This window comes from Lutjanus erythropterus, chromosome 21 (assembly GCF_056507025.1).
Source record: "Lutjanus erythropterus isolate fLutEry1 chromosome 21, fLutEry1.hap2, whole genome shotgun sequence".
Taxonomy (NCBI): domain Eukaryota; kingdom Metazoa; phylum Chordata; class Actinopteri; order Lutjaniformes; family Lutjanidae; genus Lutjanus; species Lutjanus erythropterus.
Window position 1 is genome coordinate 31,227,732 of NC_139337.1, and position 103,761 is coordinate 31,331,492.

General features: G+C 40.2%; 6 protein-coding genes and 1 non-coding gene across 13 annotated transcripts in view; 5 read left to right on the forward strand and 2 right to left on the reverse strand.

The window, feature by feature from the left end:
- The window catches only part of LOC146307876 (sodium channel protein type 5 subunit alpha-like), a 210,498-nt gene extending 191,528 nt beyond the window's left edge, over window positions 1–18,970 (forward strand). Inside the window, exons 28-33 of the mRNA XM_084747390.1 lie at window positions 1,701–1,976; window positions 8,271–8,324; window positions 8,600–8,737; window positions 9,236–9,340; window positions 9,710–9,980; window positions 12,643–18,970. Coding sequence (XP_084603516.1) covers window positions 1,701–1,976; window positions 8,271–8,324; window positions 8,600–8,737; window positions 9,236–9,340; window positions 9,710–9,980; window positions 12,643–13,949 — 2,151 coding nt within the window. The 3' untranslated portion in view covers window positions 13,950–18,970. The remainder of the gene's footprint in view (window positions 1–1,700; window positions 1,977–8,270; window positions 8,325–8,599; window positions 8,738–9,235; window positions 9,341–9,709; window positions 9,981–12,642) is intronic.
- An 11,052-nt stretch (window positions 18,971–30,022) lies between these two features.
- LOC146307877 (uncharacterized) lies at window positions 30,023–48,209 on the forward strand. 7 transcript variants are annotated; one of them, XM_084747341.1, is made up of 11 exons: window positions 32,336–32,866; window positions 32,936–33,001; window positions 35,817–36,029; window positions 38,420–38,464; window positions 40,316–40,384; window positions 43,748–43,798; window positions 43,891–43,929; window positions 44,641–44,688; window positions 44,921–44,950; window positions 46,335–46,771; window positions 46,802–48,209. In XM_084747341.1, exons 1-11 carry the CDS (start codon window positions 32,683–32,685, stop codon window positions 48,092–48,094), a joined length of 2,475 nt encoding a protein of 824 aa, XP_084603467.1. In that variant the 5' UTR covers window positions 32,336–32,682; the 3' UTR covers window positions 48,095–48,209. The 7 variants fall into 7 exon arrangements, with proteins under 7 accessions (XP_084603472.1, XP_084603469.1, XP_084603467.1 ...); XM_084747339.1 differs by having other exon boundaries at window positions 46,335–48,209; XM_084747340.1 differs by having other exon boundaries at window positions 44,644–44,688; window positions 46,335–48,209.
- Window positions 48,210–53,027: 4,818 nt separating this feature from the next.
- unm_hu7910 (un-named hu7910) lies at window positions 53,028–63,736 on the forward strand. The gene is made up of 21 exons (XM_084710416.1): window positions 53,028–53,175; window positions 53,501–53,542; window positions 54,332–54,367; window positions 54,992–55,036; window positions 55,765–55,794; window positions 55,894–55,926; window positions 56,144–56,179; window positions 56,389–56,436; window positions 56,883–56,981; window positions 58,305–58,346; window positions 58,468–58,553; window positions 58,706–58,792; window positions 58,909–59,059; window positions 59,238–59,374; window positions 59,496–59,594; window positions 59,778–59,867; window positions 60,426–60,563; window positions 60,653–60,788; window positions 61,084–61,175; window positions 61,875–62,008; window positions 62,876–63,736. The coding sequence occupies exons 1-21, from the start codon at window positions 53,028–53,030 to the stop codon at window positions 63,024–63,026; spliced, it is 1,860 nt and encodes a 619-aa protein (XP_084566542.1). The 3' UTR covers window positions 63,027–63,736.
- trnai-aau (transfer RNA isoleucine (anticodon AAU)) lies at window positions 57,864–57,937 on the reverse strand. The gene has a single exon. It is a non-coding gene; the product is annotated as a tRNA-Ile (tRNA).
- Window positions 63,737–66,285: 2,549 nt separating the features above from the next.
- Window positions 66,286–74,303, reverse strand: LOC146307880 (clavesin-1-like). Its single transcript, XM_084747370.1, has 8 exons — window positions 73,954–74,303; window positions 69,630–70,558; window positions 68,674–68,844; window positions 68,414–68,532; window positions 67,959–68,133; window positions 67,465–67,575; window positions 66,758–66,984; window positions 66,286–66,430 (listed from the first exon to the last, which is right to left on the reverse strand). Exons 2-8 carry the CDS (start codon window positions 69,729–69,731, stop codon window positions 66,352–66,354), a joined length of 984 nt encoding a protein of 327 aa, XP_084603496.1. The 5' UTR covers window positions 69,732–70,558; window positions 73,954–74,303; the 3' UTR covers window positions 66,286–66,351.
- Window positions 74,304–75,600: 1,297 nt separating this feature from the next.
- Window positions 75,601–84,328, forward strand: riok3 (RIO kinase 3 (yeast)). The gene is made up of 13 exons (XM_084747353.1): window positions 75,601–75,946; window positions 77,203–77,324; window positions 77,492–77,637; window positions 77,793–77,900; window positions 78,563–78,672; window positions 78,910–79,053; window positions 79,148–79,275; window positions 79,678–79,860; window positions 80,300–80,459; window positions 81,460–81,540; window positions 82,233–82,322; window positions 82,701–82,814; window positions 82,898–84,328. The coding sequence occupies exons 1-13, from the start codon at window positions 75,911–75,913 to the stop codon at window positions 83,009–83,011; spliced, it is 1,536 nt and encodes a 511-aa protein (XP_084603479.1). The 5' UTR covers window positions 75,601–75,910; the 3' UTR covers window positions 83,012–84,328.
- Window positions 84,329–85,849: 1,521 nt separating this feature from the next.
- On the forward strand, window positions 85,850–100,381 carry rmc1 (regulator of MON1-CCZ1). Its single transcript, XM_084747391.1, has 21 exons — window positions 85,850–86,061; window positions 86,922–86,998; window positions 87,178–87,262; window positions 87,408–87,464; window positions 87,683–87,769; window positions 88,322–88,462; window positions 88,573–88,676; window positions 88,914–89,003; window positions 89,200–89,305; window positions 90,383–90,491; window positions 90,580–90,624; window positions 90,717–90,770; window positions 91,295–91,423; window positions 92,098–92,204; window positions 92,299–92,418; window positions 92,728–92,805; window positions 92,895–92,999; window positions 93,566–93,634; window positions 97,572–97,659; window positions 97,824–97,961; window positions 99,170–100,381. Exons 1-21 carry the CDS (start codon window positions 85,963–85,965, stop codon window positions 99,247–99,249), a joined length of 1,968 nt encoding a protein of 655 aa, XP_084603517.1. The 5' UTR covers window positions 85,850–85,962; the 3' UTR covers window positions 99,250–100,381.
- The last annotated feature ends 3,380 nt before the right edge of the window (window positions 100,382–103,761 follow it).

Genomic DNA, 103,761 nt, shown 5'->3' on the forward strand with positions numbered 1-103,761 from the left:
GTGAGAGCGATACAACAGCTGTTTCTGGAGAAACATATATACATTATATTAAAAGTGTTGTTTGCACTTTTTCAAACAGGAACTCAAGAGTATTTTGTTTGGTGAGTCATTCTGTCTGAGGAGGTGGTAAAAAAAAATTTTTTTTTTAAATCTTGTTCAAGCGCTCCTCTGTTTGTCACATTCAGACAATAATTTGGTGCCCAGGTGTGTTTAAGATAAGACGAATCACTTTAGTTTTTTTTTTTTTTTTACAGTGTAACATCTCACCTGTTGTTTCATCCTTCTGTCTCCCGTTCTCTGATTGGTTCATCTCGTTACGTCCTGTCAGTGTTTCCACCCGGCTTTGACTTGATTTGTTCCTCCTCAAAGTTTTTCTCTTTCAGAAAACAAACACCTGAATTTTTCATGTTGACCTGTCTGTAATTTTAACTTTGCATGTCCATAAAGTTTGTGACCAGGATAGAAAACATCAACGGTCCGCTCTGTGTTTCACTTTCTATCCCAATCATCAGTATTACTGACAGCATCAGAGACAGAGTCAGTGTCCTGCAGAAACCAAACAGATGATTGGTCAGCAACTGTGACGCTGCAGATTCACGTTCAGGGCTCCACAGTCAAGTTAGCAATAATAAATATGCAACATCCAAGACTGGACTATCAAAACAAAGATTTTTACAGGCAGGGGTTAGCTTACTCGTCATAACGGAAGCCTCCTTAGTCCCGCCCCTATTTGCTCTGTGCACCAATAACAGTTGAGCAAGCTTGATACAGAACTAGCTAGCTAACAACTCATGTAGATTTGCTAACTAATTAGCTAGTGTTTTCCCAACGTTAGCGGTCAGATGTAAATAGATAGTTAGAGACTGAGCTGGACAGGTAATGTAACTACCACAGCCTGGTCAACATTGACTGTTGGTCTCAGAAGGGACATGAAGACTCGTCTCCTGGGTGAAAGACCAGTGTTTGTTTGTGACTTTGACAACATATGAAAACATAACGGCAGAGAGGCTCCTGTAGAAATTATGCTACAGCACCACTGACCTGCAGCTATTTGAAACTCCGGGACTGAGAACAGGCTGTCTTCAGCAAAGAGAAAAATAAGGAGAAGAGAAAAAAGCATTGCTGACGAGACAATCCCTCCAGATTCTGGCTTGTTAAAACACCTGCACGTGTTACACTACAGCATGTAGTACAGCAGGTGACCCCTGGGTTTCAGTTTAGGTCTGAGGTGTGCAGGACGCTGACTCTGGGTCACATGAAGTTCAGGACCTGTGTTGCTTCTGGGAAAAATGTCTTAGCTTTCATTCTCCCATGATCCTCTCCTCCCTCCTTTGTCTGGCTAATAAGATTAGCTCGCATGTCAATGAGCAAAACGCTGCGTGCTCAGCAACACGCTGCTCACTCAGCATGGGATTCTGGGTAGAAGAACTGCATTGTGGGTATAACGAGGAGGGCTGGAGTGACAGGTTGACGTTTCTTTGTGTGTGTGTGCAGCTCTCACATGAGCTGACTCAGCTCTCACTCTCACTGTGTGAGCGCCAACAGGAAGGAGGAAACTGGTTTTACCCAAAATACAAAGTGTTAATAAGAAACACACACAGACTGAAAACTGAATAAAATGACAGTATTTATGAGGAGCTTTGTGTGTGTTTGCGTGTGTGTGTGTTTGTGTGTGACCCTGTGTGTTTCTGTCGGTGCAGGTGGTGGTGAACGCTCTGATTGGGGCGATTCCCTCCATCATGAACGTGCTGCTGGTCTGTCTCATCTTCTGGCTCATCTTCAGCATCATGGGCGTCAACCTGTTCGCCGGGAAGTTCGGCCGCTGCGTCAACCGCACCGGCCACATCTACGAGGCCGCCTTCATCAACAACAAGTCTGAGTGCGAGGCGCTCAACGACACCTCGCTCTTCTACTGGACCAAAGTCAAGGTCAACTTCGACAACGTGGGCGCCGGATACCTGGCTCTGCTGCAAGTGGTGAGTGATCACATCCGGTGTTTCTGGGTTTTTACATAGAAACAGAGGGTCTGGAGTTGATTTAATCAGTTTTAATCAGCACCTCCTCACCACAAAAACATGTGTGTTTCGGTCATAAGTGCAGTCAGCTGAATCTGAGTAATATGTCCACTTAGGTGGCACCGCCTAGTGGACGTAGTAAATATGACGGGAGCAAGAAAGTTCATTTAGCTTGGTCATGTAGCGTACGACCAGTGGTCCACTCATTCTTTACTGCAGTAGAAGTACAGATACGTGTGTAAAATACACTCTGGTAAAAGTAGAAGTACTGATTCAACTTGTTTACTGCAGTAAAAGTGAAAAAGTTCAGGTTCTGAAATGTCCTCAAAGTATAAAAGTAAAAAGTCGTCCTCTGAAGGACATTTCTACTGTAAAGCTAACTGAACCTTTTCTTCACACCGAAGTCTCCAGCTCTGTTTCCTTTTGTTATATCTTTTATGCCGTTTTTGGTTTAATCTTTCACCTTTTACCATATATAAATAATATATAAATATAAATAGATAAATACTCAAGTAAAGTACAGAAACCTGGAAAATTGATTTAAGTACAGTAACAGAGTATTTGTACTTAGTTACTTCCCATCTCTGCCTCCTCCTTTGTGTTTGGCTGCAGTTTTTCCTTCGTTCTTCCTCCAGCTAACACGGTGATGTCATCATGACGTCGGCACAAAAAGGATCTGTAGTAGAGTTCAACATAAATCTTTTCCTCTTTTTCCCAGAATGCTCACTGACAGTCAGTCACTCAGTGAACAACTGAGACGGGTACTTTAACTACTCAGTTTCACATGTAAAAAGTAATAGTAAAAGGCCTGGACTAAAACTAAATGGCATCTCAGTGAAGACTGTGACTAAAAGTAAATGAAACTGTGCTGTCAGGATGAACAGATAGAGAATAGAGACGAGGGTTTTGCTGCAGAGTGATTCATGATACATTAGACGCCTTTAAAGTGGCTTTTAGACACTTAAAATCACCTCCAGTGCTTCATTTGTGGCGTGGGCTGCAGGCCCAGAACACAAAGCACATGTGATCACTGAACACGCTGTTCTGTTGAACTCTTCAACACGACCTCTTCATGTTCTCAAAAAAAAAAAAAAAAAAAAGATACTGCAGCTGTCGGTCGCACGCTCTCAGTCTGAGGTACGACTCCAGACTCTCCGAAAAGTTGATTTCTTATGTTTTCATCCTTCTTTGAAGGGATCTGAGAGATCCCACCACCTTCATCAAGAACATCAAATTACAACTACTCCATTAAGTAATTTTTAGAGTATTTGTACTTCTACTAATCTACTTAGTTACTCTAAAAATCAGCCAACATGTTCTTTAAAAAGTCTATTTTTAGAACAAAGCTGATTATAACAGCACATTTTTACACCTCTGTTATCAGCAGATATTGTTCGTTTTAGCTTTTGAAGGATTTTAACACATTTTGAAATTGTTTGAAGTTATGAATTCTTGTCTGTGACTGGTACAGAACAAGTTTAGAAACTGAAAAGATTAAACAAACCTAAATATTTACATATTTAATATGAAGCATTTTTTCACTGATAACTGTGTCGTTCTTTATCTTAAAATTGTAATCTCCATTTTTGCTGAATGTGTCTGTAATCTGATTACATGATTTTTATATGTAACTGTAATGGAATACAGCTAGCTTGTTTTTGTATCTGGATTACATAATCCCATTACATGTAATCCATTACTCCCCAGATGTCAAATACACAGTACAGAGAGACTCCTGACTGAACGGGGCGTCATTTCAATCGACTCACTGAGGCAGAAAGCTGGACGAGATTCATTTGAAACATTAGATTACTTTAACGTCTACTCAAATCCACTGAGTACTCGAGTACAGATTGACAGCAGCTGTTTGAAGCGTTTGAAGAGCTTCAAGTGAAGACATGGAGGCACAAAGTGAGAAATCCTCTCCTGCACGACAACTTCAGAAACAAATTAAACCCGAGTGTCTCCTCCACAGACCGTAGGAGGATTGACTTTTCTGTTTCTCCCCCCTCCCCTCTCTCTCCCTCCCTCTCTCTCCCCTCCCTCGCTCCCTTGATCTCGTCTTTTCTTTCGCTCCGTCCATTTGCTGTCTTAGCCTTAATTTTCCTCCCACACCTGTTCTTTATCGCTCTCACTTTTGACTTCTCTCCACTTCTCTGCTCCCCCTCCCTCCTTTTCTTTCTCTTTGTTAGCTTTCATTTCTTTCTGCAGCCTTCTCTCTCTCTCTCTCTCTCTCTCTCTCTCTCTCTCTTTCTCTCTCTCTCTCTCTCTCCGTCTCTTTAATTCATCATTTTTTTAAATTCTATTCAGCTGTTTCAAAACTGAACATGTACTTATGACAGAATTCACATGAAAAGTGCAACACTTACAGTAAGTGACAGAAACAGCAGCTGAGAGGTGGTTATGTGACCGTTCATAAGGAGTATTCCAGCATTATGAAGCATCGTTACATGATAAAACAGGAGAAACATACATGCAACTGGACTGAATGAGCTTCCAGAGATTTCTAATGTATTATTTAACTTATAACTTTGTACATTTCATCATAATTTATCATAATAATCACAATAATTAGCAATTTTGTAAGTGTATAATGGCTGATATCAATGCTACTAATGTATGTAGAATTGTTTTTTAAATATCAATAATTCATATAGTGTAACAATAATCAATAAGAATAGTTTTAGCATTACTTATTAAATGTTTATATACTATATGAATATATAAGTGATGAAGGGGGAGTGAAGGGTTGCAGTTCACAGGATAGTTCAGCAGCAAATCACATTTTAAACACCAGTGCACCATAATTACAATATTTTCTTCTTCATTTTTTAAATAAATTGTGTAATAAAGTGATTACAGAACAAGTGGAGACGACAGAAACACATAAACAGCCGAAGAGAATATACAAAACAAGACAAGGTAAAATTTTTACAAAAAACAAAAAGGAAGAAAAAAATCTGTCTGGATCAACAACAGACGAACAACCGTCAAGATTTAGAGGAAAAGGCACATTTTAGTTGACAAAACTATTAAAACGTTTTCTTTTTTTAATTTTGCGTACAGGCTGCATATTTTTACAGCTGGTAAATGTAAGAATCACATTACACTGTAAAAAGCTCAACTCAAAATAAACTTTCAAAAGTTTTGCCAAACTATAATCTTTAGCTGAGATAATTTTACTTTTCTTCTTTAGATAAACTTGAATCTTTGAGAAAACTTAAAACTTAAACTTTTAAGTTTAGGCTTCACTTAACATTAAATAATTGTTTTTTATTCTTAAAATGAATCACTTCTGTCCTGTAAAAAAAAAAGAACAAAAACAAAACATAATTTGAACGCTGTTGTCTTCACTAGAGTGTCAAATTTTGAATCAAACTCAGTCTCCAAAAAAAGTTCTGAAATAAAAGTTTTGTCGACCTGAATTTTTTTATTGTGTTAATTTATGTTTCTTCTTTGGATGAAATTGAATCGTTTTAGAAACTACCAAAAAAATCATATTTAAAAATAGTTCACAGTGAACTGTTTTTTTTATTTGGATGCTTTACAGTTAAATTAAAAATTATCTCAACAAAACATTATTAGTTGGTAAAACTTTTTTTTTAAACTTGAGTTGGGCTCAAAACTCAAATCTATTGAAATAAATTGCCTTGAAATTTTTTCAGCTTTTTTGTTTTTACAGTGTGTTAACTTGTTTTAATGAAAATTGAAAATATGAAACTGAAAATATTTGAATTGAATATTTTCATTTAACTGTAATCAAAGAGTGATTGTAACACTAACAAATATTTACTGATTGCCACATTTTTTTTAGTCCTGCTGGTTTATTTGATTTTTTACAGTGTAAGATAAAGAAATTTGAAATTTTACTCAAATTTTTTATACTCCTATAGTCTTTCCATCAGTTACCTTTCCTTTGCAGGTTGAGTTTACCTTTTTCTCTCTTAATTTTTCTCCTTCATTCCTGACTTTTCATCCTTTTCATCTCTGTATCATTTAATTTTCCTCCCTCTCCTCGTCCATTTCGTCTCTTTCCTCCCTCCCTCCTCGTCTCTCCATCACCCGTCATTAACCCAACATGAACAAAGCCAATTACAGCCGCGGTAACTCCACTTCTCCTCCTCTGCGTCGTCATATCTCCATCTCTTCATCACAAGCCTGCGTTTCCCTCCTTCCTTCCTTTTCTCATTCTGTTTCTCTTTCTCGCTCTCTGTCGCCCACCACAGGAGTCCTGAGAGCCTCCAATCAATCAGCGTCTGAGAGGCTTTTATTTTTAGAGCGAATCCAGCCAAGTGGGAGGGAAACTGAGAGATGGAGGGAGAAAAAGTACAAGTGGAGAAAGGAAATTAAGGCTCAAACAGCAAATGGAAAGATTTTTTTTTAAAAAGCAGTGAAGGGAGGGAGGTGGAGGGATGGAAAGAGAAAATAACAAGGGAGGACGAGGGGTTTAAATTAAGAGGAGATGGAAAGGTGAGAAAAAAGTGGCAGATAGAATTTGAAATGGATGGAACAATAGAAGGATTCAAAGAAAAAGAACATGGAAGAGATAAAGAGATGATGACAGGAAAAAAAGGATGAAGGATGGAGGCAAAGAGAGAGACAGGTGAGGACCAGAAGTACAGAAGTTGCCGGTCGGCGTGCCGCCGCTTCACCCTCAGCCGCTGAGAACTCGAGAGTTGTCAGAGTACGGTCGCCTTGGCAACGAGTCGCTCAGCACCTCTCCGTGTTTGGCTGGTCGGCGTGGCAACGGTTGGCGGGGGCAACCCTTCCATTAGCATCTGGAAATAGCTGCACACTGCAGAAATGATGCAGGGAGAGAGTTTACTGAGCTTCAGGATGTGGCGACATCCGGTTCTGAACCCTCGATGATCCCGTTTGTTCTGACAGTTAATTATTAGTTTCTGATTGCAGTGATCATTACTGGATATTGATACTTGATATGTTTATTAAAGTCACTACACAGTAATGACCTGCACGCTGTACATTATCCCCCACTTATGTTCCCTCTGGACACTGATAAGGTCCTTAGATTTACAGACAGGGTGCAGGGTTGGAGCGCGAGTGGAACAGGTGAAACTACAGTGAAAAGAAACATGCTATTCATTTAAGGATGCACGCAGCATCAGACGGGTCATCGCACCTCCGCGTCAGTCGGGGGACTCGACAGACGCCTGACAGTCAACAAAGATCTGAATTGTCACGTTTCAGACACCTATGGAAGGAGTTCAGAATGATTTCCTGTCTCCACTAGGTGGAGCTACACCTATTTTGTTTGCAGAACAAGAGTTTTAGGCCTGGGCATCATCTGCACTACAGGGAGTTCAGTGTTTGGTTTTATAATATCGTGATTAATTGTGCAGCCTTTAGTTGTTCAACTAAAATTTGCATGTGATTTGTTGGAGACACTGTGGGGATGTTTCATCACCTGTAAACATCAGAACTGAGTCTCCACATCCGTTAGAAATCTTCATCTTTTACAGCGTACCCAGCTCACATCTGACAGACCATAATAACACTAACAGGTGGTAACTCATGGCAACAAGCAGATTTCAGGGGTGAGTGACGGACTTCAGGCGCCCACTCAGACTAAAGTCTTCTCTTTCTTCACATCTGCATCTGTTCCCTTTTCTTTTCCTCCTTCCTTCCTCCTGCTCTCCTTCTCTTCCCTCCATCTTTTCTTTCTTTTTCATCTTCACTCCTCCGTCTCCTCCCCGATGAGGAAGGAAGTCCATATAAGGACTTGTTGATCATTTCATTGAGAAAAACATCAGCCGTGTTTCCATGGCGCTCCGACTCTCTCGCCGCCTGTCCACTAATTTTCTGCTCAAACAGGAAGGTTGCTTCAAGATCCCTTTTGTCCAGTTATTCATTCAAGTGAAGGAAATGTGCAGGATGTCGTCGTGGTGACGGCGATGCAGAAAAACACTTGACACGGGAACACAGGAGCTCAGAGTTCCTGTCTCACTTTGATAAAAATGTTGGAGGTGAAATGGAAAGATGTTTTTTTAGCCACAGAAATGAGTCAAGAGCGAAAAATAGATACTCCAGAAGATGGCCAGAAGTATGTGGACACCCCAGTCTCATATTTGAATTCACTTTTTAGATAATTCTACCTGTTCATGTTATATTTTATATTGTTTAATGGTAAGTCAGAGCATTCATATGGCTTGAAAAATCACGTGGATGTAAAAGAAAAGAACTGAGGTTCAGGTTCTGCTTGTCACTAACTAATCATTTGGGTTTTTTGTTTCCAAGGCAACCTTCAAAGGCTGGATGGACATCATGTACGCAGCGGTGGATTCACGAGCTGTAAGTGAAAGAGAAAAGTTTGGATTTGTACCTTCCTCAGCTGAGACAAACAGAGCACAGACATTCAGAGAAATTTAATAAATACACCTTGAAATTAAAATATTTTACAAGATTAAATTCAAATGAAAGTTAAAATCAGATGAAGGGATCTAAAATCTGGTAAAATTAAGTTTTTTCTTTAAAATTTAAAACTGATCTCAGAGTAGACAAACATTATCGTGTAAACAGGAAGTGTATTCTTTAAAATGACCCGTGTGTGTTCTTGTTCCTGTCAGGTCGAGGAGCAGCCAATCAAAGAGATCAATCTGTACATGTACCTGTACTTCGTCATCTTCATCATCTTCGGCTCCTTCTTCACCCTCAACCTCTTCATCGGCGTCATCATCGATAACTTCAACCAGCAGAAACGAAAGATAAGCACCACAGCAGAAACAAATAAACAAATAAATTCAAAAGGAAACGACAGGGCAACACATTATGTCTTATTTATTTATTAATTCATATTTATTTATTGGTTTGTTTCTGATCGTGTCCAGACTTTTTCAGCTGGACCAAGTGGGTCACTGATTTCTGCAGAGGTGGCGTCACACACATACTGGAATAACTTTAATGTACCATTTCTCATATGTACTTTAAGTACCAACATTACAATATCTTACAGTTTCTTACATTCCTGTGATAAAAAAAAACTTTTTAAAGATAAACAGTCCTGAAAATCACTACACAACAGAGTAAATATAATATAAAGCCTCCATATTTTATTCTTTAAAATGAAATTGTACCTCCAGTGTATCTTTTCTCTGTAAGACTCCTAAATTCACCACCAGCATTCTGTAATGAAATCTTGTTTTTTTTATGATTTGCGACATGTTTCAGAGTGAAAATAACAGGTTTTTGGTGTCTTTGTTTACTTAGGAGGACAGGACATCTTCATGACGGAGGAGCAGAAGAAATACTACAACGCCATGAAGAAACTGGGCTCCAAGAAACCTCAGAAGCCCATCCCCAGACCTCTGGTACCGACACACACAGCACACGTTAATACATAAACACAGATTAATACAACCCCAAATCCTAAAAGAAGGGGCCTGCACACATACATAGTTTGTAGTTGTCAAGCTAAAAATGTTTGCTTGATGAATCACTTTTAGAATAGTTATGCATAAAAAGTGGAAAATTGGAAATAAAGGCCTGTCTCATATAAAAGCCCTTTTTAATCCTGATATCTGTGCTGTGCAGCATTTTGAAAATTTTCATTATTCTTTCATTTGCAAGAATTGGTGCAAAAGAAAGTGTATGAAACCAAACGTAACAGGTAAAATGACGATGAAAAAGAACAAAAGATTAATGGATTACAGAAACAAATGAAAGCTGTCTCTCTGCAGAACTCGCTGCAGGGCTTCTTCTTCGACCTGACGGGGAAGCAGGCGTTCGACATCATCATCATGGTGCTGATCCTCTTCAACATGATCACCATGATGGTGGAGACGGACGAGCAGTCGCCTCAGATGGAGTACATCCTGAACAACATCAACCTGGCCTTCATCATCGTCTTCACCATCGAGTGCCTCATCAAGATCATGGCGCTGCGATGCTACTTCTTCACCGTCGGCTGGAACATCTTCGACTTCGTGGTCGTCATTCTCTCCATCGTCGGTGAGTTCAGACCCGTCGTGGAGTCAAATCGACACCAGCCCAGAACAGTGAATATAAGCATTGTATGCTCTATACTGTCGTCTGGTATTACCATAAATTATTGTGTAGAGGTACGGGATTCCCACGATACATCCTGTGAAAAAAGAGCCATAAGAAGATCAAACAACGCTGGATATCAGGAACTCACTTATAACCTGTTTTTTTTAAGTCGCATGCATTATAATTTATGGTGAATTTTAAAACTGCTCAAGTCATTTGCAAAGCAAGAAATGACTTACTTCCTGAAAAGCATGTGCAGATCAGTTCACGGGGTGATTTTGTGGGTGACAAAATCAAACAAATTAAAAATATCAGACAATTTAAAAAGAAATAGGAAAGTGAAGCACGCTGAGGGTGATACTGTTTTCCATTTTTCTCATTTTGTTTTTTTTATATGTATGTGGTAATGTTGATCAGGTATTAAGAAGAACAGTGGTGCACATTGTGGAGTTGATCAATGGGGAGGAGAGTGGATTTATGTAATAGATTGATTATTGATTGATTAGTATAGATTAGGATGAGGAGTAGATGTCCTCTTTGGACATCAGATGTTAAGTCATGTTTCTCATTGTAAGTCTGTTCGCTATTTATTGTTTCTTTCTATTTTGAATTGTGTTTTTCTACATATACTATTTATTTTTTACATATTTGTGATCTAACTGGCACCCGTGATAAAAAAAAAAAAAAAAGAAAATGCAGTCATCATCGACTCATCTCACACCGACTGTCAGGTTTAGTTTTCTTAGTCCAGGAAAACGATGTTGCAGAATAGTGAAGGGAATGGTGACCAGTTTTCAAACGCAAAAACAATATTAGCAATGTTTGATTTTGAAGTAATCCAAAAGTATTCATTAGATTAGATTACATTTTTTGTGATCCAATGGATTACGTTACTAATTCAAAAAATTGCCATGTGATTTGTATTCTGCAACAGTCAAACTAATCTGAGCCAACCCTGCTGTTCTGTATGTCTAAATTGGACATGATCCATTCTCTTCAAATTTGTTTGTGTGTGTGTGTGTGTGTGTGTGTGTGTGTGTGTGTGTGTGTGTGTGTGTGTGTGTGAGGCATCAGCTGTGGCAGCAGGAAGCAATGTAATGTCTGCCTGACAATTATCTGTCAATAAAGTGACCATCCGGGTGGCCTTGATGTTTTACCCTGCACCAAGGTCCTGTATGGTCATATACAGCACACACACACACACACACACACACACACACACACACACACACACACGCACACACACACACGACCCAACAAGTCTACAGAGGCAGCACAGAGCAACCTAAGCAGGTAATTTAGCTATCAGTGTTGTGACAAGATTGTGTGTGTGTAATCAAGTGTGTTGTGCCTGTGTGTGTGTGCGCGTGTGTGTGCGCGTGTGTGTGTATGTGCATGCATGCTCAGACGAGGATGCCTGGGGGAGGTGAAGGTAACAGCAGCAATCAGAGCTGCCAGAGGGCGGTCCCTGGAGACAAATCAAACATGATTGACCTGTTACATCAGTTGTGTGTGTGTGTGTGTGTGTGTGTGTGTGTATAAAGAGAGAGAGAGACGTCAGGATGGGAGGGGGGTGGGGGTAGTTGAGTTGATGTACGATGTGATGGTGATTCCCTCTCGACTCCCCCCTGCTCATCCCTTCCATCACCTATAACTCAACACAGGGAGACGGATGAAAGATCGAGATGTGTGTATGTTTGTGTGTGTGTGTGTGTGTGTGTGTGTGTGTGTGTGTGTGTGTGTGTGTGTGTGTGTGTGCGTCTGTGTGTGTGTGGAGGGGGGGTGGGGGTTGTCTGGTGATGACAGGCAAGCTCCTCTTTGAGTTTATCATTCCCGGATAACAAGGAAAAGATGGATGAATTACAGTGTTTGACTTGCTGTTAGTGGGGAAAGACGGCTCAGCCCTCCAGAACCAATTACTCAAGTTGTAATCACGGCCGACCTGCCACATAAAGACTGAAATATCCAAACGGAGAGCTTTTAGATGATGTAACTCACAGGAATGTCCTCAAATAAAAGAAAATCTTGGTCAACTAATAGCCTTCAGGTAATCGATTTAAGGCAACATAACTGAGGAATCCTGTTATAGTTCCTCCTGCGTTGGCGTCTCTGCAGATCAGGCCTGTGGGGTTTTTCATGCAGGCATGTCGCTGCAATATAACTTTTGTGTTGCAGGAAACCTTCAAATTCCACAGGTAAACAGGCGGATTAAATGGGTTACAGTGATGTCTTGTCCAGCCCATGACAACAGCCCTTTCTTCCCCGCAAACAAGTGCATGTTGCAAGACTCAGCTCACGTGCACAGGAGAGCAGAAAGTCCAGCTCTCAGGACATTTGTAGCTTCTAACTGAATTCCTGTGCTTTGAAGTTTAGTTTTTCTCCTGTGTTGCTGTTTGTACTTTCAGGGATCTGCTTTATTTAAAATATTGCTGGTTAAACCCAATATTTCCTCATTTTGTTGTTCATAATAAGCAACAAACAATCCTTTGGACTCCTGTCTTTGGACATGTTCATGTATCTTTCAGTGCATATGAATGTGTACAAGTTCTTAAGATAAAAATGAACAAATACACATGATTTACATACATACATACATTTACTTTTTCTCTTGTCTGTTTTTTAGGTATTGTGCTTGCTGATATCATCGAGAAGTACTTTGTGTCTCCAACACTGTTCAGAGTGATTCGGTTGGCCCGTATTGGACGGATTCTACGTCTCATCAGAGGCGCTAAGGGCATCCGGACGTTACTGTTTGCCCTCATGATGTCCCTTCCCGCTCTCTTCAACATTGGCCTCCTGCTCTTTCTGGTCATGTTCATCTACGCCATCTTCGGCATGGCCAACTTCGCCTACGTGAAACGGCAGGCGGGGATCGATGACATGTTCAACTTTGAGACATTTGGCAACAGCATGATCTGCTTGTTCCAGATCACCACCTCCGCCGGCTGGGACAGCCTGCTCAGCCCCATCCTCAACAACTCCCCCGAGGAGTGCAACCCCAACATCCCCCACACCGGCACCACCGTCCGGGGGAACTGTGGGAACCCTTCGGTGGGTATCACCTTCTTCGTCACCTACATCATCATCTCCTTCCTCATCGTGGTGAATATGTACATCGCCATCATCCTGGAGAACTTCAGCGTGGCCACAGAGGAGAGCACCGAGCCACTGAGTGAGGACGACTTTGAGATGTTCTACGAGGTTTGGGAGAAGTTTGACCCAGAGGCCACACAATTCATCGAGTACGCCAAGCTGTCAGACTTTGCAGACTCGCTGTCAGAGCCGCTGCGCATTGCCAAGCCTAACAAGATCAAACTGATCTCCATGGATCTGCCCATGGTCAGTGGGGACAAGATCCACTGCCTGGACATCCTCTTTGCCTTCACAAAGCGCGTCCTGGGTGAGTCGGGCGAGATGGACGCCCTCAAGCAGCAGATGGAAGAGAAGTTCATGATGGCCAACCCATCCAAGATCTCCTATGAGCCAATCACAACAACTCTGAGGCGAAAACAGGAAGAAGTTTCCGCCACAGTGATCCAGAGGTGTTACCGCAGACACCTGGTGAGGCGGCAGATGAAGGCTGCCTCCTACTTGTACCGCCAGATCACCACACCGCGGCATGTTGGAAGTGAAGGCGAAGAAGGTGGCGAGGTCATGTTCGGGGAGGATGCACCTGAGAAAGAAGGTCTGATCGCCGCCATGATGAGGGAAAACTATGGCTCGAGTTTGTTAGGGATAGAGCGCTCCGAGACAATTTCCTCCACGTCGTCCCCACCGTCCTATGACAGTGTGACGCGAGCCACATCAGAGATCTTTCACCCACTCGCTGTCAAGACAGAAACTATCACTGTCGACACCACAGGCAGCGAACCGAGTGAACAATCGCCATCACTGGTCGACCCTGACAGACAGCAGGAATCGGTACCATAGCAGGAACCAAAAAGCAAAAAATTTAACAAATGAGGATATCCTTGTTTTGGGTTAAACCTGTTTGTTCTTTTGTTTACTGAATGTACCATAGCTGAGGAACGCTGAGAAGGCAGCAGAGAGAAGCTATGAGTGAGGAACTGCAAGAGGAGTTGAGTGATGGAGCAAACAAAGTGGAATATTTACTACCTTTAATGTTATTTCCTGTTCCCTGTGGAGATTCCTGGACTCAACTCAACAGTAGTTTTTTGGAGTTTCTTAAAAGGGAAGCAGAAAAACTGCAATAACAGAGAGGGAAACCCCGTCTGTCAAGTCAACTCTGCCTTTGTTGGAGTAAAAGACAGAAGCGTAGATCCCTTTGACCTCTTGGGTCTCTTGTGTCGACCGGAGCCGAGGGTTCAGAACAGTAACTGACCTTTGACCTCATCTACAGGGGATCAGAGGGGTCAAAACAACTATATCAGATGTATCCATCATTTATTGGCCTGGGGGGGTTGTGCCTTCCCACAGTTGATCAATATTCTCAGAGTACGCCTGGCTGTAAGAGTGACGGTGTTCCTGGTGGTGTTTCTCGACACGGTAACAGTCGACTGCTTTCTGACTGACTGAGACTCGAGAGAGGAGGGAAAATAATGACAACGTGATTTAAAAAATGTTTTCGTAGTAAAAGTATAACTTTGTTGATGTTACCAGTCTTTTAATAGCGGTACGATTATTACTATTTTTTATATTTTTTAGAGTAAGTTGAAGAAAAAAAATAAGCAGTCTCTCTCTTTCGACTTTGGAGCGGCACTAGTGGCTATAAGAAAGTGGCTGAACTACCACGTTGTAATAGATGAGAGGAGAGGATGCGGTCAGGAAAAAAAAGAGAAACTCAAAAACCTGAGAAGCAACTTCATCTATTTTTTTGTTGGCAGTTTTGCACTTTTGCGTTTACATGTGCAGTCACTTTACCGCACCTGGGCAAAGACACATTGAAAAAAGGGCCTGGGATGTCTTTATTTTTCCTCTGGAAACCTTTGAGATAACACCAAAAAACTAATACAAGTGCACAATGAGATTTTCTACACCGTCCCGGACTCTTCCCACATGTGTTTTGCCCCGGTGGTGAACATCCTCATGTCCATCACTTTTTTGGCTGTTGGGTGATTTGTCTCAAAGTCCAGATTTAAAGTGGATTTTTTAGCTTCACGAACAAACTTGAACAGAAGACTTGTATTCCTGCTGCATTGCCACATTTCTGGGGATAAAACTCAAGGTTACTGGCTTGTAGTCGAGGCTGGTTGATCATTGATCAGTGACGCATGATTAGGCAAGAATAAAGTGATCAGATATGTTGTCAAATCAAATTACACTATTTTACAATCACCAATTTAGTTATAAAACTTTATGCAGCAAATGTATTGTTTTTCTCTTAATAATTTAATCAAGCTTTGCTTGAAAAACAATCCCAAGTTGATTTATGAAACAACATTCATATCATAATACCATGAAGGCAAGTTAATTTACCTCTTTTCAAAGCAGAATACATATTATTTACTGCAGATAAAGGATGAGACTGGTTTGAGACTGGCCTGGCAAAGAGGCAAATGATATAAAGTCACAAAGACATGTTTAAGCATGCAATAAACTATCACTGCATTTTACCCGCATGTTACCAACTGATCAAAGAAATGTTTGCAGGACTGTTGTTGGCATCACTTACATTTACTTACATTGCTTTTTTAATGAATTTTATGAATCAGGGGGTTTAACGTCACTGCAGGGACTTTTAAGACAAATCACCCGCTGTCATTTTCTATCCGTCTGGTCAGAGTTCGACTCGGCACACGCAAGAGCTTAAACCAAATTCTTCAAGGCTGAACGGGCTGAAGTTCTTCGAGGTGTCGAGCAGCCCTGACCGGAGTGCGACAATCAACTCAGCACATCAGCATCAGGATTTCACCCTGTTTAGTTTGATGAAACGCTTGCATTGGTTTGGCGTTTGATCAGTCATCAGTGTCCTGGAAAAACCAACACAAAACAACAAGTCAGTCCACTTCCTTAGGTTTCTCTTGCCTTACTGGATTGTTTCTCCTGTTTTTAGTGCAGTCAAACACATTTCTAGCCTGGGAACCAGACAGATCTACCAAGCTTGTGCTTTCATTTGCTCTGACAGATAAAATCTGGTCCACTTTCCATTCAGACAGACGTCCAGCAGCCTTGGATCCAGTCAGATCAATCACAGCCATTTATTTAATATGAGGCAGGTTCTACACGATGATTGACACATGAGCGTCACTTGTCCAGATTTAAAAAGTCACATGTTACACATTTTGAGGTTCTTATTGTCATAGGTCTGTCCAGTTGCATCCATCCAGCAGGCTACCAGGAAACACACCAGGCTCCCAAAACTCAAACTGTCAAACTAGGCCGTCTTGTTCAAATGTGAACCCAGATTCTGTTATCACATTGCCTATTTCTGGTCTCAAATGTTTCCAGAAACATTTAGCCGTAATATGAGAAAGACTGCGACCAGGCAGCTGCCATTTCCTGCTTGAAACTGACCAAGCGCCTCTACAGCCCATGTTTCGTTGCTCTGATTGGTAGTAGGTCTTTCCAGTTGTGTCCAGTCTGCAGTACCATCCAGGGCAACGCCTCAAGCTCCTGACATTCAGATCAAACGGTAAAACTTGGAAATGCTGATCAAATAAAGATCAATATTCTGTTACTACATTGCCTATTTCTAGTCTCAAATGTTTTCAGAAACATTTTAGTGTTCCACTTAGCTGTAATACAAGAAATATTGCAGTTGATTTCCTGCTTGAAAACAAGCAAAACAGCTGTACATCCCACATTTCATTACTCTCATTGGTTGTAGGTCTGTCCAGTTGCATTCAGAGGCATCTTGGACTGTGTGGATTGATCATGATGTGAGATGTTAAAGATCAGGAATCAGTTGTTGATCAATAAGAAAAATGTTGACCATCACCAGAATTATCCTCTAGATATGTTGTCATTTTTCATCCCAAATAAGTGATTCAAACAGTCTGAAGCTTGTTCAGACTGAATAACTTTTCAACAAAATATCTTTAAAGTTGTAGTTTCTGTCATTGGATGACTGTAATTTAACAAACAGGGTCAGTGTGTGTTTGAACAAATTTTAAGAAAACTACCTGGTGGTTTTTCCAGAACACTGGTTTGACGATGCTACACGCTTTTCAGCTTCCTGTTTCCGCTAAATGATATGAAGAGTTTCATTTGAAATGTGGGGAAATAAATTGGTAAAAATGTCATGTTTGTAGATTAAGAAAATGAAAAGGACGGTTGGACAATTGACAAATTTACATTTCAGGTGAAGGAAAACCCAAATTACAAGTAACTTGATATATCAAAAAGTATTCCACGACAAATTTATCTTATTTTCCCCCTGAAGGATATCTGAGTTTGAAAGGAGACTCTTCAAATCAAAACACTGCATTATATATTTATTTATTTATTTATTTACTGACTTTGTTTTCTGGTTGAAAGCTTTATTTTATCTGAGATTGTTTTTTTTTTTTTTTAATTTTTGCACGTTTTAGCTGCGTCCTGGAGGAGAAGCGGAGGCCGAGCGATACGGCTCTTTATCCATTTTGCACAGAGAAACAAAAAAACAAACCGCGTCTAGCAATAACGGTTTGCCGATACCTTTTAAGTGAGTTCTTAGGTAATGCTTGACTTTGCAGAAGCTTTTTCCCACTGTATGAATCTGTGTGCAAGTGACGTTCGGGGCGGGGGGGATATTGGGAATGCACGATAACACTTGGAGCATTTGGTGAAATCTGATCAATTCTGTTTTTCCTGATGCAGCACTGACAGTGTTACTGCGGTTTTACAGACACACGGGTGAACACAGTGGCATGAAGCTGCCGTGAAGCAGCGTCGCCGCTTGTTTTTATTAAGATGAAGTGTCAAAGTGTGCGTGTACAGCGTTTGTTCGGTCTGCTTTGATCTCAATATTTCGAACAACCTCTCTCTCTCTCTCTCTGTCTCTGTTGTCGTGGTCACCCGAGGGATCTTTACTAAACGCTTTACTAGAGGAATTTAAAAAAGGAAAAAGAAAAAAAACAATTTTACTGGCACCGTCTGGACTCTATTTCTACTAGATTCTATTGAGAATAGATAACCATATAAACTAGGTAAATACTTAGGACACTGCTGAACTCTGCTGCGAGGCGTATTTCAGGTTGCAGTTGTGCTGAAGGGCTGTTTTCAGTAGCAATAGACCCAGAGTGTGCCTGCTACATATGAACCCCAACACTCCAAGCCATGCTTTCCCCATTGGTTGATTGATAATGTGCTTGATTGATGGACCGGTTGATTCTTTGATTTCTTGACTGGCCGACTGAGTGACGATTTGATTGGTTTAACATTTGGTTGGTTTGACTGATGAAATGATTCTTTATTCTTTTTGATATTGAACAAGGTTCGCCGTCCCTCACCGCCCCCCTCCATCGCCGCTGTGACTCTTCCTCACAAGTTGTCGAACAAACAGCACAGGGAGCTGATTGGCTGATTTGGTTCTCGATTTCGCATTTTTTTTAAAAACAGTCATAAAGGCTCGGATTCACTAAAGTCTGCAGGAAAAACAGTGCGTTTTGTCTGGTCAGTAGCCGTGTTTCCATCTAATTGTTGAGCGATTTGAGGCAAACTTTTGACATGTCATAAAAAAAAAGAAAAATAACACAAATTTGCTGTGTTTCTATCACTTAGTTTGGAAATAAACTTGGCTACAGTGGAGTTTCGTCAGAAGTTGGCAGGTTTTGTTACATGAAAAGAGTAGAAGAAAAAGTGAAGGTCACAAACTGGAAAGGAAAATCAGTTGTTTGCCAACCGCCAATAAATCTCAAAGAGAAGAAGCAGAAACAAAACCAATCACCTCAGACATCTACAAGAGAAAAAAGGATGACCAAAAATCTAAAAGTTTGAATCAGTTTTACAGGGACTTCTTAGCCCAGTTCTGGGTACAGTAACCTGTACAGTGCCTGTTTTACACAAAATTACTAATAATAATACAGTCATTAACGTTCATTAACGACGATCTCGCCGAGTTCATGTAGCTGCACACCGAGTATAAAAACATTCTTGCTAAACTGATTCAAGTTTTGCAGATTCCTTCATGCTTGATCCTTCTACTTCAACATGCACATAAAAATACATTGATGGAAACACGGCTAATGGAAACTGAAAATACTTCTTGGGCTGCAGGGTTTTATTTGCTGCAGTACCGTGAGTGGCCACTGGTGGAAATCGCTGGATCCTGCTCTCCTAACACACCCACGCCTCTGAACTGAAGAGGAAAACATGCACAAAGTCGCCCTCACGGTGTAACTTTAGTGAATCTGGACCTCAGACTTTGGTTTGCACTGAGCACAAAAAAAACGTAGTCGAACATTTTGAAGCAACAAAGACCAACCTCAGCTTCACTCTGTACCAACTGTACGAGGTGAAAAACCTTCAAAATAAAACCCCCGACATGTCCGAGCAGGAAAGGAAAACTCCAGCTGCAAAAAGATGATGGAGACAAAACAATCGGTGTCAATTTTCTTTCCTGCTCCGATATGAAAAAAGCAAAAACAAACTCTCACTTTTTTGGAGGGAAACGACCGTCTTTGCTCTGAGCTGTGGGTCAAGTCCATGTGGTGCTACCAGGAAGTCTGGAAGAGTCCATATTAAGATTGGAGGGGGGTGTTAAAACACAAACTCTTAAGACTGGGAATCTTTGCTCCTTCCTGCCTTCTTTTCCCTGTTTCAAAACCAAAAGCTGCTTTGTCATCTTCGAAACAAAACGACAAACATCTACGTACCAACGCGGAGGAAATGCACAGAAAACAAGTGGTTTCATTGTTCATTATTATTACTATTGTTACTATTAACTGTGTGATAAATGCAATACAACAGTTATGTAAACAGGCAGTGAGTGATGCTGTATCTTATTTACAGTATGAGGATAATAATAACGATGATGTTTTTACTTTTTTCGTCGTCATGGATTTGGTTTTTCCAGGCATCCTCTCACTGCTTAAACCACCGTCGCCCCGTTTACACCGCAACTGGTTTCACAACGGTTGTCACACTGGTTTTGGCCGGGTCTCCAGCGACATATCAGTCCCCCAGAAACCTCATATCTCAAGAACGTTGCCTTTTTCAGGAAAGGAGGGGAGAATACGTTGAATGTTTCCCGTCCTGACATCTCATGAATCGTCTTTTCATTTCAGCTGAAATTTCTCTGAAAGTTTCTCCCGTTTTCGTTCATGTCGGCCGACGCGGACAGTCCGTCACAAACGCACCATGGTTTGAAAATATAAATCGCCAAGTTGGAGATAAGAGGTTTCTTGATACAAGCAGTTTTGTTGTGTTTTTTGCTGGAAAAAGTCGAGAAGATCGCAGCTGGAGGGCGAAAACCTTGTAACTCCAAAGAAGGATTGTGAGTCCAAGAACAGCTTAACTTTACAACAGAGGTGAAAACAAAATTGGGCAGGTTTTCGCTCCGTCACTGAGATGGTAAAACTATTATAACTATGTCCATATTTTTTCAAAAATGAGAGACAAACAGCCAGTTACAAGGTTTCCCTCTGACCTCTGTGGTACTCTCGCTCTGCAACCGTTGGCAAAACCTCTCGCCGGTGAAACCTCGGTGTAAAGGAGGCGAAAGCCGTGCCTCAGTGACCCCACCTTGGTGTTTTAGAGACAATAATAATAATTACGACGATTATAATATGAATATATATAAATATATATATATACTTTTTAGTACTTTGAGTTGAAATACTTTTTAGTATTTTGCAAATACATGTCTCTGTATATAAAACAAAAGCCTCCTGTAATAAACGAGAAAAAAATTTAATACTGAATCTGTTGTGATGGTTTTATTTTGTTGTTTCTCTGTGTGTGTTTCTGTGTTAGCTTTATGTTTTAACTTTACATTAAACTCTTATAGGTGGTTGTTTTTGACACTGGTCGTCATGACATCATTTAAAGGGTGTTACAAATATTTTTCGACCTCAGGTAAGGTGGTACATTTTGGACTTGGTCATAAAGATGTCATTAAGTATTATTACACTGTCAAATGGCAGTGGGCTGTAATACACTTTAGTTTACAGTAAAATTATGTTATAATATGTATCTAATTTCCCTGATAATAATAAAGTCTAAAAGGGGTCTAAAATATACTTTAATAATGTCTAATAAAGAATATATTATTTCTATTTTTTGTAATTTGATACAAAGTACAGCTTGTTAGATTAGTGTACTGTAAAATAAAATGTGACTTGGGGCACAGTTGTCCTTTTCTAAGCTCCACCCCTCTTTGCTCTGTGCTCCAGGAACCGGCTAATTCTCGCTAACAACTGATGTAGATGTAGTTCGCTGGTTAGCTTGTGTTTTGCTAACATTAGCTAACTTAAGATGTGACTATATAAGTAGCAGGTCCCACAGCAACATCTTTTAAACCATCCTCAAATTTTGTTTTTCTTTTCAACGTGGACGACCCAAACACACAGCTGTAAGAAACAGGACGAAAGGGGCGGGGCTCTTGGGTCATTTGAGATACGGAGAATGCTAAAGCGTGAAGTGTTTCCAGGTGTGAATGCAAAGATTATCGAGGTAACAGATGTTTTGATTGATCAAAGTAAGAAACAAAAAAATGTTGATCGATTTTTTATGACGTCTGAACTTTATTAGTTAAAGTTAGAGGAAGTTTCTTTTAGGTTATTTCAAAATAAAGCTCTTTATTTCCTTCAGTCTGACACAAACACAGTCACACCTTGTCCTCTTGGACTCTGTTTACACTCCAGCGTGGCGGCTTTTCACAGTTTTTCCCCTCGTGGTTTGTGATGTCAGCAGATTGGAGCGGAGCATCACGGCTTGTTTTCTCAGATGGACGGACAGGTTTATGGCGTCCGGTGTCTTCCATTGCATGCTGGGTAGGATTTGGCCCCACGGCAGACTGCTTTTGCACGCTGCCTTGACTGCACGCTCGTCTGCATCCGTCTCTCTGCGGTTTCCTCCCGCCATCTCGGGCTCCACGTGGGTTCGCCTCTCCACGTCGTGTTCGCCAACGCCGCCCGCTTGTGTCATGAAGCCGAACTTATGATGTAATGCTGCCTGACTCTGTGTGTGTGTGTGTGTGTGTGTGTGTGTGTGTGTGTGTGTGTGTGTGTGTGTGTCAGAGCAGATTCAGGATGACACTTGAAGCTGCTGCTGAAAACCAGTCTGCTCTGATCTATCAGGAAAAAATGATGTTCTCTATTTTTCTTATCATCGATAAACACAATAAAAAATCAACATGTTTTCTGTTTGTATCACAGCCTGATAAAATTATTAATTATTAATGATTTAAGTAAAAAGGACATTTCTACTACAAAGTGAACTGACCCTCACCTTTTCTCTGCGGTCGAGTTTCCCTCTGTTGTCAGTTTTGCTTTTTCTAATTCTTGTTACATCATTTTCATCTTACGTCTTTTTCATCTTAAGTCTTTTACGCCATTTTTGTTTTGTTAAACCTTGTTTGACGTTTTTGTCTTGTTATGTCATTTCCACCTTGTTACGCTGTTTTTTTCGTCTTGTTACATCTTTTTAATTTTTGTTCTTTTTCTGTCTTGTTTTTACGTTGTTTTATCATGTGATATCTTTTTGGTCCTGTTACAATACATTGTTTCATCTCATTAGTTGTTACGTTGTTTTACATCTTGTTACTTTGTTTTTGTTTTGTTACATAATTTACATCTTCTGTCTTTTTTGTCGTTAAATCATGTTCATTTCTTTAAGTCCTTTACGTTGTTTTCTCCTTGTGTTTAGTCTTGATGTTGTGAAGGTGGAGCGCAATGATGCAGGATAAAAATAATTAATAATTCCCCTTAAATACCTTAGAAATATTTTGACAATGAGTGCTGCAACTTACAGATATTAATTGTTCAGTCTTAAAATATCAGACAAACAGTTCAAACCTGCAGTTTGATCAGTTTTTAACAAAACAATAATAAAGAGAAAAGCAGTTAATTCTCACATCTGAGAAGCTGATAAATGATTTAATTGATATGATTTATTTTCTGTCAGTGGAAAAATCAATAAATGTACTAATTGGTTCAGCTCTACTGATGAGCTCACACACTGTCCTCTGTGTGCTGCCTCACTGCCCCTGAGCAAGTCGCCACGCTGAGAGAGAGAGAGAAGAAGAAAGTGTGTGTTTGTTTGTGCTGACTTGTTTACTTGGTTATGTAACCTTGTCTCTGGCCTTAAAACACACACACACACACACACACACACACACACACACACACACACACACACAGAGGGGGTGCCAGAGTTCCTCAGCATATGTTAGATGGAGCTTCCCCATCTGTCCGCCTGCCAAAAATCTAACGCTACTCTCTTAAAGGAGCAGTTCGCTTTTAAGGCAATCAAAATTTCAATAAGTCTAATTTTTTCTTATTTTCTTCTTATTATTATTTTGTTTCCTCTGTTACACTGCAGCTCATTTTTCTTTTTCTCTTCACTCTCTGCCCACTGATGGAGAATAAACTTCACCACATTCTCCAGGACTCATAATGCCCGGGGACCTCGTGAATCAGCCATGTCTGTAATCTGTACAGTAATCATTTCTCTTCAACTCTCGTTTCATCAAACACTGAGGTCCTGTGATGATATCAGAAAATATTAACATATATTAACACATTTTTGTTAATGTTCATCGCCTCTCCAGTGGCTCACTGTGACTTCAGCAAAAAAATATATGGAAATAACTTTTTTTTTTTTAATGTTCATATATCATTGTTGTAGGTCTATGAAAAAGTTCAGACAACTCAAAACTTCTCACTCCAATACATTTTAGAGTTTTGAGCCTGACTTAAACTCTTAAGTTTTGAAAAAAATGTATCCACTTTTGTTGAGATAATTTACGTTTCCTCTTTAGATAAACTTGAATCTTTGAGTTCACAGCTCGCTGTCTGAAGAAGAGCGTCCAGCTTGAAATGTTACACTAATAAATTTTCATACGGGAGCTTTTGGTGTGTGGATCCTGCCTTTTTTCTCTTTTCACTGCTCGCTGTGACCATTTTTTTTTTAAACACAGTTATTTGAGTTTCTAAAAAAGATACAAGATTGTCTAAAGAAGAAAGTAAATTATCTCAACTAAAGATCATAGGTCGGCAAAAAAGTTTATTTCAAAACATAAGTATTACATAATTCTTACGTTTGACAGCTGTAAAAAATATGTAGCATATATACTGAATTTTGTAGAAAAGTTTACTATTTCGTCCACTAAAGTGCCTGCATCTGTGGCTCGATGCCTTTTCCTCTAAATTTTGACTTTGGCTCATCTTCAGTCTCCATAAGCTCACTATGGATGTTTAAGATGGATGTGGGTTTTTCTGTCTGTTTGTTCTTTTTTTCACCAAAAATGTCTGTTTTGGTCCTAAAGTTTGCAGACCCCTGGTCTTTATGGACTTGTCATTTTGGTGCAACACTCAGCATCATCAGTAGGTGGCAGCAGAGCATCAGTCAGCTGACTGGAACTCTTTGGCCTTCACTCTTCACTGCAGCAACATCCTGATGTTGTCCTGTCTGCTTTTTTTTTTTTTTTTATCAGGTTAGTGTCACGTTTAAACACGAGGAACACATGAGAATTGTTTGTTAGAATATTTGAAAGCATTTCAGGGGTCAGTAAGTTTAGGGTTGTGTTTTATTAGTTTTGTGGCTGTAGAATGTTAATACAATACATCATGTAATACAAACATTGATGCCTGTTAATACCTGAGAATTGCAAAAGGATTTTGCAACATTTAAGAGGTTTAACATGCAGAATAATATAATATACAAGATCTACTGACTACCCTGTGACAAACACACACACACACACACACACACACACACACACACACACACACACACACACACACACTTCACCTTGCACAGGGTCAGTCCCTCCTGTGGGATTGTGGGTGTTTTCCTTCCCAGTGGGGCTGTACTGAGCGCGCTCAGAAGAACTGAAGGCTAAACAGGAACAGATAGACCGTTCTGTGTGTGTGTGTGTGTGTGTGTGTGTGTGTGTGTGTGTGTGTGTGTGTGTGTGTGTGTGTGTGTGTGTGTGCCTCCCTGTGGTCTATTCAACTTTTAAAACAAACTGACAGGTGTCATCCTGGGACAGCAGTGTGTGTGTGTCTCTTTATATTCTTAGAAATGTGTGTGTGTGTGTGTGTGTGTGTGTGTGTGTGTGTGTGTGTGTGTGTGTGTGTGTGTTCGTCAGAGAATTACAGTGAATCAGTAATTTTACTAATTAAATCAAAAGTCAATATTGATCTGATAATTTACTGTCACTGATCAATGCAAACAGCATCGTCGCTGATTCAGTTAAAGGGACACTTTGCCAAATGTTTTTGCCTGATTCCTGCAGTTTGAACAAATGCAGGACACATAACCTAAAAATCATAAACTTTGAGCAGAAACAATGAGTTTTAAGCAAAAATGCCAAAAATAAATAGGAATATTTTCTGTTTTTCTACACCCACAGTGTAGAAAAGTAAACTGTATATTTGGGGGTTTTGAATGTTGATCCAACAAAACAAGACATTTAAAGACATCAGCTTGGTCTGTGATGGATATTTTTTCCTCTTCTGATGTTTTATAGACCCAAATATGTGTCAGTAGATTTATCTATAATAAAGCGGAAGCATAGTTGCAGCTGTAGACAAAAGCATCAGAACATCTGTGACATTTCTGAGGGTGTTTACTGCTTGCCAGCATCCTTTTTCACCTACTGCTGCCTGCAGAAAACCCTAATTTTGTCAAAAATAGGCCAGAAGAGCCTTCGTGGAGCTCAGGTGGAAAGAAGCAAAAGGCTACCAGCAGCAGGACTGATGGATGTTAGAAAGCTGAGGTTTCTGCTCTGCTTCATGTGCTCTCTCATGTGTTCTCAACACGTTCTCAACCCCAACACGTTAAAGACGGCAGCTCGGTCATTGGCCTCGTGTTTCAAACTGTGACGCTGTACGTTCCCCCTTCAGGGGCAGTTTTACACGTGCAGGGCTAGTTAACGTCTGAGTAGACTTTCAAAATAAAGCTTGCTGAGAAACACGAACGTTTTGGACATGCAGGAAAAGATCAAATTATGTGACCTTTGACATCATGGTAACAATAGTCAGGTTGATCTTTGTCAGGTGACCTTCGTTGACGTGGTGAGGCGGCCTTCATCGTTGTGAAGGCTTCAGGGGCCCTATGCATCTGCATAGTCCACACAGTCTGTGCAGACACAGAGCATCATGATCATCCCACTGGAGTGTTTCTTATTTGTGTCCAATATTCTCCAAGGACATTTTTCTGTTTATTTCAATCAAGACAAAGTTGTGTCTTTGTCTCTTTCTTTCCTGTTTCTCTCCTTCTTCATCTTCCTCGTCGTATTTCTCTTCCTGTTCTCATTCATCTTCGCTCTGACTGTGCCTCTCTCTGCTCGTTAGCATCAAAGTGTGACAACAGTCCAACACACACACACACACACACACACAAAGTATATGCAGAACAGTTGCTGACACAGCGTAAAGTCTGTGATGTCAGTCGTTTCTTCGTGGGCTTAGTCATGAAACAGACTCGCTGTGACAACAGTGAAGGTTTGTGTGGTTGTTCGGAGAGAGACGAGCCAAGTGTAAAGACGTCTGGGATGAAAATTAACATTTTAAACACTTTAAACTGCTCCTTTATCTCCTCTCCATCCTCATCCTGAAGTGTTTGGGAGTCCCATGGGAAACCTTTGCACCGGTTGTGTGTGTATGTGTGTGTGTGTGTGTGTTCTCCGTTGTCATGACAGCAAGGTGTTGATAAGGTCTCGTGATGGTTGGCGGGGAAGGATGAGTGTCTTCCTTGACCTCACTCTCCAGAGGAACACATACACAAACTGTATAGTTTATTTTACGTCTTATTTTTGTTGTGATTATAATAATAATAATAATTTTTTGACATCTAGTTTAAATGTTCATTGTCAGACTTAAGTTGCTCCTGCCTCATGCAACTGACAACTCAACGAACACGACCAGTTTACTCGTCCGTGACAAGTGGAGCTGCGTCTGATTTTCCACTTCAGAACCCTCCAGTGGCAGAAACCACACAATGACAGACAGTAAGAAGAAAGTGCAACATTTAGCAGCTGAAGACACAGATATTTTTGTTGGTGGAGACCAAAAACAGAGCTAAAAAGAGTCTAAATAGTGGAATGGTATTAACAATATCAAATTAACATGGTGATAATATGTCATGGTACTGTGTTTGCTGGCTATTTTTATGCTTTACTGCCATCTAGTGGATAAAAGGGCTCCAAGTGATGAATATTTTCATCATCAAGTAATGTCTGTTTTTTTAAGCAATGAATTGTTTTGTCCTTTAAATGGAAATTGACTTTTTGAAAAAGTCACAATCTTGTGTGACCAGATCAAAAATGATGAACCCAACAGACACAAACTCCAGTTTTACAGTGTAAACTAGACTTGACTAGACTCTACTAGACAACACTAGATGGTACTTTACACTACGGGAAAGTACTGGACAGTACTATACAGTACAAAACAGTATTAGGCAGTACTAGACAGTAAACAGCTGGTAAACATTTTTATGTTTTATCTATGTTTATGGGGTATTTTCATGAACAGAAAACAAAAATATAAAACATAAATAAAAATACAGGCATCAGCAGTCACTTGTTTTTTCTCGGTACAGCTGCTTCTGTATCTCTAGCATCTTGATGAGGACGATCTGAACAGTGACACTGTTATTAGGTATTAGGGTTCGATATATTAATAATAATAGTAATACATTTTATTTATGAGCACTGGTTTGGGTTTCAGTGTTATTTTTTCTTGACAGATTGTAAGAAATAAATTCCTCCTTGTTGATGTGTGAAGCTGGAGAACAGCAGCATCTAAAATAAAGTTACAGCTGATATCTGCTGACGAGGCGGTGGTCTGCAGACCGAGCACAGACAGACAGACAAACAGACAGACAGACAGACAGACAGACAGCCTACGTCTCCCCCCAAAAAATAAAATAAAAATAAAAATAGAAAACCCCTAAAAGGATAGAAAACACAGAAAGAAACAGAGGAGGAAAGAAAGAGAGAAAAAGCTGAATGTCAAGCCGCACTAATTGTTTCTATTTTAGAGAGCAGAGCTGCTTTCAGACTGATTTAAGGCGAGTCGGTGTAAAAGTGACCTAAAAACAAAGCAGAGAGCCGGCTGACGCTCACTGATAACACACACACACACACACACACACACACACACACACACACACACACACACACACACACACACACACACACTCATTGTGACACAGAGTACATAAAACCTTTTCTGCATTAATCACCTTCATCTTATTCAATATCATCATTCTTGATTATCAACAAAATTCAAAATCAATAAACACACAAGAAAAGAGAAGATAAGATGAAGATCATGATGATGAGAAAGAGAAGAGAAGAAGAGAAGAGGATGAAGAAGAAGAAGGAAGAGAGGAGAGATAAAAGGAGAGCAGAAGTTACTCACCAGAGAGACAAACACCAGGTGTGTTGATCTTTCTGTGGACTTCTGCTGCCTCCTGCTGGACAACAGACGTACTTTTTAAAAAAAAATCTTTTCTCTTGCAGGGATCCCCAAACTCTTTCATGTCAAGAACCATCACAACAGATTCACATGTAGATACAGAGCCCCGGTTTGAGCGGATTCTTTTTCTTCTCTTCTTCACAAATGCAGCGCTCTTTGTACGGTGTTTCTCAAACCCAAAGTTTCAAATTTGTTGTCTTTCTCTTGTTGTATTTTAAAACCTTGTAAATGATGATCTGAAAACTGGTGCTCATATGTTGCAGATCAGAGATCTGCACACACAGCCGTGAGTTTGTGAGTCACATGATTTCTGCCAGCATCAGTTTTTAAATCATCATTTATAAGGTTTGAAACCTGGAAAACAGACAGAACTGAAACAAAGTGTGTTGCAGAAACACTGTAAAAAAAAGAGAGAGAGGGAGAGAGAGAGAGAGAGAGAGAGAGAGAGAGAGAGAGAGAGAGAGAGACACAGCTGCAGTTGTGAAGAACAGAAACTCAAATACAAAATGTATTTGAAAAAAGTTACAGATTTTTTTTCAGCAGGGCAAAAAAATATATAATTCAAGTCAAGGTATTTAATGTTAAAATGCTGCAGGGGGAGCTCCTCACTTTATTCATCAGCTCTTAACAACCTGCTGCTGATGAATCTTTAAACTTTATTAACAAATACGTACATTTCAATTTTAAATTAACAATCAACCAACTAAATAAATTATATTAATTTGAAACAGTACGGATAAATAAATCTATTAATGCACAATTGTAATAAGAAAAAAGTGAATATACATTAGATATATATTTAAATATACATTATTCTTCTTTAAAGATTGCACTGTACTTTTTTAGTCTCTGTACGCTGCAGATTCTTAATAAAATCTTTAAATTCATGTAAAAATATGATGAAATCTGCATTTATGTAAGTTGAATCTATAATGTTATATTGGTCAGTGTTATATTTAGCATGTCCAAAATGTGCTTTTTTTAACACTTGAAGCTCACATTATGATTAGTTTTACACAATATATAATCTGGATGGTGATTTGATAATAGTTTCGTTCTTGTAATAAGAGGATAAGAGCTTATAGATTTAACAAATGTATTTTGTATTTTTCTTAATATAATATGTTGAATTTCTATTTCCTCTGTTATTTATTCTGTTCTGTACATTAAAACCTCAGTTTTCAGGCGTGACCTATGCCAATAAAGTTTAATAAAAGTCTAATAATTATTTCTCCTGATGTCACGTCGTCTCTCCGCCCCAGATGTTTGAACTCCTCTTCCTCTTCTGCCACGTTTTTGCTCCTTTCCAAAGAGAGGGACGAGACTGGGAAGCTGTACCGCAATCTGATTGGCCAAAAATCACGAGAGGCTTCTTTGGTCCCGCCCATGGAGTGCATCCGCGGCTCTGATTGGTAGAGTGTAAAGTCAATCACGGTTACTATGGACTTTAGCTTTGCTGGTATCCAAGTGAGGACGTGATTTTTGGTGAACTCATAGCTTCATCAATGAGCGCAGGGAACGTACAGCAACAAGGAGCGTTAAGTCCGTCCATGTTTTTGTCATAATTAGAGCTGAGTTAGCTTGTTAGCTTATAGCTGCATAACTGAACAACCATCACGGGAGAATTTACGAGGCAATGGCCCAGAGAAAGAATACCAAAACCCCGTCCAAAAAAGGTCAGTAAGTTACCATTTCTTTGCTAGATTCTTTGAGCCCTGGACGCGCCTCTTCTGTACAAAGTCCCATGTCAAATCTTGGAATTTAAAGTATTTTTCCCCATCAGCAAAGAAACATGTCCGGTAGAACAAATCTAAACACGTTTTAGTCATCGTTAAGATGCATTCATCAATACGGCTAACATACCGACATATTATGCAGCACAAACTACGCTTTCAGCGTCGGATCGCCGGTAGTTCCCACTGACTTCTTCAGGCAGAAGTGCGTCCCGTTGGGCGTCTAAAGGCAGTGTTAACCAGCAGTAAAACTTAATATTTTCATTAAAGGAAAGGCAGTTTGTGTATTTTGCCTTGGCCGAACAGAGAAGTGGTGTTTAAACTTCTAAGTTAACTCCCCAATTAATGTTTTCTCAGGTATTTGCTATGCCACTTAACAAGAATATATTAAATGAGTGAAATTTTTGATTGGAGTTTGGTTTGACGTTCTCGCGGCACACGAAAACGGGCCATTTCTTTGCTAGCTTTCAACATCTCCACAACACAGAGGAGTTAATCTATCCAGCTGAGATAAATGCTTAGGTTTAAACCAGCGGATGCTCTGTGTGGCTGCTCGCTTGCTTGTCCGGCGGTGACATGGAAGTGGAGCTGTAAATGATGCTAAGCTAACCTAGCTGTGAAAGACTGCTAACATTAGCTAACAAGCTATTAACTTTTGAACAGACAGACAGCAGGTCAGGGTTGATTTTCTGTGTCATTAACCAGCTCCTGAACACAGACCCGCTTTACTCACCTTATGTACACATTTATAAGCCTGACACAAGCCTGTCAGGTTGTTCTGTTTTGGTACCTGTGCCAATAACAATACTGGGGAGTAAAAAAAAATCAATCCATCAATTGTGAAAATGGATGCAGGATATTTTACAGATTCACAATAAACTGTTATTGTCCAAAAATGATATTAGAGCCCTAAAACAGTTAACTTTCACTGGTATTTTTAATGATCATAAACAAGCATGTAAGTGTTCTAATTGGTGATTTTGTGCATTTTCTTTAACCAATAGTTGATAATGTTATTAAATCAAAGATTGATTCATCATTAATTATACAAAACACACTTTGTTTTCTCAGTTTAAATTTTATTTAAACAATTCTAGCAGCATATTAGTTATGTAAAAAATAATTAATGAAGCACAAACAACTAAAATGAACAGTATAATTAAACAGTAAGGCTCTCACATGATGACTCCATCACATAAAACCATGTCAAATGGGACCGTTAATACGTTTTTAATTGATTACATTTTTTTTAATAGGTTAAATTCTGAACAATGATTAACCTAGCAAAGGTTAGAGCAGTGGTTCCTAAACTTAGTCTGGCAAAAATAAAAAAAATCACACACTGCCACACCACAATATTTTATCAGTCATTAACAATAACTGGGGAAGCAAGTGATGGAAATGGACTTTAGTGAAATGAAAAAATGAAAGGTCAGCATTTTGGCTGATCAATTTTGAAGAAATATCTAATTGCAATTGTTTTGACTGGTATTACAATTGCAATATGATTTGCAAAATGAGAGGGAAGGATAGTTGTTACATCATTATTCTCATTTTCATTGAAAAATTAAAACAGTTATGGTGTGTTATTGTATTTTCAGGGATCTGAACTAAACAAAGATGTTTTCTGAAGTCTAGAGAATGATGTGTCGGTCAGGACACTTCATTAGGACATTTAATTGACAGGGAAATTAGTTGGCAGTAACTGGTCTGCTGTGGTGCAGTAAAAACTTCACATACTGTCCCTTTAATTAAGGTGACATATCCCACAGCTGAGAGAGAGAGAGTGTGTGCGTCTGTGTGTGTGTGAACAAACAAGTGTCAAGGTTATTCTGTGGGCTATTCTGTCCTCTCTGGCATCCCCTCCCCATACACACACACACACACACACACACACACACACACACACACACACACACACACACACAGTGTCCCTGGGTTTGTCAGCTCTAATAATAGTGTGGATCAGATTCTGGACGGCTAGTCGACTGTTGTCCTGCTGGGAGGAAGAGGAGGAAGAGGAGGAGGAGGAGGAGGAGCTCTTTCATTCTCCTGCTCAGCTCAGTCTCTTTCTGTCGTTCTCTTAGTTCACTGCTCTTCTTTTATCTGTTTTCCTGTTTGGATGATCAGTAATTTGGAATATTTGTTCTTTCGGATTGTTTTTATCTCGCTTGATCACCTTGTCAGTTTATTACTTTTACTTTTTAAAGTTCTTTTTTGTGTCGTTTTCTTGAAGTACTTTGTGATCTTTTGGAAAAGTAAAATAAATATATTTGATTTATTTTGATGGTTCTTTAGTGTAAATTTCTCCTCAAGAGGGTTTGTCTGCTCTGGTCCCTGTCTGGCCTGGTCTTGGTCTTGGTCCTGTTTTCAGGGTCCAGTTGAGACCTCAGACGGTCCATGCAGCGCTACCGCCACTATGGCACCTCCTACTCCTCCTCTTCACCCTCCTCAGTTCCTGTAGAGGAGGTCCGTGCTGAGGAGGAGGAAGAGGAAGAGGAGGTGTACACAGAAGAGGAGGTGTATGAGGAGGAGGCGGAGCCCCTGATACAGGAGGAGGCGGAGCCTGTGATGCAGGAGACAGGTAGGGGTTGGTGTACGGATTGACCTGGTTTGGTTTGGGATTGGTTCTGATCTGGTTTGGTTTGGTCAGGAGGCGTTAATGAGGAGGAGGCCACGCAGATGAAGGAGGAGGTGAAGTCTGTCGTAGAGGAGACAGGTAGGAGGGCTTGGTTTGGCATGGATTGGTTTGTTTTGGCGTGATTCGTGGGTGTGTTTATGAGGCGTAGAGCTCAACCAAACTTTGTTACTGAAGACTGTATCAGAGTTTGGTTTTGTTTGTTTGTAACTCAGCACAGTTTGGTGTGTTGTGTTGTTTATTAACTTGGATTGATTTGTTGGTTTGGTTTGACTTTGTACAGTGAGTGTGTTTGTGTGTTTGATGTGTAGGTTACTGAATCCAGTTAAAATCCTGACGGCGTTATGATAGGGAGAGCTGCAGTGATTGATTATTACATTAATCGCCAACTATTTTGATAATTGATTACTGGGTTTGTCCTTGTGCTTCACATGTTTGGACCTATTTTTCAACCTTTGACCTATTGACCCATGTTTCAAGACTTATAACGATTATTTTCATCATCGGTTTATCTACCGATTTTAGAAATGAAAATCAGACACTGAGTCAGTACAGCATTGTATTGTGATATTTTATCAATATGCAGATATCAGTATCAGTCTTTTATCATAAATTATTAATATGCAGATGGTAGGTTTTTATGAGAGAGATCAGTCTGTCTGCTTGAAAATAAATAAAAATAACTGAAGTAAGAACAGACTGAAAACCTGATCTTATTAGATAGAATTAGTGTTGCAGCTGACGATTATTTTAATAATCGATTCTTGATCAATCTATAAGTTGTTTGGTCTATAAAATGGTGAAAAATGTTGATCAGTCCACGATGACCTCCCCAAATGTCTTGTTTTGTCCACAAATCAAAGATGAGAAGAGAATCAAAGAGGAGTAAAGAAACCAGAACATAAGAAGCTTGGACTTTTATGAAATTAAAAAATCACTTAAAACAATGAACTGATCATCAGAATAATTGCCGATTAATTTAATAATCTATTAATCATTGCAGCTTTAGATAAAATGACTGAATGATGATGAGTTTTCCTTTTGGAACATAATTTGCACTTAAAAAAGTGAATATATCACACAGTAAATGTTATCTCACAGCAAAATGTTAAAAATGGCAGTAACATCGTGGTGGTCTGGTGATTCCCATCCCTACATCTGCAGGGGAGTCATCACTGGCCTCTTACATGTTTGAATTTTTATCAAAGAACCAGATATTTATTTGGTTCAGTCCGTCGTCTTTACTGATGATTCAACCAGGAGAGTCTCATGTCCATCATGTCCATTAAAGACTTGAAGACCTCAGCATTGTGTATGAGAAAATAAAAGGGGACTTCTACCTCTGTAATCTTCTAAATATATTTCTAAAATAGCTCCTCACACTATTCGTTGATATTCCATCTCTTGTATTAACACTGCTTTAAATAAAGACATCACACACACACACACACACACACACACACACACACACACACACACACACACACACACACACACGTTGTATAACCCTTGAGGATGTCTTTGAGACACTTGTTGCACCACTGCTGTCCCTGCAGCCACAGTAAAGAAACAGTTCACACACTTTTCTGCCTGTAGAAACAGACTTTTTAACTAAGAGTCTAATAAAAGACCAGGCTGTTTATGGTTTCTCTCGTTAGCATTCAGGCTATTAATTAGATGTGATCATGATACAAAAGCAGACAGCTGTTGTCATTAACTGCAGTCACTTCAGCTCAGAGTTGGACAACAAACAGCTGTTGTCAGTTTTCTGCTGTCTCTCTCTCTGTCAGGGTCATGTTGTCTCTATGTCTCTCACTCTATTCCTGGGTCGGCCTGCCCTTTTCTGCTGCAGCCATGTTGTCTTTCTCTCCTCAGCCTGAGGCTGTCAGTATGATTGATCACTAGTTGAAAATTAGATCCCAACATGTATAAAACAGATGGAGTGCACAGATGTATGTGTTTTGATTTGGGTTTTTAAGAAATGGGTCCCCAGAAAATAAAGGTTTGGCAAACAGTGACATAGATGACCAGGCCTAAAAATCTTCATGTCCAGATGAACGAAAACTCTCTGCCATTGGTCGCTTGCTTCAAGCAGCATCCGCAAGAACCTCTGAGCTGCAACCTACAGGCTGAAAATGGCTCTTATCTTTTTTTTTTTTTTTTTTTTTTTTTTTTTTTTTTTTCAGCAACATAGTCATTTTAATACTAGATCTCACACCTCACCTCCTGAAGTGCAAATGTTCCACCAAGCAATTTCCCCTTAGCACTGCCAGAGACGTTTGTGATTGGTTTAAAGAAATGCAAACAAGGCAGGGCATTGTTCAGATTGTTCCAAAATGCATATAAAAATTCAATATTGCCATAAAACAGTCCAAAATGTGCCTACAGTTGCTTAATACACCCAGAAATATTAAGGTGTTCTTTTCTATTTCTTCAGATAAAGTTTCTAAGAGAAGCTTTTTTCTTTTGCAACAAAGCTTTAAAGTTTTGCGTTGTTAGTTCTCTCATGCATGCTGTTGACCTTTGTATGAGTTCTGAAATACAGGCATAAACCGGTTTCTGTGGTTTTACTCTGTTACACACACACACACACACACACACACACACACACAGACTGACACAGGGTTTAGTTCTCTCGATAACACACACCGCTCTGTGTCTCTAACCATGTCACGTTGTCTGCGCAGCCACAATAACAGAACATCCCAAACATGGTTCCAGACAACTTTTAAACCATTGTTGGTATATTATCCTCCAGGTAACCATAGCAACAGTACTTACTCTTCATGGTGTGTTATCAGTTAGTTTTCACAGATAAAATGAACATTAAATTATAACATGTTTTAAAAATAATGTATGCCTGATTTTGAATGTGGATGTTTTCATCCGTCCTCAGACGGGAAGACACCGCCGGTGGAAAGTAAGAATGGAAAGAGGGCGGAGAGAGGAGGAGGAGGAGGAGGAGGAGGAGATGCTGCTGCTGCTGCTGCTGCAGGAGGAGGGTCTAAATACTCCATGTTTACCTGGTTTGTGGTCCTGGCTCTGCTGGGAGTCTGGAGCTCTGTGGCCGTGGTCTACTTTGATATCGTGGACTACGACAGTGTCATCGGTGAGTAAGAAGAGTTTGATGCAATTGGTTCATTTATTTACTCAGGAGTGGTGAAATCAGTGCAACACGCCTTCTTTCAGATGCTCATAACGTCGACCTTTCCTGCAGCTTTCAGCAGCTTTTTGACCACCTGCGTTATTGCGTTGTTGTTTTCTTAGCTTAGCTTCCTCAGTGTAGTGCTCCAGCTAACTTTGTTTCAAACTTCAGAGGCTGAACATTACTAAAGCCTCTTTTACACTGGACAAAAAACCCCACAAACACCCACTAACATCTACCTTTTGTTGTCAGTGGAAAACAGCATTAATTTGCAGGTCAAAAGACTCTGTAGTTATTACAGGTATTTATCAGCTCCACCTCTGATTGCGAGAGATGTGACCATGACACCTAGTATTTTTGTCTGAGGTGTTGAGGTGTGCAGAGGTTGAACCGAGACCTGAAAGTACAAACAACGGCACAGGAGAGAAACCTCAAACCACAGATGCGGTTAGAAGCTACAAAAGTACTGAGAGCTGAACATACTGACACTTTTAAAAACCTCTTTATGTTCTCCTGAACACACATCAGTTGAGTCTCTGCCCATCAGCGCACATCAGAATAAAATAACTGTAAGGCGAGCTCATCTGCTGGCAATAGAAAAAGAGCCTGTTTCCTATTTTAAAGGGGTTCAGCCTTGTTTAAAAACTTGCTTATACTGGCTAATTCTGGTGTAAACGTGGTGTAAGTTACAGGTGTGATGTGGAGATGAAGATGCCTTTAAACCGACACAGAGATGTCAGGTGCTCACCTGGCAGGGATGTTTAGTTTAGTTTAGTTTAGTTTAGTTTATTTGCACATTATATATATATATATATATATATATATATATATATATATATATATACACAAAGACAAAAAAACAACAAAAGATTAAAACCTTGTGCAGGAGAGGTTGGAAGCCAAAAAGGCTTATAAAGATACCTCCCCTATATAATTAACACTGACAACTAAATAGATATAAAACTGATATACAGAATGTGACAAATGTGTGACAAATAAAATTCTGTTCATGTGTGAGACAGTGAGAAAACTGGCTGTGAAAACTAGGAAACAAGCATGGGTGAGTTTCATGTTGTGTTTTCACATTTCCTGGCTTAGTTTCTCACACACACACAACCACACAAAGAAATACACACACGCTCTCAGACGTTGCACTGAAAGCTTCAAAAGCATACAGGAACCTGTCTCTGGCTTCATGTGGTTAGGACTGTGTTGGAGGACTTTCACAAACACTTCCTATCAGACAGACAGACAGACAGACACACACACACACACACACACACACACACACACACACATATGTGCCTGTCATGAGACAACTATTTCTTATCTCAAACTTCATCTGTTTGACTGAAGAGCTGCTTCATGGTTGAGACATTATTGTTGCATCTGGCACATCAAAACCGGAGATAAGAGTAAATTTCCGTTTAAGAGTGTGATATTTGTGTTGAAATAATGACAGCCGTATTAACCAACTTGTGATGTTTGTAAAGTGAAACTTGTGTTTCTTGTCTTTGCTCTGTGTCTGAAGTCTTTCAGGGCTGCATGATCTGGAAAAAATACAGTTTTACAACAAAAGTTTGAGTGATCAGTGAGCCTCATACAGGATTTTTGTGAAGCAGGATTATTCTTAAACTGGATGCAAGAAAATCAGTTTTTATAAATAATCCTGAATAGAAGAATAGAATCTGTGTTGTTGAGTTTACAGATGGTCTGACCCACTCATAAGTTTTCTTATCAGTTTTGAACAGTCTTTGGAGTGAGTCAATTTGTTTGTAGAGACAAGTTAAGATCAAATCAGGGTGGAGGAGCAGTGTCATGCTTGAGGCCCGCTATCTCTGATTTTATCCTACAGACCCTAAAATCTGGACCCAGTGTTTTCTTTCTCAGTTTCAGCTTGAACACTGAATAACAATCCTCTAGTAGACTTCTAATAGTGTTTTGTTCTGATTTGGTGCCACACAAAAATGAACTTTTTTGCAGAAACTTATCCTTGAAAACACAAACTGTTAATGACTCAAAGCCAAATCCATACACTGAATTAAAAAAAAACAGTGGATTTAGTCAAGGTGACGCCTCTCATTAGGCACTTCAGCCACAGGGACTACCTCCACTTCTTTTTTTCAGGTTGTCTTTACAGTAAAAGTCTTCTAGCAGTTTCTTTTCATTTTAGTCACATTCACAGTGACACATCATGCAGCCTTGAGTCTTCTCTGTATTTCTGCTTTGTTTTGTACTAACTCAGTCCTCTTTCACTGCAAACAGGGAAAAATTCAACCTGCAGTGCTTTAATCTCTCACGGCCTCTCTGTCTTCTTCCTCTCTTGTCTCTCTGTGTGTCGTCTCTGCATGCAGCCAGAGCTAAGGAGTTTCATATGAACTTTTCTGAAGTTTTACAAGGTACGATCTCAAGATTTAAACATCCTCTAACTACTTGTTCCATATCACAGTGTGGGCATCCATCAGAGCCAACAGTGTCACTGAACTACTCCAAAGAATACACTGAGTTTGGTTCAAACAGGATAAGATGGAAGAAAAATAGATAAAAGTCCAGTGTGTCAGATGTAGGGGATTTATTGGCAGAAATGGAATATAATATTGGAATAATAATATGATAACATCTTTCTATATTAATACTTTATTCAATGTACTAGCCTGTTTTATTTCTGTTTATGTACTGTCCCCAACAAAAGCTTCCATGTGTTCACCTGGTGTCATTTTAGTTCTGACAACAAACCTCAGGGAATGAACCACATGCAAAGTGGAGTTTTTGTTCACAAAGGACAGAATGACAGGTGTTTAAATAACATGAATGCATTTGGCTACAGATCTAATCCAGGACAAGACAGACCGAGAAAGAGAGCAACAGAGATGAACCAAACAGAAACAGAAACACATTTGTGCTTGTTTCATTGTGGTGTCTTACTTAAGTTAAAATAGGACAGAACTTGAACAGTCTGCAGGCAGAGAGGTAGCTCAGTCAGAGAACCTCAACCACAAAACAGGATCTTCACTGCGGCTTGTTTAACAACCGTTTCAAGCTGTTTAAATCTTCTGTTTGCACTCTTTTATATCATGACACTACGAATATCATGTATTCTCTGCAGGCTACTGCACATCCTTCCAGACAGTAACCCAACAAATTTATAAAAACAAAATATTTTCCTCTGACCTGTGGTGTTATTTATCCATCTATTCTGTTTGAGTGTGAGCTGCAGAGTTATCAGCTGTAGAGATGTCTGCCTTCTCTCTAATGACGTGGGACTAGATGACTCAAACAATACATTTGAAAAGCTCAACAGCACGTAGGAACTACTTTCTTTCTGCTTTTCAGCTGAGATCTCTGGAACTACTTTCATCTAGTCCCATTATGTGCAGCTCACAACAAAACTATCTAGGTGGATAAATAGCACTACAGGCCAGAGGAAAAATATTTGATTTGGGGGCGAACTGTCCAACTTGGTTCGCCCAAGGTACACCAAAGGACAGACCAACATCTCAAGGCACATTTGTCCTCTTATCTGCAAAACAGCCTCAATAACCACTCTTACCATCAGGCTGCAACTGACGACTCCAAGGCACATCTGGACCACTGAATTAAACTACCTACTTTAATTGTACCACATCATGTCAGCGTGTTTGTAGAAAAACAGCCTCAGTGAGATTTAGTGGTGATTTTACAGATACATGTGAGTCAAAAAAGAGAAGATGATGTATGACATGTGGTCAGTGTGACAGCTGAGAAGACTTACTGTGATCATCCTCCTCCTCCACCACATCCTTCCTCTTCTGAAAACTTTAACTTCGACGTGTACTTTGACATACTGCTGCTGTTAAAATGTTGCGCTCGATGTTCTTATTAATAGTTTGTACAAGTCGAGTTCTGCTTCCTGACACAAAGACATTTTTATGCTCAGTTGACGTTTGGTTAATTTAAAATGTTGTTTCTCTTTCTCCCTCTGACTGCACCAGTGTGCAGCAGCCTGGAATAATAATTTAATTAACATGCATATTTGATTAATACTAAACCAGACTTGATAGTGTTGTGGCCATCAGTGCTAAAAATATATGTTTTTATTGAAAAATCTAATTAAAATCAAAAGTAAAAAATCAAGTCGTGGGTTTGCAGACTTGAGACGACACTATTTGGACATTTATTACTTTAATAAATTATTTTTTTCAAGAGCAGGATACTACTATGTATGTGTGTCACTGAGCCTTCCTCCCTTCCTCTTCTTCCTCCTCCTTCAGGGAAACTGACGGCCTACGACACAGACGGAGACGGAGACTTTGATGTGGAAGATGCTAAAGTTCTGCTCGGCAAGTCCACTTTATTTTTTTCTTGATTTCTCGCTGTAACGGCTGAAAAACTGATGTGGTTTACAGTGAAGTCCCAGTGCCTCAGTTTTAAACTGTAGCCAGTTTCTTACTCAGTGGTTTGAACCCCACTGGAGCGGTGAGCGAAACCAGAACGAGCCGCGGTGGTTTGTCAGCTCATACTGATGGATTTCTGATCGCCTGTTTTGTTGCCTGTAAGAAGAGAAGTCAGCAGCTTGACTCTGAATGTTGAGGTTCGTTGTGAGAGAGGGAACCTTCACATGTTGTTTGTTGGTGTTTGTAGGCGGGATTAAAGCCAAAAACGTATAGCGGCCTGTAATAACTGCTAATAATGCTTTAATGTCTTTTTTTATCTTCTGAAAATCCAACTGAAGATAGACGAGATAGAATAGTGTAACTTTACCTGTGAACAAAATGCACAATTGCAGTATGCTTAGTATGGAAAGAAGGTACCTCTCATAATACCATAGAGAAAGTACATGTTGATGAATCAGTGAAAATATTGTTTCTTTCAGGAATATTTATTTTAAAAAAGTCTCCTCACACACTGTATCATCATTCTGATGAACAGGCCCAAACAGAATCTGCACGTTTTTATTTTTTAATGGCAGTTTTCATCTGTTTTGCAGAAAAAAAATCTTATTTTAGTTTTCAGTACTGGAGATTAAAGCATGACAGTGAATCAACAGCCTCTACAGGGCTGCACAGTTAGTAGAATATAAAATTACAGCATCCAAATCCCAGAACCAGATTTTTTAAAAAAGGAAAACAGCATCATAATGAGGTTCTGTAGAGCTGCAGAGATGCCCTGCCCTAAAAATCTTCTTCTTTAGATTAAAGAAAACATGTTTGTTTTTTCTACCACATATTCCAGTTTGACGCAGAATCACAGTGACTGTTTTTTTTTTACCAAATCGTGCAGCTCTCGCTGAAGTGTGTCAAGTCACACCACGTTCCCTCCCCTCAGCTCGATGGCACATGATATTATTCATTTAAGATAACTACGATTGTTTCTGAGCAACTGTAAACACACACAACACATTAAAACAAGTTAAAATTATCTTGAGAAATATTTTGTGTAAATTAAGATTGCGGCGATGCAGACCCCAGCTACCGTGATTGGTCGGCTTGGTAGGATCACATTTCCTCCTACGCATTTTCAGCTGCTCCTTTGTGGGTCAGACAAACATGAACCAAATCAAGGAGGGGTTAACTGAAGAAGGATTGATTGATTATTCTTCACCAGAGTACAGTGAGTGCCAGTAACTGTTGTTCAGTGTTTATCAGCACGATCCACTCACATTTAGTTGCCATTGTTTGAAGAACATGAAGAAGCTCAACACAGTGACGTAGGAACCCCACCACCAACTGTCACTGAGGAATGATGCCGACACTGATTGCAGATCATCTGAGCCGTTTTTGCCAATATATGACTGGTACCGATCACTTTTTGTTCAGTATTATTGGTCAGTCTGCAAATATTTCACAATAAAAGCCTTGTTAAGCCTGTTTTTTGCCACTTTTAATTTGAAAACATCCAGGAAGTGTTCCAGGAATTTGTATCAAAGATGGCCGCCTCTGTTCCTTGTTGTAGAACAGACAGGAAGTCAGAGACTGCCTGACGAGACTGAGACAGGAAGTAAAGGCTTATTTGTTGTCTGGTGTTCGTATGCGACATCTTTAACTCACTATCTTTCTCTTTCCCACATCATCATCCTTTATTTTTTGTCCTCTTTTGGTTACCGTTGCTCTTCATCCTCCGTCCTTCCTGCCTTTTATCCTTCCTTCTTTTGTCTCCTCCTAATATTCTTTACATTCCTTTTTTCTCCTCTTATTCCTCGTCCTTTTCCCTTAACATCCTGCCCTTCCTCCCTCTATGCTTCTTCATCTCCCCCTCTGCTTCCATCCCGTCTGGTTTTCTTCTTCCCTCCCTCCTTTTCTCTCTCCCTCTCTCTCTCGTCAGGCTTGACCAAAGATGGCGGCGGTAGTGCGAACGTCGAGTCGCTCGAGGAGGTTCTTAATATTTTAGCTGAGGAGGGCTCTGATTGGATCTATGGCTTCTTCACCTTCCTTTATGACGTAGTGTCCTCGCCCATAGAGCGGGGCGAGGAAGAGGAGGAGGGGAAGGAGGCGGCGGCAGCTGAGATACAGAAGGAGGGTGGCGTGGCCTCCTCTGATGAAGAGGAGGTCAAAGGGGTCATACTGGACCTCCAGAACCAATAAGAGGACAGGAAGCAGAGCCGCAGCCAATAGCAAGGCTCCCTGGTCCCACTACCGACCAATGAGGACCAGACTGGGACGTAGCCCGGTCCAGCTGGAGGAGGATGTATGTTGAGGTGCTGAGGACCTGATGGAGGACAGGGTGGTTTCTACTGCAGGGCCAAACTGGGCAGACTGGTCGCAGAGTCCTTTTAAATTAAAAAAAACAGAAGAAGAAGAAAAGACTCCCGCACACCGTCCTCTTTCAGTTTCAGTTCACAGAACTTAATCACGTTATTTTACAAAACAGAGACAGAAACACAAAAACAGCAGGACTTAAACAATCTTAAAACACTTTTTTTTTAATTTAAGAACGCAATCAGTTTATTTTTGTTCATTTTTATGTTATTTTGTTAATGTGATAATGCGGTTGGAATCAGAGACTGTTTTGAAAACAGTTTGTGTAACTGAAGTGTTAATAATACTTTCAACGTATAAATACCTGTTAGTGGACACACTCTTTAATTTATCCATCTAAAAAGCATCAAACTCAAACTGTAAAACAAGTTTTCTCCTCCCTTAAAAGAAGAAACCACATAACTATCAAGACTACTGCTTCATTTTGTTTAAAATCTTTCACACAGAACTTTTAGCAGCTTTTTTTGGTGGTCAGCACCATTCAGGCTAATAGGAATATTTATTTTTGGCACATTTTCTATAGATATTGCAGTAATATTATTGTGAATTCTCTTGGTTACAATAATCATTCATTGAAAGTCTGATATCATGACTGTACCAAGTCACGCAATTGTGCGAAAATAAACTCACAAAGTATCAAGAGAGAACACACTCTCACTTATTTCCCTTACTAAACAGAAAAATACAGCCCTACTGAATTCGAGTTTTCCTCTTTTACTGAACTAAGATGGGCTTTAATTGCCTTCACTTACAGTCGGAAACAAAATAAAACTTAACAAAATCATCTTGGTTCGTCTTTCCACTGTTTCCACCGCTTTTCTATTGTCTGACACCCTCTGAACAGTGGTTAATCAGTTAATGATTAATCATTTCCTGTGAACATGGGGATGTTAACTGCCAGAGTGACGAGTGGTTTTCAGTAAGTTTCTCTGCTGTCTGTTTGTTCAGATGAAAAGAAGTTAAAAGGTCCTGCTCTGAGGAGAGACAGGCTGAGAAAAGGTACTGAAAAAAAAAACATGTTTCGAGTCAGACTTTCCTGACACTCAGCTCAGAGCTCTCCTGACAGATCTGTCTGTTTCCAAACCTTGTAGAGGACGAGAAAGAGGTGAAGAAGAAAAGTAAAAGTAAAGGTACAGTCCCAGTTTCTTCTGTTACTGCACGACTCTGATCTGAAAGCACGCAGTCAACAGGTGTGAACGTCGCAGCTCATTCACGTTCTAAAGGTGCTTGTTAACCTGAGGATAAAGATTTCTGTACAACAAAGTTCAAATAATACAAACGGCATGCTACACAACACGGCAACATTATGTCACTGCTTCGATTTGGTATTAAAATAAATATTGATTTGCTTGGATATGAAAGAGATTCTCAGAACTAATGCTATAAATTGTACAAGGACTAATCTCACATGGTGTGGTTCTTACTTTCCTCAACATCAAATGTGAAATTAATTTATTATTTAATACATTTTCTCCCAGAAGTAGTCATTTCTGTGCAGTTAATGCAGACAGTGCCTGCTAGCTAACAGATAAGTACTGTCCTGTTGTGTGAATCTAACCTTCCTGCCACACAAAGTAGTTCTGACTGGATCTCTTCCCGGCTCACGCCTTCCCAACATCTTCATCTTGTTTTTGTTGGTTGAAAATCACTATGTGGAGTCCCTTCAACTGGTAAAGTAATAATTAGGATAGTTGTCAGTCGGTAGATTAGCAGGAATTGGCATGACTTCTGTTTATAGTTTTATAGTGTTTATAGTGTGTCGTCGCAGCAGCGCGTTTTGCTGGTCTTTTATTTTTAACATGTTGAGCTTCAGTATCATTTTGATGTGTGTGTCATCCTAGAAGACAAGACGTTAGAGGCCGCAGATGAAGAGATAAAACTGCCAAAAGGTAGAGTTCTGGTCCGTCTGTGTGTGGTTGTGCGTGAGTTTTTGCCTGTGTGTACGTACCATTAATCCTTCACATCCGTCCGACTGAAGAGAACGGGTAACCTGAGCTCACTGTGTGAATACATGCTCTCATATATTTGATATTTGAGCTCTTTGTCACCTCTGAGCTGTTTGTGAACCGTTGTGTAGAGATGAATCTGAGCTGACAGGCTGTTTGTTCTCCTCTGTGGCAGACGAGCCAGCAGGGAACAACACGAGCAGAGGTACTAAAACCTGCCGCCTGCACGTCTAAAATAAAATCTTTACTTTTAATCTGACTTGATATTTAAAGGAGTGGTTTTGGTTTAACATCTGTGAAGTGTGTAGAATTATCTAATGTATGTTTATGACAAAACAGATCAAGATTAAATTCTTTATCCAAAAATCAGCCAGTGCAAAACTTAAGAGCCTAAACTGAAATTTCATTCTCCCTGGAAAAAGTTGCCTTTGATTTTTTATAAATTATACAAGAAATAGTCAGTAAATCAGTAAATCACAACTTTTTTATGCAGTTTAGCTTGATCCTGCAGTTTCTTTGCAAAAAACACCTAAAAACATCACAACATGCATCACAATTTTTAAATCAGGCATTTTAGGACAACAATCACCAGACCAGCCTGCAAAATCCTGGAGGAACTGAAATATAGTGTAAGACCTGTCAAATAAGTCAGATAAAGGAAGAATTACACATCATTTAAATTGCATGTCTTTACTTTTTTGATAGTCTTTTTACATGCCGATATCTGCATATATCGGATCATTGTGGTCAATGATATTTATATACTTCTCATAAGTCAAGGTTTTATTAACTTTTCCATTTTGTAAACAATGCAGTGCAACATAATACAAACAGTACAGTAAGTCAGCCTACAATAATTTACAAAACAAACACAACAAACAACAGATCTCAGCACTTGACAATCTAAGTCATATTAATAATACAAAAATAAATTAAGAGAGAAACAAAAGAAAAGAGGGTACAAAGCACATTTAAATAAAAATGTAGGAATATTTTCAATCCTTTGTATCTTATTAGACCAGACTTCATAAAACTTCTCTTGATGATTTTTAGACCTCACTGTTAGCGATTCAAAACAGGTTAAGGCGGTCTCAACTTTAACCTTTCATCCAAAACAATATTTCTATATTTTCTCAATGCAAATGAAATCATTCTGATTAAAATTTCCAACCTAACTGTCAGATAAAACATATGTTTACATGCTTATGTTTAAGCAGTGATCAGAATATAATGTTTTTGTCCTGTGCAGACAGTTTTTGCCTGCATTAAAGTGTCAAATCTGCAGTCAGTAAACCCAGACTGGACTGAAAATCATCCTGTTGTGATTTCATAAAGCCCTGGTATACTATAATACTTTTATACCACCCAAGGCTGTTTATTAGTTATTTTATTAGCTGATTATACAACTTAACTTAATTAACTTTAAAGATTTTGCTTTTTGGTGTGCTATAACAAATCAAATTATGTTCTGCCTTGTGCTACGTGATGATGTGTCTGTGTCTAACACTTCCTTGGTTGCTGTGAGTTATAACAAGTCGATGTCGTTGGATTCGTATGAATGATCGCACCGCCTTAAATTCAAACCTCAGACCGTCCTGTCCGAGGCGCCGTCCTGCGTTCCGCCCTGAAGGAGGAGCTGAGGATGATCCACGAGAAGATGGAGGCCAAGAGGATCGCTCGCATCGCGCTGGCCGAGATCAGGGCCTTTCTCGCTGAAGAGGAGGAGGAGAGGGAGGCGGCCTGGACGCTGAAGATGAAGACGCTGGAGGCTGCCCAGGAGCAGCTGAAGGAGGAGAGGAGGAAGGAGGAAGAGAGGATGGAGAAAGAGAAGGCAGAGAGAGAGAGGATGGAGAAAGAGAAGGCAGAGAGAGAGAGGATGGAGAAGGAGAAGGCAGAGAGGGAGAGGATGGAGAAGGAGAAGGCGGAAAAAGAGAGGATGGAGAAGGAACGGATGGTGAAAGAAAGGGCAGAGAAGGAAAGGATGGAGAAGGAGAAGGCGGAAAAGGAGAGGATAGAAAGAGAGAAGGTGGAGAAGGAAAGGATGGAGAAAGAGAAGGCGGAGAAGGAGAGGATGGAGAGGGAAGCAAAGGAGAAAGCTGAGAAAGAGAGATTGGCTCGAGAGAGGGCAGAAAAAGAGCGACAAGAGATGGAGAGACTGGCCAAAGAGCAAGCTGCCAGAGAAGAGAGGGAACGACTAGAACGAGAGAGGGCGGAGAAGGAAAAGATGGAAAGAGAGAGGGCAGCCAAGGAAAAGGCAGAGAGGGAACAGCAGGAAAGAGAAAGACTGGAAAGAGAGAGGGCTGAAAAAGAGAGGATAGAGAGGGAGCGCATCGCGAAAGAAAGAGAAAGAATAGCCAGAGAGAAGGCAGAGAAGGAAAGACTCGAGAAAGAAAGGATCGCAGAAAAAGAGAGGCTGGAGAGGGAACGCGTTGCTCAGGAAAGAGCGCGAATAGCTAGAGAGAAGGAACGACAAGAAAAAGAACGAATCGCCAAAGAAAGAGTGGAAAAAGAAAGGCTGGAAAGGGAACGCATCGCCAAAGAAAGAGAGAGACTTGAGAGGGAACATATTGCCAAAGAAAGAGAAAGGCTTGAGAAAGAAAGACTGGAGAGGGAACGAGCTGCTCAGGAAAAAGAAAGAATCGCAAGGGAGAAGCAGAGGATGGAGCGTGAGAGGGCCGAAAAGGAACGAATTGCCAAAGAAAAAGCAGAAAAAGAAAGGCTGGAGAGGGAACGCATCGCCAAAGAACGAGAAAGAATCACCAGGGAAAAAGAGAGAGCAGAAAAGGAAAGGCTTGAAAAAGAAAGACTAGCCAGAGAGAAGGAAAGGATGGAGAGGGAGCGTATCGCCAGGGAAAGGGCAAGAATTGCTCAGGAGAAAGAGAGATTAGAGAAGGAGAAGGCAGAAAAGGAAAAAGCAGCGAAAGAGGAGAGGGAGAGGATGGAGAGGGAACGAATCACGCGAGAGAAGGAGAGAATCGAACAGGTGAGAGTAGAGAGGGAAAGGCTGGAGAGAGAGAAAGCAGCGAGGGAGAAGTTTGAGCGTGAGAAGGCTGAAAAGGAGAGAGCGGCCCGAGAGAAGGAGCTGATGGAGAGGCAGAGGCTCGCCAGAGAAAAAGCAGCTCGGGAAAAGATGGAGGCAGAGAGGCTGGCGAAGGAGAGAGCAGAGAGAGAACGCAACGCTGTGAAGGTAGAAATGAAGAAACCGGAGCCCATCGAGAAGAAAGCAAACGCTTCGCAGCCGAAAGCTCCGACAGCGGAGGAGAGAAGTGACAGAGCGAGTGTGTCTGCAGTCAGGAGAGAGAAGAGTGTCGCAGAGGAGAAGACGGCTGTGGGCGGGAAGAAGAAATAACACCGTGGCACAAAGATACTGTCTCATAAATGGTGCTAGAACTCTGATTGGCTGAAAGGTTAAAGGAAGCTGTCATCTTTTTCCATTTTTGAGTAAGACGACCAGTTCAAAGGAGATTTTAACTACTTAACACCATAGCAGTTTTTCTTGCTATAGTCATATACAATATTTGGTAATAATCCTTTACTGCACACATAAAAGTATATTTCGTCCTGTTTTTTGGAAGACTAGGGCTCTCTAATAGTGATTAACAGTCAGAATAGTCACTCTTAACTCCCCCTACATCTATGATACTTTATTTACGCATTAGTTTTAGAGTCCTGTAACACGTTTAACTAGCTGATAAAGTTAGCTAATGTTCTTTGCTAACTGGAAAAAACAATTTACCTTTTATATCATGATGACGTTCTGATCGTCATCTTTAGCGTGGTGTTCTGATACAGACTGCTGTTTTAGTGATTAAAATAAAATTAATATTCCAATCTTTTTTTATTTTTATTTTGGGTGCTTCAGATGTTGGAAGAAATCTTCAAAAATCTTGAAATGTGTTTGACTGGTAAAAAGGGAAGTTTATCATGGGTAAACAAAAAAGGTAGTAGGATATTTCCTCAAATAAAAGCCGGGTCTCAAATACAGGCCGGGCAGAAAACAAGGTTAACAAAGTTATTTTTGTTTATATTTGTTGTTCTGGAATACTTATCTAAAGTGTCATCGTGCTGTTTCAGTCACAGTCGGTGTTTGTGTGAATGTCTCACAAAGCTTTATTTTGTAGTATTGCATAGTAACATTGTAGCACCACAACATGTTATTTCTTGCACCGTATGCTAAGCTTTTAAATCACAGTTTTCCACAACGCGTTTACTAAAATGTTTCACAGTCAAAGCCTCGTTAAGAAATGAGGGGTGTCTGTCCACCGAAAGACAAGAGGGCTTTTAATCTGAAACAGACACAGGAAATGTTCAGTTTGTATTAACATCATAATGTGGTAACGGAGCAATTAGTAGCAGAGCAAGACAAACCAAAAAAACAATTAGGCCTATACATATTAAATACTGGGAATGAAAATAAAAGCCTGTCTCTAATACAAGCCTGCTTCAAATAAAGGCCTGTTACCTTCTGCAGTTGAGGTTACTAAGAGTCTAGATCATTATATTTGAGGAAATACGGTATTCCTTCAAACAATTTCTTGCTAAAAGCAGATTTCTTCCTACTGTTTGTCTGTTGGAAGCGTCTTGCTTCAGTCAGCATGTTGGGTTTTATATAACTGTAGATGTTAAGTTTTAGTTCTTTTTAATTTTGTTGAAGAAAACGTAAATCTTGAGTCGGTCCTGTTGTCTTATCTTATGATGTCAGTGTGATTTTATTACAGTTGTTCTCTGTCCTGTTGGGAATAGACTGTGAGACGCTTGGACATGCAGATTTAAGGATTAACTTTCATCAGATGGAAAACCATAATATAATTAAGGAGCATAGACTGTTCATGGCACACTTTCACCACGTTCCCATCTGTCTGTGATATTATTGTGATAATATTAGTGTGGTTAAAGTGTTGTTGTATATGTCGCAGATACAGTGTATGTTTAACTTGACTTTATTCAAATAAGTTCCAGTGTGTTTGAATTCTGGTGTTTTTTAAAACCTAATCAGAGTTGAAATATTTAATTTAAGAATCCAGTTAATGACTTGACTTGCAGATAAAGTGATACTTGAGCTGTAAGTTTTTGTTGCATTGTGGTTTTATTTTTTTTTTTTCTTTCTGTCTCATTTTTATGAGATTATCTTAGAGTCAGTTTGTTTTGCTGCTCTGTTTTCTTTCATTCAAGGACGATGGCATTTAAAACATCTAGAAAGAGTCTAATAACTCTACAGTCGAGGTGTGTAGTTTGAACTTTACAGACAAGTTTTTCTTTTGTTTCATGCACCTTTCATGGTTCCTTCGCCTTATGGAAAATTATGTAATGTGATTTTAGTCCAGTATGAAAAAAGAAGAGTCTTGAAAAATATTGTTGATCCCTTACTATTGTCCAGTTCTGTTTTCTAAAACATAAAAATCAGAATGTCCCAGAGGCAACAAGTTTGTCCTTTTGCTAACAAAAGTTTTCTCTTGGGTGACATGACCTCAGACCCCACTAGCTGGTTTCTTTTTCCTCACTGACCAGAAAATAAATGGACTAAATTTTCTATATAAGGAAACTAAACCGTTACGGCTGCGTTCATTGTTGTTTGCATGAAGTAACAGTTTAACTTTCCAACTCCTTTTCAGTTCTTATTTATAAGAGACAAAGATGGCAGAAGTCCACACATTCGACTAAAAGTAAAAAGTCGCCATCTCTTACCTCACTTTTTGTCTTTTTTACATATTTTTGTGTTATTATGTCATTTTAATCTTGTTAAGTTGTTTTTCGTCTTGTTATATCTTTAACATTGTCTTTGTCTTTTTATGTCTTTTTTGTCTTGGTACATATTTTTGTCTTGCGTATGTTTTGTCTTCTCAGAGATTTTCGTCTTTTTCATCTTGTTGCGTCTTTTATTGACTTTTTTGTCTTTAACGTTGTTTTTTGTCTCAATAATTCTCCTCAAATGCATGAAAAGTAAATAAGCCTGTTTTGAAAAGGTAAGAAGTAGAGCGTGCAGATATTTGTGTTCAAATGTAGGGAGTAAAAGTAGAAAGTTGTCAGAAAAATAAATACTCAAGTAAAATACACATACCTGAAAAATCTACTTAAGTACAGCAGAGCTCTGGTTAGTTTCCGTCCTCTTTGGGCAGAGACGTGGAGCATTTGCCCAGCTATGATGGGTAAAGGCTGACTGGTGAAGGATTCCCAACGAGAAAATAAAGCTTGATATCTGAAACATCAACTGAGAAGTCTGGAAATCTGAGTCTGGAAAAGTCTGGAGTTTTGAAATGGGATGTGTGTAGGAACCCTGACCTTTGTGTCTTGAACACGGGGCCTGATTGCATTTTTCTTTCTGAACATTGCACCAACTCTAAAATACTTTCACTTTACCTTTAAAATGTGAGAAAATCTTTGTTAAATAAATCTTGGTTTTCAAATCGAGACATGTTTGTCTTCCTTCTTGGTGTAATGAGAATATTAATGTGTAGAGATCCAGCACTGTGGTTCAAAATGTCTTTAAAGAGGTACTGAGAGTGAGTAATGAGCATCACATCCTCCTCCTGCTGTTGAATGCTATCTTTCTCCACCAGCTTCCTCCTCTGCCCGCTCTCACACTCTGTGCTCTGCTCTTGTCGGTTCTTGTTTCCTTCCCAAAGAGTATTATCAGGGTTCAGTACCTCCTGACCTCCTCACTGCTGCAGCTTGAAGTTTGTTCTCATGCAAAAAATTAGAAATATTCATCTTTGGTTGATGAATTGATTGAATTAAACACCTGCTGTTTTCTATAAGGCACTGTCACACTTAACTGTAAACCAACATCAGTTATGAATATTTTTGTATGTTGTAATTTCTTCTTTCTTTTCTCCTTGATGAAACACACAGTTAGACTCAGTGTGAGTCAGCTCTTCAGTGAAACATGACATGAGACATTGTTTAAGTTTAGGTACGTGGCTTTTTAAAAGCTAAAGAGATGTTTTAGTTGAAGCTCTAGGACATTTTATTGACTCTTTCTTCACCTCACAGATTACCTCAGAGTTTAGTCAAATGTTCTGAGAACTTTCTGCAGCCTGAATATGGTTCCACAGACTTTCTGTCTTTATTTATAAAGTCTTGACAACAGCTTCTTATAATGTGTGTTGGTATCAGCAGATACCCAAATTCAGGTACTGGAATCAGAACAGAACTGAAAAAAAAAGTGGATTGGTGCACCTCTGATATGTATGTAGGTGTAATTTACCACAGCTGTAAGGTGCTGGAAAAGCTTGAAAATGTACCTTGAAACTTCTTTAAGTGCTTGAATTTAACTTTGGAAAAGGTGCAGGAGCCCTGAGACTGTTTTGACTTGACTGTCAGGAAGAAACAGCATCGTTTTTATTGATATTGATAGACTGATTGATGAACTGTTTAGATCCATTGGTATAAATAAAATCTGATGACTTCTTTTATTAGATATTTGAGGCACTGGTGTATTGAGCAGTTTGGTATATTTATTAGTTGTTTAGTTTTTTTTATGTTCCATATGAGGAAGTGCTGAAGGTAAAGAAAGTCCCGGTGGTTTGGTGACATTGTGTCTGATTTCTGCATTTGAACTTCTAACCACTGAACAGGACTGAAAGAGGCAGCGACGGCACATGTGAGAGGTTCACCTGAGGAGAAAACAGGTGAGGACACACACACACACACACACACACACACACACACACACACACACACAGAAGAGCGATCAGACTCCCCCGGGTCTGTGGTCTGCTGTCTGTTGTCTCCAGAACAGACGAGCTGACACTGACCTGACACCTGAGAAAACCACCCAGTCGCTGTTTCACCTCGTTCCCACCTGAGAGTTCAGACCGGAGGGTGTGTCTGCCTCACCTGACCTCTGCTGAATGTCGCTCTGAAACTAAAAACTGTTAGACCAACAAAGCCTGAGTCACAGACAAACTGAGGCTCCATGTCAGATCCACCCTGCTTCACTTTCACACCAGCCAGCTCTAACAAATCTGCAAAGCAACTCGTCCAGTAACACAAACCCAAACCCAAAAACGGTGGGACGTTGTATAAAATGTGAATAAAAACAGAATGCAATGATTTGCAAAAACCTTTTGACATATGTTCAACTGAAAACAGCAGAGAGAGCAGATATTTAATGTTCAAACTGATAAACTTTATTGTTTTTGTTGTGACAGCAGCATGTTTCCTCTGTGATTCATCAGCTTTTCTGTTAACATGTTAGACCTGCTGTTACACATCATAAATCATGCAAAGAGTTATTTAAGTGTAACCTTTTAATAAATATATCACGCCTCTGTTTTGTCTGCATGGTGTCCTCCATCTCTCATCTGTTAAAAACAAAAGAAACCACTGAGCCTTTGGCTGAAACAACCAGTGAGGAAGCTGCAGAGCCACAGAGGGCGGAGCCAACAGAGGCCACATCATCTGAAACCCCAACTGAGGAGTCTGCACCAGGTGTGTGTGTGTGTGTGTGTGTGTGTGTGTGTGTGTCTGTGAAGACAGTTTCTTTTTTGGCTTAAGTAAACCAGCTCAGTTCATGCTGTTAAAATATTTTAAAAAATGTGTGAATCACATAAAGGAATCTTTGTCCATCCTTCTCATTTTGCATTTTAATATGAGGAAATCATTAACGCATTAATTTGTAGAAATTACTGTAATCAAAAGCAGCTGTCAGTGTTTAAACTGACAGATTCTTCTGTGGTACAATAATAATATTATCAGCTCACAGAAAAGCTCACGGCTGTTTTCTTGAATTCAAACTGTCTGTTTTGTTAATCAGTTCCAGAGAGAGGCTCCTCACCTGTCCAACACGATGATGAAGGTATTTGTTTGGATCCATCAAGTTCTTTCTTTGTGTTCTCAGTCAACTCAGAGAATCACGGGAGAACAGAACACTTGAACTTTATTTTCTCAGTTCTCTCTGACTGATTAAAAATAAGATCTGCAGCTGAACTTTTACAGTGAGATGCTGCTGTTTGTGTTTGAGTGCTTCTTTTTTCACGCCTTTTTTTTTTGCTTCAGATTATTTGCTTGTTGGTTTTTTTTTTTGCTTGAGTATCTGCTGCACTATGTGGCCAAAACTATGTGGACATCCCTGTTCACCTGCTGTAGTGTGGAGCATCGGAACATGAACTGACATGAGATCTGCTGTGGTTATTTTAAGTTTTGGAAAATCTGGATATATAGTAACTCAGTATTGTAATATTATTTAAAAACAGTAAAGAAGGGAATTTAATAACTGTGTACTTGAACTTTGTAACTTAAGAAACAACAAGAACTGTCTGAATAACCCCATATGAGAGTCATGAGAATAATCAGACACAAAAATTAAATATTTATTCATTCAGCTTTGTAAATTATACAAAATAATAATAATTTTAGTCTAACAATTTGGCAGTATGGATCAAGTAATACAGCCAGGTGTCCACATACTTTTGGCCACCTTGTTTATATATATCAGACACTTTTACTGCATGTCTCACTGCTGAATACTGTGCCTGTGATGTGTGACTGTTATCTGCTCCCTGCCCTCACTGTGATCAACCTGTGTGATCAGCTGACATGATGATGTCATGAAGGTAACATTATCACCTGTCTGTGTCCGATCCAGTCTCTAGATCTCAGGATGTGGAGTCTGAAATCCAAGGTTGGTCCTGCGCTCGCTGCGGCTGAGCGGCTGCTGTGTTCAGATGTGTGTTTGCTGCATGTGGCGAGAACACGTCAGTCTCATCTTTTTCTCGTGTTGGAGTCACGGCTTCACTTTGTCTCTCCGTTTGTTTCCTGTTCGCTCTGAAACGCCACCTGCTGTCCAATTAACAGAAACTCATCTGGTTACATTAGTGTGTGTCTGTCGGTGACATATGTAAAGGTGGACGACGTGGCAGCTCCCCAAAAGTGAAGCCAAAACATCTGGATCGCCCCCTGGTGGCTGGCTGCAGTATAGGTCATAAACCCCGCCCCTTCCATGTTAACAGATGGGACATGAGCCAAAAAATGATGTCTGTTATTTTAGGTAGTTCTTATCACACTGATGTTTAATTTTCTCATCAGTTTGGTTTTAATTAGTTATTTGATGATATAAAAAGGAGGTTCCACGTCATGATTGACAGCTGAGTTCTGCTCCTGCAGCGCTCCCATCTGCGATATCTTGGCTTCATTTTTGTACAGTGGGAGGAAGAGGAGACAGGTTGTCCATCTCAGTCTGTGCTGTGTGTTTGTGTAGGTGTGTGTGTGTGTGTGTGTTTTAAACTGTGTGTTTTGGTATCTCCAGCTCCAGTCCCTCTCCCTCCGTTGGTGGAAGATAACTTTGTTCCAGGTCAGTTGAACACTGACTTTACTTTTTTCTTCTCCTTAGCGTTGGATATAACCCTGATTAAGGGTGTCACGATACCAGAAGTTTGGTAGTCGATGCAAATACTAGTGAATTTCCATGATTGTCGATACCTAATTCAATATGGTGGTAAAAGACAAAAACGAGAATAAAATTCAGTCATTGTTGTTTTACTTTGCCACCTGAAATGAAAACTTGAGCTGATGATGATGAGCTGAGCTGATGGCGCGCACTGGATGCACCGCTGCAGTCAGCGTGTGTGTTTGACTGAATCTGTAATTTATTTAGTTTCAGTAAAGTCTGAATGAAGCTGACGATGATGCAGAAGCAGCCTGATGAGTTTGGGGAGAGAAATCAAACAGCTGTTTCTGGTTAAACAAAATGCATTAAATAAAAAAATAAATAAAAAACGAGAATAACAAAACACTGAGGGGAAGAATAAGTTAATGTTAAATGTCATGAGCAGAGTGATGAAGTGACTTATATTTAACAATTCATAAACACCACTAAAGTACTCTGCAGTATCTGTGTGATACACACAGTATGAGAGACGGTCTGTAAACGTCTTTTTGTTAAATCTGAAGTGAGCTGCTCTGTTTTAAAACCCACAGTTATGTTTTTAATATTACTTAAAGGTCAGAATCACTGTTTCAGATGTTCTTCTAATGACAGAGTGTGATAAACTCTTACTGACATGTCTGTGTGTGTTACAGATGATCCTCGAGACAGCGCACATCCTTATGGTGAGTAAAGTCTCTTTTTCTGATTTTGTTAGATATTGATAGTTTTGAAAGTCTTGTTGTGTGTGTTGATGTTTGTCTTTGTTTATGTCCATATTTCAGAGGATCAGACTGACACCATAGACACAACTGGAGGTGAGATGTTTAACTGTATTGTGTAGAGCTGCAGCGGTTCATGTGTCTGTGCATGTAGACTACACATACATATTATATTATACATGTTTTTACAGTTGGTAAACATCAGACTCAGATCTAAGTTTCCAGACCGACATTAACAAGTTGATGAAATCATCTTTTTTCCACCTCATGAATGAACTGAAGTGTTGATGGTGTTTTCTGTTTCCTGTTGCAGTTCTGGTGGAGGAGCGTCTGGCAGAGGAGACCGTCGGTGAGTCGAACACTCAGTCACGATTAAAACACATAATGATCTCTGATGCTCAGTCTGGTTCAGACTGAAAACTTGTTTTACAGCTCTGGATATCAACATTATGCACCTTTATCACTGGCTTCATCCTCTGTGAGCTGTATTTGTATTGTGTGTGATAATGACACTCTTCAGAGTCATAAACCCTGATTTTCTTTGTGTTTGTTCTGTAGTGGAGTCTGAACAATACTTGACAAGCTCCAAATTCACACAGGAAGCAGGTACAGTATGAAATATCTGAATTTAGAGTCTTAAACATGGTTCATTCATCAATACAGTTCAAGAAATTTAGAAAAAGATGCTTTTTAGATTTTTTGATTATATTTGATGTTTTTGTGTTTCTGTCTGTGTCCATAACTACGTGCAGCTCCTCACTGAGTTTTTACATTCAATTTATGGTGATAATTTCCTGAAATGTCCTGAGGAGTTTGTTCCAGACAGAGAAAGCAGAAGAAGTATTTTGGAAAGTCCAGGGACATCACTGACTGAGTCACTTTACAGGAATTTAAGAAAACGATTTTCTGGAAAACAAACAGGAAACAGACTCAGCAAACATGAACAAACTAAATGTTTTATATCCTGGAAGAGCTCTGACTTTTTTCTGGAAAAGTTATGAAGCTCATAAAGTTCATAAACTCTGAAGTGAAGTTTGTTTATCTTCTGTCAGAACCAGCTGCAGAAGCAGAGAACCAGTCAGAACCACCAGTAGAACCAGAACCTCAGAGTGAAACACCCAAAGAGACGGAGAACACTCCAGAGGCTGAGGGTGAGAGCACACACACACACACACACACACACACACACACAGCAGACATACAAATAACTTTTTTGTTATTTGTATGTCAAAGTTGTTTTGTAGTGAAGTTTTGTTTACAAACTCAAACCTGATTTTTGCTGATTTTTGGCACAAAATCAGTCACATATATGAGCAGTTTTCTTCTACACACAGTCTGCTTCTTATTAGTTTGCAGACGGCACAAAATGGATCAATATTCAGTTACTGCAGCACCTGTTTCTGCTTAAAAAATGTTTGCAGAAAGATATTTTTGTGAGCTGTAATTTGAGAAAGTTACTCACCATGTTGCCATGTTGGAGATGGACGCAGGGAAGACCAGGAGGGACTCACATTTTTGTGTATCTACGTGTATCTGCATGCAGCCATCGCAGCTCAACAGAGACAACTAAATGACAACAAAGACACATGAAGTGTGACATGATTGTCTGTCTAGTAGTAACAGTAACTTATTATAATTGCTAATAAAGTTATTGGCAAAGAGCAGAAACAGTTGGAATTTAAATATAAATCACAACAAATTGTGTCTGATCCTGTTCATCCCCTTTTTAAAGAATTCATAAAACTGTCCTCAAGAAGACGCTGTAGAAACTATGAACACAGTGCAGTGAGAAGATGCAGGTGTCTCTGTATGAAGTCTGAAACGGGAACAGGAACAGGAACAGGAACAGCTGCTCTGGTTGTGTGGAGGCGACAGGGATGAAACCAGTCTGGTGATGGCTGTGAGCTGGTCTGGTTTTCTTTACAGTAGTTTGCATGTTCAGAGAGTTGGTACTGTCCTCATTTGTGCTTTGACTCCAGGATTTATTTCCTGATGTTGTTGGTGTTTTAAAAAAAAAACAAAAAATCACTATGTGGCCCGTACGGGGATCGAACCCGCGACCTTGGCGTTATTAGCACCACGCTCTAACCAACTGAGCTAACCGGCCTTGGATGAACTGTTTCCAGTGATCTAAAGTGAAAGGTGATGGATGCTTGATAAACGTGTCTGTAGTTTTTGAAGATGAGCACGCTGCCTTTAGTTCTAGCATCACAAACAGCAGTAAACATGAAAATACACGTCAGAGTGCCTCCTGTCAGCAGCAGGGAAAACACCACCATCTAGTGGCCAGTCATGAGATAACAGTTTCACCATCAGGCTTTATCTTTGTTTATGAACTCTGTCCAGGTTTGGAGTAAAGAATAATTATTAGTAATTAAAGATTTTCTCTTCATTGATGTTGCCAAACTAAATTCTTGTCCATCTTTGAACATGGTGAGTGATAAATGTTAACGTCTCCTCTGCTGTGTCACAAGGAACAGCAGGGAAACAGACTGAAGAGAAGCTCAAAGAAAAAGGTAAACACTGAAAAATAAACTGATATAAATTGCAAAGTTGTTGGATTTTCGCCCACAAAGCTTCTCATGTGTTCTCTTTCTTTTTGTTTTCTTTAATCATCTCTTCTTTTCTGTCCTCCAGCAAAGAAGAAGAAACCGAAACTGTTGAATAAGTTTGATAAAACCATCAAAGCAGAAATCGATGCTGCAGAAAAACTTCGCAAGAAGGTACAGACATGACACAGTTGGGGTAGCAGTAGCAGTTCTTTTATAACATAAAGTAAAAATAATAAAATAAAATAATTAACTAATACCACGGCAGATATTATCACAGTCTGGTGCAGTACTGAAACAGTATTGATCTGTGCTCTGTTTATCAGGGGAAGTTGGAGGAGGCGTTGAGAACGTTTGAGACACTGGTGCAGCGGCATCCACAGAGCCCCCGCGCTCGCTATGGAAAAGCCCAGGTACTGCACAATACTACTGCACAGTACTACTGCACAATACTACTGCACAGTACTATTGCACAATACTGCAGTACAGTGAACTGATACTGTGTTTTGTGTGTGTGTGTGTGTGTCAGACGGAGGACGACCTGGCTGAGAAGCTGCGCAGTAACGACATGCTGCAGAGAGCCATCAACAGCTACAGAGAAGCTGCTGAGCTTCCTGACGTGACCTCTGACCTCCTGAGGGCGGCGCTGAAGAGACGAGCTGAGAGGCAGCAGTTCCTGGGTAACAAACGCCGATACTACAGCAGAGGGGAACCTTTAGGGTTTTCTAGGAGAGTTATCTGGAGTTATCCAATCAGGGTTTTTGTTGTTTCTAGGCAGACAAATGTTCGAGCAGGTTCACTCGTTGGTTTCAGGCTGAAACGCTAAAAGTTTAATTTTCTCGTACGTGTTTCTCTCAGGTCGGATGCGCGGCTCTCTGGCGACTCTACAGAGGTTGACTCAGATCTTTCCGGAGGACATCAGCCTAAAGAACGACCTGGGCGTCGCCCACCTGTTGCTAGGAGACAACAAGGGCGCCAAGAAGGTGTATGAAGAGGTGTGTGTGTGTCTGTAGATAGCTTTACCAAACACACATGTGTCCTTTCATGGAGTCAGTTGGAGTTGAAAAGACGTCCTGCTGGTTCTCTTTATCTCTGATCTCTGTGCTTCACCCGCAGGTTCTGGCGGTTGCCCCCAGCAACGGCTTCGCCAAAGTTCACTACGGTTTCATCCTGAAGTCTGAGAACAAGATAGCAGAGAGTATACCATACCTGAAGGTAATACGCCTGTTACAGTCCTGGTGGTGCAGCCAAGGAAAAGCTCAATTGTTTTTCTAATCCCCTTCTCAGATTATGAAAACCAGATTTCTTAAAGAAATGCCTCTGTAGGAAATCAGATTTATTCAAAAAGCTGACAGTAACCTGGTTAAACCGTTAAACCCACGTCCCACATCTCTCCAGGAGGGTTTGGAGTCCGGCGAACCAGGGACGGATGACGGGCGTTTTTATTTCCACCTGGGCGACGCCCTGCAGAGGGTCGGAGACAAAAGTGTGAGTTAACACACAAAAACACACGTCAGTTTTATTGAAAACATAAATTTGATTTGATGTTTTACTGGAAAAGTCAGTGACAAACTTTGAGCAAAAATAATCCTGCAGTGCCGCCTGCTGTCCACAAGGTGGTGCCAAACACTTTCATGAAAACTCCACAGAACCGTAAAACATTAAACCCCGCTCCTAAGCATCACAACATAAACCCACAGTGATTTACAGGATTGATAAGCAGACAAAACATTTCTTACCCTCTGAAGATTGGATGCCTCCTAAATCCCGCCTCTTCTAGAACTTCAGCCAACTTCCTCCTTTCCTGTTTCCTGTGCGTAGATACACTTTGTGTTCAGCTTATTGATATTAAAAGAAAAACACACTTTGAAGATGGTTAAAAGATTTTTCACAGGGACATGACAAAAGTCCACACCTTCTGTACTCAGGTAGAAATACAGTTACTCTGGTAAAAGTAAAAGTACTGATTCAACTTGTTTACTGCAGTAATGTAGAGCAGTACCAGTAAGTATTTGTACTCAGTTACTCCCCACCTCTCCTCTTCAGGCCTATCACTGGTATGAGTTGGGTCACAAACACGGCCACTTTGCGTCGGTGTGGCAGAGATCTCTGTACAACGTGGACGGACTGAAGGCTCAGCCCTGGTGGACGTCTAAAGAGACGGGATACACCGACCTGGTCAAGGTGAAGTGTTTCACAGTGTTTGCAGATGTACGAGGCGGGTTTTTATCCTGAGTAAAAGGTTTTAATTCTGGAGGCGTGTGCATCTGCAGACGCTGGAGAGGAACTGGAAGACGATCAGGGACGAGGCTCTGGCTGTGATGGACCAGAACACCGGATTGTTCTTACCTGAGGAGGAGAACCTGAGGGAGAAAGGAGAGTGGGGCCAGTACACACTCTGGCAACAAGGTACACACTCAGATAATCGTTCAGTCAGTCATCATTTAAGTCATTTAACAAGAAATAAATCTTTTAAAAAAATAGCTGTTTCCAGTTCATTTTATTGTAAAGGACTTTAAAATGTGAAATCTTTGTGTTTTGGTCTCTTGATTAGACGTCACCTCTCACACTCCAGGAGATTCTTCACTGTTTTCTTTTTATAGAAAGACTGATTGTTAAAGTAATCAGCAGCAGCTGATAATGAAAGGTAACAATCGCAGCCCTGATGAGGTTCGGCTGTATTTTGTGATTTTCGTGTGTTTAGGGAAGAAAGTTGGGAATTCGTGTCAGAGCGTCCCAAAGACCTGCTCACTGCTGGAGAGATACCCCGAAGCTACAGGCTGCAAGAGAGGACAGGTACGGCTCAGTCCTGCTCCCTTTACATTACACCTGGGTGATACAGCTCACCTAACCCTGACCCGATCAATATCAATAATTATTGATCATGTAGGCTGTGACATGTTTTGTGCTCCAAGGTGTGAAAGTAGCTCAGGTGATAAAAACACAAAAGTTTTGACCAAATCCCTCAATATTGCAACAATATTGTAGAAATGACTCCTGGTGATTTCACAAAATCTGAATCTAATGAGGTTTTTTGATAAATAATCTTCAGTAATGTGACTCAGACCAGAACAAAAGCCACTCTGTGCAGGTTATGTCTGACTACATTGATTATGGATCATAACCAATACGCTGTGTTTTCAAAAGTAGAAGTAGAGAAGTCTCACAGTGAGGAAAAATCAATTCACACATGATCGTTTTTTAATCCTCCCAAATCTTATTGAAACGTTCAGAAACTCTGCAACACGTGTCTGCTGCTGTGTCTGATTTTAAGGATTTCATCGCTAAAAATATCCAAAAACTGCATCCTGCGTGCAAATGATCAGCTTGAACTGAAAATAAAAAAATCTGTGCTTTTACCCTCTGAACCAGGAAACAGGACTCAGGTCTGATCATGGAGTCAGTTTAGTGAAGATAATCTGACAGCTGCCTTTAATCTGCTTATGTTTTTTAATACGTGTGTGTGTGTGTGTTTTTGTGTGTGTGTGTGTTCAGATCAAGTTCTCAGTCATGCAGCCAGGTACTCATGTGTGGCCTCACACTGGTCCCACTAACTGCAGACTGAGGATGCACCTCGGCCTCGTCATCCCCAAACAGGGCTGCAAGATCCGCTGCACCAACCAGACCAGGTACTGGACTCCTCTTCATCCTTTCACCTCCTCCTCTTTTCTCCTCTCAGACTCCTCCAGATTGTTTCTGTTCTCCTCCTCTGTTTGAGTATTTGGTAAAAAACAGTCATCATGCAGCCCCGCTGTAAAAAGACTTCAAGTGAAAGTGTGTCAGTATTAAATCAAATTTTTAGACCCGAGGTCCAGAAGAGTTGGGACACTGTGTAAAACATAAATAAAAACAGAATGCAGAAACTTTTTGACCTATATTTAATTCATTAAAGTACAAAGACAAGATATTTAATGTTCAAACTCATTGAACTTTATTGTTTTTCTAAATATTCACAGGATGTTTTCCACTGTGATACATCAGCTGCTCTTTTAACAACACTACGTTATTACAAAGTTAAACTGTTACATTATTTGCCAGCTAACATTAGCTAAAAAGTTTACATAAAGAGACACTGTTAGCTAGCTATCATAAAATAAAAAGTTATCCGAGTGACATTGTTTGTCAGCTAACAGCTAAAAAGTTATCAGAGCATTACTGTGTTTGCTAGCTAACGTTAGCTAGAAGGTTAACAAAAACATTATTTTTGAGCTAGCTAAAAAGTTAGTTAGCCTAGTTAGCCTTCTCATGACGACACAGCAGAGAAGCTCTAATTTCTTCTCCATTAAAAAATAATTTGGCCAAATTAATGGAGAAACTTGATCATTTTTTCATAATTTTCACAATAAAAATCTTGTCAATAGAAAAATAGGTTCAAATATTGTGACAGGATTAATTAATCAATGAACCGAGAAAACAATTGACAGTGAAAATAATCAATACTTGCAGCCCTCGTCTCCGCTGACCTCTCGTTCTTCTTCGTGTGTTCTGTGTCTCAGGGAGTGGGAGGAAGGTAAAGTCCTCATCTTCGACGACTCCTTCGAGCACGAGGTCTGGCAGGACGCCGACAGCTACCGCCTCATCTTCATCGTGGACGTTTGGCACCCGGAGCTAACGGCGCACCAGCGCCAGACTCTGAGCCCGATTTAGATCCAGGAACCAGGCGGACGAACCCGGACCACAGACCTGGTAAGGACAGTTTTTAGACGGATTTATCGGACCAGCTGGTTCTTCTGTGGATAAACTGCTAAAAGCACTGAGAAGAATCGCGTGCCAAGTTCGACCAATGGACTGACTAGTGTTTTTTTTTTTTTTTTTTTTGTGGATAAACTACTAAATTTATTGAAGAATGTCGAAGGATCAAACCATCAGACTGAAGGATGGAAATAAAAAACAAAGTTACTACTGACTTTACAACCTTTCACCTAAGTAAACATACGGTACTTGCTTCAGCCCTGATTGGACCGGGTTCAGGGTTCACACAGTCGTGGAAAATCTTGTGATGGATTTCAGAAAGTTTGTTTCATAGTTCTGGAAAAGTTTTCGGAAAGTTGGATGTCACCTGCAGGTGTCGAGATGTTACTGACCCTCCAACCAAAACCAGCTCTCTGCTGTTTCTGCCTTCGTGTCAGAGTTTTTTGAGAGGAGTTGTTCAAACACTAAAACACGGAACACGTTGAGGGAAACTTCGTTACGCTTAAAAATATCTCACACCACGTATGCTAATGTTGCTGTTCACGAAATGAGAAAAGAAGCCTTAATTTTAGCTCGACCACTATGCATTTGTTCCGTTTATCCAACCAGAGATTTTTTTTAGTTTCACTTTTTCATCACTTTTGCACAGTTACAGAAACACAAGATATTAAAAAAAAAGATGATTTATATTTATATTAAAAATAAAAAAAATGCTGAAAAAAAACAAAAACAAAAGTGTGTGTTTGTTTCTTTTTGTCTGTTTGTTCCAGTTTGTATTTCACCTGTCCTGCTCCTTTCTGGTTTTTAAATCTTATCATCAGCAGAAAGTTCTGAAAAGAAAATGATCAGCGGGGTTTCGAGTTTCTCATGCAGCTCTGAAAGTTTGTTTCATCACAAACTTAATTTGCAGGAAAACTAATAATACATAATAACGTCTCTGTTGATTTCTGTTATACAAACATCAGTGTTATTATACAATATATTACTTTTTTACTTCAAAGCCACTGCAAAACCAAATCCACAAATAGCCTTTTAGCTTTGTAATTTGGGGTCTTATGTGCAGAAGAGTAAGAATATAAAAATGTAAAATCATTTAAGTTTCTCTTCACTTTCCTGATTCTGTGTATTAATTGGGTTCGATCAGACATTTATTATTAAAATTATACAATTAAATTTTGCAAATCGATAATAAAAAAAATAAAAATGTCTCCAAACTCCACTTCATCACACCAAAATAATTTGTTTTTTTATTGTTTGTGAACTGTTCCTTTCAAAATAAAATCCCCACCATTAAATGACACAACACGCTCACGTTGGTGTAAATGTTTACTTCTATACATTCATTGAAAGGAAATACATTACAGTCGAGTGTAGATCAGCTCAGTGTAGCCCTGATGATGAGTCAAACACACTGCAAAAAAAAAAATAATAATCACAAACTCGGCCTTTATACTTTACAAATAATCCATCAAGATATTTTTTTAAGTGAAATCATCAACCTGCACGTTTTCTTACTTTAATCACAAATATGATGTTTTTGCTTCTGAGATTTTCTGTTTGCAGACAGAAGTTAAAGTTGACTTTAAATATCTCTGGATAAAAACTGGCCGAGTGTGTCACCTTTTTTTTTTTGCAGTGTAATAATACTTGTAACAATAATATACAATCTTCAAATAAGTTAAATTCAATAAAAACAATCTTTCCCTTCACTGCAGTCGAGGTTTAAAGGTGATAATTTGGCATCCTGTGGTCTCTTCTCTGACGGCGTCTTGGGGCCATTGTAGGTAAAAAACAAAAATAAATGATGGAGCTGAGGGAGGGGTAATATTCAGAATAAATACTCTTTGCTTTCTGAGATTACAGTCATAAATTTGGATATTCTCTTAGATAAAGAAGGTAAATTGAAGACAAAATTTGGATTACGTGATAGCTTTTCCAGGAACTACTAATGTTGGATCAAAATTTTGCAAAGTTGTTTTTTTTTCCTCATTTATGACTTTAATATTTGAGTTTTTTCTTGAAAATTAGTGTATATAATCTCAGAGATTATTAAAGTATATTTCTCATAAATTTAAGCGTCTTTTCTTGTGAATTTATCACTTTAATCTCAGACAATATCCATGTTTTTTTTTCTCGGAAACTTACTACCGTAATCTCAGAAAGAGTTTTCTCTCATAATTTTACCACCCCTTTTTAACCGAATGGCTTTCATTCACTGTCGCACTCTTCACAGCACAACACGCCTTCACAAAGAAATATTTCACTTTGGTAGAACAGTTTTTTTTTTAATTTCCATGCATGTGATCCAGTGATTAATATCTGGCGATTTGCCTGACGATTTGTGCCGGCGTGTGCGGTGCTTTTATTTTGAAATGCTTGTGCAGAGTTGGTCTGACTTGACGTGATTTTTGTTGTTTTTACATGAAAGAAAAATGGTGAATTTATTCTACCAAAGTGAAGTTTCTTTCTCGCCGTCCTTCCTTCGTTCCTTTGACGACTGATGAGGAAACGTTTCACCGCCACTGAATTTCTTCCTCTTTCAGATTTCGGGGACAGTTCTGTCAAATATTTGATTCATTAACGGGAAAAATACTCCAGCAAATAGATAAAGTGTTGAGGCTCACGATGGAGCCGCCTTGTCAGAACTGCACAGTTACCTGAAACTTTTGTGTTTTTTAATATGTTTTTATTCTCTGCTGACGTCGCCGGTCGTCAGTTTGAGGTTTAAATAAAGTTTCACTGCATCCTTTCATGTTTGATTCTCAGGTTTTATGTCCCTGACTCGCAGAAACACAATCGTGTCACGGTGTTACATTCCAGCCCGTTTCTGACAGAATTAACAGAACTTGAAGCTCACAGTCGTGCAGCAGAAACACACAAACACACACGTCAGAGTGTGTCGTTTTCTTTGTTGTTGTTGTTGTTGTTGTTGTTGTTGTTGTTGTGGTGGTGGTGGACGTCAGGACAGATGCTGCTGGCTGGAGAGAGGCTCAGCTGGGAGGCATTAAACGGCTCAGAGACAGGACAGACAGTGTGTGCGTGTGCGTGTGTGTGTGTGTGTGCGTGTGCGTGTGTCCTGTTCAGGAAGTTCAGTCACTGTCAACAGGTCAACAGGACAAAAGGACACACATTCAAATCCACCAGCTTAATACACAGCTGCTGTGTGTGTATGTGTGTGTTATATTGACAGAATATGTGTGTATGTTGTGTGTGTGTGTGTGTGTGCCGATAGATCTGTGTGTGTGTAATTATGTGTGACGGCTCTTGTGTGTGTGTGTGTTCAGTCCAGGGCCAGTAGTGGTGTGCTGGTGTCTCTGTCCGTTTGTCGGAGAGTTCCTGGTTCCACCGCCGACTGAGACCTGAAACACACAGAAATACACCTGGTACTAACATGTTCACACCTGGAATTAACATGTTCGCACCTGGTATTTTGGAATGACTAGAAAGATGACGTCTCCCCCTTGTGGCAGTCAAAATAAATCTGCATTAATATTTAGATGTATTTTAGTGAACTAGACAGATTTTCCACATCACTTGTGTGAGGATTTTCAGGATTATCCAAATAATCAAAATTAACAAAGAAAAACTTTTCTGTGTCTTCGGTCACAATAAAACTGTCCCGAGTGCGGTCAGTTAGAAAAGCACGTTCAAGGAAAGGAAACGAAATACACAAGGATTCTCCTTACCTCTTCATCATGTCCTTGTCTCCTCCTCCTCCTCCGCAGTTCTCCCTGACGTGCAGGGCGTCGTAGGTCAGCGTGTACTCGGTCTCGTCGTTGTAGTCGGGTCCCAGCAACGTTCGAGCCCAGATCCCCATATCGTACGGAGGAAGAGTCCCGCCGAACTCTGACGGCAAACACTCGGGCTGGATGAGCTGGTGGAGCGAGTTCAGGTTGTTACCGTGGAGGAAGATCTGAGGAGATGAAACAAGGAGAGAAAGAAAGGGAGGGGACAAGGAGAGGAGAGGTGAGGAGAGGAAACAGAGGAGAGAGGGAGCAGGGAGGAGGCAAAGAGAGGAGAGGAAACAGAGGAGAGGAGGCAAAGAGAGGGGTTGAAATAAGGAGAGGAGATGAGGAGAAGAAACAAGAACAGGAAAAAGGTAGACAAGGAGAGGAAATAAGGAGGGTTGAGAAAGAGGAGAGTAAACAAAAAGAAAGCTTTTTTGAAAGGAGGAGAAAAGGTGAAAATGAAATGGAGGAGAGGAGAAGAAGTAGAGAGCAAAGAGAGACGAGATAAAAAAAAAAGATGAAAGGAACGAGAAGAGCAGACCAGAAAAGAGGGAGGGCGAATGGCAGAAAGATAAAGAGAGAACAGAGAAGAATAAGAGGAGACAGAAGAGGAAGAAAACAAAGAAAAGTGGAACGAGGATGGAAATGCGTGTGTGTGTTTTCACCCTTTTCCTGGTCTTGTCTTTCAGGAAAGGTTTGATGATGGTGTACATGGCGTGAATGTACCACGGCTGATTCACAAAATGGATTCCTCCAAACCGAGCCGGAAAACTGTCCTGAGGAGACAAGGAGAGGAGACAAGAGAACTTAATCTGTCATGCATCTAACAGCACGTTAGCCTGAATTAGTTCAGCCACCACTGAAGAACAGAGAACTGTACTACGAAGCAAGAACCCAGGATATCTCTTCATCAGACGCCGGCGGTTATCAGCTCGTCTCTGCCTTCTTTACAAAATAGATGCGTCCGCTCACTTCCCACATACTTCATGTGTCCTTTACGTCGGCATGGATGTTAAGCAATAGAGGGCATGCGCGTGATGTCATCGGAGGCGGAGTCGGTATGGTTACACCCACTGATTGGCAGCATCTTGCGCAGATGAAAATGGATCACTGCAACTCACCACTGGAATCCACTGGATTCCCGGTACGGTTTATTTACCTGAAGACCTTCGATTGCCAGTTTGAGGATGTTGGGCGTGAGCTTGGAGGCCTGTTTGAAGGAGAAGTTGCTCCAGTCGATGATGAGGATAAAACCGTTGATCTGGAGCTCCGGGTTTTCTATCAAGACCTCCAGAGAGAGCAGGATCGCCCGCAGGATGTCTGTGAACGAGTTCCTGAACAACAAGGACGAGATTACTGTGAGAGTGTGTGTGTGTGTGTGTGTGTCTTCGTGTGTCTCAACAGCTGATCAATAGTTAAAGTGAGTGTGACAGTCCTTCACGCTGTGAGTCTTAACTACAGGCTGTGTGTTCTGGTGTATTTTTAGTCTAACAGACTAACAGAAATGATTCATTAGGCTCTTTGTTGTTTTCAATCAATTGAAAGGCGTGTGTGTGTGTGTGTGTGTGTGTGTGTGTGTGTGTGTGTGTGTGTGTGTGTGTGTGTGTGTGTTACCTGCTCTGGTCCCAGTTGGAGGCAAACAGGATAAGGATTTTTCGGCCATGTTGGTCTGGAGTCTCCAGCACACCTGGGAAACCATCCATCAGCGCCCGCTTAATCCCCGGGTCGTCCACCTGACACACACACACACACACACACACACACACACACACACACCAGAAGAACTACCTGAACAGTGTGCGATCACTCCTGCAGCCAGTGTTTCAAACCAAATCTTCAGTGTGTATCTTGGTATTCAAAGTGTGAAAACAGACCTTGAAGCTCTGGAACATGTCGAGGTTCTGCTGTCTGAACTGGAAGTACTGGGCCAGCAGTCTGAAGGTTTCCACCTGGTCGAACTTCCGGGCTCTCAAGAAACGGAGGATGAAGTCATCGTCCGTCCGCAGGAAACCGATGTCCGGCCGCGTCACGATCATATCCCGCACCTTCAGTTAACACAGACGGAAAGACGGCGCGTCAGTACACAAAGACTCATCAAGACTCATCCAGGGTCGGGGTTTTCCAGACGTCCCTCTCCACAGCAGTGCTTTCCAGCTTCTCCTGGAGGATCCTGATTCTGTCTGTCAGCAGGACTACAGAAAAAACTACTGACCCAGTTTTCATGAAACTTAGTGGAAGGCTGTAGCTTGGGCCAAGGAACAACGCGTTAAATTCTGAAGCATATACCAATCACTGGGCGGACACAAACAGGAAGTCAGAAAGTGTTGCAAGGTGGATGAAAACATTGACGCTTTTGGTTGTTTCATTTGATTTGTTCACAATAAAGGCTCATATATGTCCCGCTTACATACAACAATAGATACATCTGTTTCAAACGATGTAACCATCACCGCTCACGTACGTCCATGTGTCCTTTACTTTGGCAGGGATGTTCAGCAGTACATCCACCAGAGGGCGCCGTTCAGAGTCAAAAGTTACTCCAACAAAGAAGAAGAATAGTGAGAAGCTTCTGACAACAAACAGCAACACCAGAGGAAATTATAAATCTTGTTTTGCTTGAACTATTGGCTACACTGCTACACTGCCCAAAAATAAATAAAAAACTAAATAAAACGTAAAACACGGACAGGAGGCTGCCTCCGTTTCTAGTCTTTAGCATAAATACAGCATAACACCGGTGTAACACATTAAAATCTGTCGAGATTTGAGCTGAATGTTAGCATGAACATGCTAACATTAGCCACACATGGTATGATACAATGCTGTGTACCTGCTGGATGTCCTGATGCAGAGTGTCCGGATTTTCATTCAGCTCTAAGCGAGCCTTCTCCGTCGTCTCTGAGCTCAGACCGGCGTGCAGATGCGTCATCATGGAGCCTCGTTCTGGTTTGGATCCTAACGTCCAAAATTTCTGTACAAACTGTAGTTCTCTAGGTCAATAGGCAGACTTGTTTTCCTGCCTTTTTTTCTCAAGGTTCAAAGATTTATTCCAGCTTCTGGACTTCCAGGCGTATTTCCAGACAGTTTGGTTTTGTTGATTGAGTTGTACAATCTTTAGTGGCTCGTTGTTGTTTGGTTATTGAAGTATTAAATGGAGTCTTTGCCCTTTTATCTGTAACACAATCTTATTTGCTGTCTGTGTTTGTGATGCCTCTGATTTTGAAGTTCATATTTATAAAAAACAGCACGACTGAAATGGTTCCACCTCTTGAAGAAACTCCAGATTTCCTCAGTGAGAGACAATCGTTGTTGTGTTTGATCAGAAAGCTGGACCGTTGTCCAACAGTAACAGCTGATGAATCAACAATCGTCTCTGCTGTCCTCTTCTACATTGTTGGTTCTTCGGAAGCTCAAAGTCCCTGGTTTTGGTTTCTGATGCTGGATTGAAATGCTTAGTTTGTTACAGGTTTGTCTCAGTCATGGCAGAGACGCGTGGTTTGATGAGCAGCACCTGCAGAAAGGACGGTTCGGCGCCAAATTCACATCATTTACGTCCTAATTTTCTTCCTCCCTCCTCCACCTGCTGTCTGTCATCGTTCGGCTTCTGGTTCCAGGTTTTATCAGGCGACGTCGACTCTCTGCTTCGTCATGACGAGGCCGGTTGGAGCTTCAGGCTTGATGATGGTGAGTCCTGTTGTTCTCAGCTGCGTTGTCAGAGAAAGGTCAGTTAAGGCAACTGGGTCTGATGTTGGTCTCAACCTGCAGGAGAGAGGACAGACAAACGTCAAATAAATGAAGTAAAAAAAAATTATAATATTTTGAAGTAGAAAGTCTCATGAGAAAAGTAGTAGTAGAAAAGTTCCTCATGCACACCTCCAGTCTGGAGAAGCAGCAGGAGGTGTGGGGTTAGAAATGTCCTGCTGTGAACAGGCTCAGCAACGAAATGTATTTTAATAAATATCAATTTAAGTGTACACTATATTTAGATTATTGTCACCACTTTAATTTGCCACCAGGCAGTTTTTTTCTAATGGGAAACTACTGTTATATGAGGCAAATATCGCTGTCTCCCATCCAACCAAACTCCTTAGGAAAAATCAGTCATTTTTCCTTGGAGAACATGAGAGTCACTAATCTTCTGCTGCCTTGATCTCTTCGTTTGTTTGTATCATTGTGTGACTTTGTTGTTTTAAAAGGATATTTTGGACTGATCATAGTCACACAAACTAACAGATCAAAGCAGTGGTAGAGCAGCAACTCCTGTGTTCTGCCAGGTAAAATTACTGATTTTGTCAATGGAGTTTGGTTGGTTTGGAGAGAGTGGTGTTTGGCTTATATAAAGGTAGTTTCCTGTCACAAAAAGTCTGACAGCAAAGTAAACTAATGAAAATAATTCAGATGTAGCTGATGGTGATTTTTCTTAAGGTCGACCTTTTTTTTTAAAATGGATAAAATCAATTTTGTGAATGACCCCGTCTGAAATGGGGGTGTGCCAGTTGACATCTGTTGCAGGTCATAGCCTGACTATCAATAAAATCCCATTTCAAATAATCTGAACTATTCCTTTAAGTGGCTAGTACATGACACATGTCAGGACATAATGTTGTGTGTGCCACCAGTTTTCCATGGGAAACAGTGCCTTCAGGAAACACCACATCACAATTAAAGGGGAAAATGTACAACACAAGTGTCACAGTTGAGGAAGGCGGTGTTAAGTTTTGTTAAATCACCTTTTCTGTCTGTTTTTTTCATAAGTTTACAGTTGGACCACCATAAATGTACTTTCTGGCCACCAAATTTAGGGGCTTGTTGCTTAAAGATGTCAGCGTCTCTCCCTGGTTTGCGTATAGTGTGTGTTCATCTTTATATGTAATGTGTTTGTGTGTAAAAGAGATTATTGTTACAGGACTTTTTAAAACTCAAGTATCAATAAAGCTATCAGCCTCAAAAATGCACCAATACCACCTTAACCTTAATTATAACACCTGAAAGGTAAAAAAAAAGACAAGGAAGCGTTCCCAAATGTTACTTCATTCATTTAATTTTGCAGCACTCAATCAGAATCTATGCACACTAATGCACAGATTTTTTTGTTTGTCTGCCTCAAACACAAACATATCTGGAACTTCCTGATTAATCATTCTGTCATTAATAAAAATGTTGTTATATGACACTGATATTTTCAGAATATTTGTCTAAATTCATCTCCACAAGTCTGTCAGACTGTTCACATCCTGCTCTGCTGTCTGTGCATCATCAGACAAACACTCTGTGTTTTTGCTGCTGCAGGTGTAACACCTGTTTCATGTTGCTAACGCTGCTGTCAGCAGTCAGTCAGTCAGTCAGTCAGTCCTCCAGTCCTCCAGTCCTCCACTGTGATCTGAAATATTTCAACAATATTTCACAGATTGTCATGAAAAATGGTTCAGAACCTCGTGTTCTCTCAGGATGAACTGTAAGAACTTTGGTGATCCTCTGACTTTAGCGCCATCTTCAGGTCAACATGTTAATGTGTCCAGTTCTGTAGTTTAAGACCAAATAACTTCAAAAACTAATGATACTGCAGCTGTAATCAGCAGCATTTTTGCCTTCATAAACTTTATAGTTAGATTTTATGTTTGGTGTCTAAAGTATTTAGTACTTTATTTGTTTTTATATGCTTCACTTTTATAAATGTGTGTTATATATCAGCATATATGTTATCTGATCTGTGTGTATATGAAAAGTTTTTACATAACATGAAATTCACATGTGCAAAATCACTTGTGAAATATATGGAACGTGTTTTTCATATGTTAGACGTGTTCTTTGCACACGGCGAATGTTTAGTGTTGGAACGTTTTCATAGAATTCATGTGGTTTTTCTATAAGAGTGATGCAGTTTTTTTATTTTTATAGCTTTATAGGCAGCATTTTATGAATATTTGATTCTTTTTCTTCCTTTATGTTTAATATATAGATATATTCTGCATTGCTGGATATTTTTTTTATTTGTAGTTAATTATTTAAAATACTGATAAAAGTTCCCGGTTTCATTGTCCTGATGTCATTTTGGACAATAAAGTTTATTGTTAAACTGTAACACACACTGCCTCCATGTTAACTACTTTCAATAGATAATTGCAAAAATGCACGTTTATGTGTGTTTTCTATATTCTATATAATATATTCTATATAAATAAAATGGCCCAGTATAATGACACTGAATTTTTTCTTTTATTCCCTAATATTGGTATCAGCATCGTCCTAAAACAATCCAGTATTTTATCAGGCCCTAAAAACAATTTGTGATACCTAAAAACTAAATAATACAGGATAAAAAATACAGGATAATGAACATGCAGTTGAGTAAATAATAAAATAAATACATATAAATATAATGAAGTACAAAATAGAATAAAGTAACTAAATACAAGAGTAATACATAAGATGACAGTAAAGTTTAAAATATTGACAAAATTAAGAATAAATTAAGAAACTACTCCCTGTTATCAATATCAGCATCGGTCCAAACTTCAACCACGACTGAAATACAGTTTTTACAGTGAAGAAATTAATTTATTTTCACAGTAAAGTTACAGCCTACATATACTCCGCTGCTGTTCACTTCCAATGGATTATTGGTGATTATTGGTCTTTTATCTCCATCTTAAATGGGGGTTGGTGCCTAAGATGACCTCCTGCCCCCCACCCACCCTGTGTGCCCCCCCCAGCTCGTCCCCATCTGCCGCTCTCACATTAATTGTGTCAGATGTGGTCCAATCCGCGTGTCCACTGAGACAGCATAATGAAAAAGCAGACACTTGAAGGTCCCACGGGGATCTATTTTACATCCTCACCGCTCACATCCAACAGAAAGGCAGATGAAACCATCTGAGCTGCCTGGAGGAGGCTCTGGTTCAACTTTCATATTGAAATAAAATGTTTAAATTCAACATAGAGTCTCGAAAATTGATCAGAATAATCGAATTCCCGTCGGTTTAATGATAAAAGTGACCCTCATGATATGTAGGCAGTGTGTGCGTGTGTTTCCTCATCAAATGTCCTCACAACGAGGTGAAAATGTGGGAGCATCCTCCAGAAGTGAGCACATTCACGCGCACTTTGATGTATTTTAGTGTCATTTTACAGAGAAATCATGTTAAAATACTCACAGCGAAGCGACCTGCTAGGTGTGCTGGTTGAATCCCGGCCGTCCTGACTGGCCCGACGGCCCTCCGGTGGTGCTGATGGTGGTGCTGATGCTGGGGACGGTGGCGGTGGTGGCCATCGGTATCCCGCGGACAAAAGAGTCAGAATAAAAAAAAACCAGAATAAATATGAAGGATTTTTGTTACAAAATCGAGATGAAAGTCCGTGAAGGCGTCAGAGGTGTTCAAAGCCCGTCCTTGTGAATCCGTGTGGCCATTGTAACGTGTGAGGAGGACGGCCCAGCATCACACCGAGATGATGCGTTTTCACTTTGTGCTCCGAGAAGACGTCAGGATGCTCCGACACCGTCAAGATTTCAGAATAAAGAGCGCCACTTCCGGTCACCGCTTTCAAAAGAAAAGCGATATACGAAGGGTTTCATTCCGTTACATTTGAAGGTTATGAGAAACAGCAAACACACACATACACATATATATGCGCCTACATATACAAATGAGAAAATATATCAGAAATATAGCATAATTTTTATTTGTAGATTTGTATTGGATACCATAGCGGTTTAGCTAAATAAAGAAGTACAAAAATTCTGTAATTATAATAAGCAAATCATAGGAAAAATATAATCAGAAAAAAGAAAAAAGAAAGGGTAACAGTCTGTTGATTGTTCATTTTACAATCAATATCAGGACATGTTAGTATATCTGACATCTATGTTACATAACATAAAATAAATGAAAGAGAAGCTGGATACAGAAAATGTTTTTTCAGTTATTTGCTTCAGTATTTATACAAGACAGTTTTTCAATCAGAGATCAGATATTGATCAGAGAGCAATCACTGTTTCAGTGCACTTCAACAACTTGTTTTCCAACATCAATGGTAAGTTCAAGGCTTTTATTTTGAAGCGAGGCGCTGATGGTTTCCGGTCCTCTTCTTATTAAAACTGTGTGACTTGACGTACCTGGACGCTCCTGCCTGTGTGACAGCAGCTGACGGCCATGCGCGTTCATGAGTCAACCTGGACAGATTGTAGGTTGTACGCGCACACGCTGCCGGTGCGCGCACGCGGGTACACGCATATATGCACTTCTAGGCTACAGGAAGTCGGCTAAACACAAAATAAATCATATAATTAAACACAGTATTTTAATTTATTATATTTTCCATTTTTACACGCCATTTGTTTTACATCATATATTTATGTATGTGCTTATTTTTAGCTTTTGTTTTTTGTTTTTTAGATAATTTGTTTTACCCTTCTAGTATTGTTATATAGTGCAATTATCCGGTCTGTTTCTTGTTCTGCCGTAACATCTTTCCTAACCCCAGTCAATTATGATTTATCTTATACTAAGTTAGTATAACCATCATCTGAAACTAACAAACAACACTGATAATAACGATAATAATAATACAGCAGAGCAGAGAGAATTGAGCTGCACATACGGTTTGTTTGTTTGTTTGTTTTTTCTCCTCTTTTTGTGAAAACTAATAAAGTGGAGAAAAACGGTGCTTTGTTTTACTGTAAAACCTTAATTTTTTTGTTGTTATAGGCCTTTGGCTGAAAATAAATTGAGAACATCTGCAGAGACCTCTTGGTGGCAGCGTGAGGGCTTTTATTGTGAAGGCGTACAGTCCCTTCCTCGGACAGTGACGTATTTCCTGTTGTGCCTACATCCACTCAGCTGGGAAACACCTCGGTGAAGGCTTGTCTACCTCTACAACCTCTCCTTTGTTTAAAAACTTTTGTTACCGACACGTAAATATTCTTGTTTACATACGCTGCCGTTTATACAACAGTTTTCTGCACGTGTCACTCAGCGGCACGTCGTTTTTAGTCTCATTTTCAAGACTTTTTAGTCGCCGAATCTGCCCCCGCAGCGTGCTAACGTTAGCTCAGCGGCTAGCCACCATTCACTCTTCAAGGAAAGAATCGACTAATCGATATCGTAATCAGTCATGGATCAAACAGGTGTAACAGCACAAACACCAAAGGTAACAAGCTCTTCTTCTTCTTCTTCTCCTGTCGTGTTCTTTATGTGTTGTTTAACTTCACCAAGTTCACTTATTCGATCAGCATTAGCTGCTGGTGTTAGCTTGTTCTAGTCATGATCCAACATGGCCTCGGTGACTATTCTGTCCTTACAAGGCTGAAGTGAGCAGACAGATAATTTCACCCAGCAGCTGTCGGTCTGTTACAGGCTTCTGGCACAAGTTACACATTGAAATAAAATGAGAAACGCCGCTTAATTTAGCCACATTTAGCCTTAGTTAGCCTTTACAAAATTAACCACAGTGCTGTTTCACAACCTTAAATTATCGTCCAAGTATAATAATTTTTTTATAATCTAGAAATGATCGATCTGTATAATTGTACTCTTGTTATGACTTTCAAACCACTTTAGTCTTTTTCTTAATCATTTAAACAGCTAACAGCTAGCGGATTTGTGTTTGTCATTTGTTTTTCATGTCCTCATACTTTTGTCTGTGGGTAAATTCTCAATACACAGTTATGTAGATAATATTACAAATATATATTAAGCATGTTAGCTTTAAATTTTGTGGGCGTGGACCTAAAAATACACGTCATGATACTGGGGGTGGGGCTGAGGTAAGACATGTCTTAACATGTCTCTCATTCATTTCTTTTTTTATCGTTTCTGTTGACTTGTGACTCTGTGGGTTAATTTCCCTTTTGAGTGTCACTGTAAAATTGCCTGAAGGTCCCAACGGACATGACATAATCTGTTTTGCATGTTTACTATGTAAAGTGCCCTTCACTGTCTGTTTGTTTCACTGCTGCTGTTGTTTGTGTTTGCTGAGCTGAAGGCAAATTTCCATCCTGGTGGGCAATAAAGGCTTATTCTGTTCTATTCTATTCTGCTGAACTAAGACAGAACACGAGAATCCAGATCATATGACTGTATGTCATCTGTCTTTCTCCCAACACACAACACGACCAAGAAGTTTGGGTTGACTTGGATGTTTTTTTAAGGGTGTTTTCACATCTGCCTTTTTCGGTCCGGACTTTCGGACTTTTCGGTTTGATACAGACAAAAACTACGGGTGTGACTTCTCCCCTGGACCACAGTGTGGACCAAAAGTCCAGATTTGGTATTCAAACCAGTTACAGGGAATTATGACAATATCATAGTTAAGTTATGGACTGATTTGAGGTGCACATTATTTAGCAGCGAACTAAATGTTCAGAGTTGAATGATAATGTGTGTTTGTTTTCTTTTTTTCTCCAGAGCCCGTGGGGTTCGGTGGGACAGACGGCTCCTCCGGCCTGCTCTCTGGCCGATGTGATGAGCGAGCAGCTGGCCAGACAGTTGGAGGGGGAGGACGACGACACTTTCCCGACACTCTCTGAGTAAGTTTCACGTTTGGAGGGGAGGGTGAAACAAGGTGTTTGCAATCTGCAAGCTCACCACTAGATTTCACTAAATCCTCCACACTTGTCCTTTAATCCTTGCGTCTTTCTGTCTTTGTTTTACCGTTGTTCCTTTCTTTACTCTTTCCTCACTGTGCGTCTTTCAGTCCTGGAGCAGATCTGTTGCTGTCAGATGAAGCTCCTGACACGACCAGTGACCTGATGCTCGCGGAGATGCTGCAGATGGAGTTTGACCGCGAGTTTGATGATCAGCTCCGGCGGGAGGAGAAGAAGTTCAATGGAGACAGCAAAGGTAAAACAACAACAGTGTGACGTACACAACACACTTGTTAAAAAGTGCAGCAGATTGAAATGCGTGTAAACGAGAGTTAACTTTAAAAAAATATACTCAGTTTTTCTGAGCTGTTTCAGGTCAGTGATGGTCTGCATGTTGATGTTTGTGTCCAGTGTCCATCTCCTTCGAGAACTACCGTATGGTCCATCCGTATGAGGACAGCGACAGCTCAGAGGACGAGGTGGACTGGCAGGACACAAAACACGACCCCTACAGAGCTGGTAAACATATCTACAGCGGTCGGACAAAGTGACAGGAACGCCATAAGCCGTGTTTCCAACAACACTTCAGCTCGTACACACCAGAACGATTATTTTCACTGTCAAACAAGCAGCGGCGTGCGGTGCATCCCTCTGCTTTCAAGTGTGTCCAGTGTGACGCCAGATGCTTCCTCCTGGACAAAGAGAAGCAAATGTCATGTATGAATAGTCCATAAGTCAAACTGCCTCTGCATAAATTACTTTAAAGTGTTCGATAATAAAGTGCATATGCATAGATGACTTTTTAGCGTTGAGTTATAAAGTTGATATTCATTTGTGACACACAGAGGACAGTTTATGTCAGTAAAAACAGGAGCTGAGAACAGAGAACCAGAACGTAAAAGTTGAAGTGCAGGATATTTAAAGTGCACATACAAAGATGTCTCCTTACAGTTTGTAGAAAACAAAGAACAGTTTGTGTTGATGTGTTGCACAAGGGAAGAAACTGTCTGCAAAGCGAGTGGTGGCGCACCAGCCGATGGCAACTATTTTGATCAACAGCTGACTTGACTTATTAAGTGTTCCTGTTATTTTGTCCACCCTTCAGTGTTGCACACATTTCTAGAACTGTTTCACTCTTTTATTGCTTCAAACTGTGAAGCTGTGTGTGTTTGACCACACAGAAAAGCCCCAGTCCACGCCCAGGAAGGGCTTCACCGGGAAGGGCAAGAACATCACCACCAAACACGACGAAGTGACCTGCGGCCGCAAGAACACCGCGCGCATGGACAATGTAAGACGGCCTCTTCTTATTTCTACTGTAGAAAGAAAGTAGTTCCTGTATGAAGCTGCTCACAGCGAGTTCTGTGGATTATTTTTAGTAAACGAGTCGTGATTTCTGGAAAGAGATGCTGGTTGTTGAATTTTTGAAATGTATTTTTTGATGCTTTGAGCACCAAAAAAAATATTTTTTACATTTTAATGTCCCTGACATCCTCTGTTGTCTCATTTACTCCTCCTCCTCCTCCAGTTTGCTCCGGAGGTCCATGTCGGTGACGGGTTGGGGATGGACCTGAAACTGTCCAACCAGGTGTTTAACTCTCTGAAGCAGCACTGCTACAGCGAGCAGAGACGCAGCGCCAAACTGCACGAGAAGAAGGAGCACTCCACCAACGTACGTACAAACACACAGCTATATACTCACACTGTAACACACAGATTAGTGTTTGTCCTTCACACTCAGACTCTCTCCTCTCTTTTCTCCTCAGGAACAAGCAGTGGACCCTCGCACTCGTCTGCTCATGTATAAAATGGTGAACGCCGGCGTGCTGGAGAACATTAACGGCTGCATCAGCACAGGGAAAGAGTCTGTTGTCTTCCACGCTGATGGAGGCAGGTGGGTGGATCAGTGGGGAGTCATAAAGTCCAGAAATAGACTTCACAATCCTTAAAGGGATAGTTAAGATTATTTGCAGAGTGGCAATGTAGGAAGTTAAGCAATGTGCTGCTGTAGACAGGGTCAGCAGCAACACACAGTTTAGACTGAGTGTTTCAACCATCATCCTCATAAAAACTGAACGTTTCCTAGAAAGACTCAGACATTTTTCAGATTTACTCAGTCAGATAAGAAAATACCTGCAACAACAAAAAGTTGAAATAAAGGAAACAAAGGAACAAATAAACCTGCCAACGAGTCCAGAGCTGTGTGATTCACAGTGTTGTTATCTCTGTGTGTGTGTGTGTGTGTGTGTGTGTGTGTGTGTGTGTGTGTGTGTGTGTGTGTGTGTGTGTGTGTCAGCCTGGAGGAGGAGCCTGTTCCTGATGAAGTGGTGCTGAAGGTTTTCAAGACGACGCTCAACGAGTTCAGGAACAGAGACCGATACATCAAAGACGACTATCGCTTCAAAGATCGCTTCAGCAAACTGAACCCACGGAAAATCATCAGGCTGTGGGCCGAGAAGGAGATGCACAACCTGGCCAGGTAAACACCTCCCACTGCTGCTCCTGCTATCATCTCTGCTGCCTCTTTAAAGGGCAACTCCAATTTATTATGAGCTGGTTCTTATTTTTGTAGGCCAAAGTTTTTAGCTGGAAAGCTCCCTACAGTTTCTCCAACAGGATTTTTCTTTACAGATGTTTCCAGCAAACTTCAAGACAATAAATAGATTAAGAGTTTTTTTTATTGATGTCAGATTATTTTATCATTTAATTCTTTTTTCATCTCTCTAATACACAGATAAACATTTAAATATCTTAACTATCATCCCCAGCTGCTACTTCTTCTCTCCTCATACTGTTTCTGCCGCTGCTGCTGCCAGCTTTACTCCTCCTAATCATTGTAATTAAACCATCATGCTAATGGAAACGATGAGCATGGAAACATAAAAGCCTTGTGTGTGTGTGTGTGTGTGTGTCTCCAGGATGAAGAACGCGGAGATTCCCTGTCCGGAGGTGGTGCTGTTGAAGAAACACATCCTGGTGATGTCGTTCATCGGTAAAGACCACGTTCCTGCTCCCAAACTCAAAGACGTCACGCTGAGCTCAGAGGACATGAGGAACGCCTTCTTCCAGGTCCTACATGTACGTACACACAATACTGCAAGTACTGCACTCTGGAAGAGACGCACCGACGTCATTACACATCATGTACAGATACAGTCCAAACACACACTGTGTTCAGGGGGCGGGTGGATCGATACCAAAGTATTGATACTTATGATACGACGCCTCATTTTAAGAGATTGATTCTGGGATTAAAAGGTTGGATACCAAAAGTGGGTCAGTTTCAGATTCTCTGTTTTGCGTTTCAACATTTATATTTCATGAAAGAGCAGAACTTTCTGTGCAAACATATTCAGTTTTTTTAATGCTGTTGCACGGCGCAACGCGACGCGCACCCTGACTGGTTTAATCTGACACAAAGGTGAATTAAAGAGGAGCTTCGTCTGGTAGTAGTACAGATTTGTTCAAACACTGCAACAGGGAACAAGAGAGGAGGAGGAGGAGGAGGAGGAGGAGGAGGAGGAGGAGGAGGAGGAGGAGGAGGAGGAGGAGGAGGAGGAGGGAGAAGCCGCACACAAACTGTTAACGCAGAGTCTGTCAGAGAGGCTCAGACAGGAATATCCAGATATGTAACAGTTAAACAAATATTTTAGTTAAATCAGATCATCAGAAATGGTTGATGTTTTTCGATTTGTAAGAGCTGTTAAATATATTCAGAGATTCAAACTTGTTACATAAATTATTTTATCGGTATTTAAGTCTGACTCTGAAACAGTTCCTATATTTAGGTAAATTTAACCTATTGATGATGTGTTCACCTGTTTAATCATCATTCACCTCACTGCTGTCTCCTACATCGTGGTCTCCACGGTGATAATATACGTCGATTCAGATGATTCTGATTCTGGCCCTGAATTATTTGGTATCAGTTAAAAACCACATGTTGCTACAGAAAAACTGTTCGGTGATGTTTTTGATGCTGTGTTAAACTTCTCTTCCCCTCTCGCTCTCTCTGTGTGTGTGTGTGTGTGTGTGTGTGTGTGTGTGTGTGTGTGTGTGTGTGTGTGTGTGTGTGTAGCTGATGCAGCTGATGTATCAGGAGTGTAATCTGGTTCACGCTGATCTCAGTGAATACAACATGCTGTGGCACGAAGGAAAGGTACGACTGTGTCTCTTCATGTTTCACTTCATTAATGGCTTTCTGTCCTCCGTTCTGTCTTTACATGTTGATTCTTTCCTTCCACCTTTTTATTCGTGGTCCTTAAAGGGACATTCACCAGTTTGCATGTGGATGTTCAGTGCTCATGGTAAATTCAGTCAGTTGAAGCAGTACATTCTTCAGTGCTGCTATACTGAAAAGTGTTGAGTTTTTCCTTTTAAAGGGATAGTTGTGTTTTTATGTCAGTCAGTGTGTTACTGGTGTAAGAAGCCACACTTCAAAAATCTGAACTATCCCTTTAAAAGTTCTGTCAGTCTTCTGTCCTTCTTTGCATCTGTCCTCCTCTTTCAGGTTTGTCTCCTTTTGGTTTTTTCCTTTTAATTCTTCTAACTGCACTTCTTTTTCTCCACCTCTTTTGTCTTCTTTTATTCTCTTCTTTCTGTCTTCTCCTTCCATACTTCACTCTCGTTTTTTTTTTTTATTATTTTACTCTCTGTAGCTGTGCTTTTTCTCCTCCTCCTCCTACCTTCCTCCTCCAGTTCTATATCTTTTCTTTCTCCCTTTTCTTTCCTCCTTCACTTCAGTTTTAACTCATTGATTTTCTGCCTCTTCAGTCTTTTCTGGTTTCTCTTCCTGCCTTGTTGAGTCGGTCCACCACAGTGCTGCTCTCACGTCTGTCTGTCTGTCTGTAGGTGTGGTTGATAGACGTCAGTCAGTCCATCGAGCCCACTCATCCTCACGGCTTGGAGTTCCTCTACAGAGACTGCAGGAATGTTTCCACGGTAACGGCTAATTTCATCCACACAATGCATCTCTTGTTGAAAGTGATTATTAGAGCAGACGTTTTCTTTTCTGAACACTTTTATCCTGAATGTTGTCTGACTGTTGTCGTCGTCCTCACTGAGTTTCTGTGCAGAGAAAAAGGAATTTTGTGCGGGAGTTTTTTTTTTACATGATTTAGTTTTTTTTTTCCTCCCCTCACTTTGTCTTAAATAAAAACAGAGCTGTAGGTGTTTGAATGGTTGTCGGCAACATAACACTTCACTTTTCAATTAATGAGAGATTTTAAAGTGATTATAACAGTGAAAACAATATTTAGTGAATTCAAGTTCAGCTGACTGAATAAAACCAAACTTTGGACGTGTGTGTGTGTGTTATAGTTCTTCCAGAAGAGAGGGGTGAGCGAGGCGATGAGCGTTTACGAGCTTTTCAACGCCGTGAGCGGACTGAACATCCCCGTTGGTGCCGAGAACGAGGCCGACTTCATGTCTGAGGTAACGCACGCACTCAGCGTTAGAGATGGAGAGGTTTAGTCTACTGGAACCAGGAGCCGAACGCTCTCTGTGCTCTCTGACAGATCTTGGCGTTGGAGAAGAGGAACGAGGACCACGTGCAGAAGCGAGGGAAGAAAACGTTCCCGGTTGCCTCCGAGGACGGCGGTCCCCCTTTAAAACCCGACGCTGACGACTAACGGCCGCCCCGGCTCGCTCTCTCTTCACGATCCCGCCGTGTTAAATGCTGTAAAGAGGTGACGAACGGAGGAGGAGTTCCCTCCAACCCCGCCGCCACCACCCACTGACCCACCCATCCTTTAAAGAGGCAGGACGGAGCGCCTCCTCCTGGCTGCAGGAGGTAATGAGTTTCACCGTGTTGGATGTTGAAGTCGGAGCGTCCCGAGCTGCTGAGAGGCACCGACGGGGTTTTCTGAAGCTGAGACCACATCTCCTAACCTCCTGCTACTTTTGGGCCTCGCTGAGGTTGATTCTGGTTTGAGTTTTTTAAGAATCGCAGTAAAAACACTTCAAGCTTCGCACACAGGACCTCTTCTGTCTGTCTGTCTGTCTGTCTGTCTGTCTGTCTATCTGTCTGTCCTGCTGGACGGATCCATCACTACAAACGCCTCGTTCAGACTCTTTACTTTAAATTCTACCAGAGAGATTCTGAAGTCGACACCTGAGTCAGGCTCTTTTTGGAGAAATGAGGGTTAAATTACGCAGAAAACAACTTTGACCTCTGCTGTTTTCTTCTTCTGTGAAAAAGAAGATGAAAAAGAAACGCACTGGGTTTGAATATTTTGTTGTGTAGCTTCAGTGAGCAGCAGGAACAGACATGAAGAGCACATAGACAAAATTTGGGTCAATCCAGACGCTGCTTTTTAAAATCCAGACAAATATATTGGTGCATCTCTACTGAACTCTGTTAACACGTCACTTTGTTTACACAAAATACTAATTTTTTGCTGTTATTCTAAAAAAGACGATATTAGAGCTCCGATGTTCAGTCGATTAAACTTTCAGAAGAAAACTTGATGCCAACTATTTTTAAAAATCGATAAATTTGTCTTAAAGGTGAGGATTTGCTACTTTTCTTTGTCATTTCTGGCAGGAAATGAAGCAACTTCAAGACGACACTTCAGCTGTGGAAAATTGTGATGAGCATTTTTTACATTTGTTTGACATTTTAAAGGAGCAGTATGCAGCAGGTGTTCAAACGGTGAGCTGGAGCCGTAGATTTTATCTAAAAGAGGGTGAAATCCTTTTAAATACACAATCTATTGTCGAAGCAAGTTTTATTACAGATTTCTCCTTTTAAAAAATAAAACAATTAAACATTAAAATTATCATTAGTTGCAGCCCAAGACAATTTCCCTTCTAGTGAAAATTAATATTCCATTAATATCATCGTTTACGTGCAGCTGAGAACAAAACATCCAACAATAATAAAAGATAAAAACAAAACTAATGAAAACGATAAGACATGTTGGAAATAAAACAAAGAAAAGCTTTTTGTTATTAATTTCTCATATTTTTTCCACGTGTTAATTTTCTTCAGAGCGATGCACCTCTGTGTCTCTGAATCTACTAAAATCTGTCAGAGGGAAGAAGAAAACTTTCCCCTGAAACCAAAGGATGGCTCAGTTTATTTCTGTTTTCTCTTTGTTTTTCTGTCTGATTTTGGTGAGTTCAGGGGTCACATCTGGATGGGGGGGGGGTCAAAGGTCACAGCAGTCTGGTTTGGTGTGGAGTGTTTGTGGAAGCTGAAGTGTGTGTGTGTGTGGGGGGGGGTCATAAAATGTTTTGTAACCGAAGCGCAAAATTAACTTTTATTGCTTTCAGACGAATGCGAGTAAATGAAAGCATCGCGTCATTAAATGTAGACGGTGTGTTTAATGTTTGCAGGAAGAAGAGATGAAACTGCTCTGACTGTAAAATCAGACACTCTGTGGGGAAACGTCTGTCATTTATCGTGTGTTTTTGATCTTAATCGATAAAAAAAGAAATTTTCTCTTCACATGATGTTGGTTTTATGAATTGCCTCATTGTGGTGCTTTCCAAACTGTCAGCAGACCAGTGGTGACATTAAAAGATGAAGATGAAAACTCTTTGCTTGTTTTTATTTATTGTTTTAATATAAAAAATATAAATTGTGTTAATTATCAGTTAAATGTTTGTTCCAGTGTGTTTAAAGTTACTTCAACTGTGAAATCTCTGAATCAATTATGGATTTTCTGTTCAGAGGGGTTATCATGTGATCATAAGACTGTCACATGACTCCCAGCCGAAAAAAAAAACACTTCCGACCAAGCTCCTTCAAAATAAAAGTAATCTTCAAAGATATGAGCCAGCACCAAACTTACGTTTTGTGCAAAATGAGTAAGTGAATGACAAAATATTCATTTTGGACCGTGTTCATATGCAAGTACGTCAGTTAAAAGTCCAAATGAATCTTTTTTTTTTTTTTTTTTTTTCTTACATAACAAAATTATGGGACAGTTTGAAGACATTTCATTAAAAAAAAAGAAAATCTAAATTTTGTTGTCTAGTCATCTATGAAAAAAGTTGTGGAGCAGACAGAGAAAACATGAGAATAACATGGAGGTGAAATCGACACAATAAAAAGCTGATACATATTTCATATTTATATCTGCAGATATATCAGGGCAAGTTCATTTGTATCGCACCTAACAGAGGGCTTTAAATGGCATAAGGTAATTAATAAAAAAAAATCGAAACAAAATTTAACTTGCACTGCGCATTTTACTCACAAAGAACTTTAAATAATTCATTTAAAATAAGGACAAAAATCTGCATAAAAATATCAACATGCAAATGAAAAGAACAGAAACTTAGAGAAAATTTAAATGTTAGAAAAACAGTCATGACTAAATAATAATAACAATCATAATAATAATAATAATTGAATTTATTAAAATTAAGAAATTTTTAAGAATTAAAAAAATTAAGCACGAATTTCACGAGTTAAGAACAATTTTGGAAACATCTCTATCCTCGGCTTTTATTGTGAAGATCCGCAGCGGAAGTGTGATGGCAGCCAGATGACGTGAACTCTTGCTCCTGTTGTGTTTGTGCTGTCAGGACAGGAGCAGGAGTGAGACAGAAAGAGTGATAAAGAGTGAGGAAGATGAGTGAGGAACATTACCTGGAGCTGTGTGAGAACCCGGTGCAGTTTGAACACGCCTCCAGCGTCAACAACGTCTTCTTCGATGAGGCCAACAAGCAGGTGAGCTAAAGCTAGTTAGCATCGAGGTGGCTAACACACAGCTAGCTCAGTCGGCTAACTGACAGTTCGTTACTTTAAACATCGTTTAGGCATCAGGAAGTCAACGTAACAACAGTTTTAATGTCTGTAGTTCCGGTTTAGTTTCTGTGTGATTGTCTGTTTAATGTGACATTTAATTGTTAAAAAAAATAATAAAATCAGATTTGACTGAGTACAATATTGTAAATTGTCAAATTTGCTAACAAATTGATGATTTAAACTACATGTTGTTTGATCAGAAACAAAATTATATACCAAATATTTTTTTTGTTTTACTGTCTTTATAATTTCAGATTTTTAAAAGTTAAATAAAACCACACTGAGATTTGTTAATCCTTCCAGACGTCTGAATATATCCATGAAGCTGCATAATTAGGAAAAAATAAATATGAGAAAAGCAATATATTATTTTTTGAAATATACCAGTAATAATTACTGTGGTTTAATTATTTTATTTAACGATTTTATTATTTAAAAGGTTTGTTACTGACTGCTGTATTGATGTTGTTTTGCGATTGAACACAATGCGAACATTCATTGCCAAAGACAGTTCGTGTCTGGCTGACATTTTGTAGATAGAAAGATCATTCTTTTAATCAAGAAAAAAAAAAAGTAACAAAAATTATAGATGCAGCTTTAACAAAATGTTCAGTCTTTTCCCAAATTTCTCTTTCATTGTTGTTTAAAATGTTTAATAATATTAATAATTCCTTAACCAATAAGCAGTAAGTATAAGTATAACCGATAAGTATAACTATAGATCCACAGCGGGGCTACGGTTGGCGTTCTCGTGTGTTTCACGTGCTGTTTTGTGGCTGCAGGTGTTTGCGGTGCGTTCAGGTGGAGCCACGGGGGTGGTGGTCAAAGGCCCCGATGACAAGAGCAGCGTTGCCTTCAGGTACCTCAGCCCGTGCAGGAATATCTGAAGGGTTTCAGTGAAGGGATGAATATGCAGACAGTATGTGGCCCATGTGCTTTTTATGACCCAAACTGAATATTTATTCACTCCGAGGTGTGAAATGTGACCACAATAATCATATCTATCAATCATGTAATGGATAATTATTTCCTCCACAGGATGGATGATAAAGGAGAGGTGAAGTGTATAAAGTTCTCCATCGGAAATAAGATCTTGGCAGTTCAGAGAACTTCAAAATCTGTGGTGAGTTTGACAAAATGAGACGTGAACTCTGCCTGGTTAAGATGGAGAGCATGTTTGCATGTGCATCACGACTGGAGCGACTTCTTTTACAGTTTATCTGCTCAAAATATTTTTTTTAAAACTACCGATTTTATCTCATTTGTAGGATTTTATCAACTTCATACCCGACTATCCACACACAGAGTTCTCCCAGGAATGCAAGGTACGCTACGTTCTCCTCTGTCTTTTTATTTTCAGAGGTCTCTGTTGGTTTTAATTTTCAGACTAGAAGGACTCAGCTGAACGTGAGAAGAAATCAGGACTTTAAGAGCTGATAAAGATGTGTCATGAAGAGCAGCTCTGTGACGCTGCTCGAATGACTCTTCTTTGTGCAGGTGTGTAAATAAACTGTATTTTTTGTCTTTTTGTTTCATCCTGCAGACGAAGAACGCAAATGTTCTGGGTTTCTGTTGGACCAACTGGAATGAGATCGTCTTCATCACCGATCAGGGAATAGAGTTCTACCAGGTAATGAAAAAAAGAAAAGATAAATGAGATATTTGGATCTGTGGGGTTTAGTTTTGAATATATTAAATATAGAGAGTTTAATAGTCTAGTAGAAAGAATTCTGCTGCAGAAAGAAAGCAGTTCCTGCATGAAACTGTTTAAGACAAGATCTGTGGGTTATCTTGAGTAACCGGGTCATGATTTCTGGAAAGAGACACTGCTGTTGAGTTTTTGAGCACCTCAGTGCTTAAAGCAGTGCTAGATGGATGAACAGCACTACAAGTCAGAGGAAAAATGTTATTTTTGATTTTAGTTTGTTTAGACAGAAGAAGGTTCTTTGCCGAAATAAAACACAGAGTAAAACTGTCAAAATGATGATTTTAATCAGGTGTTAAAGGACCATTTTTGTCAGAATTAAAAGTCTGAGACGTCCTAAAATGGCCATCGTAAATCATTTAGATACCGTAACAATATTTTTACCTCCTCGGGACAAACTGGGGACAAAGAGGTTGTGTTTTCCGGTGTGTGCTGAACGTCGCGGGGTCGACGTGTTTGTTCGGTGTCTCTCCTCAGGTGTTTCCAGACAAGCGCAGTCTGAAGCTGCTGAAGAGTCAGAGCATTAATGTGAACTGGTACCAGTACTGTCCAGAGACGGCCGTCATCCTGCTGTCCACCACCGTGCAGGGAAACATCCTGCAGCCCTTCGCCTTCAGGGTAAAAACACACTGATGTATTATTATTTCTAACTTAATGTTAGTAGATATTTTTTAATTTGCTATTATTTTATTGCTAAAAGATCTTGTTGTTATTTGTCTCTTTTTCAGAACGGGACCATGTCCAAGATGTCCAAGTTTGAGATCGAGCTGCCGGTCGTCCCCAAACCCGCCAAACTCAGTCTGTCGGAGAGAGACATCGCCATGGCAACCATGTAAGTTGTCGTCATGATGCTGGTGGATGCGGGAGTCGTCGCTCAGCTGTAGCTGCTCAAACTGTTGCTCGTTTGTTGTCTTTCCGTCTTTAATTCTCTCAGTTAATGAAATTCTTTTTGCTTTGCTCAGCCGAATATTAATTATCACCAAATATTCTGAACACTGACGTTAATTTTCTCTCCCTCCGTGTGTGTGTGTGTGTGTGTGTGTGTGTGTGTGCGTGCGTGCATGTGTAGTTACGGTCAGCTGTTTGTGATGTATCTGAAGCATCACTCAAGAACAGCCAACAGTCCCAGCGCAGAGGTGGTGCTCTATCACTTACCACGGTACACACACACACACACTCAAACTCAGCAGGACCTTAAACGCATCACAACCATTGAGATGAGATGTGAGTCTTAGTTCAGTTCATGAGACGACTCAGAGCATCTTGGCTGAAATACACTAAAATTGAGTGACTGTGTGTGTGTGTGTGTGTGTGTGTGTGTGTGTGTGTGTGTGTGTGTGTGTGTGTGTGTTCAGGGAGGGAGCGTGTAAGAAGAGTCACGTGTTGAAGCTGAACACGACGGGGAAGTTTGCTCTGAACATCGTGGATAACCTGGTGGTGGTTCATCATCAGAGCTCCCAGGTTTGATCAGCTGTTGTTATTCATAAACTTGTTGTTCAGTGTGTTTGACATTTTATGTTTTTTAAACTCTCATCCAAAGTGTCACATTAGCGTCACACTTACTTGACAGCAGCGTTCGTGCCACACCGAAGAGTCTTTCCATATAAAACCGTCTTGGTGACACATTTCAAAGTGTGCAGCAGCAAATGAGCAGCCAACGTCTGTGCAGTTTTCCTTCAATATGTGTGAATATTCCTGATCAGTTTTTCCATCGACACAATGTGGATGATTGAATGAATGAAGTTCATCTACAGTCTGTGCATCAAACTCTGCAGAGGAAGTTCAAGAAGTGAACTGTTCTGTAATTGGAGCATCCAGACTTTTATTTAGAAAATCTTATTTATGAAGAACATCTTGCTACATATTGACAACATTTTATTTATTTCAAACATTTTGTTATGAGTTTCTGTGAGCAGCTGAGTGAGCTGTTCTCTGTCTGTGGAGAACACTCTGCTCCCCCCGTGATACAAAGTGTAGATAAAATACGATTTCAGGGCCTTTTTACTGAACTCCAGTCTCGTATTTATGTGCATATTGTCCAAAAATATTCTTGAAGTCTTAATGCAAGCTTCAGGTTGTGTTTATGCCCATCAGTCACAGGTGGTGCACAGAGCTGCAGAGATGAAAATGTGTGTGTGGTTCTGCAGAATTGATCGAAATATTATTGAAATCACACTGTGGCCCAGTGCGATATCCAGATTGCAGAAGCTGTAATTTTATGATGAAGGAAGAAAGTGTGAAACAGTAACATTATAATGACATGTTGTCGTGCTGCAGGGATGATCTGGTCTTAAAACGTTGGTATCCACATGTAAGAAAAGTGTTTGTCGTGTCTGTTTGGTACAGATGAACACATCATTTTATACAGAACTCTGAACTTTGAGGTACTTTAAAACTTTTTCTATTTTGATTTAAATACTTTTGTACTTTACAAATGCAGGGCTGTTACTTATAGCAGAGTATTCTTTTAATGAAGTAAGAGATCAGACGATACTTCGTTTCATTACTTAGTGTGTGTTTGTTTGTTTTGTGTGTCAGACGTCTCTGATTTTCGACATCAAGCTGAAGGAACCAGACTGTGCTGTCAACACACACCAACCTGTCCTACCTGCCCGCTCCATCCACCCCTACAGGATACCACTGTCAGGTACACACACACACACACACACGCACACACACAGTCAGGTTCTTGATAATCTGAGTTAATTCCTGAGTGTTTCTTCTTCTTGTTTCAGGTCCAGCAGTTGTTCCCTCTCAGCCTCCTGTTCCCTGTCAGCTCTGTATCCTTTCACCTCAAACACAAGTTTTACCACATCGACTTTACAAAAAGTTTTTAGACATTTTTAAATGTTTGATTTAACCATCACTGCAGACTCTTCATCCTGGAGCGTCTTCCAACCCGACATCATCATCAGTGCCAGTGAAGGTGTGTAAAAAACACACACAAACACACACACACACACACACACACACACAGAAAACTGGAGTGTGTTTGGGAGTTTTCACCATCTGGATCCTTCTGGGTTTTAATGTTCATGGCTTCCTGTAGCCACTGTGGGGCGCTGTAGGATTCAGACCGGCGAGGTTCACTTGTGCTGCAGATATAAACGCTGAGACACAGCCCTCATTTGCATCACGTCCATGATGCACTGCTGAAAGTTTACTATTTCATGTTCCAAAATACAAATGTTAGTTATGTTCTGTTTGTGACATGTTTGTTCAGACAGTGGTGGTTTATGTTGGATCAGAGATGTTTTATTCGACCTCATTAGTTAGAGGTCGTTTACATCTCATCACTCCAGCTGGAGGTTCTAGAAGAAGGTGGGGATCATTGTTCCCATTGCAGAGTAGAAATTATAAGAGGCTGAGGTAGATAAATGTTGCAGAGAAGGGAAACCTTACAATATCTGTGTGTGTGTGTGTGTGTGTGTGTGTGTGTGTGTGTGTCAGGTTATCTGTGGTATTTGCAGGTGAAGTTGCCTCCAACTGTCAACCTGCTGCAGGACAAAGGCAAACTGATGGACTTCCTGTTACGACGGAGAGACTGCAAGATGGTCATCCTGTCTGTCTGCTCACAGAGTACGTCTGTCTGTCTGTCTGTCTGTCTGGTTTTTAAGACGATCTGTGTTTGTAGTATGATGTCAGAAAACTGTGATGTTATTTAGATCGACGTGTCCAGAGAAAAGTTTCTCTAAAACTTAAACCACCAACATGAGTCAGATTTTAATGTCATTGCATTTTACAGTCAGTCTGTTTTTCAGCAGTTTAAGATGTTAAACTGCTGTATAGCAAGTGTCAGGACAGAGAAAAAAAAAGTATAATTTAGACAGAGAATTGTGTAAAACGTTCCTTAAAAATATCATGAAACCTTTCAAATTCACGGGTTTGCTCATAATTCATCCAATTAGTTCATTTTACTCAAATGTTCTGCTGTTATTACCGCAGCTTTATCTGAGTTCATCAGTTGTTCTGTTCTGTTTCTGATGTGGACTGAAAATGAAATGAAATATCCATAAAATATGTCTCTTAGTCGTCAGTTTATACAGTGATAGAAAAAACGTCGCTTAAGGAAAAAACTTCTTTGATGTTTTAGTGGAACTGAGTCACAATCAGTTAATAATTCAGACAAACAAAACGTGTCTGACCTAAATGTTTATAAAGAAACCAAAGAATAAATTATAGCAACACTGAAGAAGTAAACATGTTCCTACATTAAGACTAAACTGAAGCTGAAGTTTGTGTGTTGTTTTCAGTTCTGGAGGGCGGAGAGAAGGGGAGTCTTCCTGTTGTGGCGACTGTGTTCGACAAACTCAACCAGGTGTATAAAGAATACCTGGAGGCGGAGCAGACGTACACCGTGGTGAGTCACGTCCTCTCCGAGCGCCACCCAGCACCTTCGCCTCTACGCGTCGTCGTCGTGTATTTGAAATGTTTGTGTCTCGCCGTTTCCGCAGGCGATGGAGTCCGGACCGAGCCGAGGCAGCGCGGCGCAGAAGCGTCCGGTCAGAACTCAGGCGGTCATCGACCAATCGGACATGTACACACACGTCCTGTCATCGTTCACGGAGAAGAAGGTACAAAAACACACACGCAGAAACTCACCGCATGAAGCTAAAAGGATGACAAAAAAAAAAACAGAAAACCTGCAGGTTACTGATGGAGCGTCTGCTCCGTCCTCGGTCTCTCTGTCAGAGATCCACGTGCACTTAACTCTAGTAACGATGTTGATATTATATCGTCCTGATGACGTCCTTAAATGTCTCGTTTTGTCCACAACTCAAAGATATTCAGTTATCTGCATATTATTTTTTAAATGAAACAAGAATAATAATAAAAGAGGAGTTAAAAAATACCTGAGACGTTTCCCGCTCTGTCCTCCGCAGGGTGTCTCTCATAAGTTCATCATCGCCGTCCTGATGGAGTACATCCGCTCTCTGAACCAGTTCCAGATCACCGTACAGGTAAAACCCGACAGAGCGACGCCTCACCGTTCACACGCAGTCTGTCTGACCGTGTTGTCATGATGGCGTGTCTCGTTTGTGTTGCTCAGCATTACCTGTATGAGCTGGTGATCAAGACGTTGGTGCAACACAACCTCTTCTACATGCTGCACCAGTTCCTCCAGTATCACGTCCTCAGCGACTCCAAACCTCTGGTGAGTTCACGTCGAAACTCATCTCAAACTGGTCCTGAACCAGTTTCATATAACATTCTTAAACTTGTAAAAATGCGCAGCCCATAAACCAAATTTAAAAAAAGTTTTAATATTTCATTGACTTAAAATTGGCGTCCGGCTACAGGTCGATGTCAAATCCATAAAGAAAAGGAAACTAGAGAATTTATGAGTTGTGGCTCCAGACAGATTTTGTATTTATTTTTTTTTGGACAAAAATGTTTTTGTTTTGTTTTGTTTTATCATAAAAGCTGCAGACCCTGAACCTGCAGTGTTTATAGGTTTAGATTTTCTTTGTGATTACGTAAAGTTTCTGCCACCTTAAATGACTCACACGCAGGTTTTTACAGAGATCTGATGTCGATGAGAACATATTAAAAATACAGTGTGTAAACACAAAGGCAACATCAGATCGTTTATTATCTGGATGTCGAGTCCAGACTCAGATCACTTTTTAATACCAGGTGTAAACGTGGCGTTTTGGTACCAGCAGGTCAGTTTGTGTCGTTTTCCGGTTCTTGTTAACTTGTGGTTCTTTTTGTGTTCAGGCGTGTTTACTTCTGTCCCTGGAGAGTACGTACCCTCCTGCTCACCAGCTGTCTCTGGACATGTTGAAGGTATGACACACACACACACATATATTTATATATATACAAAAAACAAACACTTTGACAAAAGGGCACTTTGGGCATCAAGGGGCAAAGAGGCAGGTGTTCCAGCACCCCCGCCCCCCCCCCCGTCCCGCATGTGTCAGGGCTACATGTAAGTAGTTTAGACAGTTCTCTGTGAGACGGGCAAATGAAGAAAAAGATGCAGTAGGAGTTCTGCATGTTGAGTCGATTTGAATCGGTTCGGTAAACCGGCTGCTGACGGCAGCCACCTTGTCAGTAAAAAGTGATGCAAAGGAATCTGCTGTCAAGGTTGGTCGCCGGTGGTGTCGGTGGAGGGCTGAGTAGAGTTTTGAAGGTTGAAAATAGTCTTCTGGTGTTGGTGGCGTTGTGAATTTCAGAGAGATGTAGCGGTGTAACAACCGGTGTATCTGTGGCGCAATTTTGGATAAGGATAAAACCAAATCTAAGGACGTGGTCATTGACTTTAGGTCGAAGCCCCCTGCTGCCCAGCTCACCGCCGTTAAGGGTCGGGTGGTGGAGGGGGTGGAGACTTATAGGTACCTTGGTACTGTGATTGACAAGAAGCTGACTTTTAATGCAAACGCAGAAATGCTTTGCCAGAGGTGTCAGCGACGACTGTTCTGTCGCCGCAAACTGTCGAGGTTCGATGTGGACGAGACCCTCGTGACCATCTTCTATAAATCCTACATTGAGTCTGTGTCGACATTTTCTTTTATCTGTTGGTTCGGGAATCTTAGTTTGAGTTCAAGAAGTGCTCTTTCTAAAATAGTGAAGGTTAGTGGTAAAATTCTAGGTGTCCCGCTAAGCAGCGTCACTGACCTGTACAACAGACAGCTGGTGAGGAAGGTCAGATCAATACTAACAGTTTGTCCCCACCCCCCCCTTCACTCTGAGTTCCAGATTCTTCCCTCTGGGTCTCGGTTTAGATTTCCTGCTGTAAAGAGCGACAGGTTTAGGAGATCGTTCATTCCCGCTGCTTCATTTCCCTCCTGAACTCAGGTCCAGGAGGTAGATGGCGGCGCTGGAATCCTGTTGTGACTCCTGTTGATAATGAGGATGATGATGGTCATCTAGGGTTTTTGATGTGCCGGCGATTATGATGGTGGTGACTTCGGTGTTGATAGTGTCTTTCGTGGCCGCGTCTGTTGTATTGATCTTGGTTATTTCATGTCTTGTCTGATGTTATTTTTCTTATTACTGTGGTTGTTGAACTGTAGAGGTAAATGTGTATTGGGGTTGTAATATCAACCTGCCGCTCCTTGTTCTCCCAAACCATAACATTCAGTTCTATTCAGTGCCCCCCCCCTGTAAGTTCTGGTGTGTGTTTTTGTCTGTCTTGCTGCCAAACCAATTGCCCTTTAGGGACAAATAAAGTTGAAAGTTGAATAAGATCAAGGTCTTTGTCAGGTTTGTGAGTAGGAGGACTGTGAATCCGGTGCAGCTTAAATGAGTGTCTTAATGATAGGAAGTCCGAAGAGCTCGGATTGTCCAAGTGTACATTTGTGTCCCTGAGGATAAGCGTGACAGGTTATTATGTGACCAAACCAAAACAAAACAAGTTATTCATTTTCAGGTGAAATGTTTGATTGAAACAAACAAGGTTCATGTAATATTTCTTTATTACTGTTAATATTATATGTGCAAAACATCTGATGTTCTTTTTTATTGCTTATGAGTTTCAGTGTTTGTTGTTAATATATGCAGTCAGTTAGATGAATAGACGAGCACAGGTTGGTGATGCCTCGGCGCTCTGGTAGAGGGAGACCCGCTCTGCTTCCTCATTCAATACAGCTGAGTGAACGACAGAGCTGCGTGTAGTTTGTCTTCACTCATCTCCTGCTACTCTTTCTCTGTTTAAGGTGATTCATGTACAAGAAGCATGTTAGCAGTAGTTTGCTCTGTGTTATTGTGGTTTAAACTGAAAGAAATGACATGTTTTGTTCTGGTTCATTGTTGAAAATGGTCTTGTAAGTTGAGACGATGTGTAGCCTGGAGACTGTGTGGTGGTGCGGCCATGTTGGACTGTTCACCTTTTTAGTGTCTGAGTTTTGTGTGTATTATGTCAGTGTTCCCCAACTGTGGCCCTCAGAGACTCACTGTTCTGCATGTTTTAGATTAGTGTTCCTCAACCGTGGTCTTCAGGGTCCACTGTCCTGCGTGTTTTAGATGTTTCTCTGCTCCAACACACCTGATTCACATGATCAGCTCGTCATCAAGCCTCTGCAGACGCCTGATAACAACCTGATCATTTCAATCAGGTGTGTTGGAGCAGGGAAACATTTAAAACATGTAGGGCAGGGGTCCCTGAGGACCAGGGTTGTGGAACATTGTGTTATTTGAAATGATGCAATACAACTGAGTTAACGACAGAGTTTCTTGTCACTCTTCTCCTGCCACTCTTCCCCTGTTTTAAGGCACAAGACAAGCATGGGACAGTCATGGTTTGGGATTGATGACAGTCAAGTATCTAGTTCATCTACAAAGTCACCCATTTGCTGTGGTGGGCAATAAATAACAATCGCATAGATTTGTACTTGGGTACTTACCAACACTGCATGGTATTCAAAAGAGTTGTGTTTGACCGAGGGCGTCAGTTGATTCCATTTACATTTGCTGGAAAGTAACAGGCCTGTCCCAACTTCTCACCCTGATGAGTGAGAGGTGTGGGAGATAGTGTGTTTGGGTAAAAGTGCAGCCAGGGCAGCATTGTCTGCAGGTTGAATCCAATTGTCAATGTGAGCCAGGTGGTCAGCATGACCAGCAATGGAGTCTGCTGTGTTTGCTGCAGACTGGTAGTTCCACAGAGAGGGCTGAGCCTGAACCTTGCTAGCCTCCGTTTGTTGAAGCAAACTTGCTTCAATAACCAGAGGCTAGCAAGATTGAGTGTTCACCTGAGCAGAGTGTCGTGCCCCGTTCAGTTTCCCCGCTCGGTTGACACGCGCAGGTCGACACGCAGCGTCTTTACCCGCACACGTCTTCACACGCAGACGGCTGAACACGCAGGCTGACGCTTCCGCTGACGCTCCAGCTACACCACCCATTGTTATACTGCAGTCGGGATTGAACACAGCTGTCCTGCGTTTGCTAGTCACACCCAACCAACCCCGCCCACCGAGAGACAACCAACGGGAACAGGATTGCCAGTCCCACTCCTTAGTGTCTTTGCCAGCTCTGACTGACCAAGGTCGTTAAGGCAGTCCCGCCCACTGATGGTTCTCAGGTGGCCTGGTAATGTTGTGCCAAAAAAGACTCAGAAAAATAGGCCAGTAAGGTCTGGGCTTAAAACCACAACACCCTAAAAACCTTCATAAAAAACACTGTTATCACTTGTATATTTTCAAAGTTCACAACCATGAAAAAGAAGAATCAGGCAAAGTCTGGAAAAATCACTGGAAGAGCAACAAGTTCTGCCACACAAGGTTTATTGATCTCTCTAGGTAGAAAAACCAACAACCCTGAGCCAAACACGGGGTTAGACTGAAGAAAGACGTACAAACACCCTGTTATTATACTGTTTAGGAGGCTCTAGGACTCTCCTCACACTTTAAACATTTTGTCTTACGTTTGGCTTACATTGAACCATATTCGTCACCCAACAAGTCCCCTGTTCTCACCGCAGTTATCCTACAAAGCACCCAACACTACTGCATATCAGAATGGACTCTGGGAAAGCATCTTATCAGTACACTGCAACACGGTTAAGTGAACTTTATACTGAATGGAGTGAACTTGGTGTTGGATGGCCACCATGTTGAAAATTACGCCACTACAGTAACCCGCCACACAAGTTTTCTAAACAGAGAAACAGGAAGTTAGACTGCAAACACTCTTTCAAAGCACTTTCCTGTACCTTCCTCTGATGACACACAGCATTTGAATGTCATTATTTACATTTATTTTTTGTGCCTGTGTTTTCTTTTAGCGTCTCTCCACAGCCAACGATGAGATCGTTGAGGTTCTGCTGTCCAAGCAGCAGGTTCTGGGCGCGCTCAGATTCATCCGTAGTGTCGGTACGTTTATTTATCTACCAGGATACAACCTGGAAAAAGAAATTGCAGCCGCATAATGTTTATTATTAATGGAATTGATTACCGATTATTAGTGGTATCACTTAAAAAAAAATCAAGCCTGATTTGTTAAAGCGAACTAACTGAACTGGTGTCACTGGGCGCAGGCGGCCATGACAACGTGTCAGCAAGGAAGTTTCTGGACGCAGCGCAGCAAACAGGAGACCAGATGTTGTTCTACACCGTGTTCAGGTCGTTCCAGCAGAGGAACCAGCGGCTCAGGGGAAGTCCCAGCTTCAACCCCGGTGAGAGAACAGACGCAAACAGGGAAGTCAAACGTCTCACATCACTTTAGAACATGTTGAACATCTCCTGCCTCAAAGATCAGCTCAGTACAAACTAAACTTCATTACTTACTCAAGTTTGTAAGCTACAGATATAAATACCTGTCACAGTAACTTTAGAGTAACATGATAGCCTTACCAGCTACCATGAATCAGGTTTAACCTTCTCAGAAATCATAAAATAAATCATTTTAAAGAGAATTTATTCCATACACAATTAATTTATTCACTCATGTCAGACTTAAGATAGCGTCAAAGGTACAGAAGTAAGTTTTTTTTTTATCCTGCTTTGGCTCCTGAGGCCTGTAGTGCAACAATTTAGCAAACTTTGAAGGAATCCTTAAAGGGATAGTTCACCCCAATTTTCAATTTTGAATGAAAATTCAGTCATTATCTGCTCGTCCTCGCAATCTCCCAGACAATTTAAGTGAATGTCGCCCAAGAAAACCCCCAGAACTGTCTGTTGTAATCCAAGTCTCCTAAACCCCCAACATGTCGTTGACTTCTGCACACACACAGTCACACCACACACACACACACAGTTACACCACACACACACACACACAGTTCAGATGGTGCACACATGAGTGTGGCTCCAACCTTTTAGGTCAACTTGTTGGGGCTTCAGGAGACTTGGATTACAGATATGGAGGCATTTTATGTTCTTTTATCAGGTTTTTTTCCCCCCCAATTTGAAAACTACTCACCATTCACCTCTATTGTTTGGGAGATTCTGCAGCAAAACTCCAGCAGTGTTTTGTGGACTAAAAAACTAAACCTGACCTTCAATCAGCATGAGGGAGAGGAGATGAGGACTGAATTTTCATTTTTGGAAGGAACTATGCCTTTAAGTACAAGATCAAGAACAGGAGAAAAGTTCAACATGTCCTCCAGAGTCATGTGACAAAGTAAAACACTGCTGTCAGTTTCCTCAGAGCCCCGTCTGTTTTTCACAGTGTTGTGCCACAAATCTGTACAGGGTCTGTTATTTAAAGGCTACAGTGCACCACAGAGGGTTCAGGACTTTAATTTACCCTTAAAAAGCACATTAACCATTCATCTACTTTAATGCTGTGTCTGTGTGTGTGTGTGTGTGTGTGTGTGTGTGTGTGTGTGTGTGTGTGTGTGTGTGTGTGTGTGTGTGTGTGTGTGTGTGTGTGTGTCACCAGGAGAGCACTGTGAGGAGCACGTCGTTCACTTCAAGCAGCTGTTTGGGGATCAGGCTCTGATGAAACCGTCCACTGTGTGAACACACACACCGACTGGTTGGACCAAGTCTTCGTCAGTTTGGACGCAAACACAGGAAGTTCAGAAGACAACCTGACGGGGGGGGGGGGGGGGGTCAGGTTATCCATCACCTGGAACAGAGCATCATGGGTTAAATCCACACTCGTATCCCTTCAGTATCATCATCATGATTATTTCATCCTGTTTATATTTGTGCTAATAAACATCACATCCTGGTTGTAGACTCTGCAGTTCTGTGACACATCGACACCTAATCCAGGTTTCTGATCTCACCTGCAGGTTTGTCTCTTTAACGCGAGACACGCAACAAAAACACACACATGATAATGTGCAGTGTGGAGGTCATTATTGTGGCAGTCGCTAAGCAATGATTGGACAGTTGCTGTTTGGAGGCGGGGCTTAGTGAAGAGTCAACTGTTGTTGTATAGGAGGAAACGGTCCAGATTATAAACTATTAAAGTTATCCTTTAATTATGATGGAGAATTTAATTTACAAAATGTTATAACTTCATTCCAGACAATATTAAGCTTTTTTTTTTTAAATATTACAACTTTAATTTTGAAATAATCTCAAAATATCGACATTTATTCTTTGTGAAATATTACAGCTTTGTTGCCTGAACATTACGACTTAATTCTCAAAACCTTTAAACTGGATTCTCTTAATTTTGTTGGACTTATATCTCGGTCAGCCTCAGTTAAAACTTGTGATCACTGACCTGCTGAGTTCCTCCTCCCGTCTGAGACGCACCTGCACAGGTGAGCAGTAACAGGAAATCTGTAAACAGGGAGATGAATAACCAGGTTAATTTGATAAAAACATCATCAGAATAGAAACAGATACAGAAGAAAACTCCTGTGCATTTACTCACCCTTAAGCAGCTCCAGTGACATGTCACTATGATGTCACCTGTTGTGGGCGGGGCCAGAGGCTGTGGCTGTAAAAGTAATTTGACACCTGTGTGAATATTTTGTAAATTAAAAGCACTAAACTGAACTGTATTAAATAACAACAGAAATATGGTTAAATTCTCTGTCAAATTATACTAAAAATATAAATATATAGTGTGTGTACGTTGCTAATGTGCCTATTTAAATGGCCTTCTGTACAGCTAATAAAAGATTAAACTACACGTGTACAAGTGTTTTTATTTCTGTGGTGATATTTTGATACTTTGTATATTCAGTTAAAACATAAACAGATGGTATTTTAATAAATATTTCTACTTGTTACTTTGTATCACAGTGACTCTGAATCAATATCAAAAATCATGATGAAACAGGACAAATATATTGAATATTAGATTTAAGATCTTCTTGTACTCAATACAAATATTTTAATGGAAAATTAAAGATTAATTTCCAGCCACTTCAATGTGATCAGGTCAGTCTAAATCAATACCAGACATTAACGACGACGATGGCACTGCATCCAGAGGGAATGTTTGTCAAATATCAAACTTACACGCACACACACACACACACACACACACACACACACACACACACACGCAATAGACAAATAATTTACATACATACACAGACACACACACACACACACACACACAAACATACACACGCACACATAAATGCATGCATGCATTTATATGCACATAATTACTTACATGCATACATATACACACAAATCCATGTATAAATACAAAATACATACATGCATACAAGCATACATACATATACAAACACATACATGTATGCATACGTATACACACACACACAAACACATACATACATACACACACACACACACGTATAAATACAAAGTAGACACATTCACATATATGCAATACACAAATACATACACATACATACACACACACATAAACACAAACTAACATATATAGATGCATGCATGCATACATATATACACACATACATACATAGATACATTTACACACAGATACAAACATGCAATATACAAATACATGTACATATATACATACATACATACATACACACACACACACACACACACACACAGATAAATAAACACATATATACATGCATGCAAACATACGTACAAACACATACATGTATCAATACAAAGTACACAACTTCATATTACAGTGTCACCAGATGACTACAGTCCCCTACATCTGTTAAATTAGTGCATTGATGAAATCAATACATGGATGTGCCAGAATTTCCTACAACTAAACACAGACAAAACTGAGATAGTTGTTTTTGGCCCTAAAGAACAAAGATCAAAAGTCAGTGCTCACCTTGAATCCATGACACTAAAACCTACAAATCAAGCCAGAAATCCTGGTGTCATTCTGGACTCAGACCTAAATTTCAACAGTCACATAAAGACAATTACTAAATCAGCCTACTACCACCTTAAAACATAGCAAGAATTAAAGTGGAGCACATTACACCAGAGCTTAAATCACTGCACTGACTTCCTGTGTGTCAAAGGATAGACTTTAAAATCTTGTTACTTGTCTACAAAGCACTAAATGGTCTCGAGCCTAAATATATCTCTGATTTGCTTGAACGTTATGAAGCACCAAGACCCCTCAGATCATCTGGAACAGGTTTACTCAGCGTTCCCAGGATCAGAACCAAACAAGGTGAAGCAGCCTTTAGTTTCTCTGCTCCCCACCTGTGGAACAAACTTCCAGAACACCTGAGGTCAGCTGAAACTGTCGGTTTATTTACATCAGGGTTTAAAACATTACTGTTTACTGCAGCTTACAGGTGAAGTGGATACGTTACATATTTTTCATGTTTTATGCTTCTTTCTTTAAATGCATTTCTGTAATGTTTTAAACTATTTATTGTCCTGCTTTTAGCTTTTGTTTTTAATTATCTCAAACGCAATTTTAATGCTCTTTTATTGTTTCTATTTTAATGCATTGTCAAGTTCTGTAAAGCACCTTGAATTGCCCTGTGTGTGAATGGTCCTATATAAATAAAATTGCCTTGCCTTACACACACAAACACACACACACACACACACACACACACACACACACACACACACACACACACACACACACACACGCATGTATGCAAACATGCATAAACACATACATACATAGACACATACATATACACACACATACAACCATTCCTACACACACACAGATATAAAAATACAAAATACACATACACACATACATACATACGTGCATACATAGAAACTGCTTACATACATATAGACATACATACACACAGACACACATGCATACATAAATACATACAACCATGCCTGCATGGTAGGCATATATATATAGATGTATAAAATACACAAAATACACACATATACAAACATGCAATATACATATACATATACATACACACACAGATACATAAACACATACTGATATATATACATGCATACATGTATACACACATATATACACTCATGCATATATACTTATGTACACATTGCATACATACATACATACAAGCATGCCTACCTACACATATACATACACACATACATGCATACATACATTCACACATAGAACACACAGATATATAAATACAAAAATACACACATAAAAAATGAAATACACAAATACGTACATATGCACATACATACACACTGCTTACATACATAACACACACGTCATACATGCGACACAAAAACATACATACACACGCATACATACATGTGCAAACACATGAATGTATGTATGCATACACATACAGAAACATATACACATACATACATACACATATATGTATAAATACAATACACACATATACATACATGCAATACATAAACATACGTACATACGCACACTCATACATAAACACATACTGACATATATACATGCATGCATACATACACAAATACATAAATACAAACTGTTAACATACATAACACACACATCATACACACAAAGATACAAGCATACATACACACATACATACATGTATAAATACAAAATACACACATACATACATACACGTAGATACATAAACACATACTGACATATATATGCATGCATATATACACACACGACCATGCATACATACATATACTCTTACATACATACAACAATGCCTACACACACAAACATACATACACACATATATGTATGAATACAAAATACACACATGCATACATACATACATACATACAGACATACAAAGTTACACACATATATACATACACACATACACAAACATACACACATAGTGTTCCATCACAGTTACAGAAAGATGTAATCAGAATAAATACATTCAGTAAAAATGGGGTTTATCAGTCAGATTATAACTTTAAAGAAAAAAGAACATAAGACCAAACACAGTGGCCAGTTCATTACCATGTACTCAGTCACCCTATAAACACCATATTAGGCTAAAGTACCAACACAATCCCACATAAATATGTTTTCCATCTCAACAGCACACACACACACACACACACACACACACACACACACACACACACACACACACGGACACACTAACCTGTGGCGGGTCAGTAGCAGCTCAGACTGTCACAGGAAGTGCCACTGCTCTGAGTTTGCTGTGTGTC

Bases quoted from the DNA above. Each gene is read 5' to 3' on its own strand.
- LOC146307877 (XM_084747339.1), top strand. From the start codon at position 32,683: ATGCAGCGCTACCGCCACTATGGCACCTCCTACTCCTCCTCTTCACCC. The intron at 32,867-32,935 runs GTAGGGGTTGGT...TGGTTTGGTCAG, and splicing joins GCCTGTGATGCAGGAGACAG to GAGGCGTTAATGAGGAGGAG. The intron at 40,385-43,747 runs GCAAGTCCACTT...CTGTTTGTTCAG, and splicing joins AGATGCTAAAGTTCTGCTCG to ATGAAAAGAAGTTAAAAGGT.
- unm_hu7910 (XM_084710416.1), top strand. From the start codon at position 53,028: ATGGTGTCCTCCATCTCTCATCTGTTAAAAACAAAAGAAACCACTGAG. The intron at 59,060-59,237 runs GTAACAAACGCC...TGTTTCTCTCAG, and splicing joins TGAGAGGCAGCAGTTCCTGG to GTCGGATGCGCGGCTCTCTG. The intron at 59,868-60,425 runs GTGAGTTAACAC...TCTCCTCTTCAG, and splicing joins AGAGGGTCGGAGACAAAAGT to GCCTATCACTGGTATGAGTT.
- LOC146307880 (XM_084747370.1), bottom strand. From the start codon at position 69,731: ATGATGACGCATCTGCACGCCGGTCTGAGCTCAGAGACGACGGAGAAG. The intron at 68,533-68,673 runs GTCTGTTTTCAC...TGTGTGTGTCAG, and splicing joins ACATGTTCCAGAGCTTCAAG to GTGGACGACCCGGGGATTAA. The intron at 68,134-68,413 runs GTAACACACACA...CTTGTTGTTCAG, and splicing joins TCCAACTGGGACCAGAGCAG to GAACTCGTTCACAGACATCC.
- riok3 (XM_084747353.1), top strand. From the start codon at position 75,911: ATGGATCAAACAGGTGTAACAGCACAAACACCAAAG. The intron at 75,947-77,202 runs GTAACAAGCTCT...TTTTTTCTCCAG, and splicing joins TAACAGCACAAACACCAAAG to AGCCCGTGGGGTTCGGTGGG. The intron at 79,276-79,677 runs GTGGGTGGATCA...TGTGTGTGTCAG, and splicing joins TTCCACGCTGATGGAGGCAG to CCTGGAGGAGGAGCCTGTTC.
- rmc1 (XM_084747391.1), top strand. From the start codon at position 85,963: ATGAGTGAGGAACATTACCTGGAGCTGTGTGAGAACCCGGTGCAGTTT. The intron at 88,677-88,913 runs GTAAGTTGTCGT...GTGCATGTGTAG, and splicing joins GACATCGCCATGGCAACCAT to TTACGGTCAGCTGTTTGTGA. The intron at 91,424-92,097 runs GTACGTCTGTCT...TGTTGTTTTCAG, and splicing joins CCTGTCTGTCTGCTCACAGA to TTCTGGAGGGCGGAGAGAAG.